This window comes from Centroberyx gerrardi, chromosome 5 (assembly GCF_048128805.1).
Source record: "Centroberyx gerrardi isolate f3 chromosome 5, fCenGer3.hap1.cur.20231027, whole genome shotgun sequence".
NCBI classification, from domain to species: domain Eukaryota; kingdom Metazoa; phylum Chordata; class Actinopteri; order Beryciformes; family Berycidae; genus Centroberyx; species Centroberyx gerrardi.
In genome coordinates, this window is record NC_136001.1 from 14,177,218 (window position 1) to 14,321,396 (window position 144,179).

Consider the following 144,179-nt stretch of genomic DNA (forward strand, 5'->3'; position numbering starts at 1 on the left):
ACAATATACATTTAATTGTATGCATGGGAATGATACACAGTACAGATAAAGTTGATATTTACTTGTATTCCTCTTTAAATTTCCCCAAACCACTGACCACGATCATCAGCTTTCCCTCATCAAATTATAACTTAAAACAACCATTGATGGCAAAAAAAAAATACCCATATCACTGCCTAGTGGCAACATATCAATACTGCAAGAGGATAAATAAATAAGAGATGCATGACAATTTCTGGGATCAATTTATTAATTCAGTCACTTTCCAGTATATATAATACTGTAAAAGAATTAGTAAAAAGGAAAGATAATAAACATGAGAGTTGTGTTATATTTGTGAAAGCCATTAATTATAAAACACTTGCAGTGTTTACTTTCGTCTAAATGACAAATACATGCCATTCATCAGAAACACTCATCCTAACCAAGGTATAATCTAAGTAATATGAAAACATGACATCTCACTTTTCCAGCCTACAGCCCACGACTAATGCATGATGAAAGCGCAGTACAAACAATTTAGTAGATTATAATATCTGCTGTGTACAAACTATTATACATTAATAACTGAAGAAAGTTTAAAAAATAAACTATACATTCTTATAAAAGACAGGTATGAGTGCATACTCATTTGATACAATGTACATTGGTCCAAGGACTATTTGTTAAGTATTATTTGTTATAATAAACAAAATACTTGAGATAAAGTATGTAAAGAACAATACCTCTACAGTTGATACATTGATTTCTATTCTTTGGGAAATATGATACCATAAAAAAACAAAAAAACGATATCATCGTCAATATAACAGTACGGTGTGACTAGCATATTGGCACATTTTGAAACCATAATATGACGTAAAATCAAAACTATCAACTGCAGTTTCTCATTAGTACCAGCTCCTTAACCAACATGATGAAACAGAAAATACTTTAATAGTGCCACTGCTTTACATTAGAAAACTGCATATAAAAATCAAATAAATATAATACAAATAACATACTATAACAGTGTTTAAGGGAGTCTCTGCTCAAATAAGCATAGGAAGTAAATATAAGATAATACCATAATCAAAATTATGTGATATGGATTAAACCATAGTGTCACAAGCAGAGCAGCAGCCAGCTAATTAATTGACCGACCAATTAATCAGTTAATTAGAAGAAACCACCATGTCCAGTTCTTTGACTCCCTCCTGGCTGGAGGTGAGGCCGCAGCTGCCTGAGAGGGGGCTGTCGGGGAAATGGCTGGCAGACCTGGGCGACAGGGCCGGGGAGGGAGGGGCCTGGGCCAGACCGGGCTTCTTAGGGGGGATGGGTGGAGGGTTGCCCCTGTCTGCCCTCGGGATGGTGGGTGATCTAACCCCCTGGGGGAGAGCTCCAGCGGCCCTTCCGATGACCGGAGACAAGGGGGCTGCCAGGTTGCGGTAGTCTGTACCAAAGGGTGAGTTGTTTGGCGCGGAGAGCTTCGGTGTGGCGTTCTGCTGGACGGTGGTGAAGCGAGACAGGACTTGGGTGACGGTGCTACGGGCCATCTGCTTGACGGGGCTGGCCTCCGGAGAGGGGCTGGATGCAGGGGAGAGGTCCTTCGGAGAGAGGGGAGGAGCAGGAGCAGGAGGAGGCTGGGCGGCCTGGGGCTGAGGCTCTGGATCCAAGGTGCCCTGGAACTTATGTCGCGCAGCGTGGAAGCGCTGGTTGATGCCGGCCTGGTAGGAGGACTGGTAGCCTCCGGGAACGGGGCTGCCTGGCGGGCGCTTGGCGAGGACAGGAGAGGAGCAGGGGGAGAGCGAGGTCTGGGTGTGATGAGGGACAGGGGCTGCAGAGTTGCCATTTTCATTTCCATTCTCCAGACACATCATCTCTGACAGGGCACCGGTTGGACCGTTGTGCCCATTGGTCTCCATTAAGCAATGGTGACCGTTGACTTTCGGCTGGGCAGGTGCGTGGTTTCCCTCCTCCTCAATGTCCTCAACCTTAATAGTCTCTGTTGTAGTCTTTCCCAGAGGAACTTTTGTGGCCCACTCCTCCTTTCTTCCTCCTTCCACTGACACCATATCCTCCCCCCTTACTTCACCCATCATATTCGCCACCTCCAGCTTCCTCCTCAGCTCTTCCACCTGATTGCAGAATGAGATAAGAGACATACTTCAGCAATCTTTAAAGGGGAAATTTGGTTGTCACATGCTAGCAAGAAACTGTCATTCACATCTCAGTTTCTTGTCTTGAGGTGAGATTAGATTAAATAACGTGAGATTAAATGTCTTTACTTTAATCAGTAAGAGGTAAGTCATGATACTGCACAGCAAAAAAATGGAATATTCCCAATATGCAAAATGGGCGAATGCCGCGACAAGACTGATGACTATATGATAGTGTTCACACCTGTTGTTGTAGCTGACAACAGTGAGCTTCCTCCTTCTTCAGGCGTGAGCGGAGCTGCTCTCGCTCAGTGTCAAACTCGGCCAGCTGCTCCTCCACCCTGGCCTCCATCCGCAGGGCCCTCCTGCTCTCCTCCTCCAGCTCCTTTCTCAGGGCCTGGGAGGCCTCCTTCTCCTGAATCAGAACCAGTCTATTAGCCAAGAGCAGCGAATCTGCACTAGCCTAATATTTATAATATATTAACAGAGGCAAGGTATACAGATGCAATAAATGAAATAAATGGCTTTAATTGAAATCACAGTGGCAATACCTTGTCCAGCTTACGGCCCAGCTCAGTCAGCCGGTGTCCCTCCTCCAGAGCCCTGGCACTGGCCCACTTACACTCTTTGGCCAAAGCGCAGGAGAGCTGTTTGTGCTGGGCCCGTTCTTCTTCTAGCTGGTCCGTTATTCGCCGTTGTTCTTTTTCCAGCCGCCGGACCTGGCTTCGCTCAAATTCCAGCTACAAAGACAGAGACTTGTCAGGAATTGACGGTAAAGATGGTTTTGTTTTAGTTACCCCTCTACTTTAAGACTTTCAAGGCTTTTCACACTAGGCCTATTGCACCTCAGCCAATCAATCATTCATATTTGATTTATTCAGCACATTTACAATCCAATCCACTATTAATGACAGGGCACCTGTTGTTGTAAGCGCTCCCTCTCCTTCTCCAGGATGTAAGTGACATCATCTCCCTCCGCTGTGTCCTCCGCATGCCTCCTCTTCTCCTCCTCCAGATCTGCAATGACCTGATACAGACACAGGGGGGAGACAGAGGGACATAAATGAAATGTTCCCTTTGGTCTGTTAAGTATTAGAGCCAATTATGGTTACTTTGAAGCAATGTGATTACTACATTGTAAACAAAGATGCTGATGGCAATTGAGTTAAACAACCACACAGTTTAGCTCATCTAAATGAGTAACCTTTTCAACCAAAAAAAAAAAAAACAGTTCAAGTGCTGACCTATATTCGTCATTCTGTTGTCTTTTTTTCCAAGCCTGAGACTATGGTGTGCTTTGTGTTTGTTGCAATTCTCAAGATCCAAACGATCCAGTGGAAGTCATTATTTGCAACAGTTACTTACTAGCATAACTCATCATCGTGCACAAAGATCTGGCACCTGAACTAAAAAACAACCTTTACAGTATCATTTCAAATTTAATGTCACAGACAATCTGCAGTAGACAAAACAGGGATTACAACTTCAATTTCCACTGGTGCCTTCCATATTCTACATGTATGCACTCACAGGAATGAAAGGCATTTTGAATAAATCTTGAAGATCTGCACTGCTAGCATTGCGCTGCACTGGTTGCCTCATCCTGTCATGTTTTTTGGATACTCTCTGCCATGGGAGCCCAGTTTCATTTCCCACTGATTTTCTTTAATCTGCATAAGAAACCACAAGCTCATAGCCACCCACCACCAACCAAGAACCACACACCCACCCTCCTGTGCCGGCTCTCAGCTGCAGCCAGCTGGGCCAACATCTTCTCTTGCATCTTCCTGCAGTGGCTCACCACCAGCTTGAGCACCACCAGAGGGTTGGAGGTGGAGGAAGAGCAGCCAGGCTCCTTGCTCTGGCCCCCCACAGCCTCGCTGTCTCTCTGCAAGGCCAGGAAAGGGTCGCTGAGGTTGTACCTGCCATAGCGCTCCTGGATGTACAGCTCTTTACGCTGGGCCTAGGCGAAGAGAAGAATGAGACGGTACATTAATGATGGTGTAATGATGGTAGTGGTTAATATTCAATTAGTTAATTTTCTAAGTTTGGGTAGCTATTTGTTTTGTGTATTAGTGGTCTGATGGTTATGCAGTAAAAATATTCATGGGTAGAAGAATAGCCCTGGCTGATTTATGCTTTTGTTCCACTCCCTTTTTACAGTAGGGCTGCAATATGGCTGCAGTAGCTGAGTCCGGTCTCGAGAGCACTTGTCTTGGTCCTGGCCATTACTGGATATAATACTTGACTTTTTCCTATCTAAAAATGTTCAAAACCATGTTTTTCTCTACCTGGTCCAACTTCATGTATATTCTCCCCATTAAAACAATTTAAGGTTAGATTACACCTATGTATAGTATTTAATGGTCCTCAAACTTGTATGCAATTAGTCAAAATCCTATGCATTAATCAGTTGGATGTTGTAGGGTTTAGTGCAGAGCTCCTGCAGATAGATCTACATCTCTACTGATCTTTAAGAAACTCCTCAAGCATTAATTGTACAGATGTAAGATGTAAACATGTACATGTACACTGTTTATTTAATAGGACTCAATATGTTCTGGTTTCGGTCTTGACTCAAACTCGACCTGACCTGGTCTTGAAATTGACTTGGACTCAACTAAAGTGGTCTTGACTAACAGCCCTGGGTTGCAATTCATTCAAGCAAGGAGTATCATCATTTGATCTATAAACTGACAACACTGAGAGTACTGAACCCTGAAGTCAGAGTGCTTTTCAGCTACTTTGATAACTGTAATCCCTGGCTGTCATGTTTTGTAGCTCCTACATGCTGCTGTCATTTCCCTCCCCACAAGGCAACAAGAATCCTCCATCAGTAGCCATCTAAACAGGAAATCAAATGCTGCAGCAGAGCTCAACACGCCAAGAGCAACATCTCCAATCAAATAAAGATAAAGGAAGGGGAGAGGGAGGGGGGAAGAGGGAGAGACAGAGAGAGAGGGGGAGAGGAAATATGGAAGTAAGTGAGGAAAGGCATAAAAACAATATACAAGAACAGAAAGAGTGCTAGCAGGAGGAAGGAGCAACAGATGGTGTGCATCTGTCTGTCTTTAGCAGGACAGCTGCTATGGACTGGGCCTTGGCCAAGGCAGACCTGTTCTCTGTTTTACTCGTGACAAAGGAGGGATAATAGCAGCAAGGCATTTCAGGTTCAGCAGATGCCTTTGGGCCTGCAGTGAGAGAGGAGGGCTGCAGGAAGAGCTGGCAATGTGTCTTAGTGAGGTTTCAACAAAAGAGGATCAAGAGATTAGAGAGGACAGTATCCTCTCTGGCAGGGTGAGGGCAGAGCTCCTGATGACTGATACCCAGACCACTTGAGAAGTTTAGTGTGCAGTTAAGAGGACGGATGGGCATGCACAGCCATATTCACCCCTTTCTCTGGGCTTACAGACTATACCCACCTATCAGTCATTTTACTGGAGGGGTCACAGTATACCTGTGTGCTCAGCAGTAACACCCACCTACACAAATCACACTACATTAGAGTGGAACTTAAAGAATAACAGAAAGGGAACTAATTTAAGTGTTTAATTTGTGTACAAATTGTATATCATCCAGTTAAATCAAGTCTTCTCTTGCAGACATCTTGACAGGACCGACAGCTAAAAGACCATAGAGAGATTCATCTAAATAAACTGGATTATCAATTGCAGGGAAATAGAAGACAAAATATTTAGAATTGGACCGAGAACCAAACGCAAACCATATTCCATCACAGATCGCAGGCTTTGTGATAGTCATCTTCTAGAGTATTTGGCTCATCTATCGCAATAAGGAGGGGGGCAAGGCTGTGAAGCTTTGCTGTTGTTATTTGATCCGGTCCATTGGGGATGGTGTGAAGGCGGATCAAACAGGATGCAGGGGTGAAACAGGAAAACACAGAGAGCCCAGGAGAATTCAAAAATGCCTCTCAAATGTGGGCGCTGTCTGGAGCCCAGTGACCACTCAGCACCTCGACTGCAGTCCTGTGTGTAATGCAGGAGATCTACAGTAGTGAGCATGGCATAGTCCTTGTTCTCACTATCTTACAGTGCAGGTTTCCAAATCTGGACTGTGCAAAGTCAGTAACACAGAGGGGGAACGGACCTTGTTGTTGGAACTGAAACACCACTATAATTTACACGAGTTTTCTAAAATGCTGAAGCTAGAAATGACATAACTTGAGCAAGCGAAATGTTATACTCTCCATCAATTTGTTACAGTTGGTGTCATTTTTTATTCTAGAAAGGTGGATATTTCATTTTGCAGAGAACTCTGTCTGTCAGAAGCGTTAGTCCAGAGCCCATTTCCTGTTCCCATCAGTGACGGACTGGCCTTACGTGTCACTTCTAGGGTAGAAGATTAAGCTTAGATCAGGGTTTCCATTCTTAACAACTATGTTCCTCAATCTCTAAAGTCTTTCATCACTGCTCTTGCATGCACTAATACCACTTAACTGAAAAAAAATTTGCTGGTTAGGGTACGAAGGAGTGGACAAATTAGTACTATAGATGCACAAGGGAATGCATTTGATAAATAAAAAAAATAAAACTTCCTAAATGTGTATTTCTGTGACTTTCTTTTAGAGAAGAACCAGTAATTTTTTGCATTTCTAGGACTGCTCACAGTTTTCCTTGGCATTTTATTAATGTATTCAGTCTCCATGTGTTTTCCATGACTGGAAAACTAGCCTTTAAATTCTCAGGTTTTTCTGCATTCACGGTAACCCTGTTATACACACACACACACACACACACACGCACACACACACACACACACACACACACACACACAAAAGTTCACTCATAAACAGACTCTGTCTGTCTGGCTCTCTGTGTCTCTTTCTCTGCCCCCCAGCCCTTCAATGCACATGCAGACGTCCGCAGCACAAAGGGAGGCTGTTTGCCTTGCCTCTCCATCATCCTCCACTGGTGCTCAGAAGGTGGAGGGAGTGAAAAGAGAGATGACAGGAAACACATTCCTGACATGACTTATGTTTAACACCCAACTCCACTGGAGCTCAGTCACTCCATCATATTGTACATGTACAGTACCATACACATACACATTCAGTGCATGGCTATCAAGCATCACTATACATGTCCTTGTCTGTTAGCTACAGTATAGAACCAACTGATTATGAATCAAGTCCTGGCTTCAGTACTTGGTTTTGCTCGGGGAGCCATGTATCGCCATGATTTCCTTGGTTCAAAACTAGCTTATCTTATGCTGTCTGCAGATGGGTCTGCTGCTGAGGGGAGGTGAATATACTCATGACCCCAGTGTCCTATACAGTATATTTCAATGCTGCTTACCCAGTGAATTGCTAGCACCAGTAAAATAAATCTGAAATTCTCCTGAGTGGTTGTCCTGTCCTAAACCTCCAATGAGCTTTGTAAACAACAACATACAGCAGTGCTGCTAAACTACTTTGGGGCCAAGTTAGGTACTGGAATATATGATGGCCATTTTGGGTGTATAGGCTATATGAAACACTTATGTGTGATATAGCAAAAGTAACAGACACCTAAAAAGAAAATGTATAACACTGAGTACAATCAATGGATACATCTCAAAGCTGGAAGGAAGTCCATTTGTTTATTGTTTTGTTTTTTCCCTCTATTTAAATGCTGCCCCACTGCCAAGGGACAGACAAACAAAGTCAAATTGTTTGAAGTACCTTCATTTGGAAGATTTGGTCGACCATGCCATGTGAAGTCGACAGTTAATTAAAGGCTCATTTCCATATTTTGAGTCCCGTTTGAACTTAAAGTAAAGACTCGCACTCCTTCCAAAGCAAAGGGACTAACTGGATCACTGCAGGGCTTTGTGTGCCAAACATGAGCGTTGCCAGAGACTAACTTCCTTTTGAAAGCCACAGCATGAGAAGTGAGCAGCTGCAGAAGTGAGTCACAAGGGGAAAAATGCAGCGCATGGTTAGAATGCCATTGATAGTTCTGTATAATTGAATATATAAAGACCATAGAAGAACCACATCATTAACCTTACATCCTGTACTTGGTCTTAAACCTAGGCAACTCATTGATGAGGATGTTGGATCTTTGAAAAACCTTGAGACTGGAGGCTGCAGATGAAAACTTGCCATTTTTCACACATTTAACCAGATGAAAAAAAATGGAAATGGAAAAGACAGAGAAAAGGAAAGAAAAGACACAAAAAAAGAAAAGAGGTGAATAGTTCATCAGTTGATGAACAGTTTATTAAAAAAATACTACATTCTATTGCTTTTACTGCCAAGGTGACTTGTGGTTTAGCTGAGCATTTCTCACATGACACATCAGTTAGACTGCCTCGAGCAACATGACTGGGCCTATTTTTCTAATTACTGGAGGTTCACATGCAATCTCATGTTGGAAAAGAATAAAGAGTTGTGGGAAACGTTTTACTGATAACACTCTGCTTTCATGTGAGGGCAAGACCCAAGATTCCACATGGCCAATTCCTCCACAGCACAACAGCTGAATGGTGTGAAGTGCTGAGCTCACCTTGCTAACTCACTTGGAAAAAAAGATTGAATCCTGCAGAACAATGAAAAAAAGAGGAGAAAAACAAACACTGGCAAACTGAGGGTGATGTCAGTTCACCTCTACAGTCAGGTGGGAACACTTTTCATATATTTCCAGCTCTTACTAATCATGATCTCTGCTAGACTGCATTGGCCATTTCATGTTCATTTCACCTAGGTCTCCAGGAGAGATCAAAGAGTTTTTCTTACAGGTCAGTGATTGTACCCTTAATTAAAAGCACCGAAACAGTTAACACTGCCGCATTGATCCAACCCCTGTGCTGAATGGGTTAACAGTGTGTGCTGGTAGAGCCATGAAAGAAGCGTAGCCATATTCCCCTCAAGCTCCAGTTAAGGCCAATGTTTATTTGTTCACTCCTAGTCTCCCTCACATTGAGTCATCAGGCGCCCAGCGTGCTGTAACTCTTCTTGCCTTAGATGGCCAGATCCCAGGAGAGATGTAGGAATGTGGTCTAGACACAACACATGAACATTCAGCAGTAGGGCCTTTTTCAACTAGATGGCTGCCTCTCTAGTTTGTTCTTTCAATGGTGCGTTTTACACCAGGAAACTGAATCGCATTCCAAGAACTTTTACTGCTGTAAAACTCAAAATTAATTGTGAATATAAAAATGTGTGTTATAGTGTTAATGTTTCAGGATGGTATAGATAATCTAACAAGACATATTTTGCAACAAAAAATGCTGCATCATTAAATCGCTTAAAGCACAGACATATTCACGGCCTATCTTTAATGGTTTCACAATAGTGTCATGATCAAACCGTTACTAAACTATGTTTAGTCATTCGGCTCCTCTGTTTAAATGACATAACATCCTGACAACCATGCAAACAGTTACAGAAAGCAGGGCAATGACGTGAGCCTTCAGGACAGCAAGATTAATATGTGTGGGGAAAATAGCCTGACAATCCTTTAACTGAAATGCACGACTAATCCTGCCAATGTGACACATCCTAAGGTAGAAACTAGCTGCTGTGTGGCTAGTTGACATGCTGACTGTCTAGTCCAGTGATTCTCAACCTTTTTCATATCAAGGACCCCTAATGTAGTCCACATTAGGGCCACGGACCCCCATTTTACCAAAATATTTTTATTGTTAGATATGATTTTGTCTAGAATTCCATGACTGTCTCTATTGCAGGTAGAACGAGATATCAGTGAAACTATGATCAAAATAGTCTACATTTCTTCTACATCCTCTAATTGTGTTAACTTCTTGTAAATGAAATAATGATGAAGTTTAACAACTCATCAATTTGCTGGGTGACCACCTGGAACCTCTTCAAGGACCCCTGGTGGTCCCCAGACCCCACGTTGAGAACCACTGGTCTCGTACATTATGGCTATTTCAAATGGAGCTTATGTTCAAGTTGACTGGGGTGCTACTCAATTAAGGTAATGAAATGTGTGACTGTGATGGTGATCATCCCACTAGCTAGACGCAAACCTTCTAGAAGGGAATTGGATAGATCCTAACTAGTATTTGCTTAAGAGAGACATAGACACATGGCATTTCTTGCACCTATCCGTTCACATATAAAGCATGGGGTCAGTGTTTTCCAGGAAATGGCTGCCATCATCAGGGTTACATGGGTTAAATCTCAACTACCTTAGCTCATTTCCTTCTCTCCCTGTTTTCCATATTAACATTCTTGTGTCAAATCTCTTTGGTGCCAGATCCTTGACTTAAGCACACTGGAGGTATTTATGACCAAGTAATGGTCTGCACCCTGTAAGCATTAGCATAGATGTACATTAAGTCCTTTGGCACCTTATGGTCTTTCTCTACAGGCATCTATGGCACATACCCTTGTTAACATTATAATTATGTGTCAGCAGCTCTATTGATAGGTACCTTGAGGGCGTCAATGACCAGGTCCCGGGCCTCCAGCTCTCCCTCCAGGATGCTGAAAAGCATCAGCAACTCTGGCTTGCTCAAACTCTCCATGTTCAGCTTGGACTGCTGGGGCAAGAGATGAAAGAGAAGACTTGGTTGGTCGATTGATTGATTAACTGGTTTCACATCATGCTTCAATATGATTTTATTTCTGAAGTGTTAATGCAAATGCACCTGCCTCATGGGTTTATAAGATACAACTTCTTCATGAAAATAACAACTACTTGAATTGTACTTTATCTTGCCAGACTATTATACAACCCCCAAAGAGGACACATTTACAAGATGATCATTGCTTCTTTTGTTTTTCTCCGCAAAGTGTTTTTCAACTGATATTTCATTTCATCTGGGAAGCAAGGCCCATATTATTCAATTGCCCCCAAAATAGACATTCAGACAATTCAGATATTTGATATATCTGAAATATGGGCTATGTGTGGATATGTGTTTATTATCTCAGAAGGGAGTCATTTTGTATAATAGAGTCAGTGTACAAAATGTGTGGTAAAGAAATTTCCCTTGTAAAGACAGTACAGAATATATAAAAAAAACAAAAACAAAAAAAAACAGATTTTGAGCAAGTTATTAACTTGAACACAAATGAAATTAAAGGGTCTGGGCCTACAGTATATCTCAGGCAAAATGTAAGGATATTGTCTCAAGCAAAATACAACCTCTGTTAAAACATTAAGTGATTTACCAGGCATCATAAGGCGCTGCTGCGGCTTGCATGAGCATTAATAAGTGCAACAGTACACTTGAGAAGCGAGTACTGCATTTTCCATTAAAATGGTTCATTTGATTTTCTGAGTAGGTTTGGGATATTTCAGCTCAATGAGGCGGCACAAGCCTGGCAACAAGACAAGCTGACATGTGTTCAGCAGGCACAGATAGATCAGATATCAAATAAAAGACAGTTCAGGTTCCAGCATCCAAGCTGTTCCATCATCATTCATCTAAGATATGAAGATAAAGATAATGTGTGTTTGACTTTGGTACTAAATTCCATGCTGTATATTATTTCAAAGCATTTTCCGTTATGTTTCACCATGTTGCATGCTGATGGGCCCCTTGATAGATTTTGATAGATTTTGTCTTTTGAAGGACATGTTTGAAATGTGATGTGGTCTCTTTGTAGTGTCCCTGCACCCTAATCTCACAGCTGTGTTGGTTCTGCTGACAAGCCCTGCGGTGTCCACACCTCAAAACATGCAACCGCATTCTGGCCAAGCGAACATATGCAGGCCCCTCTTTGAAATAAGATCACAGCTGTTGATGTTATTGCACTAGGCATCCTTTCCAAAGAAGAATCATCATACACTGTAGGTGGGATCTGCAGGTTTAGGTGAACTCTTGTGCTGGATGGCCGCTAGTTTCCTAGTTCTAGCTCTAATTACAAAAAGTATACTTTCTGTAAGATGGCCTAAACATCTGAAAAATGCATCCTCAGCTTCTGCCCCCTCATTTGGGTTTGTTGGTCTGTGATCCCCACCTGAACTACCATTCATCCAACAGGCCTGTGCTCCGCTCTGAGCTCTCTGTGGTCACAACTTTCCACATCATGAAGTCATCAGGAGGGGGGTGGGCTGCTCTCTCGGAGCACTGGTTGCATAATGAGACACAGGAGCCACGGGCCTTTCCTATCTGAGCTACTAGCTACTGTACCAAAACGTTTCCCAGGCATCTTCGAGAACATCAGCAACTGAGAACCCTGAATATGAATGGCTCTATGTTGCCGATTGAAAAAAAAGATGTGTGAAAATGAGCGTAAAGCTTCTGACTAAGTACAGTGTGACACCTACTAAGCATGCAGAAGTGAGACACAAAATTAGCTATGATGCATATGAGCTGCTTCCTTCCTCTGAATCTCTCCTCTTAGCCTGCTGAACTGCACCTTCAGCCTAATCCCTACAGTAGCCTCCTCTCAGAAAGAGGGAACACAATGTTTCAGCTGTGCCTTTACCAGCGCTCATGGTCTGTGGCTTAACCACATGGGTAAAATGCAAATTAAACTCCAGCGTACACACCTCCCTTGGTTTTTGGTTTACAGGCTTGCTGCTAATTTCACAGGCAACTGTAATCACTGTGCGTGTGTGCCGTGTTATGAGAAGCATGTCTGGCCCAGCAGGAGCCTACATTTGTCATCGCACTTGTTAAGACCGTCATCATTCGAATATTATTTCACATAATCCCTGAGTTAGATTTTGTAAGCTTGAGGGAACACAAACACAGAGCGGCAGCATGGGAAATACAAATATTCCCACACGTTCTCTCAGCTCCACTTCCGATGACGAAAGCCCTGTGTCCATAATCCCCTTATCCGTGTTGGTTTTAAGCCTGGTCAGCCATGTGCCTTGGTCTGCAACATTGTAAACTCATTAAAAACACTGCAGCCTTTACTGCAAACACATGCACCCTGTTCCAGTCCGAAGGCCCTCAGGTTGCAAGTGGCTGCTTGTGAAAAATAAACCTCTTCATCCTCATCATTATCCCGTACAGTCCATCGCATCTGCTCCGAACCCACCTCTGTTACATCTGTGGATAGTTTCTGAGTAAAATTCTCATCTTCAAACACGGCTTAAGTGATACAAACACTGATATCCGGTGTATTTTAGATTGCGATCCTCTGTCTTGTTTTCACTGCAGCATATAAACAATCTAAGTATGTGTATTATTCATTCAATTAAGGCATTTTAAAAACCACAACAGTGGTCTAGCAATTTGATCTGACTCCAAAAACTATCGGACACATTTTCAATATATGAAAAATGTTCTAAAACCGCCCTCAGTCCATCTTCAAATTACTTTTATTGTTAGGGGCGAAAAGTCAAAACACATGCCATCATGCAGCCACAGCATGAAGTCATGTCACAGACTGTGAGACCTCTCTGGCCTCCAGGCTGACATACACTGAGGGTCAACTGAGGGATCAAGTACAGCTCCAACAGTCTGATGGACTTCCTTCTACTGTTAATCAGGATGGCTGACCAGATGCATGTCTGGATACTAAATTGGATTTAGTAGCCAACCTAATTTTCTGCATTTACTTACTTACTTAATCATTCACTTATTTAGTTCAATGTAATCTTAACAAAAATCTACAGACAAACAGGTTAAATAACATCCAGTAGCAATCTGATGGCTTGGAGAATTAACACTGCTTTGTAATAAACAGAGCTATTAAACAATTAAACCGGCTGACATGCAAATGACGTTAATAACCGTAGTTAGACTCCATCATAAAGAAGTTACAGTGATCTGTAATAGCGTCTAACAACAGAAGATGGCATGTCACTCCTGACTTTCTTCAGTTTCTTCTTCGCTGAAAAGATGTTAGACAGAGCCAAAGTAATAACCTTAAATATTTTTGCACAAATGAAAACCGATCTTCTTCTTCTGATTTAAGCTTGCAAAGATATCCGTATGCGGTCCAAATACATTCTTCATCGGCCTGCAGCCTTGACTGCTTCACATCTTTTTTTTTCTGCTTCTTCTTTTAGACCAAAACGTGTCTGAAGAACGATGAAACTATGCGGATTGTCTTCTCCTGGTTTACACTGCAAACACAAAAACATTCTCTAGAAGTCTGCTTACCTTCATATGGCCCTCTGAAGTCTTTGAAAACTCCAGCATGAACTTTTCTCCTGTCAGAAGATTTGTTTCACTTGATTTGCGTCAGATCCCGACGCAGCGGAACACTGAGCTGCAATACGTTCTATCTGACAGGTGAGCCAGCCAATAGGAGAGGGCGACCTTGGAGCATTGACCAATGAGAAGCCAGTCTCTGGGAAAAGGGGGCAGGAACAGTAACGTCCCTCCTCTTGGATTTTGGTAGGATTTCTTTGTTTAGTGTTTTTTTTAAAGCGCCTGCATCTTCCTAAAGAATTTCTTATTGGTATGTAAGGACTTCCAGCAAGCTTAGTCTAATTCCCATACAGGCTGCTGTACAAGCCTAACGAAAAAATAATTATTTTAATATTCCCATTGGGATTTACAGTATAGTGGTCCTCAATAGTGAGTTTATAGTGACTTTATCGTGCTTTATCTCTTATGATAATACCCCTATAATATTCCCTTAGGATATAATATATAGTTTAATGTTTTGCTGTGGTATTTGTATAATATCCATCTAAAATTGATTACAGGATTACTCTGTTCTTTTTCCACAGCGAAATTTACATTTTATCTTTACCATATTGGCAATTAAAGAGGCGTGATAAGGTGTAAATTTCACCTGTATCACCCCTGTTTTATATATAGGCCTAATCTCTTGAGGCCTATATTAGGCTAACTATTCCTTTTCCAGCAAAAGTATCCCTTGCATTACAGCATGTGTGAGATTACAGTATTAGTGACTGCCATCTGGTGGCGTAATCACTGTAAGAACCTCCAGAGGAGCCTGGCTGCTGCAAGAGGGCTGCATGGCTGTTGGAGGAGCAATGCCAATGGGTTTCTCAGCTCACCCAGGAAAGCAAACAGTGTGCAGAGTGTAGATGAGCTAATACCACAGCCAGAATCAAACACTGTGATTTCAAAAAGAGAGATTTCCCACACCTTCCATATCTTAATAGCAGCACTCTGAAACAACACAAACCTCTCTGTGGGGGGCTGAAACTATAGGGGGGCACAGCTGTGTGTTGTTGTTGTCAGCTGTTAGGCAAAGAGCTACAGACGCAATGTGACAAAAGTCTCATGATGTATTCACTGTGATGCACTCACTTGAAAATGCAAGGCTATCCCAGCTGTTAACTGAATCCCCTGATGTAATACATAATAGCTGCCAGTAGAGAGCAATGCTCACACAATTCAAGTCAAAGTTACAGTAATTTTACCTACATTTGGGAACACTATGCAAAATCCAGAATTTTCACCATAACGTGGCATAAGCATAATGGACGCCCCAGCACATTTGACCCTTGCCTTCTTTATTACTGCTTTATGTAATGTTGGCAATTTGGAATTTATGATCATTCAATTATCAAATCACTCTGGATATGAGCATCAGCTAAATGCCAAAACTGTAATGTAAAATATAGCACTGTAATCTTGCCTTCATAGTATGGTGTGCTATAATAGACAGCCATTGTGCTTGAAGCCAACAAAACCATGCTGCCAAGATGTACACACATCACCATCGACCTTGTGTCACTGATAAATTGGCACGACTCCCACAACAGAACTCCAATCCAATCTATGATTATGCAGCATCTTTGTGCTATTTGATAATTGTGTCTATTTCCCTCCCTCTGTTATCCGGAGGGTATAGAGAGAGCAGAGCCGGAGAATTATAGCTCCTGATAGGCTGCTGGTGCAGGGAGCCTCTTCAGCCCTAATAGAGAGTCTCTATTTCAGGCTCTTCAATTAAGCCGCTCTGTTCTGCCTGCCTGCTGACTGGCTGCTGTGGAGAATCTGTGTCCCCAGAACCTTTGTGTGTCCTCGCCTCTCTCTTCCAAACAATTTGTAAAGTTTTCCATCCACATTGGTTTGGTCCTGCAAGAACAGACACAGGGGTCAGTGGAGAAGTTAAGGAAATGATACAAAGTATGAAAGATTTATCAGAAGTAACCAGTCAAATATTGGTTTTGTTTGAAAAATATCACTTTGTTCCTCAACTTTTTTTGTATTTTTCGCCTACTACATATACCAGTTCCTTTGTTTATGTTTAGTGCAAAAAAGTTAATGCTGATGCCCTGTAGTCCTACAAATCTTGTACAAAAGGAAGACCTGCAAGTCAAAATTTTGTAGTATCAGCACAGATTTTTTTTCTTCCTTTTGTTCTTTTTCACTCTAAACTTCCCCCACTCTCTTTCTGATCTTCACTGACATAATTGCTGACTGGGGTGTTTTTGTCAAGTCCATAGCTCATCTTTTCAAGGTGTCCTGGCCTTCAGTGAGCTCCTCAATCCAACTCTAAACAGAATATTGACATTTAGCTCAACACTGTAGGGGTAGCAAGAATAGAGTACTGTCAAACTTTCAAGATAACTGCCCCAATGATCAAGAATATGTCCCCTGAAAGTTGTAGTATGGACTAGATTAGGACTAGGACTAGAGTGCTATGGTGCTGTGACAGTGACAGCAAGATCACCGCTAACAATGCCAAGCCCCATCAAAATATAATGTCAAAAGTCTCCTTAAAATTTGACAAAGCCATATTAACCCTGACGTTTCTGGGGCCCCAACCGACCTTGAGCGAATATACCACCAAGCTGCAATCACGCTCTCTTCTGCCTTATTCTGCCCTACTTATATGAAAGCCTGCGTTCTGCTACTCAAAATTAATATTTCATCTCCATTTCACACCTGGTGCTCCATAGTAGATGCCAGACCTAATGCGGCGATGACACACCATGGTGGCGCAGACGCGATCAGAGGAGGGATGGAGAAGGATCGGTAAATATAGCATCGAAGTCTTGGCGGGAGCCGACGCCAATCTAGGACCTAATCTGAGGCAGTTATCAGCATCTGTTGCCTGGCATCCAGTTCTGTGGGGGTTTTAGTTATTCATCTATTGCTCCATATCTGTCACTTTTTGTATCTGATTCCCCATACAGAGGATGCATGCAAGAGCGTGGGAGGATGTAACCTCTCAATACCCCCCGGTGAGTCAGGCTGTCACCAATATACAAAAGTCTGCTCTTCTCAATACACATGATTGTGTGCACAGCTAGAGAAAGAGGTTAAGGTTAGGGAATTGATTTGTTTTGGCAATGGTCATGAGAAATGTAAATTGCCCAAGTGTCTGACCTTGAAGCAGCTCTGATTAATCATTTGCATATCTCCAGAGTGCTAGTGTGTCCTCAAGAAGTAGATGGTGTCACTGCTACCAAGGTACTTGTTTTCTAATCATGTGGAGGCAGTCAGATGTGAAATTTAATAGCCAAAGAGTGCTTTGCCATTCATGTATTCACCCTATATTTAGACAGGTTAGTTGCTTTGATGTATTGCATCAGTCTCTTTTATAAAAGATAACAGGTGCAAGATTGGCCAGCAGAGTAAAAGGTCTGCAAAACTAAACAAATATCCTCTGTTATCTCAATTATTGTGATGTGAGTGAGATTCCAGTGCATGTTGTCTTCAGTGACTAAAAGCTGAGCATGAAAGATTAACTGAGAGAAATGTAACCAGCAATGTAATTTATAGATGAGACAACAACAATTTTCAAAGCTAAGACAAACTATATCCCACTTGGGCATGACCTGCGTTTCTACTGACAAAAATGGAGCCAACTACAAATCATGGGCTTCCAAGAGAACAGAGACTAATGGAGGCTTTGCGTGTTTTGATGTGATTTAATGGCACCCTGGGTGACATTTGAACTAGCATAGGCTCTCTGCAACACTTTGACAAAGGTCTTTTCCTGCCGGCCCGATCAATTTAGATGTCCTCTGTGGGTCTGTTGTTATCGAGGCTTGTGAGTTATAAATACAAGAGTATGTTGAAGCAGATTGGGGCAGGGAGAGTTTTACGACCCTGTCTGAGCGGGTTTCACCTCAGCTCATTTTCTAAAGGTGAACTGTTTTTGTAAACTAAACACCACAGATGCAGGGAGAAATACCTCAGCTGAGTTGGACGGATATGAGGCACTGTAGGTCTACAGAGTTTGATTTGATAAGTCATCACAAACAAGAAATGATTGCTATCTTAAAATCAAATACTCCTCAACCAGAGTAGATTTGGAAGCTTGAAATGTGATTTATTTAGTGCTGGACTCCTTTATGCTATATACAGAGAGATGAAAAGGATCATTGCTTTCCTCCAGAAAAAAGCTGAGCCAAACCAAGAGTTTGTTGGATTCAGTACTTAACTTCAATACTTGACCCAACTCCCTGACTCTAAGAAACAGTATAGTGCTGCAAAATAATCCAAATTGCCTTTTTAGGTCAAAATTGAGTGACATGAAATTAAAAATTAAGCAACTCCTCTCTGCAGTTGGCAATGTACAGTAATCAATACCATAAAGATAGAAAACTCTTAACATATTGTCAATCATTTAAGGCTTTAATAAACATAAAAGAGCAATGTGGCAGCCTGAAGATACCCTGCCTCTGTCTTGCTTCCAATGATCCTCAAAGCAGCGTCTAAAAAGCACTATTTGGGTAAACAATGGCACAATAAAGCACACACACATCCCAGTTGGAAGAGACAGCTTGCTCACCCAGGCAACCATCCAGGCTAAAAGCACCAGACAGCAAAATTATGAATGGTAATTTAATCACATAATGGCTCCTACACTCTCCAAAAGTCTAATTTCTTTTGTCTGCTCCACTGTAACAAGTATGCAGCGTGAATTCTAATGATGGATATTGGGGACAATTGTTTAATTTCTTTTTAGACACCTCAGTTCTTGTTTGACGGAAATTATGTTCAACAGATTTCATGTAATTACTAAAAAGAGAGTGCATGGATATTCATATCTGCTCTCTCCACTCTTGGAAGTGTAATTGGGTTATATACTTCACAAGAAATATCTAAGATAAATGAACTCACGGAAGGACTTTTTTTTTTAATCTTATTTCATCTTATTTGTAGTTCTGCCTTGTTGGACGGAATGTAGAGAAGAGTGATGGAGGGAAAGACGGAGAGGAGAGTGAGAGCATGGCATGTGACACAGATAATGAGCCAGAGTCTAACAATTTTACCAGTTCGCAGTACAGTTTGTACTTTTGTCTGCAGAACTAAATCTAAATGTAAATTAGGTTTCTGCTATTGGTCCAAAGTGCATTATATTGACACTGACAGAAAATTCCATCACAAATGACACAAACCCACAAACTTTTTATTATTATTATTCTACTGTTTCATGGGTCCATAGAGGCCCGTATTTGTTATTGAGTTAAAGCGTAATAAGAATGCCACAGTCCATCTGTGGAGCTAACAATTCAGCAGCTGTCTGCACGGAAATGCCAATTACACACCTTCATATTTTGGCGCCATTCAATCAGTAATTTGATACAATATAATATAGTTAATTCCCCATGTTAGCAGGTATTGATTTTGCCATACTGTGTAATATAACTTCTATATGACATCTGTTTCATAAAGCAAAGTCTCAAAATGGCCTGTTAGATCAACATTGCATGACCACCAGAGCTTTGGTTCACAAAGCACAGATACAAGTGTGTGTCATTTCTTTATTATTGATCTATCCTTTGCAAATAGAATGTCTCTTTCATGTCTATGGCAGGGTATTATTCAGCTGGTGCGTTTTTGAAAGCCAGGCACTTTTATGTTGAAATGGTGGCACTATCGATTCAGAGCCACAAATGGTGAGGGCTTTCAAAGCGTCTTTCCACCCCCTCCCTATCAAAGATCTGTTTGAGGGCATTTCGCAGGTGTATTCCTGTAAGAAAACCAAAATCTGAGCACATACTCCAAGAAATCAATGCATGATGTGAAACATTTTTTTTTTTTCAGTAATGGTTTGGAGGAAGATAAGCAGCAGGTAGGAAACAATGTAGAAAGGAAGACAAATAGATAACAAGGCAGAAGGATGCCAATATGTCCAAATGAAGTGAGCTTGTTACTTCTGTATCCATTTAGTGACGGGATATACAGGTTATTGAATCTATCAGTCTTTTCGTTCAAGTGGATGTCTAGTTGCACTTGTGTAAAACACCATTTCACTTTGCAGGTCATCACAAGCAATGTCTAGGAGTCTGTAATTCTTGCTCTGTGGCGCAAAAGGTAGACTGTGACTGCTCAGATAATGTTGTGTTTGCCACCAGCTTTGCCATTATCTCCCACCAGACAGATTGATTCAAAGGCATAGTCGGACCAGTTGAAGTAAATTGTTTGGTGTTTGTTTATGTTTCTCTGGCTTTGGGTATTTCTTTGCCCAATGTCCTCTTTCAGTCTTGGAAATTGGCCACAATTGCTCACTATGGCAAAGATCCTTAGCATTTTGGTCAATGAAAAGAACATTCTCTGAGATTACAGACAAATTGGAAGTGCAGCATTTGGAAGAGCTACTAAGAAAAAATCAAAGAAAAGGCAAAAAAAATAAGTTCTATAATAGAAGTGAACTGAGTTTAAATTAATTGAAGCATCATAGCAGAAGAGGGATGAGATGGAGCTTAAAAAAAACTCTAAACTTTAAACAGAAATGCTAAACGGATGTAGGTATTTAGATAAGGTCTTTCCCATATCACATATACCACACCAGAGAGGAAATTGGACACAGCCAAAAATGTCTGAATCCCCCTGCCCAAAATTTTTAAGTACTCAGTCATACTTCACTCTAATCTAATTGAGTTGGAAATTAAAGCCCCAGAATAAGGTTAGTGACAGAGCTTTTATAAATGAGGTATAATAATAGCCAAAGAAAATTGGATGTAATGATATCATCAAGTCAATTTTAGGATTACTAAATCCTAGTGTAGGTGAAATACCCCAAGATGGAGAAATATAAAGTATGCATAACATTTTCATGAAAAAGATGGAGAAAAATAATGGTCATTGTTTTATAAGTGGATCATATGGATGACGGTCACACTATATAACATGTGTATGTTAATATTTCAATTTGAAAGACTTAATTAGCTTCTGTATGACTTTATAACATATCTGCACATTGAGGCCAGGACTGCAATCTGCTGAACCATTATAATCTTGAGTGTTTGATAGAATTAAGTCTTTCAAAGACTGTTTATTGAATAGATTACTACATGAATGACAGGAATGTAATAAGTTACATGCTAAATTGAGGATTATGTCTAAAATCCAAACCCATACTACTTTCATCAAAGTTAAAAATTTAATTGGCTTCTGTGTTTGACTTTTAAAGCACATCAAGTTCAGGGCTTTCAGGTACCTTTCAAGCTAAAATTAACTTTGTCCATGAAAATATCATCTAAATGTCATCATAAAGGCGTACCTTTATATCCCTTTGGTTGTGTGTGGCTGTTGAACCATAGCTGATTGGACACAGGGTCTACAAAGGACCTGGTACAGTAGTTCATTTCTTCATCTCCAGCACTCTCTCACTCTCCCTCTCTCTCTCTCTCTCTCTCTCTCTCTCTCTCTCTCTCTCTCTCTCTCTCTCTCTCAAACCTTCCAAAGGGAAGACTGTTTCTTTAAATGGTAATGTCCATTACAACAAGTCAGTGTGTTTTTGTGCGCACTAGCTCCTGTATTTTATCTAATGTTTTTGTTTATGCATGAACCCCAGTGGACCCCACAATAAAACCTATTTGGTAGAATTTCACAAACTGTCGTTGAGCCTGCTTGTCTCCCAGGACATTCTAGTGGCTGTCTTGTGTCTGCTCAGTGCTTTGATGTCTCTGAATAACTGTGTAGCAGATAATGATGCAAACCATTATAACTAGGTCAAGACAGGAAAGACCCAGTTGGGGTTTTGCATTCTCCTGTTGTCACATTTCCATCCATCAGGACAGCATTGTGTGTGTGTGTGTGTGTGTGTGTGTGTGTGTGTGTGTGTGTGTGTGTTAGTGTGGATATGGGTGTCTTTGTTTGTTTGCAAGTACATACATACACCTGATATAAGTATTGGTATGCTGTATTTATAAACAATAAAAAATAGAAAACACTGGCTCTTATATCAGAACCCATCTGAACTATTACAGGATGAAGTTTGTCTTCTTTGAGCCTTTTGAGGCTGCTGATTTTGTCAGCCAAGACTTCTATAATTGAAAATATTCATTACTGCATGTAATTTATTACTTTGACATAAATCAGCCTAAGTCCTTGGACCATTCACTGCACTCATTAGAGTTTTAATTAAAACACTGAACTATGATAACGTTGCTACCTTCTGAAGGGCAATGAAATATAATGGGAAAAGTCATATTTCCATTTCATGAACTGTATTGTACAGTAGACGATATCACTACATTTGACATTAAAGTACAATCGACGCTAAAGTGCTACTTCACCACATCAATAATATTGTATTAAGTACATCTTCACACATGTAGCCCAAAATTTTCATTGTGTCAGAGTTTAGTGAGTTACTAAGTTTGAATTTGTCCACCAAGTTATGTCATTGGACGACTCAGAGCCCACTGTTGTATTACAGCTCTAATAAATAAATAAAAATAAATAAAATAAAAAATATAAATAAATCAATTAATAAATGAAATAATAAAAAATAGTTGCAGCTTGATGAAATTTTAAAAAGCAAAACTTTGCATGAAAGAATATTTTTTGCAATTTAAATCAAAACCAGGCTTTTAAACAAAATATCGAATGAATTTAAGGCCATACCAACAATTTTCAGAGGGAATTATTTACACCCAAGTTACAGCACAGACACAGTATTTAGATATATAATTGATGAAATGAAGTGTTACATATCTGCATTTTCTCTATCCATTTTGCTGTTGACAAATGTGTTTTAAAACAGTAACATAAATGTTTATATGCAAAGCCACATTTCTCATTCCCCCTTATTTGAATGTCGCCGTAATTTGTATGCTCTCGGCTGATATGAATTACACATAGGATTTGTCTGCTGTTTATTTGCTCTGCTGCTCAGAAAGCTTGAGAGGTTCCCAGAGTCAAAGTAATTTCCCTCTGAGTGGTTGGCTACCATGAGCTGTTGTTTCACTCAACCACCAGCATGAATGATGGCAAGAAGCAAAGCTGGTCTACACTGCAATCAAGCCTTCATTTGTCTGTGATTTAGTGCATTTTTCTGTATATCAGCTGGCTGTACATGTTGCTCTAAAGCATGGTTTGTGTTGTGTCTTTTGATGGCTGATGGTGAAAGCTCAGCCTGGATCTTTTCTAAATGTTTCAGTTTCAAGATGACCACTCAAGGGATATACTCAAATCAGCGCTACAGACTTTCAACTGAACTCATTCATCCACACCCCCACCATCTCTTCTGCCTGAATGTCTCTCTCGCTCACTCTCTCTCTCTCTCTTTCGGATACACACTCCAGATTTTTCATACTCAAAACGGTTCACCAAATCCCCAGGCTGAAGCTCTCCTGTCTTTCTATTATCTGGGAGCTTTGTTATCTTCCTGGAGCCTCTCAGCCCCGCTGCTTCTCCGGTTGTTCATTGTTTGGAGGACACCTGTGGACCATGTCCATCTCATTAGCTTTCCTTCCTTCCAGTCCCTCCTTGACCGTCCTCTGCCTCTTTGCTTAACACATACTGTACACCCTCTGTCTGTCTATCTATCTCTCTATCTGTCTGTCTGTCTGTCTGTCTGTCTATCTATCATCTGTCTGTCTGTCTGTCTGTCTGTCTATTTATCGTCTGTCTGTCTGTCTGTCTGTCTGTCTGTCTATCTAACAGGGATTCATTACATTCTTTGAGTTACCATGAGGGTGCCATCCACCTTCATTTCCCATTAAATCGGTCCTGTATCAATCTGATGACTTATGGTAAAAGGTTTTACAGATAGGTGATGGATTGATGGCTATACATTGATTCTTGCCTGATAGAAATGGACATCGTCCCCCTCCCCCCAATATCTACAGCACTCTCGCTCATGATGAATATTCTGCCGAGGTACATGACCAACAGACAACAGGACCTTGGCAGCAAGACTACAGGATACTCAATCATTTGCAATCATCAGACGGATAGTATATGCAGTGTGAGACATTGCAGTGAGTATTATGAAATTGTAAGTTGTTTTTATTCTTTTGTCTTGACAATGATAGAGATAGTAAATGCGACCAGATTTAGAATAATAGAGTCATAAAGTGGTTGTAATGTCCGAGACTTCAATTAATGAGTCATTCCCCCCTTTCAGAAGCTACAGTGTATACATTATTAATTTGAATGAATGAATGGATGCTTTTTGACTTTGAAAAGTTGAATACATGCATATCCTTTGGCAGAAGAGTCTTAACACTGTGAGTTAGGTTAGAGGATAAGAGGCAGCACTTGCCAATGAGATATCTGATAAACGAAAAAGAACCAGGCTTTTGAAATCCTCCTCGTATTGGATTTAAATCCTTCAGGTTTATCAGGAAACACTTGAATACCGCCCACGCTGTACCATCTCCAGTGTTTACAGAAAAGATTGATGCTTGTAATTGCATGTAGTACGTGTGCAGTTTCTGTGAATTTCCCTCTTCTAAAATTGATTTTTTTCATAGGCTTCCAGACCAGACAGACAAAAGTGAAGGTAATACTACCTACAGCTTTGTATGCTTTGCCAGTTTGCAAAAGTTTTGTGCATGAATATTGTGAATTCAATGTACTTTCTCATTCATTTATTCTACTGGACTTAACCCAACTCTATAAACTTCTGAGGCTTTGTAGATATTGTATTTTCCCCATGGATTGAGTGCGACAACTGCAAGTGTGCAAGGGAAAAATATTTTGCTCATAAGACCATGAAAAAAATGAGGAAAAAAGGTGGTTAAGTGGAGAAATAACCCTGAGGAACATTTTCTGACATAATAATGGTCAAAAATCAATATAAACTCTTATTACAGTGATCTAATCTAATTTAAAGGCTTCAATCAAAATGAGAACCAACTCAAATAAAAGGCAAATGGACGCTGTATTAGCATAGCTCTCTGTGCTGTATCTTCATGGAGTTGGTCCCATGGGTCGGGGTCAATAATTCATAAATTGTGGCAACAGTTTGGCTTTGATCCAATCAGGAACCAGCAGCTCCAGGTCCAGGACAAGAAAGATGAATAATACTTTGGAATCTCATCTGTTGCTTTAGCGCTGGGCAACGGAAATTGGATGATGAACTATTACAGAGATGATACCAATGTGTCACTTAAATACAGTCTGCAAATCAGTGATTGATTGTACCTCTAGTTCCAAACGCCAAATCACTGTAAAGATTAAACTGAGTTATACAGTAGACTAAACAGTAATCGATGCATACTTAGATGATGCATATGCTATTTCAGTTGAAGATATATACAGTGTAGCTTTTTAAATGATCACAGAAACCTGGCAACAGGAAAAGCTACAAAGGCGGCTTTGTTTGCTCCTTTATCAGAGGAAAGTGGGACGATAAGCTTCAAAAATTGTAGATAGTGTAAAATACAAATTTACCCAAAGATATCTGCAAGGAGTTACTGTAAACAAACAACAACAAATGTCTTGTATTCTTTTATGCCTGAGGAAATATCATTGGAGATAAAGTTGCCAAGCTACTGTCAAAATCCCTGATGGATTACAGTCGAGGATTTAAGGAAATAGACTGTTTGCAATAAACATAATCACATTACCTCAAAAGGTACTGTATTTGAATGATGGTTGCCATAGTTACTTGGTTACAAAATACTCTGCGCCTCAGTTTCCCTCTCTGGGAAGCATTTTATTCTGGCTCCTTTCCTTTTTTCCCATTCAGTATCACATTCTCATAAGATATCCTTCCTCTATGAATATCTGAGAGCCTCTACTGTCACCATCTTATGGAAAGTACCGAGAAAAATTACACATAAGTGTTTTTCTCCAAAGTTCAACTACCACTCCAGAGGTTTGAGCATGTCATCGAAAAAAGGGTAGGAGTGGAAAAATGATCCAGACACCAAGAGGGTGCGATTTGGCAGATTGAGGTGATATGCAAAACTCCCCAAATGAAAGAGTGGATCTATTGAAGACAATGAAGGCAATGTCAAAAACTCTAACTCTCTATTTTTTCGTCTTCTTTTTCTCCAGCTATGCGCACTAACATTTCTTTCAAATGTGTGCAAAGCATGAAAGGCGATGATGTAATGGAAAAAAAAAAGAAAAAAACATACCTAGAGCTAATCAATTTTCTTACATATTCGTACATTCTCCAGTGCTACAACATGCCTCAGATAACACAAACACAGGCCCTCTTTGCGTGAAACCCTGCCACATGAAGAAGAAAAAATTTTCAAAAACTCAAAAAGTCATGAATATTTTATAAGATGTGCGAGAACTTCATCTGAACATCTGAATGTACTAGAGTCCATCAATAGCCTGTCTGTTTCAACACCCAGACCACACAGCCTTCTCCCTCTCTCTCTCTCGCTCTCTCTGCCTCTCTCTCTCTCTCTCTCTCTCTCTCTGCCTCTCTCTCTCTTCTGAATGGCCACATACAAGGCCATCCATTCAAAGGCCTTCATCTTCCAGCCACAGCAGTCCCCTGAGGTGTCTATACAGACCATGCTGACCGGGATTGAAGTGGGAGAGAGGAGGGAAAGCTAGTGGGACTCTTTCCTTCTTCCCCTCTGATGACGAGGCTCCATAGGGCCTCCTTTGACACCACTCTCTGTTTTGCAAAGGGTTTGATGATGAAGGTTTTGTTTGAGCAAAATAATGGAGAATGGAGTTTTGTAAGATGAGAGTCTCTGGCCTGTTGTTCGTGCTGAAAAGTTTTCATTTAATGTCGCAAAGTTGCTTTTGTTGCAATGCTGCATTAGGGATAAACTCTGGAAAAGAGACTATTTTGTGCATATGATTTATTTTCGTCGGAAGATCAGTTGTTGTTTCTGAATGTATTGATTCCTATAGGAAATGTGATCCTGCATGAGTGTTGTCATGCATTTTTATACTCTACATGTTTATACTGTAAATTCATACAAGAAGGTCTTCCAGAAGCCTGTATAGAAAAGAAGGGACTATATCCTTCATACAGTGATGGATGAGAGTTTACAAGTGGCATTGTAGGCTATTGTAATTGGTGCAGTCATACAGTAGCAGTATTAGCTATTCTGGTACCTAACTCAGAATAAAATTCCTATAATATTCCTTTAGGGACTTATGGTGTTTCCCGTGGTGCTCAATAGTCACTTTATAGTGGCCTTATTATACTTTACTTTTTTATTTTTTTTATTTTTTTTTAAATCCCCTGTGCTTTTAACAGATTTTAACAGATTTATTACAGAACTGCGTTAGTAGCTAAAATGCAGCACTACAACAGGCTGTGCAAATCCGGCATGCAGATGAAGTAACAGGGCGAAGCTCTCACACATTATGATGGCAAAGGCAGACAGAGGGAAGGAGGGAGAAGGAGGGAAGTGAGGCTGATGAGACAGATCGAGCTGGCAGAGTGAGGGAGACGCAAACAGTGTAGCGATACTTTGTGGCTGAGAGCGGAGCGCGCGCTGCCCTCCACGTTTACTTTCAAACATTCACGAGAACACAAAGACGCCAGGATGTAGAACTCGTGCGAGGACGAGCCACAGATCCCGCTAGAGACCATCGCTTTTATGTCTTGTACATATTTATCCATAGGCTGTTTAATTCTGTTCCATCATCAGCGTGTTGACGGTGAAGGTTTCCTCACAGTGTAGACGGCTGCCGTGAGGGGGAAAGGTGTTCCTCGCTGCTCTTGTCTCGCGGAGTGGACCCGCGGCTCTTCTCCCATTGCGGGGCGCACTTATAATTGAGGACTCTTGATAGAAACTCTTTCTCTCTCTCTCTCTCTCTCTCTCTCTCTCTCTCTCTCTCTCTCTCTCTCTCTCTGTTTGAAAGAGTTGGGATTTTCCCCCTCCTTTTTTTTTTTTTTTTTATCGGTGAGTGTGTTTCTATTATTTGTTTTACCCATAGTGCAATAAATGCGTTTCACATGTAGCCTACTTCAGAATATGTTTACTATTCATCAAAATATATATGCGTTGGCTCAAATTGTATTGATGACATTCGAAAAATATATTTGAGTGGATGTACTTAGATGTCCATAACGCACAGGAGGAGAATGTATGAATGTTGTCCAGTGTACAAAATTGATTTCTAATGAATGTTACACAGCAACCCGTACAAGCACATTTTTGTACATTATATCTCTAATCATAGGCTATTCTGAAGTATATGTATCTTTTTGCTGCATGCACACCAAACGTTTGTTTCTAAGGATTGTTGTAACATTTCATCTAGTAAAGACGATAGAGGCTGTGGCTAAAACTCTTTTATATATATAGTTGAATAAACCCACTGATGAAAATGGGGAATGGTCGACTAGAGTAACTCGTCATTCCGACTCAACAGGTTTCAGTCCCTTATAATCTGTGCTTCTCCCTCTTGGCCAGTCTGGAGATGGTGTTCATGAGCAGGACAGTATAGTTTTGTGTCTATAGTTGTCTTCATTATCGGTTTTGATGCGATTGATTATGATGTTGTTAAATCTCTATCATCAGACGAAACGCTGCAGTAACTGTCACGGGTGAATGCTTTTTGTTTGAACATTTTAATGATTTCTAGTTCATTAACTGTATTAATTCTAGATTAGCCATCTGAAAAAAATACTTCCCAATATGCAGTAACATCAGTTATGAGAGCAAATCGTTCCGGGCTTTATATGTGTATGTGTATGTATAAAGTATTAAGTTTACTTTGAAATAGCGTATTAAAGCTCAAAATACAGACACATCTGACTGAAGAATTTTACCATGTTTCTACTTTGAAGCCAGACAGCCTTCACCAGCCCGGACTGCCTGGTTGCCTTGCACTTTTTGTGCTTAATGTTTTGCCATAAATCTGCTTTGCCCTGGAAATTGGATGACATTTTAGTTCATTTGGATTGGACTAAATACAGTGGAGAATGATAGGAAATGTGACGACGAAGAGAAAGAGTTTGGCATCCTCTCAAGGGCAGAGGATTCTACTGTGGCGTTAGACGGATACCAGTAAATGTTGGATGATATGGTTGATCAGCTATACACTATTAAGTGTATTGTTTGCATTTTTTTATTAACAGCTTTATTTTTTTCTCTCTTTGTTTATTGTCTTGTGTCCTTCAGATGCCAGTTGATTTCAAGGAAAGAGGAGCCTGAAGGTGAGGAAGACTTCTTCCAAGACTCTGCTCATCCATGGCGGCGGGAGTAGCTGCATGGCTCCCCTTTGCCAGGGCAGCAGCAATTGGCTGGATGCCTGTAGCCAACTGCCCCATGCCGGTTGCACCGAGAGACCACAGTAAGAGACAGGATGAACTGATCATCCTCAATGTCAGCGGACGTCGTTTTCAGACCTGGAGAACCACTCTGGACCGATACCCAGACACCCTGCTGGGCAGCTCTGAAAAAGAGTTCTTTTACAACGAGGAAACCAAGGAGTACTTCTTTGACCGGGACCCTGACGCCTTCCGAAGCGTCCTCAACTTCTACCGGACGGGGAAGCTCCACTACCCACGCTATGAGTGCATCTCAGCCTACGATGAAGAGCTGGCCTTCTTCGGCATCATCCCCGAGATCATTGGCGACTGCTGCTACGAAGAGTACAAGGACAGAAAGAGGGAGAACTTAGAACGGCTCCAGGATGATCAGGAAGAGAACAAGGACATGAAGCTGCCCAACATGAACTTCAGAGAGACCATGTGGCGGGCCTTCGAGAACCCCCACACCTCCACCATGGCCCTGGTCTTCTACTACGTCACCGGCTTCTTCATCGCCATCTCAGTCATCACTAATGTGGTGGAGACGGTGCCCTGCGGCGCCACCGCCAACCAGAAAGACATGCCGTGTGGCGAGCGCTACACAGTCGCCTTCTTCTGCATGGACACCGCCTGCGTCATGATATTCACTGTGGAGTACCTGATGCGCTTGTTCGCCGCACCTAGCCGTTACCGTTTCATGCGCTCGGTGATGAGCATCATCGATGTGGTGGCCATCTTGCCCTACTACATCGGCTTGGTGATGACCAACAACGAGGACGTGAGCGGGGCCTTCGTGACGCTACGCGTGTTTCGAGTGTTTCGTATCTTCAAGTTCTCCCGTCACTCGCAGGGCCTGCGGATCCTGGGTTATACGCTGAAGAGCTGCGCCTCGGAGCTGGGCTTCCTCCTCTTCTCCCTCACCATGGCCATCATCATCTTCGCCACTGTCATGTTCTACGCAGAGAAGGGCTCCAGCTCCAGCAAGTTCACCAGCATCCCAGCCTCCTTCTGGTACACCATCGTCACAATGACTACACTGGGGTGAGTAAATACACACACATGCATAAGGCTCGGATACACACACACACACACACTCTCTCTCTCTCTCTCTCTCTCTCTCTTTCTCTCTCTCTCACTCTCTCTCACACACACACTAAATGTAAATACATATGCACATTTTGTAAAGATCCCCCCTTGTCTGTCTCTCTCTCTCTCTCTCTCTCTCTCTCTCTCTCTCTCTCTCTCTTTCTCTCTCTCTCTCTCTCTCTCACTGTGCTATATTTGCATTTGTTGTATAACTAAAACCATTGTTTATGAAGCTCATGATTGTAATGGATGCACTAGATGCATTTCTCATGGATTTTTATATAAATGGAATAATTTATGAAAACCACTTTGAATTTCAAACGAGCATTAAGACAGCCTGCCCCCATACTTCAATACACTACAGCTTATTTGAGACTGCCAGTGTGAGTAATGGTGGGTACTGTAGCATTTGTCTACTAGCACAAACACTCATGGCATTCTTTGTTTGCTTCACTTAGAGCTGGCCAAATAAGGACATAGTTGTTGAAGACGTGCTGGGGCAGAGCTTATACAAAGAAAATGTTGCATCTGGGTTTTGAAAAGATACCCAGATGCAACAAAAATCTGTGTGAATGATGAAGACTTGATTGATGTTGAACTAATTTTTTAGGTTTGTTTCCTTCAGACCCAGATAGGTCCCAATTTCAGTTCCAGCTTTGGGAGAAAATGGTGCTCAACCTGTCGCTCGACCATAAACATATTTGTTGTTGCTGCCTACAATTAACATTTTCAACCCATACCTAGACCCAACTTAATCCGTACCTGGTAGCCCATTTTCTTGCCTTAACTTGACCTTAACTAACTAGTTGCTTTAGTTGCCTGATCTTAACCTGACCCCAAACAGTTCAAGTTGTCCACTAAACTTCATATTATTTGCACTTCTGGCCCATGTAATATTTGATGACAACTCCTGACCACTTTTGAATGAACAGCAGTTTAGTTTCACATTGATATGCTGTAACTTGTGTTTTTCACAGAAGAAAAAAATGTTTTTTTTTACTGTGTTTCTGGCAGGTTTCACTTCTGCTAATTAGTGCAACATCAGAAGCACTGGATTTCTGGCTTAGGTGCTCAGTTTAAAAATGCTGTCTGAGGAATTTATTAAAGTGCATTATAAAGTCAGATCTCCCTACTGTACGCCTGGAGCTGAAGTGTCCCAAGAGAGATTCTGTATCACCTTTTTATGATTCTACTCTGCTCTTAACCTCTCACACAAGTCACAAACTTGCTAAGGTTCAGTGGCATGAATGGCATGGTGTCCTTGAAAAAGTGCTCTATCCTGCTTGAAGGCACAATGGAGGAATAATAATGCATTCGGTAATGCGTAGTTTTAAATATCACCGTGGTACAACATTTTGATTTTCCTCTTTCACTCCAATATGACTCATGCAGGCATTCCACATACGGTAGCTGCTCTACCATTGGCATTCAGGCATTTTTGAAAAAAAGATGGCAAAGAACACAGAAAGAAATATAATCTTGGTGGTTCCGCATGTTTACACTTGGTAATAGAAATGGGATTTTTCAGGTGTAACATAAGGAAAATGAAGGCAGGTGATTATCACTGTGGTCAGCAGGTACTACCAATACTGGCGACTGTTCATGAACCAACATGGGGATATACATGCCAAAAGCTGTGAATGTTGTTGTGAAGTGAAATATCACTTCGAAAACACTTTACAGATGTACCGCGGCAAACAGGAGAGGTTTAGAAACTACTAAGATTTTCAAAAGAGTGCTGAATTTAAAATGGCTTCATGTTTGACAGTCCCGTCTTTGCTTGTCTGGTGGCTGCTCTGTATGCCTGCTGTTGTCAGCCTGCATGCATTGTTCGTTATTGAGAATGACCTCCTCAAAGACTGAAATACTGGACAGGAAAATGTGTGGGCTGTCATGCAGCGCCTCATCTGGCCGTTAACAAGACAGCTAATGAAGTGACCTTGGGGGGTTTTTTTGTCCACAAACTTGAAGTTTAGTTTGCCTGTTGAGGGGAGACAGGTTTAACAACAGGGAGAGAGAGAGAGAAGAGAGTTCTGCAGGAAAGGAATCTTTATGGCAGACATTGAACTTTGCTTCTGTTCTCTCTACAAGAGAAGTTGGTTGTTTTAGTGTGGTGAACTGGAAAAAAAATAGACTTATAGCACTGTACTTTACTGGTTCTATTGTCAGGGTTTTCTCTTTCTTTTTTCTCTGAACTGTCACGAATAAAAAAGAAATGTAAGAAAGATGAAAATTCAACCATGGATCTCTCACCCCAGAATAGCACAATTAGTCTCTCTACCTTGGAAGGGCTGAAAAGGCCGAACTTACCTGTGCTGTTTGGTTCAGTGATTCGCTGGCTGAAACTGTTTTATTTTTTTCTTTCTCTCACACAGAATAGAAATACCAAGGTGAAAGCACTATAATTTTTAACCCTGAACAATGAGTTGGAGTGTGGAACCTTTATGGCCTCCACACAATAGCCAGCACCAATGAGTGTTTATCTACAGCTCTGACAATAGTGATACTCATCACTAACCAAGGACAGTAATTTGCAGTCAGGACAACCATCACTTGATGAATGCTCATGGCTCACTCAATCATTTTGAAGTGTTTAAATTCAACATGTTTTCCCCATATAAAATAATCTCTGTTTATCTGCACTGTCTACCTGGGACTTAGTGGCACTGGACTTTGTAGGGCTGGACATTGGCATTTTTCTGTAGCAGATCGAAAATTCAGTACTAGTTCTAAAACAATACCCACTTCAAGACCTTATACTACCTTAAAATAATTTTTTGAGTAAAATTTGTACATGTTATCTGCTTTTCTAAATAGAATCAGACCAGTCATTTGATTTCCTGGGTGCAAATGCCCATAAACAAGGGAAAAGCTTGAGTCCTCAGTGTAAGAATCCAATAATTTGGGGCTTTTGAAACCTTTTTTTTTTTATTTTTATTTTTTTTTGGAGCCTAATCAATAGTGATACCAATAATTGGTACAGTACAATATGGATAGGTATTGTTTTTCCATACCCAATCCTATTCTTAGGTTATGTATCCCAAAATTGATTTGCTCAGTATGCACCTGTTTGCAGCACATCACACTACAGCCTCCCTTGATCAAAACAACCAAACCATGTAGGATTGTTTTTCCATAAAGTTAGAATAAACAAGTAAAAAAAAAACTGTACAGTACAATGTTTGTTTTGTTTGTAGCACACCAACCCACGCAAACAGAAAAAAAGCAAATAGGTGAAAACAAAAAAGTTGCCACTTCAAACAGCAGAGCTGGTTAAGTGCCCCCCCCTAGTTTCTATAATTCACAGTAAGAGAGGCTAATCTATGCATAATTACAAGTGCAAGTGAACACCAAGCAGCCCTTTGTGAAGCTCAGTGTTTCCCTCCTGGACGCCTGTCGCTCTGCTCACCTGCTGAAGAGACATATGCTCAGGTGATGAGGTCACCAATAGCCCATCTGTCAATTTACATAAAAAGCCATGGGGGAAAAAACAACCCCATCTCCATCACACACACAAAAAAAATCAAACATTAATTTAGTTCCTATGTTTTTTCTAGTGCCTTGAGCTCTAATTGAGCTCTCCTTCTCGTAATTTTCTCCAACTGATTTTCTCCAATTGATTGAGAGTTCCAATCCGCATTGTGTGTCCACACTCACACACATAAATATTGTGAATTTCCCCTGATTTGCCTATCCAGTCGGACACAAAATCAGCAAAAAATGTAGACACACTGGAGAACACATTCTAGAACCATGTTTTAAGTTCCAAACCTCTGATCTGATATCTTGTCAAGCCTGTCAACTATTTAGTCAGATAGATTTCGCATATCATAATAACATCCCAGAGTGTGTACGTTGTACAAACACATACACACATGCATTCACACACAGATACATTAACACACATACACAGACAGGCACACATACACACACACACACACGCACACACACACACACACACACACACGTTGCCTTTGATCTTGTCTCGCCTCTCTGACCTGGCTCTCCGTGTCCCCTCCGTGTCTGCGTGAGCCCAGACAGCGCAGCGCAGCAGGTCTGGGTAATGGGCTGGAGCCGAGGGCCGGGGAGGGAGATGAGGGGGAAAGGGACTGACTGGCTGTATAATCACGCGCTTTCACTGTCCAGGAACAGGGGTGTTAAATCAACCTCAGGTGGCTGATAAAAGGATCTGGATTGAATCTCAGCGAGGGCCGCTCCCCGCGGCTGCCTGCCGGTGCCGCCGCTGTCGGAGCCAGCCGGATACCCGGTCATTGGCAGCAGCGGGACAGGATCCAAAAGATTGATGAGGAAGGAGAAAGCCCTTTCTCCCCCTCTCTTTCTCTCTCTAACTATCTCGCTCTCCCTTCTTCCTCCCCCCTTCCTCCCTCATCCCCCATGAGCCTCCCAGGGGGACAGCTATTTTGAGAACATGGGCTGTGTGTGTGACAGGGAGTTATCCGTTTCAAATGTAATCCGATACACGATACAGGCACAATGGATGGGAGTAGTCATTTTTTTACCTGTATGACGGGCAGACTGACAGCAAAGGTTCACTCACTCACACGCCACTGGCTCTCCCAAGTCTCCCACGCCTCTAAAAAACATTATTAACCCAATAATGAAAGAAATATTAATGAGGTGTGCAGTGAAATCTGACTCGGGTGTTATAATTAGAGTGATTCTCCCAGTTGTAGAGTCCTGGTCCTGGACGAAGGCTTGTTCCGTAGCAGAAAGTGAGAGAAAATGTTGTTATGCATGTAGGTCATGTTCCCGTCTCTGCCTTAATCAGTGGCTATATATAATCTGCTTCTTCCTTCAGAGAGTCTTTTAGCCCGCTCTCCTCTGTGTTCTCCGTTCAACATCTCTATTAGACAAAGTGGACTGGGCCTAGGGGCCAAAGGCAGGAAAAGAGAGGTCAGAGCAGCAGTGCTTTGGGTCCACGAGAACTCTTTCATACCTGGTTGTTGAACTGAGTGACTTTGCCGATGACTGGAAGAAAACTCTCTATCTAACAAAACTCACTCTGATTTGATGCAAAACACACACTCTCACACGCATGTGCATATACACACATCCATGCCTGTGCACGTACACACACACACAGACACTGTCACCTTTCTCACCTCCATCTTATTCGACAATAGAACCTCTGTTGTTTACTTTTAACCTTTGGAAATTGTCATCTTTCCATCACCAGAGACAAGTGACATGCTGCGTGTATCTGATCTTTTTTTCTCATCTCTTCTCATGAAAATTTTAGAACATGTAAATGAGGTTAATTGTCTACCCTGACCATTGATCCCCATGGCACTGGGAAACTGAGCAGTCTGGAGCAGTCAGTATGCCGACAATAAGGAAAGCAATAATCTCACGCCGGGTTTTGATGAAAGGTAATAACGGCTTTCTCTCTCTGTTCTAACCTCGGCACCAGACTGATAGAAAAGTGGTCCGTTAACTTTGGGTAGAAGAAGTGTTTATAATGAATGAAAAGTCTTTTTGAGTATTTGTTACAGCATACATGCATTATCTATGTATCTTTTTACTAGTTTTTGCATGAGGAAAATAGGATTGTTGTGTGGGGTTTCCTCTAAAACTGGGAAACTGGGCCTTTCTCTGACTCCCAAACTGGGCCAAGCTTCTTGCCATTTTGGTGTGGTTGTTATCTAAACAAACCTGTACTTTCCTAGTGTTTGTGTGTTAGCTGTTGACAATTAATGATGGATTAATATGCAACGGAAGTGAGGAGTTTGGAGGGTGTTTGAGGATGGGGTAAATGTCTATTAATTCCTGAATGGCATACATCATTTTGTTAACAATTCAAGATCGCTGTGCCTAGTTGAAACAGAACTGAGATGTAGTGCTGCATGTTTTATAAGCAGTGGGAAGTTTCTCCCACCCAAATCATCTGAGGTTACGGAGTAGGCCTATGGCGATTCTCAATGGCAGCCTGCTTTCAAATGGAATTAATGGGACATTTTGTTGCCCGGCAGAACCCCTGGGGTCAAAATGAGCGCAGCTTGTAGGAAATTAGAAATATTTCTGCCTTTATCTGGCCAAGAAGCTCTTGGAGCCAATTTCCCAACACAAGGCTCTTTAATAGAACCTTTCTAATGATAGCTGTGGAATTTAATTTAGCTCCAACAGAGGTTCATTTAACACCTAAACTCATTTAAAAAGAATTATACTTACGAAGGATAGTGGTGTCTGGAATGCTTAACGACCTCTGCTCTCTCTCTCTCTCTCTCTCTCTCTCCCTCTCTCTTTCCCTCTCTCTCTCTGGTTTGGTGAAAGGAACAAGCCTTATCCCTGTGTACCATGTGTACACACTCACACTCACACACACACACACACACACACACACACACACACACATACTCTAAAGCACCCAAAGAGTCCCAGAAGTTAGGATAAACAACAAAAGAAAATGTTTGGATTTTCCATTTAGCCAGTGTAAACATATTATGGTCATTAAGTTATTTTGAGAGAAGAAGTAATTGAAGATACCATAGACCATTATGTGGTTTAGATTACATGAGTGCTCTGGTGAGACAAAGCAAATTTACAATGTGTGAATAAAAAGTTTTTTCTATTACTGCAGTTATATCACCAGGTTTTGCATTGTCAGCGACTGAATGTATTTCCTTCACAATGCTAAATATTGCAGACATCACCTCACCCTGCATCCTTCCCTGTATTAGCACAGCCAACAATTCGTCTTTTGGGGCGAAGCAGCAGCACAACAACTGTAGAAAAATCATCCGTCAAATCATCAAAAACGTCGGTGTGCTTCAGCATGAACCGTAGGCCTTGGGGTGGCAATCACTCTGACGAGCAGAAGCAGTATAGTTTCCCCACTGCTTTCTGTGGATTCCAAGCGTAAACAACAACACACCTCACAAGTGTCAGGGTGCAGAATGTGCGGCTGAAAGGTACTAAAGACTAGATAAAAAATTGAGTTGTGATTATTTGACAGAATATTGCAATTGCGATTTAAACTGCGATTCATATTATCAGGTTTTTCTTGACATACATTTTTTAGATCTTTTAAATTGTTTAAAGAAAAGTGAATTTGTTAAAAAAAAAAATAGATGTCAGTGTGCAGGATTTACTGAGTTAGAGTATGATGAAAGGTTTTCACCAATATTGTACCAATATTGATTCATGGACCAAAGATTACCCGGAGCTCTAAAACACCTTGTTTAGAAGTACATTTTGGACGCTCCTCTCTCTTAAGCAATTAATTGCAGCCTCTGCGATTTGGAAATTGCATAAGTTCATATTATGTTTATATTATATTTTGATTTTTTTTAATTAATTGTTCAGCTGTGCCTTAAACATCGTTAAACATCTTTAAGCATAACATCCACTTTGTGACAGGAGGCAACAGAGTTTATGGGAATTTTGAGAACCACAAAATGCTACAAAAGCATCTTTAAACACGCTGCTTTTTGGCCGGGTTTTCTATGGTAATGTACAGTAGCAACAATTGTTTGGAAGCTACTTTCTAGCTCTCTGAAATGGTCCATTACACATTTCCCAATCCTCCAGTCTGATCGCCTCCTTAAAGAGTGTAGCGGGCTAATGAAGTAAGACGGTTGCTCTCAGTTAGCAGAGTGGCCTTGGTGTGCTGGCACGGAGACTCGGATGCGTGTGTGTGTGTATGTGTGTGTGTGTGTGTGTGTGTGTGCGTGTGTGTGTGTGTGTGTGTGTGTGTGAGCGTGCAGATCACTGATTGACTTTGGCAGGCTAAGGTCAAAAAAGTGTAGGGAGGTTTGGGGAAGTGCAGGGAAGGGAAGGGAAAGACAAGAGGTACAAAAGAAGGAAACAAACAAGGGAGAAAAAGAAGGAATAGGAATGCAGGACAGGGATTAAAGCAGGAAGGGACATGGGGAGGGAATGGGAGGAGATAGAAGAGAGGAGACAGAAGGAAGGAAGGAAGAGAGGAAGGAAGGAAGGACGAGGAGGCAGAGAATGAGGACAGAGAACACCGAATTAGAGAGGAAGGCATGGAAAGGAAAAGAAGAGGAAAGGAAGGAAACGACGAAGGAAGGGAAAGGAGAGATGCTATCCAGTACAGTCTGCAGCAGAGAGTTTCTGACATGCTATCTCAAGATGTTTGTACCGGTCCACAAAGAGGAACCTTGAATGACACGGCATTCTCTGTCCCCCGAATGAGCGGGCTATTTTTAGACACATATGGCCCTTATCTCACCACACAGCTGGCGAGGGTTTGGCTCAGGTACATAGAGAAAGGTAAAGTAAATGTATTAATAACCTTCCATGTGCTGTGAGGGAAGATGCACACAGGAAAACTGGATAAAGTTACATCGATTACATAGGCTAGGTTTATAGAGCATACATTAACAAAATGCCAAGTACACTAATACAAGAGGGGAAGAAACTTTTGATTGTGAGGTTTTATCTTAACAAAATCTAACAATGAAATGAAATGATATATGTAAATACAGCGCTTAATGTTCTCATTTAATGCAGTTTCACCCAATTCGAACTGCTGGTTTATACTGTGTCGTCTCAGCTGCCCCTGTATTGTCGTGTGTGTGTGTGTGTGTGTGTGTGTGTTTGTGCATGCATGCGTTTTCTCTCCCTGTCTGCCTGCCTGCCCGCCTGTATGAGTCTCTGTGTGTGTGTGTGTGTGTGTGTGTGTGTGTGTGTGTGTGTTTGTGTTTGTGTGTGTCTTTGTCTGCGTGTCTGTGTTTCTTGTGCGTCTGCATCTACCTCAGCCCCGGGTGTATATGCCTACCTGACATTATAAATAATGCCAGCATGTTTATTTATGGTTTCTATTACAGTCTTAAATGCAGCTCTGGGATACAGTCACAAGCCTTCCTCTTCACCCCAGATTTAAATATCAATTTATATGCAGCCAGAGTTCAGCAGATGTTAGGAAAAGTAAGCACAGATTTTCTTACATTCATTTGAATAAAGTATTACGTTTTTTTTTCTCCAATAGCAGAAGTGTGGTTCTGTTTCATTCAAGCATTCACAAAGCAGGTTATGAGATCCATTAGCCAGAATGAGCTTTCTGATTGGACCACAAAAGCAATCACCATTTGTGTCATGGCTTTGTTATGCCATAGACACACATTAACATTCAAAGGCTGTTTTACGCTCAAATTGTGCCATCCACAGTAGATGGCGCATAACAAAACGTTGCTGTGATTATTGTTTGGGCATGTCACCTGAATCGCAAATTACATTAAGAACAGTGCATTTAATTATGTACTTGACTGGCCTCAAGAAACACCAATTTCTGAACATACTGTAGCGAAACATTTTTCTAATACATTTTTAAGCATTCTTTGTTATTGTGTTTTTCTGCTGAATGGAATAACTAATTTTGTGTAATATTTGTTTGAGCATCTACAGTACGCAACTGATTCTACACAAACGATAAGATTTTACACAAACACAAGATCGTTTGTCAAGACTTTAGAAACCTTTTCAAGTCGTCAAAGTGCAAGTCAAAGTCAAGGTCCAAGTCACCAGAACCCAAGTCAAGTCAAGTCTCAAGTCTTCTCTTCATGCATCAAGCCAAGTCCCCACGTCTGCACAATAGTGATTCAACCTATACCCAGTTCATAAAAACTTTTACATTTTCTGTTCTAAACACCTGGACACTGGTAGGTCTTTATTGGGAGAAAATCCTCTGCTGCACAGTTAGTGATGCATTGTATGTTACAGCAACAGCAAATTGTTTGGAAGAAATAGTGCAAAAACACCACAGCAATGACCACTTAGGACCAAAGATGTCGCCAAAATAAAAAAAATAAAAACATAACCAGAATCTCACCAATTAGCACTTTAAGAGACATAAAGGCCTTCATTAGAGTACAGGCTCCATTCAGAATCGTTATCCCCCATCAGACAGACAGGCTGCTCCATCCTTGGCCACATCAATTTGACATATCTCCTTTGAAGTGAATCAACAGCTCTGGATGCCAATTATGTTGACATCTCTAGGCTGTAGTGACCCCCGTGTCTCCACAGTATTGGAAACCTCTCCAAGGCTTGTTATCCGCATATGAGCGTGTTTGCTTTTTTCACAACCTGGTGGTTCTAGCCCAGCTGCTGGTAAAACTAGGAGCACAGCCATCATTACTGGCTGAATAGATGGGACAGCAAGCAAGAGAAACAGATGAGAGTGAGGGAAGGACCTGGATGCTGAACTGCAAAAAATCTCCATCTTAACAAGTAATTTAGTCTGTTATTGAGTCCTAAAATTGTAATTTTCTTAAAATAGGTGAAAAAAATCTGCCAATGGGGTTCAATAATTTCACTTATTTCCAATGAAAATCAACTTATTTCAAGAATCTTCTAGAATCAAGTGTCATTTTCTTGATAGTAGTGCAGTGATTTTGCCTTATTCTGACTTGTTTCAAGATATTGACACTCATTTCTAGAAAATTCCTGAAAGAAGTGAAGCTGCATTGGAAACAAGTGGAGTTATCTCTCCTCACTGGCAGGATTTTTTCTTGGTTTAAGAAAAATAAGATGTGAAGGCTGAATATGAGACTAAGTGGCTTGTTAAGATGGACGTTTTTTGCAGTGCACCTCGACAGATGAATTCATATTTCTGTTTAGCCTCCATTACTCTTTAAGTTTTCATTCCTCTTGTCATTTCACCCCATATAAAGTTTCAGACTTGATGAGGATATTGTTAACCAAATTAATATTAAGAGAAACATATTACTCCAAATCATCTCAATCATATTTTTTTTTTTATGTTCTTTGAGTTTGAGAAAGCAAATTACATGATATCAGTAATATGGCATCCAGGTGACAGGTGCTATACAGTTAACAAGAAGAATAATTCACAGATTAATCTTTGGGTTTGATCTTGTGTATTTAAGATAGAAAATCTTACTTGCTTACTTTATTTTTAATTATATATTTAACTCAAAATTGAAGCTTTACTTCTAAAACATTTTCTTTGTGGGTGTAGTTGAAGTTATTGTTGATTATGGCTGTGGCATGCTGTACTGAAGTAGCAGTGGTGGTAGTGTATTCACAAATCACAGACAAATAGAAGTATTTGATAAATCTTCCTAGGAAAAGGCTATTATTTATTCATTATTATTGCATTCAGATGCGGTATTGTTTGATTGATTTCCATTTTCTTTTTCTGCACACATTTAATAAAGTTGCAGTGTTGTTTTGACAGAATGTGTTGATTGCTGCAGTGAGGAATACATGTGTTATGCTGTTATCATTCCAGCCAACAGTAACTCAGGACTCAGCCTCTCCGACACACAGCCTCTGAGCATCTGGAAGGCCTTTTACTGGATTTTCATGTAAACTGTTGATGTTGACTGATGTTGTATCGTCTATATCTTTATGTATGTGTGCTGCTGCTGATGCAGTTTTATGGAGGCCTCTTCTGTAAGGGTTTTTTTAATTTCAACAGGACAGCCTGGTTAAAGAACAATTCATGTGCAGATGAACTAAAAGAGAGTAGTTTTGAGAATGATGTATTTTGGAGACTTGTTTTTGGTTTTGAGAGTGATGGATGAAGACCCGGGCCACAGACGTCCAACTCACCTTGGCTGACTTAGAATAATTACGCCAGAACTCAGAGTTTTTTTATTACATTTTTTCATTGTGTTCATTGTCAATCGGGCCATTACCCCTTTCAAGGATATTACATGCATTGATTGTTTATTCTGACACCTGTAAATGCAGTATCAATTGCTTCATTGATAAGGACTCCCTTGAATCAGTTTGAACTAATTGTGTGTAATCTGTACACCCTCCCACCCCTATGCTCTTCCATTCAGAGGTATATTCTCTGACACAGGCACAGAGTGAAACATCGCACAAGAATTACTGTGCGGGTGAACACTGAGGTCCAGAAGGATTGGCTTTTATTGTATTAGCATGCAGCATTAACAAAGTTTCAGAGAGATCAGTACAACCTGATAACTACAGTATTTAGTTTGCCTGTGACCTGGCTTTATAAGTCAAATAAATATATGGTACAGTATGTATTTCCGAGAGCTGCATTTTCATATAATGTGGTTAGCACCTGGAAAAATATTAAACTTGTCTGAAATCTCCACCGCCATCATCCATGTATTCATTTTCAATAGGGCGAAAAGCCAGATTATTCTCTTAAATCTTTATGCAGCCCAGAGATAAGCAAAGTTCCTCCCAGTGTCATAACGGTTGCCACTGACAACTGCTCCAGGAAGCACTGCCTGCCTCAGCATACAGAACAGATGAGGATTTAAGATGTTTGTCTGATTTATAGTATGAACCAAGTTTTGTAACACTGAAGAGTTATTGTGGCTCTTACTGACCACAATAGAAATCACATTATGTTTTAGAGTAGATAGAATGGACAACATGCTGTAGTTCAATCAGGAGAGACTAGGTTAAATGCTCAATGAATATTTTTATTGAATAAAACAGAAATAGAGTTTGGTGTAGGCTCCATGATGACACGCCTCCCGTAATGAGTTAGGAGGGCGTCAGGAATGCGAGAGAATTAGGATCCCCCCCCCCAGGGAATCCCTCTGGAGCCATGACGTTGGTGGTGGCAGGGGAGGAGGAGGGGCGAAACAGCTGGAATGACAGCGACTGCAAGACAGCATAGTAGCGTAATGACATATATATATATATGATGTATATATACTCTCGACCACTTAGATGATTGGTTCTGCGAGAAGGAGAGGGAAAATGATGGCTTGCATGGATTGGATATTGAAAGCGAGGGAATGCGTTGTATAACGGTGATTGGATAGAGAGAAGTTTGAATGAAACGAGAGAGGGGCGGAGATATGTAGTCTTCCTGATTGAAATTACGTAATACTTCACAAAGTTTTGGCAAACAGGCTAAGATGGGTAGTTCATGACTTGAGTTTCATTGTTGGCCCTTGTTATAGCTATTTACTTTTTTTGTTTGTTTTGTTTTTTTGGGGGGGGTGGGGGTCATATTCATGTTCATAAAATGCTGTAGCTTCTATGTGGAGCTTCTCAGGAGGGAGTGGATTTAGTGGTTGGCACATGTTTGAATTCTCCTGATGACTGAACTGTTGGCAACTGTTGAATGGCAACTGTTGAATTCAGCCTGGCAACTTCATCAAAAACTGTTTAGAGAGTTTAAAATGTCAAGCTGAAGAGTTGATATTGCCAAAAAAACAACAATATGACAGTTTATCCACAGGGATATAAATCTCCCATCAGGCAGTCTATTTCTCATTTACTGCAGCAATGCTGCAGTGACCTGGCCGGAGTCCTGCCCCAGCATGGACCAAGATGAAACTGAATGGCAGATTTTCACAGCACTCCTACTGCCTTGGTGTTCAACAGTGCACCTCAGGATATTGTATTTTATCCAGAGATGTGAGCCATCTTTATTCCTTCTGTGGATTGAATTCTCAAACTGGGTTGAAATTGTTTACATGAATGCCAAAACTGAGCCTCAGTATACACTTCAGTCGGAAAAAAGGTGTCACAGACCTTTAGAGTGGAATGGAGAACACAGACAGCGGATGTTTTAGGCAATTTCTGTGTATTTGAACTTCATTGTTACATAGTAATGTTGAACTGTCAAGGCTGTCAATAGGATTCAGGCTTCTTCCCCAACAGTTTCCACCACAGTTCAACACTGACAACAGTGGAATTCTAAAAATACTATCCCGTGTGACAGCCGTTCACTTCCCCCTTCACACACATTTTAGCTCAGTCTCTTCCCTTGTCTTATAACCAGAGCAAAGGTTATTTACCTCAGAGATGCAGGTCCTGCAAACTTTATTTAAGCTGCCTTTCAAAGAGACTGCTGTTTTTTTCTCCTTCCATAATTTTTTGCCTTAAGTGTCCCATTGCCATTACTTCACGTGGAGATAAATGTGGAACATAATCTATGGAAATGAAGACAATCCATGGAAATGAAGACAGCCCGCTCAAAGCCATTAAAACATAATCAAACAGTCTAGCTAATAACAAACCAACTGGAGGAGTAAATTGAACAACTGAATTGCATATCGACTTAGGAATCAAAGTGCTCCCTCCGTCCATTTCCTAGCAATACTTTGTAAATAGCAGCTGGGAATGGCAGATTGGTTCCCCTAGAGATGAGTAATAGAACAATCATGTGCCATGACTGTACATTAATTTGAATATCAAAGGCCATCAATAAAAAAACAACAGATGTATAGACCCTTTCACACAATCATGTGACAAACATAGATGCGCACCCATTTGGAGGCAAAAAGCGGTTGATATCAAACAACATGACTCAAAAGTTGCATGGCAATGACCACTTCTTGTACAACAAAAACACCCAATGCTTATGTCTGGGATTAATTTAATTCATATGGGAGAAGTGCCATAATTCTGGGCTACTTCACTCAAGGCAAACAAAAAAAAAAAAACATCCAACATCTCATTTACTACAGTGTAAATATGCAGTCAAATCCAGTGCATTTATTTTATCATGAATCTTTGTAATTCTTTTAAGAAATGCTGAAGTTGATTTAAGTTGAAGAAATAGTACATTAAAGAGTGACAATGTGAAAGTTAGCTGAATTTAACGTTTTACCATTCTTATGTTATTGTTATTTTCATTTACTAGGTTCCTGGGAGGAGCACTTATATGAGCACCTATTTTCTAACTCAGTCAATAGATGAATTTAATATTTTGTTCAGCCATTTTCTCTTAGTGGATTTTTCAAAGTCAACACTAAAGAAAGCTGTTTTTAAAGAATTAACGTATTACACAAGCGCAAATTATTTTTTTGAAAGATTCCATCTGGATTCAATACAAACATAGTGCTGGGACAGCTGAGCTTAGAGTTTTGGCAATGGATCTTAGTGTGAAGAACTCTCCAAAGTCAGGATGCAAGTGCAGGTAGCCTTTAATAACAACATATTTAGGCTTGGTACAAAGTGTTAACCAACTCAAAACTTAACACGCATATATGAGAAGAGAAATAACAATTGAGGTCCAGCAATAACACATGAGAAGCTAGTGCAATGCTACCCAAGGAGAAACTGAAACAAAGGGGAAACATAAAGGGGGTCAGTCAGTCCTTGATGATGAGAAACAGGTGTGGATGATTAGGAGACCGGTGAAGCTGAGTGCTGATAGGTTGTATTAGGAAGCAGTGAAGATGAGGGCGTGACACTTAGTGAATCTAGTTGACTTTAGCGCTGCGTTTAACACTGATGATGACATCATATCTTAGAGGATGGAAATACAGAGCGTTCCCTTGTTTTCATCATATCCCTCAAATAGATAGTTATAGATAACACATTTTAGCGGTAAAGTTCTTCAAGTATCCATCCTTGGTCCTATTTTGTTCTCCGCCCTACTCAATCATATAATTCTTCAACATACTGATTTATTGCTTTGCTATGCTGATAATCATCCATAAAATCCAGTGATACAAATAGCCTTGACACTATTAAAGATTGTCTTACAGATATGAAATGTTGGATGTCTGAAAACTTTCTTAAGCCTAATGATAATAAGGATGAGGTTGATCTATTTGGCCGAACCAAATGCAGCTTAAATAAAGGAATGAAAATCTGGCAGTTTATTTCAAACCAGCTACCAGAAATTCAGGAGTTATGGTCTAAATTACGAGAATCAACTCCGAACAACTGTCCACTCTTGTTTTTACCAGTTGAAAAATATCTTCTGAAATTATTGTCATTATTGTTCATCATTTTCTGATCTGGAAAAAAAAAATATTCATGCCTTTATTTCTTATCATATGACTGTGACTGTTTGCATTCTTGCGTCAACTGTACAGTTCTTTCTCATCTGCAGCTAGTTCAGAATGCAGAAGTTAGGCTGTACGTGAACTGGAGCGTCGAGGAGAGATGATATTAGTCGCATTTTAGTCTCAAGCTTTTGCTTTCAGGGCCATTAAACTTATTACTGCCCTTATTATGTTATAGTGGTATTCTTGATTTGTTTGTTTGGAGTCCAGTGTGGTTTCTGAATTTTTCTGAGTGGCTCATAACGAGCCAGCAATGTCAGTTGCACTTTTGGCTTAATTTAATGGTGTACTTAGTGGCAGACGGGCAAATATAAGGGGTGCATGCAATGCAACTGCGCCAGTCCCATGACATTATGTGACACGCTAGCCCACTCTAGTATGCACATGCAAATTACTGTTTATCAACTCTAAAAGGACCTATAGAACTCTTCAGAGGATTGCATGGATTTGTTTTCCACATAGCTGTCACCTCAAATCTACCAGTGATTGCTGCCATTGATTTCTTGTGTTTTCAGCCTCAGGAGAGTCTATCTCTACTTGTTGCATTTGAACCCTCTTTGATTTAATAATTTAAGGCTCTTCTTTGTTTCAAGAAGAAAGGAGTGAGAAGCAGGAGCCAAGCTCACTGAAGAGTGATAACGAAGGTCTGTGCTTCAGATGAAGGCAGAGACAAAATATCTCTGTCAGATGTCCTCTAACTTGCCTAGACACTCACACTTGATAGAGACTTGCAAATCAGTTTTGAATTTAAAAAGTGAGATTGTTTTCATTATTCTTCACTTTAAGTAATATGCATTCTTCTTTTCACATGCTGTACCTTCTGGAGACACATCGATATGTAAACGCCAAATGAAATGCTTTTCCACAGAGCGGTCAGACCTCAGGCTCAGCTGCAGGTCTGAGCCGCTCTAATCACTCGCCAATCATTGACCTGGATCTGGTAAATTTACCGCCCAAAAAAGACCCAATTGATGAGGTTGTTCATTTCTACTGCTCATTATAATTTTTCTGACATGGATTGCTGGGTCACCATTCTCATTCCTAGCAACAGGTGTTCCCACTTTTGTTCAGTTGGGATGACCAATCCAAAATTATATAAAAAGGGTGTATGGAGTTCTGCCATTCCTTTGTCTGAATACAAACTCATTTAAAAATTCATCAAAAAAAATAAAAAATAAAAATGAAACAGCTGACGCAGATGGAGGAGCATGTTTGGTTCCGTATGCTGGGCTGTCATTTCTTGTCGACTGTCACATACAGTCCACTCTTCAAATTGCACACCTTCTCATATGGCCATTCATGTGAGGAGCAACACTTTGTCTATTTGAGGCAATCGATTCTCTATTTTCAGTGAATAGACTGAGAAAAAGAGAGAGAATTTTAAGTTTAAATTGTTTGTTCTCTTCTTGTTTGTTAGCTATTGGTTGTAATATTTATTTTTGGAAAGAAAAACATCAAAATCAGAAATCAGACACGTAATGAGAATTAAGATTAAAGGAATGGAAAACGTAAAAAAGAATCCAGTCACACTGGAATTGTCCTTTAAGTTTAGATTCATCACTTCCTGTGCACAGAGAAGATTCCCGCCAGTGACCACACCCGACCACAATTTCATGTTGGCACATCTTCAGTGGGATGGGGTGCTCTTCTCTGTTGCAGCCCCACTTTGTGATTTAGGCTAATAATAAGCTGGGTAGGGGTGCACCAATCGATCAGCCACTGATTGTAATTGGCTGATTGGCTGAACATTCTAAATAGGTCATCAGTGATCAGTCAATCACTGTTTCGAATGCCTGATCAAAAAGTTACACAGTTACAAAGTTTTAATTGCCAGGTCAGGAAAGCAGTCAAACGTATGCCATAAAAAGTATGAGCCAATTTGCGGCAGTCGGCAGTGCGAATAAAAGTGCTTGCTGTGCACTTTCATTTGATATGCCATTGTTAGTAGAAAGTCTGAGTAAAATGCATCATTTCGAGCTGCGATCAGATCGGTGATCGGCCAATCACACTGTTAAAAAAAATCGGTTATCGGAATCGGCTCCAGAAAACCTGATTGTATCCCTAAACACGTGTGTGTTTTTACATAAAAATGCCTAGTGCAGCTTTAAGACCTCCTTCTGTAGAAGGTAGATTTCAAGCAGATGAACAGGCCCTATTGTTGTGGAGTAGATAGCTCTGGATTGATGTCACTCACAGCCTCTCTAGATGGATGAGTTCCACCTGTTGAAACAGTGACCTGTGAACATTTCCTCTTCTCATGTCTGGAAATATCTCTCTCCTCCTCCTCTTCTTCTCCTCAGCGGCATTCACTCCTTCATCCTGGAAATCCTTGACATCCTTTTTATGAGGTTACATGAGAGCTTCACACCCCTCTATATTTAGCTGATCCTATAATGATGAATCAGTTGGACTGACAGAATTCAATTACATAAACCTAGCATTTTCAGAAGGACCATAATCTCAGAGTTTTTTTCCAGCTGTGGGGACATAAAGTTTGTTGTGCCAACACTCTGTAGAGGCTATTTAAAGGATCATATGGTCATCACTGACTATGTTGCCCCTCTCCTGAAGCAATGACTTGATATCTACTCCCAACTCCAGCTCCATCCATTGCCCTTTCAGACACTTTGACTTAAAAATAACTTACCTTACATCTCTTGGTACTTCTAAAACACTCTCCAGACAGAGCCATATGTTTGTCTGTGTAACTGAGATGCTCACAAGTCATTTAATGCCCTAGTCAAGTCTTTGAGCTCAAGTCCAAGTCAAGTCTCAAATGCTTCTCAACAGTCTGAATCAAGACAGTCTTTGGTCATGAGTCTGAGTCAAGTCTCAGGTGATCTGCTTAAACCACAGCATGGTTATTTGTGACAGCTAGCTGATTACATTATGTCTTATGTAACTATCCATACATCAGAATTGGTTAAATAAAATGATAATGTAACCTAAATTAAAGTATAGGAAGCATAAGTGTATGTAATCACTTAATACAATATACTGCTCTGCAAAATAACACAATGACAGCTTAGCTTTTTTAAAGTTGTCAAGTCTTTGTTACCAAATGCCATTACAAATGGCACTGCAGCTGATGGCATGTTGCTGTTGTTTGTCAGAACCGCACATTAGAGTTAATTTTAGATATGTCATAGTCACAAGTCCAAGTTGAGTCTGAAGTCATTTTGTATGCAACTCAAGTGCAACTTGAGTGCGAGTGCCCATCCCTGCTGTGTATGTTATCTGTCACTGTCACTCTTTTGTCAAATGCTTGCTTGAAAATTGTTTCCACAATTGGAATTTTCAACATTGGCAAAAATGCCCCTAAAGGGGATCTGTATTGCTATTTCTGCCTATGCAAAGCATGTGAATAGAATGTCAAGTCAACTGCTGATAATCCTCCCACTTCTCCCTCTGTGAATGCGATGCGAGAGACCATGCGTAGCGATACCGATAACAATTTGCAATGATGGAATACCTGTGCAGATATAAACTGAAGACCCTATTTTAAATGCAATTTTGATGTCAGTGTGAGCTGTAAAGTAAGCATAACCCAGTATTAAAACACCGCCTGCAGCTGAAACAGTGAATAGTATGGGTTCATGTAAGAAGATAGGCTTTACAGTTTAAGACAGACTTTATGAGTTCATGTAAGGAGAATGAACTTAACTCTGGTAAGGCACAATATGCTCCTTTAATCAATGGCAGAGACTTACCAACATTGTCTAGCCTATAAACATAAACCCTATGACTGTGAATCCAGTGCCATGGGACCGTTATTGCAGCAGAAGGGGGGAAAAGACTGAGAATCTTTTTGTGCAGATAATTCCCCAAGATTAACGGTTTTACAGTTCCAATAACTCACGTTGATCCCTTCTGTCTGAGGTGTTGTCTATGTTTAGACTGTTCCGTGAGAAATATCTTGTTAGCACTAAGTCACTCTGGAAGAACCGGGGCAGCGCTTCGAAGTGAGGAGTCACCATGGAGACGAACCGACTCAGTCTAAATTGTCTTCTGTGGCCTTTTCTCTTCTGTCATTGTCTCTGCAAACGAAGCGGCAGCACAATGCTCCGTTCCCTTCAGCTGTCAGCAATGTGCTCCTCTACTGTCTTCAACACAATAGACAGGCTGTCTTGTCTGATGCCCATCCTCGAAAACCTTGTTGCTGTGTGAGCTTTGGCTCAGATATCGCTGTTGTAAAGCTGCAGTAGGGAATGCACTTCTAGACATCTGTTTCCAACTAAAATTAGCAGATAGATAGTAGATACCTGGTTAACCTGATGACAAATGAATCAACCAAACTTTTGAAGTCCACATTTTACTCTATGAATAGATCAACTTTGGGGCTAACCGTTTAAGAAACCACCTGTTGTTGTTTGTGACTGGATCCTGCAATAACTTGTCGGTACCTGACTAAGAGTGAGCTGCAGATTGAGGCTTCTTTTCTCCACACACTGTGCTGTCAAACTGTTGTTAATCATCCGTGAGTCAAACACTACTCCCAAATACTTCTTTGCATTTGTTCTAACATATTTAAAGCATCTGATGGGTGGCGTTTTACAGCATCCAGGCCAATCCAGCTAGTGCCAGGTAAATTGTTGATCATGGAAAAGTCTACTAAACTTTCAAATGCTTTCTGGCACTCATTGTATTGTCACATATGGCAGACCCCACTTACCGTATCTGGCACCGAAGAAGACTAAAACAGAGCTTCCAGTGTTGTTAGGCGGCCATCTGTTTTCGCTGGTCGCAAACGTTAATTCAGACATGGCTGCTCACTGCAAAGAAGTCAGCAGCCAGAGATGTGAAGCAGAGACTGGATGTTAATGGTGTTAATGGTTGAATGGTTGATGATGATGGCTCAACACGGACCTTTCATAAGTGAGTCACAAGATGACCACTGAAACACAATAAATGTTGCAACACCCCCCACATCTCTCTCTCTCTCTCTCTCTCTCTCTCTCTCTCTCTCCCTCTCTTCCTCAAATAGATCCAATTTACTCTCTCAGGAAACATATCATCTCTTAGGAAATATAACATGATGAGTCAGTGGTGAATCAGAATCCTTAAGCAAACAAGTAGGGAAGCAATCACAGCTGATATCCAGGTCACCTATAAGAAACCTACAGTACATCTTGCACTGTACATCTAGAGAAAGTACTTTTTATCAGGAATGATGAAAAGAGTTATTTTATGGTGGATGCCCATGTATTTTTGAAGTTAATGAATGTGTTTCAATGGATTTCAAGGGTCTAGTGGCCATGAATCTCACTCAACACATAAATTAATATGTAAACTTTCAACTCACGTAAGAAAATGAAAAACAACATTTCAATACTTTTGTTTTACAACAGTAGTGACAGTACCTAGCTTTCCATTTTAGCGTTATTTTTCACCGATGACCAAATTTAATTGTGTTTTTAATGTGCTATCCACTTGTTCTATTGCTTCGTATGTATGAATTTCAACATTAAATACTTCCTTTTGCCTAAAATAATGCAAATCAAATCAAATCGAAGACATTTTCTCTGATCTTTCACCCATTGTAGTTTCAGGATCGAAAAGGAAAGAAACACATGAAGTGTGACATGTTGCCGCTCATGAAGCCACAGAGAGACTGGGGAGGCTGAGGTCTCGAAGTGCATCAGTGGTTGTTAAAGACAGCAGAACAAATTAGCCCTGTCACCTTTAGGAAACACTGTTGTACTGCACTGGAGGACTTCTGTAGATGAGCAGACAGGTCAGGCCATAGATAAACGGGTGTGTGTCAGTGTGCGTGTATGTGTGTGTGTCTATGTGTTGGTGTGTACATTTTTGAATGTGTGTATGTGTGTGTGCACTTCCCCTACTCCAGCACTCTTTGGCACAGTGTTGCCGTCACCTACTGTATCTTTTCTAATGAGCTGAGCAATGTGAATGTTATTAAAACATATATTTCACTAACTCACATTGCACATTTGTGTCTTCAAAATATAAGCTTGATGGATTGAAGTCACTGCATCATTGTTTCATTACTGTATTCTATTTCCATGTAGATAAACTTTCATTACTTGAAAGTTTAAAGGTCCAGTGAGAATGAGAATTGCATTTCTCAATTCCATGTTCCAATCTAACAAAGGACCTGGTAATGTAAAGGTACCCAAATCATTATAACTGTCAGTGTTTGACTAACACCATTTGAAAAACTCCCTCTGGTTATCAACAGAATCAAACAGATTTAGAATTCCTATCTACCTCTTGGTGTAAATTATGTCATCTACACCCAGGTTTTAATGAATGCTCTGATTGGTCGACAGTATGTATAGTTAATCAGGTGTCCCATAGTTGATCCAGTCCCACACTGGATATTTGTTCCCCAAAGATAGAAATATTGCCATGCAGTGGAAGGTTCTCACTTTATATGTATATATTATAATTTAAAAAAAATTAAGCTTTTGTCAACCTAGCTGCTCAGTACTATATCCAAAATGAATGTTGACTACTTAGGCATGGTGATGTACAGGTGATACAGGTGAACAACGGAAAAATAATGGATTTGGCTCGCTGCACTGACCCTACATTTACGTTAGCACTTCTGTGTAGCAGGTGACACGTTGTGTGAACGGGACACTGATGGCAACACTTCTCAGTAACCATCAAAAACTGAAAAAAATAAATAAATAAATCAGCTCATTGAGTTAGAAGTCAGCATCAAACTTTTGAGTTGAAGTCATTGCACTTGATCTTTAAAGCAGGAATTATTAGATTTTTACATTACATTTAATTTACGTAAACAGACCAACACCAAACGATAATCCTAGAAGATCCTAGAAGAGCGAAATATTTAACAGCAACCAAGCTGAGCCGTCCAACATAGCACTTGATTTTTCCAGCATGGGGCGGAAGATATGCTAATTTAATTGTAAGGGCTAAAAATAGGCATCTTGGAGTGTTTGTGTTTGTGTAATAGCGGGAGATGGGCGAACTTGGTTCATTTTTACTATTTTCCCTCTGCACAGTTTCAGATTCACATTTGATAGTTGAACATGTGTAGAGCAAAGAAGAATATATCTCATTCATTGAAAAGCAAATTGTAAATGAGTATCAGTCTAAATGGCATAGACTAGAATTAAATAATAGGTAAAGTACTTATATTATATGGATAATATTATTTTTGAAGGTAGCAAAGAACTAAAGGAAGGACAGTGATTATGAAGAGTAGAATAAGGTTCTCTCCATTTTTCTCTACCTGTTTTTTGTACTCAAGTCTTCTGGTTTACATGTGGAATCCTCTTAACTCTAAATCCTAACAATGATTGAGCTTTCAAATGATTTGTGTGTGATTTACATGACACATACTGTAGGAAATTGCAATAATTTTTTTTAAATGCACTTTCAGAAACATGAATTATAAAAGACAAGATTTTTATCTTTCAGTAAATATAGTTGATATGAAATGAAGGATTTTCATATGAAATGAAGCATACTTCATTTCACCTTTACTTTTAGGTATGCAATAGCTCTGCCCTATTTCATATGGCAAGATATGGGATGGTAATATCAATGCCATCACAAGGAATGCTCTAGGTGGCCTACATTTCAATTTAATATGGCTGTGCCCTTGTCTATGCAGCCAATCAGAATGCATGTTGAATCCCACCAGATATTTCCAAGTGAGGAATAGGATGTCAAGGGTCGTATTTGGATTCAGCAGTAAGCAGCTGCAAAGCACACTCACTTATGACAGCGAAGCACACAGAAATAGAACTCATAGAATCATCATTTAGGTAGAACTCAATGGAGACGGGAAGCCATGTTGAATTTGTGCATGAACTATCTAGTCAAATAAAGCACTTCAGACACATAGTTCTTGTAAGTTTAACTCTATGGCGTAGTAGTGTATGCTATCATGGAGCTGACACGAGGCTGTGGTCTCCTGGGCTGCAAGCAGAGGCTGAGCCAGATGAGTTCCTGATCAGGGACCACGCTGAACACTGAGCTCAATGTGGTTTGGGTTTGGATGTAAATACAGGAGTGCTTGACTGCTTGCAGTGGTTGCCTAGACTCCTCAGAAACTCCATACTATTCCATAATAGTCACAAAAGACGTTTAATGTAGGATTAAAAGAAAGTAGGTTCAAAATGATACTTTATCATTTTAAACCTCTTCATTCTAAACACATCTTTAAGAAAATACAGACAAGCGCAGCCAATCCTGTAAAATAGGCACACACTAGACCTGTCCACAAGGCCTCCGATTAAAAATGGAGGGAATCCCATAATGCAGTCTCAAGTATGCTGTGTAATCTGATGCAGGATTTAAGCTGCAGGCTAGTGAAGGTTTTCCCCAGCTTTTGAATAATGAATTTTCCAGGTTGTACTCCAAGAACAAAAATCAGTGCAGTTTTTGCCCCAAGTGTGAGCCAGGCAGGCAGGCAGGCTACACAGTAAATTGCCCAGCTGCTTGCGGCAGTGTGTAAATAAAAGGAGTTAAAGAGAAAACTGGACAACGACCATTAAATGACAATACTCTGCTTGACCTCAGCTGGTGGCGAGTTTGACACATTGCATTACGTCTCACAATCTTCTGTGTGTTGTTTGTTTATTTATTTAACACAAAAAAAGAAAGAAATAGCAATGTAGTACCTCCACACTAGCTATTAATACCACAGAAATGAGTGAGCACATACCTATAATTCATTTTCTATATTGAGAATTTATGATGAGGTACCTTAGAATATCCAATTTGATGTTGCTTGCAATAATGTAGTGCGGATCAGTACTTAGTCAAATGTGCCTGAATTTGTCTTAATGATTAATTCATTGTGTTTTGATTTTTTTTTTCTCCCTCCGGCACTGTAGTCTATCCAATAAAAAGAGACGTTGTAGGTGGGACAGAAACAGATAGAAACAGACAAAAACAGACAAAAACAGACAAAAACAGACAAAAACAGACGGCCAGTGGAGAACAGCTCTTGTTTAGAACAGAAGAGAAACAAAATCAATGTGTCTCTCTCTTCTTTTGACCAGAGGCAAACAGAAAATATTTTGTGTGGTGGTTTTAATCCCCCCCACACACACACACACACACACACACACACACACACACACACACACACACACACACACTCAGCCAAGGTGTTAACTGGATTTTTTTTTAATTGTATGGATTGTCTGAACACTACAATTAAGTGTGACAGAATTATACTGGGAACTTTTTGTTCCAATTTTCATATCCATGGCCACAAAGTACTATGCTGTCTTTTAAAAACCTTGAAGCTTCTTCTTATCACAGGTTGCCAATATGCTTTCAGATGGGAAAAGAAAAGGGTTTTTATCTGTTAGCTTTGTTTCCCCTGAATTTATAAAAGAGCTGTTTTTTTGTTTCGTTTTTTTTTTTTCATCACATGTAGCGTATTATTCTGCAGGGACATTTGGACCTTTTGCGCACACACACACATATACACACAAAACACTGAAAAGAGAGACATTGGAGAGAGAACAGACACAGAGAGTCGTTTTAAAGTTTCCGTTAGAAAGTTAATAATTTTGACCACCAAATGCCACAGGGCATGTCTCGTAGTGAAAGAGAGGAGGAATTGAATTCTGTGAACAGATAGCTGGGCGAAAAAAACTGGAAAGATTATTTCCCCTATGACTTCTCTCTCCTCTGTGTGTCCTGAGATTAATTTCTGTTTCCCTGTGTATACAACCACAAATAAGTTATTCATTTTCCATCTTCAGCATCCACTAGGGCCTTGATCTCGGTGAGCTGTGTTGCTGCGTGTTTTACTTGGCCAATGGAGAGAGGCGTAGCTAAGTGGATGGATGTAATTTGTGGAATCTGCAGCGCTTCTGCTCGCTCTGTCTGATTGCGGTAAACAAACGTCTCTCTCAGACTCTGACAGCTGGACACTGCAGACGCCCCCAGACATCAAAACAAAGGTGATTCGTAAATTGCAGGGCCATCTTCTAGGTGAATTGCACTCAGTGCCCATGAGTGGTGGCAAAGGTTGACTGAATTATTTGATTTCAGTGCTAACTACGGCCTCTCAATGCAGCACAAAAGAACAAACACACAGTAAATGCTTTAATTTGATGCCATTGTCTGTGTTACAAAATTGCTTGGTCCTTTTTATTATATCATTAACACTAACTGAAATGGTCTCTCTGTGTATTTGCTGAAAAAATTTGGATTTTAATGTTCCCTTTTCCAATTATAAAAGCCTTCACTTTCTCTTCATAGGACAATTTACCTATCCATGGCAACTTTATTCTGTCTATTATCTGTTTCTCAATTCTTAGCACCGGGTTCACGGATAATTGCTGCACTTATGCAACCTGCCATTGCAAACAGAATACAAGTTCAAGGCGCCTCTTTTATGACTGACCCCTCGCTTTCATGAAACAGACAGGAAAAAACTGTTTTGGTGAGATAGAGGCTTTGGTGAAATTGCAGTGGTACAGGGAGATTGTCTGCTTGTTCCTGTCCACTCGCTGTTAAAGGTTGAGGTCAGGCTTGAAAGGGCAACGGGTGAGGCCTCAAAGCTCGGGTGGGACGGGGGGGAGATGGGCTGTCGACTCCCCTGCTGAGGACCGCAGTGGGTGGAGAGCTCTGAATAGCATGAACATGTTCTGTTCCCTCTCACGAACCCCAACCTCTTTGAGATGAAAGCAGAGGGATGATGGAAGAGACACGGTGTGAGGAGGAGTGTGGAGCTTCTGAAGAATCGATATAGAATACTTCTGACTGTGATAGTTTTGCTGAAATCAGTGTGATTTTGTCTTTTTTTTTTTGGTCTATTTTTGGCGCTGGGGCGGGGTCACGCATACACACTTTTTCTGTTCTGTACGTTTAAATGCCTAGACATTTCATTTATCTTGTTTCCTCGCAGTCATATCATATTGGTTGTCAGTTCTATCATCTGATCTCCTCAGGATGCCTCCAGCTATTATGGAACTGATCTCACCAAACCTAATCTTACATTCACTTTTCATTTTGGCCCTGTCTCTTCGTTAAACATCCCCGGCATCGCCTTCCGATTCCCACCTTGTCACAAAGTTAGGACTGATCTCAAGAGACGAGAATGGACACCTTGTTCCCTCTCACACTCCTCTTCACAATAGGAGCGTGACAGGTATAACTCAAAAAGAGTTATTTTTTTCCTCAGAGAAGCCTCAGAACTAGAGCTAGCCTACAGGCTGTCCTCAGGAGGTTTGTCCTATCCTAGTCGAATGACCTAGTGCAAACTACTGAGCTTGTGATTTCTCACTCTCTAATCTCCACCTAGGGATCACCATTGCCTGGCCATTGCTCTGTGCATACAGATGGGAGCAAATAGTGAGAAGCCGTGGAGAAATGCAGTGCAATGAAGGTCGTTTTACATCATGATCAGCGTGTAAAGGAGGTGTGGGACAAAGAGTTTTCACAGTGATACCTCAATTCGACTCAGAAAAAACAGCTTTTTATCACAGTATGATGCACAACGTCAAAACAAGATCAAAATAAGTGCACATTAGACCCAAGTAGATTTTGCACAAGCACAAGAATTTGCAAGAGCAACCTTGCTTTCACACATACAGTAGATACAAGATACACAAGTGAGTTTTTCTTCTATTTTTACCAAGACTGATTGATTGAAGTACAGTAGCACAGTAAACCTCTAAATGAAAATGCATCTTCTAAATAACGCCCCCACTGGGAGCATCAGACAGGCATCTTCCATCTTCATCTCTCTATTCTTTGATGGAGCTCCTCTCCCTGGTTTCTACTCTTCATCCTCCCTTTTATCCATCTCTCCTTCCCTCCATTCCTCCAGGTGGTCAACCTTTACCATGTTAACAGCAGCCTGCAAACGCATCATGCGGTGTGTGACCTCTACTTGATGACATTATATGGGTGTAATCAGTATGGGGCATGACTCACTTGCATGCGCACACACACACACACGCACACACACGCACACACAAACGTCTACTGCAGGGCTTTCAAGCTACAGTATTGGCGGATAGCTATCATTTATGTAACAGCCATGATATGTTGTATGATAGAGCGCATTTATCATTTTTAGAAGCATCTCCTGCCACGCTGGCATACTATTACATTTGGCTCCACTAAAGCCTATGTTTTTTCACTCAGTTTTTTTTTTTTTTTACCAGGTTTCTATTAAGGTTTTAGTGATGAAAACATTTTATCAGTGAAGACTGATGTTGTAATACTATAATCTAAAACCAGCTGACCAGATTCATCTGAATAGAGCCTGGCACACAAAAAATCACAAAATTACTCATTTTAGTGCAACATAAAAAACATAAAAAAGCGTTTTCACTTCCTTTTTGCTTTTTGCATTTGAGTTGACACCACAGGAAGTATTTACTGACAACAAATCCATGTTTGAAGAAGAAGTTTAAAAAAATAACTCACACAGTGCCATGGTCACAGCCTTCAGGAAATGTACACTATTCATTTGTATAATTAGGACTATGAACATATTTGGATGTCAGGGATCATAAACGACAAAAACACAACAAAACAAAAGTCACTGGCTCAGTGTTTTAACTGGCAGATCTCTGCAGACAAACACTATAACATTCTGTAACAGATAGAGCAGAGGAAAGCTAAATATAGCAAGGCCTGTACATTACTGCTTTCTCCTATTGACCTGGACTTGCTCAGTTGTGGTTTCCCACCAGTTACTTAGCTGTCTGAGAAAAGTAAAAATATTTGTCCAGACCCTGCCATCAACACAATGGAATTAATCCTGCCAATGTCCTACAAATGAAGTCATCGCTGATCATGGAGCTTCAGTTTAATTTATTCAGTGTTGGTTAAAACGTTAGCTAGTTTACGTTAGAGAGCAAGCTATGAAGCTTAAACTCCCATTACTTTTACTTCCTGGAAAACAGTATCTTTAATGGTGACCTCATGCTGCACTAGTAGACATAAATATACATTTCTAACCAATAAAACCATCAGATTTTTTAACAATCCTCGATCGCACCCCTCCCATCAAATAATATTGCCTTGACTCATATTCCATCGGTTTACACTTTTGAATGATCCCTCACTGCATTATGCATTCTGCCAGCATCCTGTTTCAACAGGAAATACATCAAATCAAGGAAGTAAAGGTGTCATTTCATGAAGTCTTTAAAAAACTTTATAGCGTGGCTTTAACTTGCTTATTCAAGTTTCATTGCCTCCCTCATCTCTGCCATGCTGTGTTCGGGCAGGAAGAAAAATGTCAATTATCGTTGAACAACTTCAGACCGGAAAACACTAAGGCTTTTATTCTGAAATGGAGCTCCGTCCTCTCCAGAAGTCAGAGCTGTCCTGTTTACTCCTTTTCTAGACTGACAAACTAAAGCAAAAAGGAGAAATACACATCTGTCTTTACTTTTCTGTGGTGTCAACACAAATGCAAAATGCAAAAAGGCAGTGAAATGTTTTGTTGGATATTACATGTCATCTGAGCCGTTGTGAAAGTCCAATGCAACAATGAATTACTTCTGCACTATTGTGCCTCACCAAGAATTACTTGGAAAAGTGGAGTTTTCTTTTCTTTTCAATGATCAGAAGAGTCCAGGATTGATCTGACAAGCAGTTGATAAAGAAGCATAGGTCTTGTGTTATAAAATGCCCGTCAAATGCAGAATGGGGCTGGGTTCATAGGATACAAGTTGTTTTTGAAAATGACAAGATCATACATAAGCAGGTATATAGAGTACATGCATGACTACAGATGTTCACAGATGCTCAGTCGGCTGCGGTGCTGCATGCTGCCTGCTACCTGTGTGTCTGAGCCTGGCCCATAACCTTTGCTTCCACTTTCTCCTATATTTGCTATCACTCTCCACTGTAGACAATCTATTAGAGCAGAAATGCCATGGAAATTATCTTTTAGAAATCTACATTAAAGCTATCAATATGTAAATAATGGAAAGATGGATACATGGGAAAATCCAGCAAGAACAGAGAGGATGGATTAATTCTCATTCTACACATGTATAAAATCAGATTTACATCTTCTTTCCCACTTAGAATACTACTTACATTCCCATACTCCCCCTATACAACATTTCCTTACATACTGCTCACACTTCCATACACTTGTAGTGGGAGGGAGACGAGGGGAGACAGTGTGATTGGGGGATGAAGAGGGTGGAATGAAATGGAGGGCGAGAGATGTCAGAATTAGAGACATAGTAAAAATCGAAAACCAAGAAGAATGCAATCGCTCTTCATAATCCCCGTAAAACTATGTTTGTTTGTTTGTTTGTTTGTTTTTTTTTGGGTTTTTTTGGAGACTCATTCATTGACAATCCAGTTCAAAGCCCTGCAATTATAACCCACCACTGCAAGGAGTGAGAAGCACAGGTCACGAATAGCTGAGCCAAAAGTGAATCAACCTGTATGTAAATAACAGAAGGAAATAAACAGCTACGTGTCTCTCCGTGGCACACAAGCCCCTGTATTATCACCTCGTGGAAAATGTCAAATATAATTTATTCCGCGGCTGCCAAGTAGCTTGGGGAAGCTTTGCTGCCTAATATTTAAAACCTATCTCAGCCGAGCAGCTGTTTGCCCAGGGAAACAGCGGAGTAAATGATGTTTGTTTTAGGGCCTAAAACATGGAGAGACAAGCACAAACTGATGGTAATAGTCTTGGAATTACCTAAACATACGCCTATGAGCGACATCATAATAAAATCCTTGTCTTGATGGCAGTATTATGTCTATAATTTAACTAGCTAATGCCTTTGTTGCTGTTTTGAAATGTGTGTCTGTCAGTTGATACCACCGCCAGCTGACCTCATCTGACATTACAGGTTCATTTGAGTTCTTTCATCCACGCTGTTCAAGTAATCTATGGGTTTTACAGATTTATAAAGACCTTCCTTCCTACTGACAGTCATCACCAAGCCCAGTGTTTCATTATTGTTTTGGCCTTGTTAGAGCTGTATCTGGCTCTCACAAAATGATAAAGATTTGAAAAGAGTGGATCTATCAGTGAAAATAATATTAAACTGTCATTATTAAATCACTCTTTCCAGTTTTCTTTGTGTCATAAATTAGTGTTACAGAAATCCAATTTCAGATTCAGTAAACTATCTCCATGAAAAATATAAGAACAATATGTCCGGTGTTATTTTCTTTTTTTTTTTTCTTTTTTTTTACAGTTGAGAGACTACTTGGTTTAGGCAGCTGTTTCAAGAATATTTTTGTTCAAAAGGATGAAACCTCCTCTGATTCGTTACACGTATGTTCACACAGGTGTGTGTGTGCATGTGCGTGTAAGAGAATATGTGTGTTCACGTAAAGTAGGGGTCCACACTATCTTGGTTATACTGGAATGAAACCAATGCAGGTGATGGTCCTGGTGTTGTTAGAAATGCTAAGACTAAGACTCCCCTGATTGTGGTGGTTTTTACCCAGGTATCCAGTTTTACTTTTAGAATAGATGACAACCACAGTACCCCAGCTCTTCCATGGCAATCTCCATTGATTATATTCATATTGCTATATAAATAAATATGTATAAATAAGTTAAGTTTTATATGTGCAGAAATATCTCCAGAGGAAAAAACAAAACAAAATATGTCCAGAGGAAAAAAACAGTGCAGCAAATAAATGTGAAAATAAGTAACTGTAAGTATATAGAACACAACATTGGAAAATATAAAAATAACAATATGTATTCAGGAGGAAAAAGTGGAACCCATAAAAATATAATTAGTTTGCAGAATAGAAATAGAAAGTGTGAAACTGAAGAAGTAGATATGTGAATTCATATTTCTTTCAATCGTTCTCCATAGTGAAGGTCTGTGATGGTAGGCTTTGTTGTGCAATCTGTGTTATTTCACAGAATACAGTATTGTTTTCAAGACAAAAAAAAAAATGACTGGCGCTGCACAAAATCTTGACATAATTATTAAAACAGAATTATATCCAGCGTCTCAGCAAGGTAATACTCTTGTTTTGTCTTTGCTGTGTTGGTAAGAATGCATTCAGCTTCGGGGCACAGTTTACTGAACCAACAAGGGAAAACAAACTGCCTGTAGCTCTTGCTCGTCAATGAAAAAACACTGTTCTATTTTAATAAATCCAGCTCAGATGCTTTAATTGGGAACCTCAGACTGGAGAAAATTGCTGCTGTTGTGACTGAGCTGTATGCTTGCCTGTGGGAGGGGGTTCCACACTGTATAACTCTTAACTATGCCACAGTGATGAATAAAATAATGTGTTAGACACTCTTCAGACAAGAATGCGTTCACATTCTGCATAATAAATGGCCCAAATATCAGCCACGCAAGTTTCAAACATGGCATTCTCATCAAGCCATCCACTAGAACGGTAAGAGAGACTGTCTGAATGTCTTACAAACATACTGTGCTTTTGATACTAGATTCATGACTCAGTGTTCATGACTCACTATGGGCAAAGTTATGTGAGATTCCTCTTTTGTTGTGTATGAGGTGTTAATCTAAACTTAAATAAAAAACCACTTAAATGGAAGTCATCTTGGAAAGTAACAGACAACATCTTGCCATGGAGGCAGCGCACGTTGACCAAAGTTTATAATATCAAAAGGTGTGTATTTATCAAGTGTTGATCCATAAAAAGTTTTCACTTTTCATCAAAAATGGTTTACTTAAAGATGAAACTTCCATGTTTTTAGGTATTTTTTCATGCCTTTTTCTACAATACAATACAATACAATGAGAGGGTAAACCTTCCTAACTGCATTAGAGGACTCAAAGGCCACTTAAAAATATTTTAAAAATCTTTGGAGCAGAACTTTGTAGCCTGAATGCTTCAGTGGCAAGATGTTGTGGTATGTTGCCTTTATTAATTTCTCTTATTTTGAGCGCATATTGCAGCCCTCGCTGTGTGTTCTTGTGCTGCAAAGTTACTTCATTTTGTTATTGTCTTATTTAACATGGACTGTGAGCATCAATTATCATTCCTATACATGTGGCATAATTAATTGAGGAGGCTAAATTTAATCTGCAGTCCCTGAAGCTCAGCAGTTTTGTGTTACCTCTGTCTTTTGTTTATTGTGTTTTGTTTTTAGCAAATTGCAGTAATGGAATGATTCCCTTTGTTTTCAGTAATCCACCATTGTGCTTGTTAGTGCTGCTCAACTATGCTGCTTTGATTTCCCCATGTTGTTCTGTTCTCTCATTAGATTTGTCCTCAATAAAATAGAACCAACTGAACTTACATTGTTATTTAACAAGATTACATCTCTGTCTCAAGACTTTAATTAAGATATCTAATTACAACACCTCTTCGCCGTTTTGCTGAATTTTGTTTGGGCCCCTCGTGCAGTGACATAGAGGTGTCCTAAACAATCCTGTTGATAAGTCTAGGCTGTTAACTCTTATGGCTTATCTGAATGACTGGATCTAGGACTACATTGGGAAAGGCTTTTCTCTTAAATTTACCGTATTGGCCAACACTTCTGTTTAAAGTGTAGTCTAAATAAACAACAGCAAAATAAATGTCACCATAGCGAAGGCTTTTGGTGGTTCATCACTCGTTTGTTACATTTCCTGGCATGAGATTAGTCCAAGGCTGATTATCAATATGCGTTCTTGTGTCCTCCATGACACGTTTTATGTAATATATACCGCCGAAACATGATTCCAAAACAAAAGAATGACAGGACAGAGGACAGCTAGGAAGTTTCCTCGCCAACCTCAGAATATCGAGGATGCATCGGATGGTGACTGAATTGAAAGCCCCAAGATTCATTGCGACAACGGGGCATCACGTCCGAGCAGCGCTGTAGTCTACAGTACAGAGCTGGTTAACAGGCGGGAAAATTAACAGCTGTGTGTCTTAATTAATCACGCGCACAACGTGAAGCACACAGTCCATCTCAAACTGTTAGGAAGCGTCTCTGTTCACTTTCATGAGAAGATCGTTCTCCCCAAGACAACTTGGTAAGAACTCGATACTTTTTACAAAAGTATCGACTTGGCATTCTTGGATTTGATAATCAATTGTCCATAAGAAGGCTAGGCAAAAGTCTAGTCACCATTAATACTGTGTGTCTTGGTGATTGCCTTCATTACATGATACTTTTCTCTCTTGATGGAGTGGTGTTGTAGAAGTGGCAGGAAAGTTGAGACGGACAACTTCTCTCGTTGACTACACCAACTCGTGTGTCATTTATTTTTAACCCACAGAGCAAGACAATTTACTTCGCGCTCAAAAACACAACATTACGTCGAGCTGACGTCAGACTCAGAAAACCAGACTTTCTTAAAGGGACCATGTCTCCTTAACCATGAGAAGCACACAATATAACTGCGTGTGTTAAACATACCCAAACCACAGATTATGGTGAATAATGCCTATAGAGTCCGCCACAGTGTCTTCCAGGATGGCAATGGCCCTGTCAACTGGGCAGGTCACTCAGTGGTTTGAAGGGGAAGACAATGATATTTGCAAGATATTATCCGATTTGAATCAGGGAAACCAGGCCAGCTGTGCAAGACACAGCTGCACCATGTCGAACACACAGGACCGGGTGACAGCTGTGGGGATCGTTAACAATTCGGCTCTGTCGTCTCTTGACTGGCAAACCCACATCAACAGTAAGAATTATGAATTCTGATTTCTCTAGTAGTGTTTATATCTTTTGCATCTTGGTTTCACCCTCCATGTCAAACTCTGCTACTCTGCTACTACTTGGTGTTTCATTAGTTTGACCGCAGTATATAGAAATAGCTCATCTGAGACTGTGCATTTGCCGTCACCCTGCTGTGATAGAAACCTGTGACCGAGGATACATTTGAGGCCAATTACGGTCTACCTGCTGCATCACGTATATCATATCTCTCCTTCCCCTTCCTCTCTTCATGTGGACTCCTGAAGTGGAATGCCACCCCTCTCGAGTGATACAACAGTAGCTCCTTGGGTCTCCTGAGCCTTTCTGGCAGCCTACTTTCTCCTGTAACCTACTTAGGAGGCTTTTTTAAAAGGGCCAGCATGGGATCCCAAAGAAAGCTTTTCATTTCTGTTCTCATCTCACTCTCTGTCATGGAGCCAAATGGAGAGACAGCTGGATGGAGGTTGGACATAAGGAGAGATATGCAGTAAGGGAGGGTAGGCATATGGGCGCCTGGTTAGTGAAGGTGTGATTGTGCAGTAGAAGTGCAAATGAACAGAGCAGGTGTGGCTGGGCTTTTCTCTATTAGAAATCTCCTCAGCCAGCCAAAGAGGTCAAGTGTGACAAAAACAATATATGTCATAATGTAATTCATTGTTACTAGTTTATTGAATGAAAATTCCCTTTGGGGGTAAGAACAGATGTGACCTTATTTTGTTATTATTATTATTATTATTATTATTATTATTATTTTATTAGGGTTTCTTGTTATTGCGGGAAATCCTATTTTTATTTTTATTTTTTTCTCGGCTATTTGGTCCAATAACTTTTACATGAAAAACAGATTATTAGTCAATACTTAGTATGTCAACATTCATCTAACATCTTATTATTGTTATTATTATATCAATTATAATAGTAATACTGATTTAAATCTCTGCAGTAAGCCTTCACTCTGTAAACCAACCTGAATACTCTTTATACTAACTAAACCAGACATTCAATCTTCTGTAAAGCTACTTTCCATTACTACAGCTTGGCGGTTCAGCACACCTTAGTCTGGCAGCACTGTGGGTTTTAATCAGCTCACAATCTTGTTTGTATCTCTTTAATTCCCATCATACTTTCAGTTGTATGCTATTTAACAAAACAGGAATGTCATAACTTTATTTAAATGTACTCCTTAGGTTTGGTGTACCATAGCCCAGTCCTATAACTTCCTCAATTATGTTCAGAATCATGTGTTTTTGAAGGTGGACAATATTACTGAATTACTGAATTTCATTATGGATTGGGCTGTGTCTCTGTCTGTCCGTCAAGTGACATAATGTGACAGGTGACTCAGGTGACACCTGTATTTCAGCGTTTAAAAGATTGCGGTGGTTAGCCTAATAAGGGTGCTAGAATTAAAGGTCAAAATTTTCATCTCAAATGTGACATTTCAGACACCACTGGTCCGATTTTGATGAAACTGTTATAGCATAAAAAATTACACTGATTGGCCTGATGGAGGCGCTACAATTAAAGGGCAAAATTCTTAACTTTGAAAGGCCATAACTGCTACATTATTGGTCCAATTTTGACAAAATTGGGGGAATGATGCATTTCTGTACTGTGTTCTGGCGTTTAAAAAATTACACTGATTGGCTTAATCAGTGCGCTATAATTAAAGGTCAAACTTTTAAGCTCAAATGTGATATCTTAGACACCATTAATCCAATTTTGATGAAACTTGGACTGATGATGCATTTTGACACTGTGTTCTGCTGTTTAAAAAATGACAGTGACTGACCTGATGGAGGCACCATAATTAAAGGTCAGAATTTCTAACTCTGAAAGGCCTGAACTACACCTTTAAGTCCGATTGACACAAAACTTGCTACACACATCCAAGCTATCCTTGCAAATTACACTGATAGGCCTAATTGGGGCACTATAATTAAAGGTCAAAATTTCAATCTTTGAAAGGCCATATAACTGCTATACCAATTTTGATGAAACTTGGAGGGATGATGCATCATGTTACTGATTGACACGAGGGGTGTCTGCATCATTTGTGGAGGGTGACATGTTTACTGTTGCCTTGTTATGTTTACATTTTTTTTTTTTTTACTTTTTAATAATTTGTGTGGTGGGAGTGGGAGGCAAGTGGTCAGTTGATCAGTTGATTGACTGATCGATTGAGTGATTGATATTGAGAGACAAACTCAATGAAAACATCCACCATATTAAGATGGATAGATAGGTAACCTATCAGTCTTGCACTAAACAGAAGACTTCTTCAAACAATAGAAATGAATGAGTAAATACTAACATCTGTCCTCATCAGTATGATATCATTTTCTGAGGTATAATTGTTTGGAAAACTCCCGTGTCCGATGTGTAGAGTAGTCTTCAACGGTTGTGATACTGTTGACTTTTCAAGAGTTGTCGACAGTAAATTCTGGCTTCTGGCTTGAAAAAATGACAGGAGGTGAAAGTTTCCTTGTATTCTCAAAGAAAATACATAAGAGGTAATTTTGCCCCCTTAGGTAGTTGTACAAAAATATTATTTTTTGGAAAATGAAATTATTCAAAATCATTCAAAGTCATTCAAAATTCAATTAAGTGAATGAAAGTTTTATTCCATGATTTTAGGAAATCATCATCATCTTAGGGGGCAACAATAGCCTGTTATGTCTTGCTATAATCTGTTTTTGTGTGTCGTGCTCTTCCTGATATTTGTCCTATATAATTCTGTTTTCTTTGATTGTTGATCAGTTAGATTTAGCTGGGCTCATTTTCTTTACAGTCCTTTGCGACATGCTTGTGATGAAGGGCTATATAAATAAACAAACTTGAACTTGAACATGAATAGCCTGAAGGTTAGACAAGCAGCCTTGTAACTTGAAGGTTGTCGGTTTGAATCCCAAACTGCCTCAGAAAATCTCTCAAGCAGTATCACTGAAGTGGCTTTAAGCAAGGAACTGAGCCCCTAACTGCTCTCCTGGAGCAGATCAGTGGCCACCAGTTCAAGACTCTGATAGTTAATGGGCAGATGTAAGCTTCAGTGTGTCAATGTTTGTAGCCCTCCCTCCCCCTGCAATTATTCGTAAGAATGTGTTCTTGGTCAACCTGTCTGGTTTAATAAGGGTTTAAAAAAATGTATTAAAAGCTCGCTGGTGGCAGAGAGGTGTGGCTATGCTGCTGATTATACCGTGATTATCCAGTCTGAGGGAGAGGTGCCTGCGTACCATATCCAACTGTTTTCTGATCCAATGTCAGTTCAATCCAGCCTTTCTACAGTATGTGGGCTCAGAGTGTGTTATTGCGCTGGCAGCGGAGGTAGACAGAACTAGATCAATCATGGAATTACCAGATTGGGCCATTAGGGAAGGGATGACAGGACAGCCCTTCCTGCTTATTAATTGCCACATTTTAATTTCCTTGCTCCCGACACGACATGGGAGGCAAGTCCCCCAGATTCACCGCTAATTGTTTAGCATACCATCACATCATGGTTGGGGAAATTCAAATGCCATCGATCTAGAGGTAGCTCCCTCCAATGGATACACCCGCGACGGAGATTAAGGCCAGGGGAAGAAGCAGAGCTCAAGCAGAGATGAGAAACTAATTGGTTGTGGGTTAAATCATTGTGTGCAATTATGGTTCCTGTTGTCCAACATTAGACCCACAAGACATCACACCGGTCTCTTATTGGCAAGTTCGCAGTGAATGTCAGTAAGGAGGTAAGAGTCAATAATGAATTGGCATTGGGAATATGTTCCTTGGCTGTAGGGAAATGTACATATAGAAAGGTTGCCTGTGTATATATACATTATGCAGGAATGGTCATTGGAAGCTAACATTCATTTCTTTTTAAGATGTATTTATTTTTTGAAGAGCAAATGATTTGAGCTTAGAAGATAATGAACGACACATAAAGAAGTTATACAATGACACAGTAATGTTGACTCTCAAGCTCTCAAAGTTCGGACTTAACACCAATAATACTCAGGCTCTTACAGATACAGATGCCTATATAGGCTATCAAGTCCCCAGCCATTAAGCTAAATAGCCTGGGTAATCCTAATGAGGTGGATGCCGCAACGTGTCTTTGAATGGAGTGACACATATAGCAGCAGGGGGCCACTAACAAATGGATCTCATTTATCAAGGAAGGTGAACATACATTTTGTACAGAAAGCATTTTAAATGTTTCTACTCAAATACATCAATTTCAGATGAAAACAATTACTGAGTCTTTGCAAACATTTGGTAGGTTTTTACCCAGTATTTCATCATATTTAAACATCCCAGCCTTGCAGAAATATTAATAATTCAGGCCTGATAAATCCATCTGCCATTCACGGCAGACATGCAATACTGTAAATCCTCAGTTTGCCGTGTCCTCTGAGGAAGAATGTGATTTAGAACAAAAGGCCATTGAACGTACATCATATATTGCAGTAGTGACTCTGGCAATATCCTGTTATTGTCTGCACCCATTTAAATGCAAGATTTAGCACACTTACTGTAGTTCAGTATAGTCTTTTTATCACAATGAAAAAAGCCAATAGTAATCCTGTTGCCTTGCTCAGCACTGATACACAATTGTTCCTGAATGTTCTGCTGCCCCAGCACTTCTCTGAGCTGCAGAGTGTGCTACATCTCTGCGGCAGAGTAAAACAAAAAAAGTCAAATATAAATTTCCATCACATCCACAGGACACCATGCCCCATTACTCCTGATGATTGTGTAGCTGAAATTGTCAATGAAGCCAGTGTGACAGCATGTGGAGAAACTCCGTAAAGGAGCTGATGCAGCCTTGACAAATGAAACAGAGGCAAAGAACAATGAGCAATGATTCGGAGTGATAACCCGGAGGCTGGAGGGGAATTAAAAATACATGCGGCTTTATACTGATTTAAAGTTTTGAAAGTAGCCTGGTGATCACAAGATTAACAGACACTGCTGGGCCTATCTGGAAAATTTCTTTGAACTACATTGCTGATCTAAATAGTCTATTCAAGTTCACAGACCGTTAGTCAAGATGAGTTGGCACACCTGAACATGCATGAATATCATCTGTGTTTGCCGGTCAGCTCACGTAACTGCAGGTCAGGTGAGGTTAGAGAAGCGGGTTTGTGACCAAAATAGTTACAAATTTAAATCCCCAGACCAGCTGGGAAAATGTCGATGGGGAAAGTGATTGAGTAACACTCTCCCCTCCTTCAAAAACTACCGTGAAGGTGCCTCTTAGCCAGCCACTTCACCTCCAAACGGTCCAGTGGAGCTGCGCTGTGGCCAGCAGAAGAAGAAGAAGAGAGTGGCTGTACTGGGCAGCTCCCAGGTGACAATGTGTATAATTGTATGAATATTAAGCAGGGAGTTGCTGAAAAACACCATGCATGCTCAGGAAACCTTCCCTGGAGAAATAAAGATTAAGAACAATGTATGAACTTCATTATGGCCTAATTTACTGTTTATTCAACTATTATGTGACTGTTGGTCTCTCATGCATTATCTTTTTGTCAGCAGTGACCCTCAGTTTAACCTCATTTATTCAAGCTTTTGAATAAACGTATTGGTTAGCTGGGCGCCAGCTTGAGCTAGATCACCCCCAATATCCGCCCTGCCTCCAATATATAGATATACTGTATATACTGTATATATGTATATGTATACAACAATGAAAATATCTACCTATGCTTAGCCAAAAAAAAAGACATGGCTATGTTTACATGCACACCAATAATGTGATTATAATGCAATTAAGGCAATAATGTGAGTAAGGCAGGACGTAAACAGCACTACCCTATTATTGCCATTATGCTCATAGTCAAAGTAAGCATAATTGCAGTAAGATATGTGTAGTACTCTGATCATAATCACATTAATAAACACCAGTTAGGACGTGTACATCATAGTTGCATTTCTTGAACTGTGGCCAGTTTGCGCATGTATCCAGCTCACCATGTTATGTGAAGTTAAAACTTAATTGTAGTCTGTACTGGGCTTGATTAGGGGGTTATTCTATCCAATATCTGTCATCCACATCAGCTTGTAGGATGTATTTCGGTTGATGAAATCCCAATACCCATCTGAAGGTGGCAGGACATTTATGTGCGTTCCATCTGCAGCCTCTAATTTGAGGGATATATAGGTGCGCATTTTCAAAGCGCTGCGCAATTATGCACACCTCTTCCAATACCTTGATTAAATCTCTTGAAAAAGGGGTACAAGCCTTTGTGTCATTTTTGTGCACACCAAACTGTGTTGCTATTCCACACAGCTTCCAAGTTTCTACAGTGCAAATCATCGGGAATACAGTAGACGGACGGTGACATCCTGGAGACGCATTGGGCTTCCCAATAGTAGAGCCTGAAGCATTACATTTTGTAATTGCAATAGAGATGGGCATATGGCTGCGACGAACAATGTGATGTGAGCACAATCATGGCTGTAATTGTTTTGGTTAAATTTGAAAGTGGCAGGACAGGAAACAAGTACTTTTTATCAAACATTAAACTGTATGTAAATCTATTTCCACAATTCTCTTCTGATAATCAAAATAAATAATTCAGTCATGTAAACAGGATTTTTGTTGAGTAGCCTCATATCTGTTTTGAACTGGGATGAGATTGGTTGTGGTCCCAAACGCCATAAAATAAACCAATCACATTCCACTATGATGCATGACTTTAACTTCTGGCATAGGCAATACAGTACAAGACAACAAACCAAAGCCATACTCACACAGGCTGATTTTTGGGGTTTTTTTGCCTCAAAAAATCAGACCACCTCACTTTGTGATCCGAAAATCAGGATCAGTGCAAAGACTGACAGGACATGTGGGCCCTTATTTTTCTGTGATGGAAAAAAAAAGAAATAAAAAGCCCCCTTATCATGACAGTAATTTAGCATTTTAGTTGGGGAGAATACAAGCTATATGCAGTTTTATGTGTGTTCGTTCAAATTAGTACCCATGCACAATCATTTTCATAAGTTGGTGCCTATGATTGTGCAGGTTAGTTGCCCTTGATGCTGACCCACACTGATGTGGCAGAGCAGCCATGGACCAACACACAGACCCATGTTTGGAGTTCACACAGGTCATGATGGATGATGCTTCCCTTCCAGTGGCAGCAGGTCACGCAAACTCTAATATCCCGTATCCCTCACACGCCTATGTGTGTAATAACAGATATCAGGTTCGTTATTTTTCTTTTGTTAGTCTGTTCAACCCCCCACCACCCCACCCTCTCCCCCTCTCTCTCTCTCTTTCCCTTGTTATCACTCCTCTCCTCCTGTCCTTCAGGTTGAGAACGGAGAGGTGAGATTGTGGTTGGAGGCGAGAGGCAGAAGATGAACAGAAGGTTGTGTACTCTGCAGTCCCCCTGGGTAGTTTTTCAGTTATTGTTCATGTTCACTTTCTCAAGGTTTGTTTAGTAGGCCAGATTGGTTTCTGTGTTGGCACTGCACTGGTGAGGGTAAAAGAGAGGGTCGTAAATGTATCTTGAAGTGTGAACGAGAGCAACAAACAAGATCCTAGCGTTGCTTCAGGGAGGTGTTTGACCTGTGAAGGCTCCTTTAGCTGCAGGGAGAGGGAACTGGAAGAAATTATGCTAAAAAAAAATAATGACAAAAAAAAGAAACAAGGCAGCAATTTGCATCAGTATTTTAAGTAAGTTCAACATGCTATTTTTCACAGACTTTATTGCCGTTCTGTTAAACATTGAGACAATATTGCCAAAACAAAATGTACAAGAATTTTGAATTTAAAATTTTTAATAAAGGGTCCTTACGTGTGAGTATCAATATCGATAACACTATATTCTAGAACAAATATAAAATTGAAAATGAATTATGCAAAACATTCAAAAGCCAGTAAGGGTACATCAAACTTTATGGTAACCATTGTGTTTGCGTGTGTGTGTGTGTGTGTGTGTGTGTGTGTGTGTGTGTGTGTGTGTGTGTGTGTGTGTGTGCGTGTGTATGTGTGTGTCTCAAGCTGTCTCAATTTTATTTCCTGTCACCTGAGGTTCCTAGTTGGGTAATAAGGTAAAAGGAAGCGTCCTTCCAAATGAGACACACAACAACGTCAACATTTGGAATAATAAACAGATAAATCACCATAAAGCATCAATTGGATTTATTTAATTCTAATGCAAATTATTGCCTATGATTAACGTGTTTTCATAATTTTTCACAGTGCATTTAAAATGGTCAAAAATGGCATTTAACCGTTTTTTGTTTGTTTGTAAATTGGCGTTCTCCAGACTTTGCACTGGTACCTACATTGGCATTATTCCACCTTGATTCTAATACCAGCAACATACTATCCTCTCTGTTTTTCAGGCTCCAGGCATGATTTAAGGCAGATTATGTAAATATCATGGAAGGAGATCTGGTATTAGCCTGCAGTGTCACACAACAACTGTATGTCTGTGACAAAAAGCAAGAAGACTACACAGAAACAGATTAGCGTCCTTTACAATGTCTCAGCAGTCAGGATTCTACAGCTTAACAACTGTTCGGGAAATTTATGTGAATTTCTTATAGCTAATCCTTTAAGGATTTTAATCGAACATGCATTGCTTCCCAAATAGCTATTCTCAATACCTAAACTTTACAAGTGCATGTGTCATATGGATAGCAAGGCACATTATTCACCTGACCTTGTTGTTATTGTCCTTTCCTTGTTGATTGTGAGTAAATGTTCACAGAATTTAGACTTTTTGGGATCACTTGTACATATTACAGCTCGAAACTCAGATACACCAATCATGTTTTAATCTGGATATCCCTTGCTGATAATGGTGTTGCCAGACCTTATTTAGCTGGCTCTACTTTATTCATCATCAGCCCCCCGAAAAAAAAAGTCCATAAAGTGGTAGAGTCCTCGGTGACTTAAAGCAAAAATCCATCATGTTGTTTGTTAGCTTCAAATAAATGACACCAGATGGAAACCAGAAGGCTTTATCTTTCTATTTAGAATGTGTAATGAGCAGAAGTTGGTGAAAAGTGAACTAGAGTTGAATTAGATCGCATGTTCCTTCAAGGCATTGCCTGCCTTCCATGGAGTATATTGGGTAAACATCATTAATAATCATTTAATAATGGTAATCACAGTATAACTTAACTATATAAACTCACTGTAGATAGGACTTTTAAGTTCAGGGACACAATCTAATTGTTTGGAAGAAGCTTGAATTATTTTGAAGATATGCCTACAAAACCTCATCACATGTTTCTGGATTTCGCAGAGAATCTGATGCTCTTTAGGACATTCTGAAGATTTGGGTTGTGATAGGAGTTAACACCTCACACGGTCTTCCTTTTCATTTTTTTCAAGCTATTGAAACATTTTGTAGCCATTTTGTGTTGATTCATGACTTCCGTAGGCTTCTGCTATATCTGAAAATGTATGACAAATCCCTCAAAATCCCCCAAAAATGATTTAGTGAAAATGTCAGGCTAACTCAGCGGTGCCACCTTTTTCTATGGAGCAATCCCTAATGAAGAGTTTAGTCCCTCTTTTTAAATGCTGGATACTCTTTGAGGTACAATGTAACAACTTTGGAAGACTTTTCCAATAACTGTGGTCATTTCATGAGTTTTCAGGCTGTTTCCAAATACCCTGGGTCAAGTGATCAGTCGTCACAAAATGGCTACCACAAATCTTCCAAAATAATGACAAAAAAACACAAATAACAGCTTTATCTCTTAACACCTAGCAAGAATAGCATTGGGCCCATATGATAAAAAGACCAGTATTTCCCTTTAACTGCTCTTGTGATAACAGTGAAGTTTAAAATGTTTTACATCATAGCTGTAACAAAGTTTGTCTGAGTTTGACTCTTAACCATTCCATTCTACCCCCCATAAGCTGAAATCATTGAGCCAAATTGATTGCTTTGGTTTCATAGTGCTTTTTTGATGTACCACGTCCAATCCAATCTGTTTTATTTGATGCCCATCAGAGTACAATCAAGGGCAGGCCTCTTTAAAAGGATTGCAAACGTGTTGTGGAAGCGACTGCAGAGGTTCTTTTAATGAAGAGGAAAACAAGCAAGAAATTGGAAGGGATAAAGCACAAGACTGAATAAATTTCCTCACAATTGATTTTTCCACCCGCCTAGGTCTGTCTTAAACTGTGGCAGATAGAAAAAGCAGAGTAATGAATGCCTCTAGAAGACCATTTACCAGAGAAATAGCCCCACTGCTGTGTTTTGTTCCTTGTTGCATCTTTTAACTACTCTTTCAGGCATTCCCTGAACAATATATTATATACTTAATATATGCTTACTGGACTATTTATTGTCGTGCAAGCATTTATCAGTATATTGGTTTGAAAAAAAAAATCATAAACCTTAAATTGTGAGGTTAATAGCTGTAGTCCTCGTCCCATATTTGCTTATTTGGGAAACAAGCACCTGCTTGACCTGCAATGTTTGTCAGAATGAGCTCGCATTATGCACAGACAAATATTTATTTTGCTGTTTCCCATTGTCAATGACTGGTTGACTCCCCGGTGAATTATAATTATCTGGATGAGAGGAGGTTCCTAACTACTGACATTTCACACTTGGAGGCTTGCCTTGCAGCTGTTTTTCATTATTTTCCCAACTCCCTGTGTACTCCACCGCTGTGTGGAACTGATTCAATTTTATATATCCATGTAAGCAAAGCACACTCATGGGATTAGCTAAATGCCTCATGACGTACTGTAGAGCTCCGGCTTCTGCAATTTCAACCCAAGTAAAAGAGGTATTGGTGTCGCAGATGTCTTTGACAAGCTGGCTGGGCAAAATCATTGTAGGCAGCATGCACTTACTTCAGAGGGGAAACAAGAGCAAAATCAATATTTAAAGACATAGAAATGAGAGAGCCGAGGAAATCCATTCGTACAGGTGACTCATGTTTACGTTTTTGGTGGTTCCAGTTCTATCGGGCTTTAGACAACTCAGGGAAACAGGGGCTGTGCAGATTCCTCCGGTCATCAGCTGACAGACAGACAGCGGTGTGAAACTGTATAATTAGGTGTCTGGCGACCAGGGCTCGGACACATCGTCATCCCCATAACTATGTCGGTTCAATAGTTCTTCACACTGGTTTCTCTCCTGCTTGTCTCCTGTTCACAAATTCCATTTACAGAGAAGAATGCAGTTCAGTATTTTTAAGTGTAGCAAAGGGGAGGATTTAATTAAATGTGCTTCTAATATTATATTTGTGATAAGGCATAATCATCATCAATTTTGGGGCGTCGCTGTATTTTAGGGCTTAGTGATACAGAACCAGACTTTGCTAAGGGGCCAATTTGTGATCAAGGCTCACGTCAAAATAGCACATTTAATTAATCTGAAGGGAGTCAATTATTTTATCAGTGGTTAAGCGTTCCATAAATGCGACACATATGAGTCAGATTCCTTTATTATATATTCCTATATTCCTTTAGATGTTTATTGGTAAACACACATATCTACTCTACACATTTACAGCCTATGACACAGACATAAAGGATAAAAGAAAACTAGAAATGAAAGTGAAAGGCATGAACAAAACCAGTTTACAAGATTTAAATATTGGTAATCTATAAGCTAATGTCTGTGCCATTGGTGAGTGAATGGATACAGTTCTTAGGAGTAGTGCTAGTAGCGTTCTGGAGGCCATGAAGGCCACGGAGGCCCGAGTGGCGTCTGTTCATGGCATTTCTTGGTTTCGGTTCATTATTTTCCTTTTGTGAAGGAGAGGAGGAGAAGGAGATGAGTTGTCTGTCAGGAAGTCGCTTGACCTTTCCGAGTCTATCTTGCTTGCATTCTGTTTGACTTCTGCAGACTCCAACTGCATCTGCTCTTGATGGCTGTTAGCCTCCTGGTTGACTGGCAGCCTGCTGGGATCCCCTCCTGAGGGACAGAGTGGCTGCTCTCTAGCTATCTGAGAGGGACGCGGAAGCTATGCAGATTGGCTGTCACACTCCTCAGATTTCCTTGGCTCAAATCTAAGAATGATTCTATTACGCACATAAAACTTTGTGTCTAAACATGGCCAAACATGGCATATCGCATTCAAAGACAAATCATATTTCTGTATCAGTGATTGTTTCAGTATGTACAATACACAATGACGCAGTGCACATCAAATGTTGTTGCACATGAAGCTATGTAACGCATGTTGAAGGGTTGAAGACATAGAGGAATAATTTCTGATCATCAGAATGTCGACTTAATCAAATTATTGATCAATAAAAGGTCTTTAAGAGGAGAAGGAGAAGGTGTGTGAGGGTCAGAGAAGCGACTGCCATGTCTGTGTTGTGTTGGGGGTCAAAGAGCCAAATCTTCCTCGCTGTTTCGGGGTGATATTGCAGAGTCTCAGAAGTGTTACTAGATCCTTTGATCAGATGGACACATCCTGAGTTTGATCAGGTATTTTACGATGAGAAAGAGTGGTTGGTCAACTGTTACCACAGCTCTTATAATAGCAGGTGATCAGTGAGGACGAAGGGCTCACCAATACAGAGGGATGGCACAACCATGAAAGAGGGAGGTGGACCTCTTGGTGTCTCTACATGGAACTCATCATAATAGTGATATTTTAGCATCTGTTTCCTTTACGTAAGACATCCTGATGTGAATTTACTGATGTAACTGATTCACCGATTACAGTAAAGTTTTGACTGTTCCCCCGCATCGCAGTTGTAATAATGTTTGACTCATTGTAACTGCCAAAGCAATCAGAGACACAGCCAGGAGAGTGTCATCCCTCATCGGCTGACAGACAAGAGAGCAGAGTGAACTGTGAAATCATTTGTCTGATTGTCTGGCATCCAGGAGCAGGACACAGCAACAATAACAACAAGCCCTGTGGTCAAATCTCCATAGCTTGTTAATGATCCCTCATATTCTCGACTTTCTGCCTCGTGCTTTGTGCTTTGTGCAACTCACTGAAGTAGAACTCAGCATCCCTGCAATGTGTTTGAAACCAAATGAAAAAAAGTTGTACAGAGAATAAAGAAAAGGTGTCTGAGTTTGAATTGAAGTATAAGGAGAGAATGTGTCCCGCTTTTACCAAAGATTGATAGCTAATAGTTCTTTGTAGAGACTGCTGATCAGCTTTCCACCATACTTTGTAGTTTCCCAAGTATTAAAATTCACTTAACGTTGACTGGATTATTTCATTGTGCTCGGTTAGTGTAAGTCAATCTTTTGTCTGATCGTTTCCTAAATGAAACAGCAGGACAATTTATACTCTTCTGTTCAGAGGGCGAGCTCATTTGTTTGATTAATAGACCCTGATTTTAGTCTGCATTTACTGTAACTCTCTTCTTTTAAGGAAAAAAAAAATGGAGAAGTCATTTTCATAAAGGGAGGAAGAGGATTTTAGCAAACATCACTTTCTTCCCTCTCACGCACATTTGTTCAGGCAGAGCAGAAGGCTGGGCTTGCAATAATCCCGCAGCTCTTCTGTCTGTGGGTAGTAAGCAGGAGGTAGGTAAATCTAGCGATTATCGTGCTTTTCAATGCAGAGTGGGAGCTTTGGCTAAACAACGCCAGTCAGGAAAGTGGAATGCCAGCACCCACCCACGCCTGGGCAGTGAGCGTCCCTCAAGAGGCACAGTGGTCAACAGGGCATGGGGCTCACCTGTCAAGAGCCTCGCTGCGTCGAGAATCAGTGGAGAGGAAACTCAGAGGAGCCAAAGAAGCCAAACAATGTCGGAGAGAGAGAGAGAGACTGAGGGAGCAGAGAGGGTCTTCTGACGCGTGTTGAGTGCGCTAGTGAAACTTGAAGAAATGGGTCTGTTGGGTTAGAAGACCAGTCCCATTATGCAGAATATGCTCTCCCTCTCTTCCTGTTGAAAGGTGCTTTTTCTCAAAGTCTTTTTCACACTTTTCTTTCTCCCCCTCTCTATTTCTCTCTCTGTTTCTCTCACACACACACGTGTCTCTGTTTAGCTACCATGATGGTATTATTCTCTTAAGCGCTTTTGATAGTCAAACGTAATGTAAAGCGCAAATGTAAACAATGTGGCAGCACTTACATTTAAGTTTTTATTCTTCTGCGTTGATGTGTGCGTAGCATGTTGTTGAAATCAGGTACACAGGGTGTTTTAAAAAAATCATATCGCACCAAAACGAAACCTAGAAGAGAAGGAAGCAGACGTGACGACAATCACCAGTAAAAACAAACATTATAGCAATGCAGCTGGAGGCAAGGGTGTGTCGGAGCAGATGGAGCTTGAAGAGTTGGATGCCGTCATGATCACCCCTATGATCAACCAATCAGAGCGCGCGACTTGACGCAAAGTTGAGATTCTTGGGCAGGTACGCAACACCTACGCAGAGACCCGTTTCAACCCTAAATATGCGTCAAATAGCAGTCATTTTACATGCAGAGACACTATTTTCATTAAAGTATAAAATGCCCTTAAGGCTTGCCTTGGGGTTGGACAAATGTTATCACGGTCTAGAATGAAGGAATGGCAGTTTGTAATAGCTAAAAATTTGTTTCAGATTACCCATAAAAGGTTTACTCTTGTATTGTTTGTGAACAGGCTAGTATCTTGAGTTAAGATGTGTGTGTGTGTATACCGGGGGGAGGACGTGTGTGCCCAGGGGCCCTGTGGTTGGTTAATCTGGCCCTGATCATTGTCATTGTACCAATCATGCACCAACTAACACTGTTTCCCATTGCTTCTCTATTGCTATCACACAGAGGAAAGTATATGTCAACAACCTCTCCATGAGATGATTCCAGTGTCTTGTCTTGGCCAGTTACGAGCTCGTAGCAGAAGTCTCTGTTTTTAAATGAATTTGTTCCGCTCTGCGCCACCGTGGCCCCCAGGTTTCGCCGGGGAGCCGAACCTGGCTTCTTCCTGGCACTGCGAGCCCGCTGGCATGGCTTTGTTCTGCCCGGTCTGAGCAGCACAGATAGCGGCAGTCCTATCTCTCTGCCTCTGTCCATCGAGTGTAATCGAGTTTTCGGAAGCCCATAGAAGGCAGGGAGCAACAAGCGATTGTTAAGCTAGAATCAAAGAAAGGGCCGTCAGAAAGGGAGAGAGAGAAAAGGCTGACAGGGGTTTAGTCCTTGTTCCGAACGGCGGCGGAGAATATGTCAGAATACTTTTGTAACCCGCAGAGATAATTCACCTCTTGGTGGCTGTATGGAACAGTGGATTTGGCGTTCAATAGGCCAGTCTAATCTGTTTGGCTCTTCTCATCTGCCTCCCTCCCTCTGTTTCTCTTTCTTTCTTTCTTTCTTTCTTTCTTGCTTTTCTGTCTTTCTTTTCTTTTTATTTCTTCCTTTCTTTAATTCCCTCCATCTGCCTCTCTCTCTCTCTCTCTCTCTCCCTCCTACCTCACTCAAACCTCCTCCTTTTCCACTTTCATCTTCTCTCTCCTAACCCTCTTCCTCTCTCTCTCTCTCTCTCTTTCTCTCTCTCTCTCTCTCCCTCATTCTACTTCACTCAAACCTCCTCCTTTTCCACTTTCATCTTCTCTCTCCTAACCCTCTTCCTCTCTTTCTCTCTCTCTCTCTTTCTCTCTCTCTCTCTCTCTCTCTCTCTCCCTCCATCTACCTCACTCAAACCTCCTCCTTTTCCACTTTCATCTTCTCTCTCCTAACCCTCTTCCCCTCTCTCTCTATAGTTACGGGGACATGGTGCCAAAGACGATTGCGGGGAAGATCTTTGGCTCCATCTGTTCCTTGAGTGGGGTGCTGGTGATTGCCCTGCCTGTCCCCGTCATTGTCTCCAACTTTAGCCGCATCTATCACCAGAACCAGAGAGCAGACAAACGCCGGGCTCAGAAGGTACAGGTGAACACCTTTAACCATCCTGTCGCCTCCAACAGGGGGTGGAGGGCTATGTGTGTGTCTGCGTAAGTATGTGTGTTTGTATTGGTATGTATATGTCTGTCTGTGTGTATGTGTGTGTGTACACATATTACCTGACCATTTGCACTGACGACAGACCCAAATGGCCAGCACAAAGCCACCACCATAGGACTATTAGGTATCATTATTTTAATGAGAATAAATGGGAGGTTGAAGTGTTGAAGCAAAAATGCTGGGTGGGTACTTAGGGTAAAGCCTAGAAATTCCTTGGAAGTCCTTTTTTTATTTCAAACCAGTAATGATGGCAGGTTAAAAGGACTTCATAACAAATCAGTTCCTTTTTTATGAGAAGTACAAAGGGCACGTTTTAGAAACTTTAAAAACGGCGAAGGTGAAAAGGATCGACCCCTATTAGGAATTGTACTCCTGCATTGCAAATCACTGCCCTGCAACCTACATCATCCCATATCCTTCAACACCATCACACACACACACACACACACACACACACACACAAACAACATACACACAGAGACATGCACATACGCAGAGACACAGCAAATTGTTGCCCTTCAAACTTACATTACACCACATCCTTCAACACGTGCACACACACACACACACACACACACACACACTTCAGATCCAAGTTCCAAACATTGGCTGGCCACTTACTACACTCACTCAGTGGGCTTGACCTTTCTCAGGGGCTAGATAAAAGCGCTATTAAGTCAGAGAGCAGCTGCTGATAGCTAATAGAAAAAGGACAAGTCTGGATTGAATCCATAGCAATAGGAAGATCCCAAGTGAAGGTCTTTCTCATTACTGTAATATATTGCTTTGAATCAGCTTTAGTGAAATGTTAAACTTTTACCATTACAAATGCGATGCAGAGGACTTCCATATGCTTTCATGTGGTCCAATGTGGAGCTTGTCAAAATCATTTCGACTGGTACGTAGTGATGTAGTGGAAAATAATGGATGGGTGTCCTTGAGCAAGGCACTGAATCCCCACCAGCTCCAGGTGCACTGGGCCACTGTACTGTAGTTGATCCTGGTCTCAGCTAGAGGGAGAATGCAAGCAAAAAGAAAATTTCCCTACCTGGATCGATAAAATATCACATTATTTGTTTATGTACTTCTTGGAAAGACCCTATTTTCATTGTAGCTAACAATGATTACCATTTCAGCATGTTGATTTCTATCACCTTGAAAAGGTGGATAAACACTGTTTCAGAAAATATAAAGGAAGTCAAAGTGAGTTTGTGTGTGTTTACCCTCACTACACCCCTGCTGGTAATCTTACCATCGAAGTGAGCAGGGAGGGAAAATAATTGGCAATAGAAACAGCTGATAGCAGTGATAGAACACAGTGCTGATAGCCATTATCTCAGTTCATTTGAATATGACAAACTGTACTTAGGGAAGATTCTACACAGTTGCATGTTAGTATTAGGTTCAATATTAGACGCCATAGTCTACGTATAGCATCATTTATCATTTAGCTAATTACACTCACTGCAGTCCTGGTCTGTCATATGAATCTTATAAATCTCAAGGAACCATTGATCTGTGTTACCTATTCTCATTCTCATACAAAACATTGGTAACCCTTTCTTTCACAGTCACTCTAAGTACAAGGTATTTTCCAGGTATGAAAATGTTTCTGCATATTAAATGACCTCACACAAACAACGACGAACCACATATTTTTTTTCTAGTTTCTTGGTAAATGTTCTTAAACAATTGGGTGCATTCATACAGGTCTGCAATTATACTGATATAATTGCCACAAGTTTAATGAACTGTCTCCAAGTGGGTAGAGCCATGAACAATTACTATTCAAGAAAAGTTAAGTCTTGAGAAAGTAACCTTCAGAACCTTCAGGTTTTTGAAGGCCGATACGGATATTTTTGTTTCAAAGCTGCCAATAGCCAATATTTTATGCAGATATTCAGTATCTTTAATTTGACTATTTTATGCCCCCAAAATTTGAAGTATTCAGTGTTTTCATTACCTGGCCGATATCCTGTTTGTTTAGTGTTTAGTAAAAGTTCAGTATCTACAAGGATTTGTCCTTGAATTGATGAGTAATAGAGACAGTGTTTCTAACAAGGTGTAGCCCAATTTTCTTGGAATTTATGCTGTTAAACTCTATCGTGAGACAAGTCCTTGGAACACCTAATCTCTCTTTTTCTGCAGGTGCCAATAGGAGACAATGAGGTCAAAGCCTTGCACAAGATTTCAAATAAACTCCCACACACTGTGCTCTTGCATTGCTAGTGAAAACTGATTGACATTTCAGTGTTAAACCTTTATCAGAACCTTTGGGAGCCTGCCTTATTTGAGATTTTATACAAAACTCAGTCTTTTACCATCCCAAACCTGTGAAAACTGCAAAGTGTTTACTTGAACTGATGAGCAATACGAGAGATGTTTTTATGATTTCTAAGCATTTATCTACTTAGTTACAGCTGTAATTACTTAGTATTTTTTTCATTCTTACCATGTATTTACCTAGTAAATACCTAGTACTTGGTGACTGTAAAAGGAAAGGTTGTCAAAACATCTGTATCTGCTAGCAATTTTCAGTCACTCATGCAAGGAAATGCCCTACTATGACCATAAGAGATATGGGCTCTTCATTTTTTTTCCAATAATGCAAGTATGAGTAAGAGAGAGAGTGAGGAGAAAGAGGAAAAAGAGGGGAAAAAGAGAATATCTCAATTTCATATATCAATTTCAAATTAACCCTGTTCATCCCTTGCTCCTCTCTCCCTCCCTCTATCACCCGCTCTCTCCTGGCCTTCCCTTTCTCTCTGCGTCTCATCTGTCTTCATTCTTCTCTAATAGTGGGCTGCTCCAGGCTCCCGTTACAATTATGTAGTCATCTGGGGATTCTACTGTACAAAAACGTCCCCTCATGAATCCATCGCAGCCTCACAGTCAGAAAATAGAAAGTACAAAACCTAAACTGGATGTGATAGTCGGTTTATATCGTCTACATCTTCTATATCACGTAGTCGCTAACTATCCTAGGGAATGATTAGAAAATAAAGGAAATGTTAATAGCCACAGTCTCTGTCAGATTCTACTCATGTGTGTGTGTGTGTGTGTGAGTGTGTGTGCGCGTGCGTGTGCTTGACTGAGTGTACTAATTTGCAGCTTCACAGTCAGAAAATAGAAAGTACAAAACCTAAATTGGATGTGATAGTCGGTCTTTCTGTACTAACTGCTCACATAGTTGCTAACTATCCTAGGGAGTGATTACAAAATAAAGGAAGTCTCTGTCAGATTACACTGTGTGTGTGTTTGTGTGTGTGTGTGTGTGCGTGCGTGCGTGCGTGCGTGCGTGCGTGCGTGCGTGCGTGCGTGCGTGCGTGCGTGCGTGCGTGCGTGCGTGCGTGTTTGTGTAAAGGAGTGACTGTAACTGCGAGTCTGTCTCTGTCTGTGTGTCTGTCTATATCTATATCCATGTCTGTCTGTTTCCTGTATGTGTGTGTGTGTGTGTGTGTGTGTGCGTGTGTGTGTGCGTGTGCATAACTGAGTGTACTAATACAGTTCAGCGTGGCTCTGTGTCACCTCTTCATGTTCAGTCACCCACAGAGGGCAGAACTAGGCAGAGAGACAACCCCTGTTACTAATGTGTCTAATTCCCTGATGATGCGTGAAAAAAATAAAAATAAACTCCCTGGGAGAAGACAGGTTTCTTTTTTTAAGTCTGTACAAATCAGCGGTGCAGTTTGTTTGCCAGCGCATTGGTGGTGAGCGATGTTGAGGCGGTAAATGGACTGAGGTCACAGTGGTAATGGGACAGCAAAGTCAAGTGGAGCCACACAGAGAGAGATGGCAGGTTGTCGAGGAAAAAGAAAAAAAAAAGGACCGGAGACGTGAGGGCTAAAGGAGACGAAGGGAGAGAGACAGGGAAGAGAAAGGGAAGTAGGACAAGATGGAAAGGAAAAGAAAGAGGAGAGAGCGTGAGAGAAAGAGAGAGAGAGAGAACAGGATGGAAAGAGATAGAGAGAGCGGAGGGGGAGGTTTGACAGAGAGAGAGAGAGAGGGAGAGGGAGAGAGAGAGCAACAGAAATGAAGGTGATGAGGTGAAAGGAAGTAGGAAAGGCTCACTTGTCTTAAGAGGTGAACTTTGTTGCCTTTCCCCGGACTGCTGCAGTCTAGCAGTCCGTCTGACTGCGGGTGGTAATGTTGGAGCACACGGACTTGATCTGCTCGGTCAACCAAGACCACAGACGACAAAAACATAAAAAATCACAGAATACTGTCATTACCGGGGCTTTGGCTGCAGAGTGTTGTGGAGGCCCATTAGAACTCCGCTGACTGTCACAAAACTTGTAAAACTGAGATATAACTCAAATTTAATTTACCACAAAGAAGCACTCCAGACCACAAATATTTATGAGCCTTTGGTCGGCATTTGATCTTAGAGATGAGTTTTGTGAACCGATACAGGCTTTTGAAGGCCAGTACCAATACTGATTTTTTGGGATTAAAACTGCCAAAAGCTGATATTTGGTGCTGATATTCAGTATCCTTAAATTTGACAATTTTTATGCCAAAAAAAATGACAGAAAAAATGACAAGTATTCAGTATTTCCCTCAAATTTCATTCTTGGAAGGGTGGAAAAGACTATAAAACAGCATTTAGACTATGGGACACTAAAGCTCCCCACTGAAACACAGCATAATAATAAAATAGTAATAATAATAATAATATTCATAACATATTCATGCGTAGTTGTGTGGAATCCAATCAAAATGTAATCAATTCAGATTATCATCAATTCAGGTCAAGGGCTTCCCAGTGTATTATTGATTAATTACTGTATACAATAAATATGTAATCAAACAAACTGCATCATATCCATCATATTGAAGGTTGACGACACTGAGTGGCTGATTTTTAGAAAAAGGACATGATCAGCCTGATATATTGGCAAACAACAAGAACAAGGTTTTTTCTTCCATATCTGCGTCCAAGTGCAGTTGAACATTGGTGAAATATCACATCCTGCAGTCAGCGCAGTTCAGTTTTAAAATGAAATAGCAGTTCGGTTTTAACAGATTGGAACTGCAGAAGTAGAAAGTGAATAAAGTCTCTACGCTCGATGGGCTCTGAAGGTTTTGGGCTAAAGTAAATGGACCATCAGAAAGGATGAGATGCTCATCATCAGCAGCCCATCACAGCCTTCTTACACTTAGCAGCAGCGCTACTTATTCTTTCATATTTTAGCTTTCCCCCGTCAAGCAGGGCCTTTGATCAATAAGGTATGTCTGAGGAGAGGCAGGCAGTTCGAGACAGGCCTCTCAGTTTCAATTGCATTCACTCCTTAACTGCTGATATGTAGAGGGAAGTAGTCGAGGGTTGCACGCACGCACACACACACACACACACACACACACAGACACACACACACACACAGGCACGCAAACTCTCTCTGGTTCTTACTTTCCTCTCTTCTTTCCTTCTCCTCTTCCTCTCACTTTCACATACCGTGCACATACACACACAGTCATTATTATTGCATCTTGGCCCTCCAACATCCTTCACACCTTTACAGGTATCTGTCTGAAGGACAATTTCTGAAGCATCAAAATTAATTCCATTACTTTCGATTCATCTCTGGAAGCAGTTATTGCTCTGTCTGTCTCCTGTTTCTGAAATGTATTTATACTGAGAGAGAGCGCAGCAGGACAAGGTTAAAGAAGTGTCTCACCTTACACGCCGAAAAGCACTTGAGGCGATCCTATATAGTCATTCTAATATCCTCTTGAGTTCAAGAAATTCCTAATACAATTTCTCTCTGTCTGTCTGGCTCGCTCTCTCTGTCTCGCTCTCTTTCTTTCCAATTATCCCACCTATATGTTTTAGATGAATGCTACACCTCATTGTAAACAGAGAGGAGGATGTAACTGTGAAAGTTAAACTCCAGGCTGATTTTTCACCCAACCTGTTAATGGCGAGAGGAGAATACGTTGATAAATGTTGGCATGCAGGCTTAGAAATGGAACTCATTTTATATTCAGTTGACAGGTGCATTGTTGTAAAATCCTCAGCCTTTCATGGGCAGAATCAGCACTAATGCTGTAAACCATCCATTAGTGCTGTGCAGCCGTCTCAATTGCTGACAGACTCCATCAGTAGTTTGTTAGTGGACTTGGCTTCACGTTGCTTTCACATTTTGCCTAGTCTCCATGTAGCTCTCATTCTCTAATTGGTCTACCTGATGGTTTATTCTCTGAATCTTCTGAATCCACTTGAAATGCTTCAGTCAGAGGACTCCTGCAACTTCCAGCAGAAAATGCAGCTTCAAAGAGACACAAAGCCTTAGAAAAATCTAAAATTGCAGGGGTCCCAAAAGCAGCAGCAGCCGTGACGATTACTACAGAGAAAGCTGATGTGATGAGTTGGCACATTCTCACCATTAAATAAGGCATTAGTCATCACCTCCTCCCTCCTGCCCACCTCCTCCCCCACCCTCGCTGCTCTTTCCCTCTACTCTCCCCTGTCTGACGCTTTGACCTCTTCTTCTTCCCACGCCCAGAAAGCCAGACTGGCCAGGATAAGAATAGCCAAGACGGGCAGCTCCAACGCCTTCCTCCAGAGCAAACGCAACGGACTGCTCAACGAACTGCTGGAGCTGACGGTGAGAAAGACCTCCGACCCTCTCAACAGCCGAGCGGCACTGAGAACCACCTGCAGCAAAGGGTTGATTACCACGGATATATTATATGTTATATACTAGATTTGGTGTGAGTGATTAATCCTATTGTTCCCTGTCAAAGATCCTTCTGCCAATTATTTCAGTTCAGTGGAACTCAATAGCTTGGAAGCAGCGACTTCACGTCAACGCACACACAACAAAGTGACAAACAGTTACTGCTACAATTAGCTGAAGGACAACTCAAAAGTCATCTAGAGGCTATAAAGGAGCAGGAAAAGTTATTACATTCTCATTGTCATACAGGGCAAGGGTGATAACAGAGGAATTATGCCAATAATCCTCCATGACTGCACTGTCAGCTTAGATCGCTGTAATCACATGGAATACTTTTCTTTGTTGTCTTCCAGTCTGAGACTTGATTTTAATCCATGTCTGTGAAACTGGCAAGCTCAGACGACAGAGTTAGTTTTTACTTTTGCTTGTGTTGCTCTCGGTGATAATTAGATGGCGGCTACATTAAAAGGTTCTGCAGCAGCAAGTGGCTCCAACCTCAGAAACTACACAATCAAACACCGAGAAACTGGAAGGCATGTTGCAAAGGATTCACTCAAATCCCAGCACTCACCCAGACTCCTATCTCCTCCAGGAGACAATATTTGCCACTTTTCTCCCCTCCATGGTTATAGACAGCAGTTGTGTTATATATTCTTGTCTTTTGTCACCATACCACGAATTACATGCTCTTCTCTTTGTGTCCACTTTCCAGCATCTACAGATATCTTACTTTTTATAGCACGCGTCCACCTAACCATCATCCCCTTCGCTCCTTTTTTTTTTTCTCAGCACCATGGAAATATATGTCTTGTAATGCATGAACAAATTGCCTGTATCTTTGCCATCCAGTCCATCACTCTGCTTTCAGTGACACACTCCCTTCCTTGCAGACGGTTACTAAAACCCATTTGGATCTAATCGAGTCCAGTGTGAAAGCTCATGGGTGTCTGGGAGTGGTTAGAATTATCATATAAATGCCATCTGTGAGTGCTGAGCGACCCCGTCCCTGTCAGCGTCTGCGATGAGGCTGCCAGAGTCCTGGCACATCAAATTACAGTGGTGTCACTGCTGTCTGTCAGTCAGTACTACTGCGTGGGCTTGGGGGGGGGGTTATGTATCAGAGAATGAGTCTACAGTTAGATTAGAAGTTCTGTGTTGGTCTTTTTGAGATTCCCCTGAAGGCTTTTTTCTTTTTTCATTGATTTTCTGCTTAGATCAGAAGGTCATTTATTGATAATTCTTTCACTCATATTAGACTTGCTTAAAAGAACCTTAAATGCTTATCGTTTGGGTGCTTGTTTACTTCCTTTCCACTCATTAGAGTGATGACAAGATTTCCTCAGATCTGCCCTCAAGAATAAACTTTTCATTTTAGGCCAGTGTATTGGCACCATGGCAGATGCAGTGTGTGTGTGTGTGTTCAGTATTAGCCATCATTCATTCATCATTACTATCCTTCATCAAGCCCCTCATCCTGCATCTACCTTACATTGATCCTGCATTAGTACTGTAGACAATCCTTTCCTGGGTGTTACACAGCAGAGCAAAATAGGCGCATTGTAACTCAAGGCTTGTGTCCCTGAAGCAGCCTGTTTCCAGACCATTACTTTAACATTGTGACTGAAAAAGAGCCAGAAATTCTCCAGCAGTAGTTGAGCAAGCCTTTTATTGAAAAATGAAGAGAAGAAAAGACTTCCACAATGGCTACACAATGTGCTCGACAGTGAGGCTTTACTCCGCACTGAACCATCAGAGTCACATTTCAGATGGACTAGTGAATGAGCCCCCTTACATCAAAAGACACGAGTCTCAATCCCCAAGTACATAACTTCTTTGTGAGGACCTCTCCCAGATGGCGGACCTTCAAAAGAAATCGAAACATTGACACATCAGAAGGCGCAGTGTTCTCTTGTCCACATCATCGGGTTTTGCTCATGTGCCTGGAATCTGAATGAGAGTCCTTGGGTCCGACCGCCTCCCATCCAAATCTGTGGAGGGCTACTGTGCGGTAGAGAATAATAGAGAGGAGAATTAATATGTTTTCAGTTTTCATGTTATTTGGCAATCGTGATTACCTGGAGACCACACGATATTGGAGATTGAGCTTTCAGACTAACTCCCACTGGGAGAAATACCAACATGTAATTCTGTAACTATTTCTACATCTGTTTTTCTCAACATTTCCCCTATCTTAAGCGTCATAGATAAATATTTTTTTCAACTGTCTAGACACTAGAGCATCAAATATTATGACGTGCCTACTCTGATACTGAAATCAGAGTACTGACAATGAGAAAATTTCCTGATAACAAATTAATGAATAATTCAATAACTCCAGGAAATTATTTTGCAGCCTGCTTACCAATATTGCAAGGAAGTAAACTAATGATGATAAGAGTAATAATGACAAAAAATAAACAAAATAAACAAATTATAAACAAAGCGTTAGTCCAGGCAGAGACACGGCTAAGGGAGTGAGCAGAGATATGGTCTATTATTTTGCTTACATTATGCTCAGAGTTTGCCCGTATAACTAATTGGCTGGTACTTAATTTGAATGCAAACAGTGGGAGTTGTTGGTCAATCTGCTCACCATGGGAATGAGAATGGAATCAACAAACACGACCCAAGATTGTTCCGTTCAAAACGGGGTACGCCAACCAGAATGAACCCTTCACATCACTGACTCTTCATTACTGTTGACAAAGTATCTTCCCAGACTCTGAGGTAAAAGAGTCATTTCAATACAAGGCTAAATACGCATGGAGTGGTCCGTGTCTCTGTAATGGGCAGCCTCCAGCGACTGGCGGGGTTACACCAATAATGTCCTGCGCTTTATTGACTAATTTGTTGATACGTATTAACTCTGTGTGTATGTGTGTGTGTGTGTGTGTTGGACTGCTCAGGGTACAGAAGAGGATGAGCAGAAGCTGACTAAGACCACCTCTCTGTTAGAGAGCCAACACCACCACCTACTGCATTGTCTGGAGAAAACCACTGTGGGTACACATAGACATTTCTCAATGTTTGATTCCACCACTTTTATCTAGCTTTTATTTAACATTTCAGTATCTTAGTCTATCTTAGTGAACTTATATATAACTATAAGATTGTGAGGTTGAAAACATTTGTTCAATATTGTTATTAAAGGTTCATACCATAGCAATAAAGTTTTCTGCCACTCCTCAATGACTAGTGATGACATAACTCGCCTTGTTAGAAACTTTTACTTGAAACCGACTTACCTTGTAGCTCCAAATGCCTCATGCCTCATCTAAAAGAGTCTCCGGGGAGTGTTATGTCTGTCTAAGATGTCTATCACTGTGACAATGATGTTTTCCCATGTGTCAAATTTGTGCTTCAAAATCAGTCGGGAATTGGAACATTGGCAGAAATACTCAGTTTTGACACTTCTGACTAGGCGATGCATGTAAGTAGAGGCTGATCCCCAGTCTGCTTTATCTGCTGGCAACTCCTGCTGGTTTTCTGCAATGATTGGATTGTTTATGAGTCACTACCTGTTTTTAATTGCTAATCTATTTACTACAGCCTTTGGTGTAAACAGAAGATTTGTGTGAAACAGTCATTTAAAGTGGATCTCCAGTCTGGATTTGGCCCCCCAGTCAATGAATATAGTAAATGGGCCATTCCATGCCCAGTTTGTGCACAACAGTTGTACTATTAGTATATCATTATAATTTCTTTTAATTATTTTAGTTGGGTCTAGTTTATTTATTTGTGCAATTACTGATCATACATCACTCCAGGCCTCAAGTCCCATGAGTTTGTCTTTTCTTTTACTTACATCTTCTCTCTCCCCTCCTTCCAATTCAATTCAATTCAGTCAATTAAAGCTCTCTCTCTGTCTCTCTCGTCTCTCTCTCTCTCTCTCTCTCTCTCGTCTCTCTCTCTCTCTCCCTCTCTCTCTTTCGTCTCTCTCTCTCTCTATCTATCTCTCTCGTCCTCACTTCTCCCAGGCCCATGAGTTTGTGGATGAGCAGATGTTCGAGCAGAACTGTTTAGAGACAGCGCTGCAGAGCTACCCGTCGCGCAGCCCCTCTATATCCAGCCGCGACGGCTCCATGGGCACCTGCTGTAGCCGCAGGGTGAAGAGAAACACCCCTCTGCCCAACGCCAGCGTGCCCCCTGCCCACCCTGTCCCGACGCACCAGGGTCCCTTGCAGGAGCTCAGTGCCATCCGCATACAGTGTGGTGATCCGCCATCCCATACCGCCAGGTGAAACTCAAGCACAGCAGACAGACAGCGGCAAGCCGGCACCACAGGGCATTAAAGGGGGGATTAAAGAGGCGTGATATCCAGATTGTTAGTACAAGCTGTGCCTCCTTTGTCAGGGAAACGTGAGGGAAAACAACAATTTAGCTGCTTACTATTCCATTTGAACAAGTCTACAACTAGAGAAGGCAATGAAGAAGAAGTAGCAGAAGAAGAAGTATGTAATATCCAAAGAGGTCACTAGAAGGCACTGTGGGATCAGTCTGATGAATCTCTCTCTCTCTCTCTCTCTCTCTCTCTTTCTCTCTCTCTCTCTCTCTCTCTCTCTCTTTCTCTCTCTTTCTCTCTCTCTCAATTCAATTCAATTCAAAGGGGCTTTATTGGCATGGGAAACATGTTTACATTGCCAAAGCAAGTGTGAAATAAAAACAAAAAATGTACGTACAATTAAAGATATACTAGAATAAAGAAATGTGTAAACAGAGCTGTGTAACATTGCAACATTGCAATCAAATACATACGAGTAGGTAAAATTAACTTAAAAATACAAACTAAAATTGTGCTTTTGCTGTTAAAAAAAAAATATATATATATATATATATATATATATACAGATAAGTAAAGATAACTTAAAATGAAAATAGAAAAATGTGGATACTGCAGTTAAAAAATATAAATACAAATAAGTGAGAACTGTGTAAACACTGCAACAATTTTTTTTTTTTGTTTTTTTTTACAAATGTATTTAAAGGTATCTGTTCTGTTTGTATGTACAGTATGTCTATGTACAGAGATCTGCACGGTGCAGATACTGCAGGAATACACCGATGATTGACAGTCTTTACGGTGGTTGTATTCCATTAGACGTCCTTTTCCTGTCACAACAGCTCACAAATCTTGCTGCTGTGTTTGCACATTACTGTACTTCACCCAGCAGATATGGAAGTTTTTTGTTATTAGTTATGTTTTCAAAATCTTTTTGGGTGTTTGTAATCTGTGGGAAGTATGTGTCTCTGATGTCTTGGTACAGTTGGCAGGTAGTTAGAAAGTGCAGCTCGGTTTCCACCTCATTTTGTGTGCAGTGGGTGCACAGTCTGTCTTCTCTTGGGAGCCAGGTCTGCCTGTGGCGGCCTCTCTCGATGGCGAGGTTGTGCTCACTGAGTCTGTGCATAGTCAAGGATTTCCTTAGTTTTGGATCAGTCACAGTGCTCAGGTATTCTGCCACTGTGTATTCTCTGTTTAGGGCCAAACAGCATTCCAATTTGCTCTGGTTTTTGGTTGGTTTGTGAACAGAGTCCCAGAACCAGCTGGCTGAGGGGGCATCTCTCTAGAGTCTCTCTGTAGGTGAGGGCTTTGTTATGGAGTGTGTCAGGGTCACTTTCTTTTAGGTGATTATAAAATTTAAATGCTCTCTTTTGAATTTTGATAATTAGTGGGTATCGTCCTAATTCTGCTCTGCGTGCATTATTTGGTGTTTTCCGTTGGATGCGGAGAATGGATTTGCAGAACTCTGCTCAATTTGGTGTTTGTCCCATTTTGTAAAATCTTGGTTGGCAAGCGGACCCCAGACCTCGCAACCATAAAGGGAAATGGGTTCTATAACAGAGTCTAATATTTTGAGCCAGATTTGAATTGGGATGTCCAACTTGATGTTCCTTTTGATGGCATAAAAAGCCCTTCTTGCCTTCTCTCTCTCTCTCTCAATTTCAATTTTCAATTTCAACTTGCTTTATTGGCATGACACAGAAATGCATTTGTGTTGTCAAAGCATAAAGAGGGAAAAATAGAGAAAGAGAATGGTAATAATAAAATCTGGTAATGACGTTAAAAGTAAAATATAAAAAAGCAAGCATAAAAAATAGGATCAAATGATTAAATATACAGATGATTGAATGATTAAATGCTTTATGCACCCTACAGTATAGCACTATGTGATGCACATGTCTCTCTCTGCATCACAGTCGCTCCAATCTCAACCTGAAAACTGACGACAAGGGCAGGATCAACTGCAAGGGCGGCCAGATCACCACGGCGATCATCAGCCTGCCGACGCCCCCCGCCTTAACCCCCGGCGGCGACGGCCTCCACGGGCCGCCCCAGCGGAGACCCCCCCCGCCCCCGGGTCACCCCCCAGTCCCCAGCATCCAGACCACAACTAGTTCGGCTGGCACCAACATCGTCAAAGTCTCCGCTCTGTGACTCTTTGGCTGACTGGTGTAACTTAACTCAGCAGGAGGAAAGAAAGGAGGAAGAGGAGGAGGAAGAGAGTGGGGGGAAGCAAGCTACTCTACCTTGATGGACGCCCAGTGTCCCGTCTCAGAGGGTCAACAGGAAGAGTACTCCAGCAGCAGCAATGGTTGGCGTTTAAGAGAGGACAGATGATGTGGAAAACTGTGAAAATTACAGAGGTATAAGATTGTAGATCTGTGAACTGAGACTCATGCACCTGTTAGGTTGTGTATGTAGATATGGACAGAATTGCTGCATTTATAGTAGTTTCTTACTGGAAAGAAAACCTCGAAGGCAGGACCGTACAGATGCTTTGCAGTATTTACTGTAAATAAGGTTGAAAGATACAGAAAGACACTGTGCAATTAGCGTGTATGAGCTGATACTGTTGACATACTGTGTTCTCTCCATCCACAAGGCAAATTTATCATAAATTCACGGTAAAATTAGCGAAAAAGATGTTCTCTTGATAGAAAGATGAGGAAATCTGTTGACTGTGTTTACTTGAATTTGATTGGTCTTGTTTGTGTTATGTGTTGTTTGTCTTAATTATTTTTGAAAAAAAAAAAGAAATTGACAGAATTTTAGATTTCTGCACAGCATCATTTGAAGAGTCATGTTAGTTAATGCCACACAGTTGTGGTGTGTTTGTGTGTGTGTGTGTGTGTGTGTGTGCGTGTGTGCGTGTGTGTGTGTGTGTGAGTGAAAGTGTGTGTGTCTGTGCTAAAGAGATGAGATGCTTTTATGAGACCGAAGTTTGTAAAAGTGTATTTTTTGAGATGGAAATTGTTTCTTTTCATCAAGTCAAAGACTGTAAGACACCGTACCGTCAGTCTGTTCACGGCCCCATTTTCACTTTCATATTAACATCCCCGACTGTGAGGGAGCGAGGCTGAATTTGCGCTGCCTTTATGAATTTAAGCTGTCATACTGAGGTATGACAGCTATGACAGGCAGTGGTTCTCAACCTGAGGGGCAAAACCCCCAAGGTGACCACAAAATGACTTTGAAGTGGAGGGATTGTATGAGCTGAGGAATGTGAAAAATACAAAAATACATATTTCTACTATATGAATATATGATCATGTTTATATATTTGTGATAAATGCTTTTTGTCCTGTGGAATAATGAATAGTTGCAACTTTTATGCTGTCTCCAATAGCCTAGTGTGATAGGCTGAGAAGGGAAAATAAAAGTGAAATTGATAATTACCATGTTGTGTGCATTCACCGGTGTCACAGATCATGAGTGGGCATTCTTTTGACTTTAGGGACTGAACGCCAAAAAGGTTGAGGACCACTGTGATATAAAACCTATTGATGATTACAGGGATGGGGGTCAATTCACTTTCAATTCAGCCATTTCAAAAAGCAAACTGAAACTCAAACTGAAAAAAAGACAGAACTTTGAGTGAAATATGTGAATGTGAAAAAGCTTTAGTGTCTGACATTTTCATTTTGGGGCATCCTGGTGACTCACTAGGGAACATACCACTTAAGATTTTTTGGAGGTTTTGCAGGTTTTGGTTTTGCAAATCTGTCTGTAAGTCTTGTCACATCATCCTTTCATCATCCTATCTTTCCTCTCAGTCTCCACTGTATAAAATCTAATGAAGCAGAAATACAGAAATACAGAAATACAGAAAGGGGCATTGTGGTGCAGTCTATAGGAAGTCTGTAACCTTCTGTTCAATTGCTCCCATGTAGATAAAGAGGCAGATTGCACACTCTTCTTTAAATAGTTTTTCAATTTTCTGATCATAAACTAAATCTATTTCCTCAATTGACAGATTTGGTTACTTTCACTTGTGCCATTTTGTGTCTCCATTGAATTAAAGGCCCAACTGTATGCTGTTGCTTACTGAAAACCTATCATCTCAGTTCTGGCTGTGTTTATGTACTGGCATTTTAGATTGAAGACATGTTTTTCTGTTTGAAATGTGTAATATGAGCTTTTGATACAAGGACTGACAGTATATAACAGCTAAACACAAGTTTTACACGCATTTTGAGTCTTTAAAAGTTATGTTTACATTTGTAATGGATGTTAACACTACACAACCAAGTAAAACAGACATGTATTTTACATTATGATAGGCTAAGAAAGTTCTAATACACAAAAAAGCCACAGAGATGCATTATGACATTAAAACCAAAGGACTGAAAGTGAATTGAGCCCTGCCCTGCTCCAGTTTATGGCCCTACACTGGTGTGAATAGGCCTATTTTATATACCAACCTGCTACATTACTGTTGCTCATTTGGAAGTTCATAGATGCCTGGTGTTTCGAATAGTTTGTGACTACTTGCCAAGTTGTGCTATGGTTAATCTATAAACAATGTGTTTATTTGTCTTTTTTTTTATTTATTTTTTTGCCAAATTTAAGTGTGAACCATAATTTCGCTTCATAGGTTTTTCAATAATGAAGTACCAAATGAAGTTGTTTTTGCTGTATTGGTCAATTTTGTGTTGCCATTCTGCATTTTGTCATGTTTTAAAACCAAGATCAAAGTTTTGTGCTAAAATGGTCACTTCTCCATCCACTAGTAGTAGTAAATATTATGCTGCTATATAAAAATGACATACAAACCCTTCAGAGTTTTTTCCGCTCACTGTTATTGCTGAAAATCAGTAGTCCCCCTCTAAGAGTGTCGCTTACTCATGATGTTCACAATTTGGGTCTTGGTTACTACTGATACAGTATCTATTCATTAGGGCTATTTACAGTATCATAGACCACCATCATGCTTCAACAGATTATTAGAGAAAGCACCTCTCCAAAGTTCACAACAATGTGACTAACCCATGATGAATACTCGTTGCCGTTTTATGATGGACACATAGATTTATCTCAGTCAAATGGCGTTATGGGAGTCACTTTTTAAAAGTCTTGGCATTGTTGTTTGTGTTGTTTCTTATCTTTTTTTTTTCCTTCTTTTGAATTGAGCTTTTCTGTCTGTTTGCTGTGTATATTCTGTCAGTTTGTTTGTTATAACAACTATGAAGTGTCAGATGAAAATTAAAATCTGCCACCACAATCACTTAGTGTATTTCTTCACTCCTCTGTCACCAACACAGTCGCACAGACAGACACACTCACACACCTTCACACCGTTTAGTTTCGGTTAACTCGTCTGTAAAGTGAAACGATTACCAGGATTTATATTTGAGTTGTGAATGTGACAACTTGAGCACCTGTGAATTGTTTTCAGGTGCTGCAGATTTCCCTCCTGCGTCATTAAAAGTTAATGGGTTCATTTCTCCAGATGGCTGCTGTCCTAATATCCACTTCTTATCCCTTATGAATGTAAATCCTGAGTGAGAGTGTTGTCGGTGTTTAGTGCCGCATACACCTGTGTCATTTGCATGAAAGCAACAGAGCAAAAAGCAGTGTAAAAACACTTTGCAAACACGCATTGTCGCTCATATGAATTATGAAATAAATTATTTGTTTAATTGTTATGTCACATAGGAGGCCTGTCCCTTTTGAGATAATAGCACTATTTGTAATACTACAACTGTTAATAATACAAAGAAGAAGAAGAAGAAGAAGAAAAAGAAAAAGAAGAATGTAAACATAAAGATGAGCAGAATGGCCTGTATGACCCTAATGATGTGTCCTGTCTCATATTTTGGCCTCCTAACCTGTGCAGTATAGTCAGCACAAACCCACCAGCCACACAAGACATAACTTCCCTAACACTCATACACACACCAAACTATAGCAGCCATTACAGAAAAAGAAAACACAAATTTAAAATCTGCATTTCACATATACAACACACCTCTTCTCATTTCCTATTCATAAGCTCAGATCTGGCATACAGCGCCGATGACTCAGAACCTCAGCAAAGCTGCACATATGCTTTTTATTCAAATTCGGCTTTTTAAATTGCTCCAGAAAAGCACTTTAAGGTGATGTTTTCAGAGGGCAGCTGGGGATGAGACGGCATCTGTTATGCATATCAATTAAAGCTGGTGCTTTCTCATGAAGTAAACAGGCGGTGGTGAGTCCCTCGATCAAAAGCACACAAATCTTGGAGGCAGATACCCTGAAAGTTGCTTTGGAAGGCTGAATTTTCATGCTGCATTAGGGTCATCATTTGAAAAGATATTAAAGTCATCAAAAACTGTCACCCTTGAGATTATGTACTTACATAAACGTGTGCCCATGTGTGTCCAAGTGTGTGTACATGTGCGCATGCCTCACTAGATGGCAGTGTAACACACAATTCAACTTTTATTTGGTGTATACTGCACAAACTATACACATTGTTGTTGATATACGCCATTATTGAACACTGTCATTGTTAGTCATTTTAAACATAGCTAATCAAATATTCAGTTAATTAGGTTGGTCATTATGTGATTTTAACCTGTACCAAAATCTCTAGATAACTGTAGGGTGGACTAGTACAATAATGTGTGACTTAACACTAATTATTACCTGTATCATTCATCACACATGAACACAAGAGTAACATTAAAATCTTTAAATGAGAAATGAATTCACAGGCATTTTAAAATTGCCTGAAACAATAAACCTGAACAATATATCTGTGTCTGGATGTATCAAAATAATGTTTTCCTGACCCTTTTCCATTTTTTCACAGAAACATTATAAGAATCCATGGTAAAACTTTACAATGACGTGATTCCACTTTATTAACCTGTGTATTAATCTATGGAACCGTATTGTAGGTAGGTAATAATACTGTGTTAGTATTAACACCTAATCTATTTGCAATTTATCATATTTATTTATTTATTTATACATTACTTTTCCATCGGTTGATATACAGGTTAATAAACTGGAATAAAGGCCGGTGTAAAGTGTTGCTGAATCTACTCACTCTAAGATTCATCTCATATTATCATCTTCCACCACATTAACTCTAATAAAACAACATCCAAACTGAGGCCATAAAATGATGCAAGATTTTATGATTAGATTGGTTCCCCTTGAGCCTAGCAGAGGCTCAGAGAGAGAGAACACATTAAATGCCAAACAAAATCAACTTCCACTCGTAGCATTATATGATGCACAAAACCCCAAACTATTTCTCTTTAAGACTAAACACCACTTTCACAGCAGGTGTTTCACTGTGGGCCTTCAGCTTGTTGCAGGCCGGATCAGTCATTCTGATGATCCCCCACTTTCACAGCTCATTAGCCATCATTAGTGGTTGTCTGATTGATGTCACCAGACAGACGGCTGGATGACTCAGAGCAGAGGGAGATGATGATTATGACTAACTCTGTATAGAGATAAAACCAAACCCACACATTCAACTGCTTCAACAAAACACCTTCATTCTCAGAGAAATGTTTCAAGCAGAGTGTCAAACGAATTAAGACCTTTGTGGCTTTTTGCCCAAAGGTAGCCTACTCTCAGCAGTATGCAGAACATAGTGAAATCATTTCAACCAAAGAAAATATACATACATACTGCATCTCTGAACTGTTTTATATAGATATAACACAGCAGCAGATACAGAATCTCATTAAAGCAAATAACCTGCCAGTTTTTAATTTGCTGTTGAACAAGTAAACAGCCAAAATACATGAAAGGACATTTTATGATAGTGTGAATAAGCAAAAAAATACTTTCTCATGGTTTGGTTGGGCCTGAACCTTCAAAATAATGATACATTATAAACTATATTGATACATTATTGAAAAATTGCAATAATTTGACAGTTTTAACTTAAGGATGTCTCACTCAGAGGTTTTGAGCCAGCACTCTGTGTGAACCTGCAAATGTCTTACAGATGCTGCCATCGTGAAAGTCCCACCTTTTCCATGCTCACCGAAGTGCTGCCACACTGTTGCACAGAGAGGAACTGCTTGGGAAAAGGCTTCATTAATGATGCAGGATTTTGTGTGTGGAATCTGCTCTCTACTATATTCCTCCAATCCTGCGGTGACACATCCTAAACTTTAGATGGCAGCACACTTACATCCTTGGTATATACTGTAGTTAATGTAAAAGACAATAGGTCTGCTTTGGTTATCATCATGAGGGCTAATAGAGACATGAAAATACATATTTAACAACTGTGCTAAAGGTTATTATACTTAGAATATTATTATACATCCAGTACATATTGGCAGACACACTTGCTGCCCACACATGCCCTTTACAGTATATAGCACAGAACATGCAAACTTGTAGCAACTGATAATGTTACAAAGCTTGTCAAAATGTAATACAATATCCTTCAAAGTGAGTTGAATATGTAATAAACCCTGTTAATGTAATAAATTGCAAGATAATGTAACAACATTACATGATTACATTACCAGCAATTGTTACCTCATAAGGGGTGTAATAGATTTTTGACTCATGATATAATTATAAATATGGACTAATAATGTAGTAACTCAAGATGTTACATTCTTCTTATTCTTATGAGCTATTAGATTATAAGCTTCAACATTTATGTAGTAATAATTGATTGTTAATGTGATGTTGTCCGGCAATTTATTACATTAACAGCTTTTATTACATATTCACTTTTAGAGGGACACATTTTGACAAGTTATTACATTATCTGGCAGTTATGATATTATCAATTGCGACACAGCTTGCACATGGTGTGTGGTGCTTCTTCTCCTAAAATATTAAAGCATACCATCTCATTCAATTAGCCTCACTGCTGCGGCACAGAGAAGTGACTTGACCCCAAAGAGATAACAGCTCTCACATGTACTGTAAGAGCATTAATAGACCTACTGCGTATGCTTCATTTATATTTACACTATGAAGAGGGTTGATCATTCCTGTGATCACGATTTGCACTCAGTTCACAGGAGTGTTCCCATATCTCTGTGTAAGCTCCAGGTTGCTTGGTGTTTTTAGGAGAGTTCCTCAAATTGCACCCGAAGCTCAGATGCACAACTGAGCAGTCGGTTTTCCAAGACAGTGTATTATGTGAGGGTGATTACCCACTGACAAAGCAACTGGATTGATTTATTGCAGGGGTTATTTTTCCATCCAAGGAAATTCATTGTCACCCTAAAACTCGAATACACATTCTTGTCTGCCTGTTGAGAACACACCAGAAACAGAACCTGCAGCACATTTTGGGTTCATAGTTTACGTTTGATCTCTCGCTTTAGTTCATCCAGGCATGAGGGATCTGTAGCAGTCGGTGTTTACAACCAATGCACTGTGGTGTGCGGCCTTTAGGCTGTGTGTGAAGTGATATCTAAGGATATCTAAAGCGATGTTTTGACTTCCCTTGGTGGTTTGATGCGTCTTCGGCATTGGATATCCGAACTTCAGGACAACCAAACAAGTCATAACATCGAATCGAGTGAAAGAATACAATATTCTCTGCCTGGAATGATAGATAGCTGACAGTTGCTGCTGCATGTGCTGCCTATCTGTGCCCAGTGCTGTGTGGTCTGGCACTGGGAGACGCTTCCTTATGCATTGTGTTCCTGCTGACAGCTGGGGGGGAAGTGGGCACATGCACCAGAGGCAGCTGCAGGTCAGGGTCACGTTTGGGACGAGATTGTTCAGAATCTTCCAGCAGCCTCTCAATTCAGCATACCTAAAGTTTAATAGGCCCACGTGTCATCGTCTCCATCTTGAGTTACAGAGATATACTGTACAGTGTCCAATCTGGGGTTTATTTGGATTTTGTTGTTCAACATTTACAGACTGTTTAAAACTTAGATTCAGTTGTGTCTTTGCTGTTATTTGTGTTACGTGTTTGTTTGTTTTTTGTTTCGTCTGAGGCGAGATGTTTTTTATCATTCCCTTTTTTTTTTTGACCCACATGCACAAATTTGTGGGGGTTTTTTCTCCTTTCAGGGTTTTATCATTCTGTTTTGTTACTGTGCAAAGAAAGACACAAACAACCAAACTAAAAATTGAAAAAAAAGGAAAAAGACATGTTAGGATTATAAAACTGCTTCAAACTGTGCAGTGCATTGAAACTGAGTCCAACAACATCAGACAGCTGTGTGCTTGTTGAAGACAGGTGGTTTAGTACGCTCCAGACAGGTAACAGTATGCTGCCGTACTTCAGGTGTTAAGTATATTAACAATATTAACTGTTCATTGCAGTAAAATAGTTCTTAAGCCGCAGTCAAAATGAGCCTGAAGAAACAGCAAAGGAGTTATGAAGCTATGAAGACAGACACTCTATTATCATAACAGCACTTTGAACGTTTTAAAAAGGATAATGGCATAGGACACACAAGTCAATTAAAGCGCTCGCTCTCTCTCGCTCTCTCTCTCTCTCTCTCTTCCTCTCTCTCTCTCTCTCTTCCCCTCTCTCTCTGTCTCAGAAGTAAACTGATGCTCAGATGATTTATTCATTTGCCCAACCCTGTTTCATTGCTTTTGGAATCTAAGTTGGAGCTACTTCCTTCCCTCGTCTCTCTCTCTCTCCCTCTCTCTCTCTCTCTACCTCTCTCTCTCTCTCTCTCTCTCTCTCTCTCTCTCTCTCTACCTCTAGCATCCATCTGGGATGCATCATCAACATCAGGCCCGATATTAAACTCCAGATGACAACAGCTCTCATTTAGATGGAACCAGGTCAGAGAGAATAAGGCAGCAGGGTTACAAGCTCTCTGTCTGTTATCTTGATAATCTAACCCGGACACTGAGTGAGATGTGTGAGAATCAATTCGGATTTCATCATGTACATGTTACAATATGTACGTATATTATGTAATATGTTATGTTATTTCAAATTTAACAAGAAGTGAAAGGTCTCTGTGTGCTCAGTTAAGACCCGGTATCCTTCCTCTGGCTATTGAAGTAGGCAGATTTAATGATGTTTCTGAGGAAAATAGCTTATGCCTGTTGTGTGATCTGAGAGAAATAGAGAATGAGTCCCATTTTCTGTTGTATTGTACTTATTATGATGATTCAGGAGCTACAATTTTTCATGAAATAGCTAAACAAACTTCTGGAGTGGAGATGATGAAAAATTGGTGCTGGTTGCTGTTCAACTTTGATGTTTTTAAACTTGCAAATTTTGTCACTACAGCGTGGAAGAGAAGGCAAGATGGATTATTTGTGGAGGTTTATCTGAGTTGAGGTTGTGTTATTTGTGATTTACCTGTAGCATGGTGTACTTGCTGTTGAATTTATATTTACTTATTTATCCTCTGCTATTTTCTTTCTTTCTGTCTTTCAATTATTTGTTTATATTTTGGCTCATACCAGCTATGTAAGAAAACAGTTTTGGTGTGGGATGAACATTGTTGACATGCATAACACATAAATAAATAAAATCAAAATCAAAATGTATACCATGAATACCCTGCAATGCAAAATTGGAGTCCCTTGTCAATTTGTTGCATCCTGTTGGGCTTTTGCTGTGGTGTCACATAATGGGAAAGACATCTGTCTCCGCTTTCAGACTGTAGGACCCCATTTCCCCACTTTTGCACCCTGCAGGAATAGAATAGAATAGAATAGAATAGAATAGAATAGAATAGATCTTTCTCTCTGTGAATAATGTGGCTGTTTGATTATTACAGAGGCTCACCTATCTGTCATTCCCTCTTCCTTTTTCTGTTAATCAACTTCAGTTTTTATTCCTTCCTTTACCTTACATCAAACACAATGTTGGCTTGATAAAAAACAGGCATCATGTCACATACAGCAGATTCCTTGATTTCTTCAGGGAGGAGGGGGAGAGAATATTTTATACAACTTTTCAATGTCAAATCTATATGTGAGAGAGGGAGACTGATGAATGATTTCCAGATTGAGTGTCTTGTATTTGAAGGAACTCTTCCTTCCTTTGCTAACAAAGTATTGTATCCGGGTCACACAACAAAAGCCTTTGGCTCAGGTGTTTCCTCTCTGGCCACAATGAAGGTGGCCAGGCAGCTGACCCTCTGGCTAATTTCATGAGACATATGGCTTTCTTTTAGACACATCCTCTGTAAACTTCCTCCCAGCTTCACATCAATGCATGATGCATTAGTGGCTGCACAATCTGCCTGGAGTCTATCAGTTTGTCAGTGGTATGGAGTATGGATTATTATTTTTCCTGCTCTTTGAAAAGCCACAACCGTATGATCTTTCAGCCTTGATTCAAATATTTCCAGATGATTAGGCTTCTTCCCTAGGCAAGAGATTGGTTTCTGTGAAATTGTTATATGCTGCTGTAGCCAAATCTCACTCGTCCATAACAAATTATGGATCCCCATTCCATCCCAGTTTGAATGGGATTTAGAGTGTCGTGGGAGGCTCACTCATTGGAGGAAATTGGATGGGCAACGTAAGCGCTCCTCTTGAATGAGAAAAAGGAGAGAGGAAAAAAACGGGCTGAACAACACGCACTGCTTACAGTAGCTTTAACCCAGCAGCGGCCGCTGGGAGAGACGGACGGACCGACTCTCTCGTTACATCCAAAAGGACCTCATTATCATTTTTGGAGTAAACAAATATCCGTCATCAGGAGTTTTCATTGCAGATTTCGCGTCAGGACAAGACGCGCACATTCCAGAGCAGGATTTGCGCATCTCCAATTACAAATTGTTTTCTCCTCTCCACGAGAATGCTGTTTTTATTTCCCAGCTTAGTGTAGCGGCCCAAGTGATAGTTTTCATAGTCATGCTTGAACGGCGATTGACGAAGCGATTTATTTGATATTCTTGCAATTCAAAATGGAACAACAGCTCTCCAAACCAGAACGCAAAAACATGGACGCGTGCTTGAGACGTCTGAAGCAAGAACTGGTATGTTCTGTTGTATCTATACTTATATTGCGATAACAGAGCATAATCTAATGTTGTCTATTGTATAGTAGCAGAAGAGTAGTGTACTGCTGTACATTTTGAACATATATACCATTTGTGTTACGCAAACTTCACTAGACAGTGGACGCGTTAACAAAAAAAGGGGAAATTAATTGTTCAAAACACCTTGAAAAAAACATGTAATGTGCTTTGTTTACTGTGCATATTAATGTGTCCTGGCATATTAATGACTCTAATATTCAATTTTTATTTTTATTTTTTTTTTTGTCTATTGGGTGAGAGGGGGTGCATGAGTGATGGGAAGAGCGAGGTTTTTTTTGCATTCGTATTAATCTGTGTAGGTTTAAAGCTTTAGGCAGAGCAGAGGCATGTGTACATTCCCCCTCCCCGTCCACGCATCTGGGACAGATGTTCATTTAAGCTTAATGACCTAAAGACAGTCTTTTGTAATCTCCTAAAGAAGGACTTTGCTTTCATAGCTCCATCTGTGGCAGGCGGTTCTTGCACCTGCGGTTTTATTTTGGGAAAAAAGAAAAGATGTATATTTTGCTCTGTTGCTGTAGTACATTTTAATCATGTATTGCAATAGACTGCTGTGAGGTCTTGCTTTCACAGGGGACTCAGTGGCATTTTCAGTCATGTTTAATGCAATGAGGTTCATCACATATGCCCTAAAAGAATTTGACACTCTCCCTTAATTAATATGTTCTTATACATTTCTCCACTCCTCTAATAAACAAATGTGTTTGATGGTAGCAAATTGAGAGTGCCATCTTTCACCCCCTTCTTTGAAATGTAAAAACAAAATCTGGAAGCTCACCCTCACACCCAAATCTTTTGGCAGTAACACACTGTAGACCCATTTTCAAAGGAGCCTTAACTGGCACAGATTTCTTTTGGAATCATCTTCAAAGCAGTTTGTTTTTTTTCTCTACCCTGCCACTGGCCCACAGAAAAAGCTAGCGTGGCTGCGTGTTTTGCAACATGATCAGCTCTGTGACTTCTTGATTCTCTGCTCCAAATTAGCCACACGTCTGTCAAGTGGCACTTCAGATTTGGGAGCTATGGCAGACCTGATGCCAGGGGGACATGTTGTGCTATAGCTGCCATATCGCAGTTTGGTAACATAATAGAAAAGTGTCGTGCCATGCCTGGGATCAAACAGAAGAACCGATAGCAGATGTCGGTTAAAAAGCTGAGGCAGTCTCCCCTGCACAGGACCATGTGGGACACAATCTGTTGCAGTGTCTTGTTCCGAAAACGAGGGGTGCCGGTGCCAAGGTTGTCACTTTTCTTTCCACTGTGACTGATTTCCATCCAGTGCTCATTGGAGAGTGGCAAACAGGTTCCATCTGCAATTAGAAATCACAAACATCTTTCTCCCTACAGCCGCCATACAGCCGTGATGCAACTGAGTTAGTAATGAAGCTCTTCCTTAGCACTGGTGACTACTCTTCAAAGACTGTGATGTGCAGTATAAATGCTCACCTTTATGTAATTTGTAAGCACTTATCCTAAGTCTCTCCGAGCAAGACCCTCTGCCAAAAGGGGAAAATGTATGGAGTTGAGCCCGCAGTGCTAGAGAAAGGAAATGTGAGCCTGCCTGGCTTTCAAAGCCTCATGCAACAGTGCAGTAAATTACAGCTATGAAGTTAATACTCAGCCAACGTTTAAAAACAACTGAAGAGCCCTCACCAGCAGAACCGCACTATACTCTTTAAGCCTCTTTAATAAGTCCATAGCATCCTACCAGGACCTTGAGACCCTGCTGCCTCTAAAAGAAGAAGAGCGTCATATGAAAGTGTGAACACTGTCTGTCTGGGGTCAGGAGGGGTCAGTCTGTGTGGGGTAGCAGGTCAAACTTGAACATTTGACCTTTGACCTGACCGGGCCTGGGGCTATTTGTCCCAACTGCTGACCAGAGCTACTGCACCCCTGACACTGAAAATCAACCCAGGCAGATTGGTTTTCAAGTCAGGAATGTATCAGAATTTAAACAGGTTGTTATTTTTCTACTTGTATTACTCTAACTGAAATCAGTGTTTATCAAAAGGCTACCAACTTCCATTTGTTATTATATAAAGCACTGTAAGCACTGCAATCTTATGGGAATAATGGTAACAATGAGATATTTTAAGCTCAGCATGAGTCACTATTCATAAACAGAATAGGAGTCATGAAAAGAAAAAAGAAAAAAAGATAAGCCCTCCCTTCCTCCTTGGAGTTGAAGACACAAACGCTAACGTGCCCCTGAGTCATCCTGTCTAAATGTCGGGTTCACACCTGCACCACAGTGTCATTCCACAAACTAAAGCGTAAATCAAACCTTTTGATATCGACACTGGTGCAGCTAATTTCACGTGCACGCTCCTTTATCCCTTTCACACCTGAGGCGCTTTTCAAACGTAACTGTCACCTCGGAATTTAACACCAAAGCCAGTGTACATGAGGTCATGGAATCTGAGAAAAACACGCATAAGTGCCAAACTTATGGTGTGTGGCAAGCTTGTGTGCTGCAAAGTTGCATGTTCTTTGTTACATTCAGGGCATGGGATCAGAGAGTAGTAACTTTCAGCTGGTTTGTTTTGTGCCTCTCCTATGGCTCCCATTCTCCAACCTGCCCTTCCTTCCCCCTGGCTAAAATTGGCCCAACTCTTCGTGGCAGCTGTGCGGTTTGCATGTATGATCATTGTGTTTGAGATGGAACCGATAACCTTTCACAAGGTCTGTTTATCGTTCTGCACTGCGCACGCAGGCTGCTTCATAATGACTCACAGGGGAGGTAAAAAAAAAATGAAAGTTACTACCCAAGATGTCACGATATAAATTGAATTAGAATTTATCGTGTCCTGAGATAGTTGAGCGGTTAAGTCTGCCACACGTTTGACTCCGCTGGAATAGGATCAAATCCTGCGCCTCCCCTATACTCTCGCTCCCTCTGTGTCCCTTGAAGAAAAAACCCATTCGAATTTGTTGAATATTTGTTATGAGTAATGCTCTACATGAGGATTAGATCAATATTGTAGGATGGAGAACAGGCTATGCACATGCACTGCCCACACACACAAGGCGCTGACGTCAGCTGCTTTGCTATTGAGCGTCTATCTAATGATTTTGGCCTCCAATGAAGATTGCCAGCCAGGATGACTACAGCTTGAGTCCCAGACCATCTCTAAATATTATCTGCCAGTGACGATGATATGTATTCTAATCTTATTCGTAAAATCGTATTCTAAAAGTCTATTTCTACCATAGCAGAGTCATTTATTTTAGTGGGGAAACTAGTCATCAAGCCACCTCCATCATTGAAATGGCCAGCAGGGGGTCTTTGCTGCTGATAGATTTTTAAAATTGATTCGGTGTTAAACTAATTACTTATTTTACCTTCTATGAAGACCAATCCTATGGTATATATTATAAGATGAGACACATGCATCAGAGGCATATATACTGTACAGTGGGTCATAGTCACAGTAATCAACATATTAAACATTAAAAGTAGAACATTCTGGAAAAAATGTGGATATCATTACTAAAAGTCCAATCCTACATGAGATTCTAAAAGAGGCATGTATTATACACCCTCGCTCCTCTCCTGCACATGACCCTAGGGGCTTTTGGACAAAACAGGGTCACGATATAACTCTTAGGCATGAATGTTAGAGAGGCATTCATGCCCTTTTTAACAGTGATTTGTTTCTTCACTGAACGTTGCACAGCCGTCTTGCCCTCCGGTTCGTGACCCAGGGTCTTTCCACAGTGGTCTGTGGCGTGTCCAGCAGTACAGTCACAGAGCCGCTCTCTGTATCCCCGGGACAGAGATCCCATTCCTGTCCTTGACCCACACAGCCCACCATTCATTTTTAATGAGGGTGGAGGGAGGGTGGGATAAGCTAGCTGCATCTAGCCTGCTCCTACTAAACAGGAAGGGCTTTTGGGTCTGATAACCTTGGCCTCACTATTTCCTCCACTCCGGCCAATAACAACAATATAAACACCAACAGTGAATGGCCTCTACTTTATGGCCGACTGTGGAATGGAAGAGTGTGGTGGTTTGTGTTTGGTTGCAGTGTGCGTTCGTGTGTTTATTTTCCCCTATTAATCCAGTTAAAAGCGTATCAATGAGGTTCTTTGAACAAAACATGCAAGCATATATACACACCTTCAAATATACACTGACACATTCAAGCATGGCATGTGTAGATATGTGTGGATGTGTGAGTTAAGTGTGCTCTGCTGGCACAGTGCATTTATTCTCCCTCCTCAGCTGAAGGTGATATGCCACAATGAAGGCAGAGAGCTCAATCTCAACAGACAGCCGAGAAGTAGCATTGATTTATTTATACTTAGTGGTATTTAATTCACTTTCATGCATACTGAATGGTTTTTGGATGCATCTTTATGATAGCTGTTGAAGGAATAACGCTCAGCTCTTCTGGATGTTAGGTTTTCAGTCACTGCCTTGACATGACTTCATAAAATGAAGAAGCATCATGATGTTTTTTTGTTTTTTTTCTTTTTAATGGCCAGAAGTTTTTAATGAGCCTCCATCCAAAATTAATTCAAGACTGGCAGCTATTGTTCTTAAACTTTGAAGCATTCAGGCCTTAATTGGCAATTATATCCGGTTGGTTGGCATCACCGCAGCAGGAAGACGAAGTGGGGGAAGGGGAATGGCTGGACAGCCCCTGTTTTTTAGATTCATTCAACCTCCTCTTTTGATCAATAGTTTTTCACTTGCGTGCTTCTCTAAAATGATCCTTCACAGGAATAGATGCTTGATGGATGAAATGGCGAAAATCACGGGAGACTTTGGTTCAAAAATAAGACGTCACTGTGCTTCGCAAGATTGGGTTAATGATGGCAGTGTTTCATCAATTCCCTGCGGTCACAATTCCATCCCAATTTTCTGAAGTTTTTTCATTAAATTAGACTAGAGAGACATTTTTCTCATCTCCATTTACCCTGAGTAAGACCTTAAGGTGCTAAGCTAGGTCCTGTCACGTCTGTTTCTTCTCTTTCTTTAGCTTAATGAGGCCCTCAGATGATCAACACATTGTGAGAGTGAGACATCTCAGGATCTTCGCTAAACGTTAAAACGTCATCGCCGAAACTAGAAACTGCCTTGGGACATTTAGTCACATTCAGCATCTCAGCTAACGCCAGAGTGAAAATTGAAAAGGCTGACATATTTGGGCCACAAAGTTCAGCCTTGAGATGCCAACGGTGGAGCGCCTTGAGTTAGTTGGCATGGTAAGGTGGGATAATAGGGTTTAGCTTACTACTGTTCCACTGTTTGTTCCCCATGGCACAATATGAATTATTAATGCTGCCTTAGAATAGAAATGCCAGTAAACAACTCAATGTGCTTTAAATAACCAGCGGGAACGCCTGCTTTTTGGGGATAATGGAAAAGTTGCATGTGAGTGTTAAATTAGGGTGTTTTAGCTAGCATGTGCAAACAGGTTGGCCATTTAGACTGCATGAGAATAGTATGGGTAGGAGATAATATTTCATCAACAAATTTAATACACTTTAAGTGGTCCAACTTTCACCAGAAACTTAGAGTACAGTAATCCCTTGAATCTCCCCAGCATAATCTTGCTGAGTCTTACGGAAGCCACATGTCTAACTCCGAAGATGTAATGACAAAACACAACTCTGCGTGTCATCCTATCATAAGACTTGTTGAACTTTGAAGTGGCTGAAGGTAAACCATAATTATGCGCTCTTTCCCAGCCTCTCCCAGGACATAGCCAATTATAACTAATGAAGTCAGCCATATGTGTAAGGCATGAAGACATGAGACAACCTGATTGTGCTAATTACACGTACCTTCACGGCCTATTTTAGCAAGCCAGGGGGAAACAAAGTGCCTTTTGTTCCCAGCATATGCATTGATAGGCTTATTATGGGATCTTGGAGGCTATTCGTTACGCCCCTGTGCACCTACCTATCCATATGCTGCTGATGAGCACTATGATGTAACCCAGAGGTCTCAAAGGAAATGACAGCTGTAAAGCACTGAATGGCTTTTTAGGTAGAGTCCATGTGTAGTAAACTATACCTAATGAAGAAATTGTCACTGTTTTGTGAGGTTTTATTTAGGCGCTGTTGCATTTTGATGCATTTTGATTTTGATTTTAATTTTGGACTAGCAATCATAAGGGAGATATGTGTTGTTGCCTTTTTTTTCAAATGGTAGCTATCTCATTTTGGAACTCTGCATATCTTCTCATGGTTGGGAATTTATTTTTGATCTAAATATAGGCCATGAATGTTTGTTATCTATTACATTTTCCCAGCTCCCATGATAGTGTGGCACAAAATGCTTGGGAAAAATATCATTTATCTCCCATATTCTGCAGCAACATTCCCTTCTCACGGTGCTTAGAGCGCTTTGTTTATGATGCTATACTGTCAAACACAGTTGTTTTACACAGCTACTTTTCCCACCCGGGGTCACAATCACTGCTCCCCCAAGATTAGTATCACTGCCTGGTGTGTTGCACCTACAACCCCTCCTCCTTCCTATATGCCCTCCCACTGTTCTTATGGTGTCATCCATAATTGAATCCATCAACAGTTCCCTCTTCAACATCTAAACATATGGCAAGGGTCCCCCCCTCCCTCCTCCCCTCTCCCTCCCCTCTCCCTACCCCCATCCCACCCCTACTCGTCCGGCTGACACCCCAATCCACTTCCACTGCTGCTAGCTGTGACTGTCACCACCCGCCCACTCCCACTCTCCCTCTCCCTCTCGCCGTCCCCTCTCTCCTCTCCTCTCTCATTGTCAGTCCGTTTCCGCCTGAGTGACCCCACCCCCACTGTTAGGGATTATAGTCTAGACGGGCAGCGCTGATTGGCTGCCCCGTCTGGCAGTGTCCCCCCATTGGAGAGAGATACATATAGGGGCAGTCAGAGCGATCCGTTTGAAAGGTGAGAGGACAGTGACGGACTGGCAGAGGTACAGACAAACAATAACAGAGAGGCAGACAGGGACTCCTCCTCCCCGCCTTTGTGAAAGTTTATACAAGGTAAGGAGATTTATGGGTTTTGATATCTGAGGATTTATGATGTTTGGTGCATAGAATGGGCAATGATGAGTCTTGAAAGTTGGCAAGGCAGTTGAAAGACATGGAAAGTTGTTTTGTTTAGTTTTGTTTTTTCACAGATATTTAATCTCATTTGACAGTACTGGAATCAAATTGCTAGCTTGTTTGTTCTCTCATAACAAAGGCATCTTGCCTATTTTTTTGTGCAATGATTTGGAATTATGTTGAGTTGACAGTAAAAATTGTGCTGCAGTTAAACTGATGGATCGTGAGTGACAATTTTTGTTTTGAGCGAAAAATAAAAACAAGTGAATTGTCGATCAGTGTAACCTGCTGTTGATATGAACTTGTGCGTCTTTATACGTTTCAGTAACTTTCTCACCAACATTTTCCCATAGACTCTGGCACACTTCAAAATTCTTTGCATGCTTTCTCATTTTCCCACAGATGTTTTGAAAAGGGAGGGTTCCTGGCAGGTTTGCCTCATCTGTCAGTTGTTACCTTTACCTCTGTGTGTGTGTGTGTGTGTGTGTGTGTGTGTGCTTTGATGAGCATATAACCGTCGCCATGTCAAGAGAAAGATTCAAAGTCAAAGTTACGGTGCATAATGATTCAGGCTAACAAGTTAAGACACAGGTCAGGATGCTGCCTCGGGGCTTTCTGTCTGCCTCCAGGAGAAAACGGTTAGTCCTGGTCACATGACACATGCTCTCAGACAGATGAGAGCAGAAAGAGAGAGTAGGAGGAGGAGAGGGATAAAAGCAGAGTGTAGGAGTAAGATTCAGAGGGAAGCCAGAGTGAAGAAAAAGATCTGGGAGCTGGGAGGAGAGGAAGGATCTGAGATAAGACAAAAATGGGATGGGTGCAAAAAGAAAAAGAAAAATATGAGTAGAACAGAGTGAGAAAGAGATGACGACGTTGAAAGTCTACTTTACAGCTGTCATGGGCTGGGATACTTTCTCATGCACAGGCCATATGGGGCCCTGGCCTGTCATTCAAAACTAGGTCACATGACCCATAATTAAAAAAGGTGTGCAGCCTGGAAAACACAAAAGACGATAACAGAGTCTAATATCGAGACAAAGAGCATGCTTATTCATTGTGCTGTGATGGTGAATAGTGTCATTTTTATTCATTAATTCATTCATTTGATGTCTTTGATACTGTCAGTTGCTGGTGAGTAATTGGATTTGTCCCGGTGCTGAGATTAATGGTGAACATAAGGGGGGACAGTGAGAGAAATGGTCTTTGATGGATGACATGGCCCTACAGGAGGTTGAGAAGTCAAGTGCTTCAATTGATGAGTTGTACCAGGTCTTTTGTTGTTAAGCCTAACTGGACATTTCCCTGTCGTTTTTGTCTCCCATCACTCTCTCTCTCTCTCTCTCTCTCTCTCTCTCTCTCTCTCTCTCTCTCTCTCCCTCCCCTCTTTTCCCTTCTCTCTTTCTCCTCCCTCTCTCTCCCTGCAGCTGTCTATGAAAGAAGCGGGAGATGGCCTCCACGCTCAGATGAATTCGATGATGGGAGCCCTCCAGGAACTCAAACTCCTCCAGGTTCAGACGGCACTAGAGAGCCTTGACATCTCGGGACGGCCCATTAACCGCGGGCCCCCACAACCTGCTCCACCAGCACCTCCCGCCGCCGCAGCAGCAGCAGCGGCCTCAGGCGAGACTCACGGGCCCGACTTTACCCAGACCATGCCTGAGGAACCCAGCCCTAGCCCAAGTCCCATCTCAAGTCCCAGGCCATCACTGGACAGCAGAGCCACCACCAGTCGAGACGACCGGAGCCAGTCCCAACACAGGAGCAGCCTGGGAACCTCATCTTCCTCCAGCTCCAGCCTGGAAAGTGATAGCGAGAGAAGTGAGAGAAGTGAAAGAAGCGTGAGAAGCGAGAGCATCCTCGAGTCTATACCCAGGAGGTGGTCAGGATACACTGCCCCCCAGGTGGACTTCTGTGGACCCATGGTGGGCAACCCTCCACCGGAGCCCTATCCCGATCCACTGACTGCCCGCCGTGCCCAGGTGGTGGACCTGCATGGGATCCTGTACAGCCTCTCCAGAGAGGGTCCTTCATTAGACAGTGACTACTCCCAGGACAGCATGGACGACGGCAGCGACTGGACCTCCTCACTCATGAGCCGCAGCCGCAACCGGCAGCCCTTAGTGCTGGGGGACAACGTCTTCGCAGACCTGGTGGGCAACTGGCTGGACCTGCCCGAGCTAGAGAGGGGAGAGGAGGAGGAAGAGGAGAGGAGGAAGAGGAGAGCGGAGAGGACAGCGGATGGAGGGGCGGACAGACCGGACACCCCAGCTCATCCGCTCCGTCTCAGCCGCTCACAGGAGATCTGCCGGAAGTTCTCGCTAACCACAAACATCTTCAAGAAGTTCCTGCGCAGTGTGCGGCCTGACAGGGACAAGCTTCTCAAGGAGCGGCCTGGCTGGATGGCTCCAGAGCTCCCAGAGGGAGACCTCTTCAAAAGGCCCAAGAAACTGGGTCCTAAAACTTCCAAAGGGAGCTTTTACCTGCCGTTCTGGGCAGGTGCACAGCAGGGTAAAGGCAGGCCGTGTCCACATCTAGCCGAGGCAGAGAGAAATCACCACCACCTCCCCCAGTTCCACCAGCAGCATCAGCAGCCATTTCCAGGGATTTATTTAGACAGGAGACAGCCAGAGAGCAGGCTGGAGAAAATGCAGCCGTTGTTTGACTACAACACGGCTGTGTGGGTCTGACAGTGACTCTCAGGCCCAGGCCATTAGACTGCTGCTGCTGCCAGACTGAGTGACAGGTGCTGGGGGATTTGGCTTGGCTGGAGGGGAATGAATGAGAGACTGGCATACAGTTATCTGCCTACAATGAATCGAGACATGACGAACTTGACACCCCAACTTTTCCTCCTCACACTGAGAGATTATCAGGGCAACAGTTTGTCTGACAATCCTAAAACTTAAACCTCGTTGGCTGTGTGTGTGTGTGTGTGTGTGTGTGTGTGTGTGTGTGTGTGTGCGTGCGTGCGTGTGCAGGAGTGTTTCTGAAAGAGAGACAGAGAGAGAGAGGGAGAGACTTTCGTAGAGAATTTCCTCCTTTGCAAGTTTTGTATAATTCGCATTTCTTCTCATGAGTGTGTGCATGTATGAGTGAGTTCCCTGGACTTCTTAATAGACGGTACTTTGATATGGACAATGGGCATCTTTCTCAGAATGTCTCATTTGAGTTACGTTACCTTACAGTCATTGATAAAACATTCATTGTTTTCAGATTTGACTTTTTCACTTCTATGCTACACACACACTCTCATATATCACACTTGATAGTTGTATCTATGATTAGAACACCAACTGTGGGATTGCATGGGCACTGTTTTTATAAACGACATTACAAACAGCTGTTACTGAACGCACTGCCACTGAACACAGTCATAATCTCCCTGCTGTTTCCGTACAGGCCTAGACATTTCATTGGGCTAATGAAGCCTTGGAAACCCAGGTTTGATTTGAACCAGTCAGTCACATTCACCTTGCTCAGGGAATGAATGTTATACAGGACGCTATGAGACACTGCCACATTTAAATGGATTTGACATACACAACTTAGAGAAATGTTGCCTCATCTCATCTTGCCTAGTAAAACATACAGCAATACAGTGCATGACTAGTTTAACCATCGAAGACTGCACATTAATCTTTGCGACTTGTCCCTTGTAATGCTTGTCAGGGATGTTGTGCTTGCTGTCATACAAGAAATATTCATTTTTCTCTGCTGTGTAGACATCTTGAGTCGACTGTCAGTCCTCCTGGGTTGTGTGTTATGCAGAGAGAGAGAGGAGGCGGGAGAGACAGCACAGGCAGACAGGAGTACTGACTGACTGCCTGACTGCCATCTGGTACCCGGACGTTATGTAAAGCTTATCAGCCACAGGCTCAAAGACGATGCAGAATGGGCCCTGTCGATCCCAAGGCTTTGTGGATGAACTAAATTATGATGATGGTGTTACATATATACACAGGTGAATACATAACAGGGCTGTCACAAGGTGAGACAATTGAGGGTGGAGGTAAAGACCCATAATCTCCATCAGACAGGTGGTTTAAGTTAAAGAAAATGGACTATCATTATGGAATTACAGTTTTTGTTAAATGTACAGAGCATTGTACATACTTGTCATCAACAAAACACAGCAGCAATAACGGGCATTTAATATCCCATCGCATGATTCTGAGATAAACTTCATCTTAATTTTTCTGCACAGATAAATATGTCACCTTACAGTAACATGTAAGCAACAGCACCACACTTGTACTTAAACCAGAGATTGCTCAATTAATCTTTGACCTATCTATTCTCTTGTATCATAATGAATACAGTGTTTATTTTTGTTGATAAGCTATTCTAGTGTTATTCATTTCAAGGAGCATCACAATTGTCAAAAACAATCTACAGCTTCCCTCACGAATTCCCTCAGGGAAACAGATGACACTGCCTGCTCTGACCCAAAACACTATTTGTTGTTATAGAGGACCACTGTTACGCTAGGACAATCTGATACTACTTATTATTAAAAAACTGTTAATTTCAGTCAGTTTGATATGATGCTAGACCAATCCATTTAGCCAACAGGAATTAGGCCTTAGGTCTTTCCAGCATCTTGGCCAGCCAATCCATATGGTGTCGTCTCAGTATTCAGGTCAACACATACATACACAGATCAGAAGGTCAAACACACACAGACAGTTTCTGCTAAGACTGTTGTGCCATAAGGCACTGTCTGAGATGTCATTTCACAGTGTGTATATTTAAATGTACAATTTCTTTCTCCCTATTTACAGCTCCCTGTGTGTAATTTTCAGCAATGTCGATATTATTCATCAAGGTTCTGCGAACCTCAAGTAGTGATTCTGTGTCATGTGCACTGTAAAACTGTCACTGACTCTTTGTAAATTAAATTTGTTTTCAGAAAGCAATGTCACTCTGTGTCTTGAATTTGGTTTGGTGCAACAACATCATCACAACGTCAACACAGTTTGGTGCTGTATTTACACAGGTTTTCAACGTTGGTGCAGGCCGTCATATCAACATTTATTAAACATCAAAATGTTTGGTTGGGTTCTAGTGCTTTATATTCAGCACTTTTAGATGCCTTATAAGAAGCACTGCATTATCACTTTAGTGAAACAAACATTTTGTGTTTTGAGTAATGCTTTATACTTTTGTAGATTTGAGGAAAAAAAATCGAAGTAAAAAGCTCCCACTAAGAGCAGCGAAATATTAGGCCATATAGGATCAAGCTTTTGCTTTCAGCTATAGCTCTTAGTGTGATTTGGTTCTGCCCGGCTCCCTGCATTCTCAATACAGCAAAGTGCTGCTGCATGACTAACAAGTTCATTCAGGGCAAAGCTAGCAAGTCACTGCCTGTGCATCAACTGTGGACTAAAATGATTCTAAATCGGTACCACAACTCCATCAGTGTCTTCAATAAATAAACACAGTGAACACATACCCTATTGCCCTCAATCTCATCACAGGCACTCCATGACACTCACTATGAGCCTTTTATGAGAGAAATCAAACCACTATCAGCTTATCTTTTTTGCCTCCTGGCACTTTCTCTAAAAAAGACCATTAACACCTACTGCAAAGGTCCTGGACCCAGTTTTGCAAAACCATCTTACCACAGCGATCATCTTTGGCTTATAATAGAAATAAGGTGGCCTAACACTAAGATGCTTTTAAGAAAAGCTTTCCCTGGTCCAGTTTATGGGCTGTGTGTGCAGATAATGGTGTTAGGTCACTGATAAAGACTAACATTGGGAACTTTCTAGCCAGGATGACATTCAGCTAGCATTCAAACACTCCTGTTCAGAAAAAAAATAACTTGGCTCTTTTTTCACATATTGTATCTACATGAAACTGCTGAGGAGAGCACAAGTCTTTTGAGGGTACGTTGATGTATCCAGTTTCACATCCTGAAAATTTAAAAAAGTGAAAGTCTAACACTTTCCCAGAGTAAGTTAAACCAGGTACCAAAATTTAATTTTCCTTCAGCGTCAACATCATTGCACAGGAGCACATTAGAACTTTACGTAACATTCTCTGAACAGGTCAGTGAGCATTCTAGATTAAAAAAGACGCAGCAGTCATTTTGAGATGGGCTAAGAATAATCTGCGGGTGTGCATGAATTTGTGAGTTTGTGTGTTTGTGTGTGTGTGTGTGTGTGTGTGTGTGTGTGCGTGTGCGTGTGTGTGTGTGTCTTCAAGATACCAGATACTGAGGTAGAAAGAAGATATTTTAATGATGTGAAACGCTTCCCAGTTCCAGTGGTGGGAATAATGTGTGTGTGTGTGTGTGTGTGTGTGTGTGTGTATACATATATAGATATACTGTATATCTGTGTGTACGTGTGTGTGAGGGACAACAGCTGCAACTGTAGTCCCTCTCTCCTGGTTCAGTTTCCCCAGGGATCCCAGCAGTGGACGCTGACTGGCTGACCCCCCTCCCTCCCCACACACACACACACACACACACACACACACACACATTCCCCCTCCCCTCTCCACCCCTCTTCTCTCTGGTCCAGGCTAGTCAGCTGTCGCTCTCTCACAGCCCGACAATCCTACTCCAAGCCTAAATCTGGGGCACAATGCCTAAGCAATGAACAGTTGAACTACTGTGCAATTTAAATTTCAATACCAGGAACTGATTCAAAGCCATGATACAAATCAGAGGTCAGCTATGACTTATTACCTGAATATAACAATGGAACTTGTGTAATAATGATATTAAACAGGATTATTTTCTGAGTGGGGGAGTATCATATAATAGGGAGAGGGTAGGTCTATTCAGTGTATGTGCGTGCATGCCAGTGTGTGTTTCTGTGACCCTACTGGATCCTAGACTAATTTCCTCCCTCAAAGCGCCCATCTTTCAATAGCCCCTCAGCTGTGTGGCCATACAGCTCTGCCTCGGCCCTCAGGAATGTGCTCACGTTTCACTTTTTTTAATCGTCAGCAACTAAAAGTCCAGAATCGTCCATCAGTGCGGCTTTCTGCAAGAAGTTCCCACAAGAAACATGAGACCCCTTCACACACACACACACACACACACACATGCTAAACCTAGCAAACCATAGGTCATTTGTAGTGGCACATAAACACCCCCAGTTTTGGAAATGAAAGACTACATCTTAAAGCCACAAAGCAGAGCCAGATTTGGCGGAGAGATAAACGCAAGAGTTAAATCTAGGTCGAATTATTTGGGATTTAACATCTGGCTGCTTGCGGTGCAATGCTTATCGTACAAGATAAGTCTCACACTCTCTTGTTCTGCTAATGCATGCAAAGTAGAACTTCCCAAACATGAAACGGTTTTGCATTAAACATTATTAACCCAAGCTTGTAATGAGATGAAAGCGGCATAGCATTACGCACATTTCAAAACACATTTGTAACGCTTGAAAAGGTTCAACAGTCACTATGTGCTTATGAACGAAATACATAATAATTATGCAATGTGCATCATTTTATGCATTTTAATTGGCACGTTTTAAGGTAGGTGATAACTTTATGGCAAAACTAGTAGTAGTAGTAGTTGTAGTAGTAGTACTTTTATACTATGCTTGGATACTGTTAGTGAGCACAATGCACTTAAATCACCCCGAACAAAATATGATAAATTGTGACAAGAACACTCTAAAATCTCCATTAGTTGGAAAAGTTTCATTTGTCTGAACGCAGAAGTTGTGATAAAAGTTTGATCCCAGCAGTGCTGAATATTTCAACCTGACACTATGAAGCAGCGATCCTCCACTACAGAGAGACACTTGCCAGGCGGCAACATGAAGCTCCCTGCAGACCAACCTCCAGTGAAGTCCTGACTGATGTCTTTAGGTGCTCTGACAGGTGAACTTAATACACAGGAATGTTTCCATTCTTTGATCCCGTTCCTGCCTCATTCCTTTGTGAATCTGAGGAATTCAACCTGTATTTGTGCAAACGCAGTCTGATGTTGACTCTACCGCAGGCTGGCAGCTAGGGGCAGAGTGTGGTAGTGACGGTGGTGCTGTTGTTTCAGGGGTGTGGGCTCTCCGGCTCCTGCTGTGCCCGGCCCATGTAATCTTCTTGGGGGGTAAAAATCAAAAACAGCGATGGCTTGATCCTGTGGCTGAATTTCCATTTGAGTGTCATTCCAACATGAAACCCCAAATATGTGTATGTTTGTGAACATGTATGTTTTGTGTTCTTTATAGTCAATATACTGCATTTTCGCAGTTGTTTAACTTTTAAAAATACTACCAAGACTGATATAGATACTGGAATTCATCATGACAGTTCAGCTACACTTCAACGTTGTTAAGGATTGATTAATTTCCCCACAAAAATTTAATAAACCAATAATAACAACCATTTCTTCAGTGGTAAGAAATGTTACACAACTGTAACCATGTAACTTCAAATTAGCCACAATAACAGTGTGCAATAAGATTGCGACTAATTTGTTTCTGTTTCCATCAGTCATTAGACAATATAAGCAGCATGAAGTCTGCTCCTTCTCATACTGACATCAATTACAACATATCATTAAGCAATGTTGCCATTCAGAGATCTCCTAATCACACCACCAACACAGCAGCTTCAAAACCCGAGCGCCTGCAGAGCCGCAGCATGGAGATTTGCTTGAAGAGCGCTAGATAGTCGTCATTAAACTGGAGCTTGTTTCCTAATTCGAGTCGTGGCAGAGGCCCGGTCAGAGCTCCGGTCGTGAGGGGAAGACTCTCCAACCACCAACATACACACAGATTAGAGGTGACCCCTGCTAATGGCTCAGCGGCCACCATTTAAACTTTACCCCCCAACACACACACACACACACACACACACACACACACACAAAAGCATCAATTTTCATGAAGCCCCTGCAATCTCTTCCAATTCTATTAAACCCTTCAAACAGTGAATAATTGAGCCTTGTACTTAGCCGGTCTTATCTCTGCAGGGTGTTGCTCTCATGAAGTGGCTGTTTGCACTCACACTCTCTCACACACATGGACACACACACACGTGCACATGCACATACACACACACACATGTAAGCGCATAACTCCCCTCTTCTTTCTATCCCTTGCGCTTCCTATCTCTCTCTCTCTCCCTATTTCTGTCATTCCCGCACACACACACACACACACACACACACACATCTCGCCCCAGGGGGTCTGCCTGTTCCCTGCTTTCATTAAATCATAAACTGTGGGCCAATGGTAGCTCTTCGTCATCATTAATCCAGATTAGTCACAAATCTCCAATTTTGACTCACACCCACAGACAGTTATTTAACTCTGCACCCTGTTACTCAACATAAGTCGCCCTCACCACCCATTTTGTATGTCTGTTATTGGCAAGACTTTTAAAAGTCTTATAAAAGATGCTTTTTGTTTCCTCTCACTGTTTGCACGCCCCGGCATTTTTAAAGTCTTCTCTTTTCATCCATTTGCTCTGAAGTTCAAACTGCGTTGATCTCCACTATCTGACGTTTGGATAAGCCTCTCCAAACCACACTAACCAGACTGTCCTTGCTGTCTGCCCACATTTTCCTCCATGTCTGTCTCAAAGCCAGAACAGATTTTTTTTTTTTTTGAGAAAGGAATTTATAGTGTAGGAGAGAGAGAAATATTCAAACTTGATGACTCCTCCAGTTAATGTATTTCCAGGTTCTGAGTGGCTGAGTGGCGCAAGAGGGGAAGCACTTTCTCCTTGTGTCTGTCAATAACACAGCATACTGCAATCTGTTACGTGCATTCTTTATTAGGTTATGGGAGTTTACTTTGAACAGGGAACTAGAGCTGACACACTTGATAATACACCCAAGTCTGAGGCGGTGAATCTCAGTTGCCTTCTGTTCATTTCCATGGTCTTGAGGTTGTGAAAAATAGAGAAAGATATAGTAGAAATATAGTAAAATATAGTTTTTAATTGGACTAAAGACCCAAGAAATCAGCTGAAGATAGATAGATAGATAGATAGATAGATAGTAACAGAGGTCCTTGGTGGATCCAGTCCTCTCCTGCCCAAGAGCTTCCCACCAGAGTTAAATGACAATCAGAACTGCCATCTGTTTCTGCAGCATGTATTGCTATAGCACAGCCATTGCTCAGCCGACCAGATGGGGCCCAGGATAAAACACTGAGAGGCTGACAGTTTGGATTTCAAACAATATGCTCTTTATGTATTGGATGCGCAGTTCCTTACATAACAAGATATACAAATACTTTGAGCTGCAATTAAATCGCAGAGTGCAAGCAGTTGTAGTGCATCTAATTGGCACAAACAATAAAGTCACATTTTCACAATAGAAATGAATAAGCCAGCTAATTAGAGTAGGGAACAGAAAGGTCTAGTGAAGAGGTAATATATCACGATGCAAACTACTGTAATAATTATGTTGCTTTGTTATTTGCTTTTTTTGGCTTGAGAATGAGGCTTTTTAGCCTTCGTAGCAGAAATGTGTTGAGGGGCCGATTTGTCGCTTGTAGCACCGTCCTCCATTGTTGAGCAGTTAAAAATGCGAGTAGATGAAGACTTGAAATTCCAATGGGTGGGGAGTTTTTATTCCAAAACACAGAATATAGCCCAGAAAGTGAGTTTTGAAAGCCTGAAATCTCAGTTATGAGTTAGTCAGGGTTATTGATCAACAACCCTATCAACCATGTATCGTGGTCATTTTGTGCTATGGGGCAGTATAAACAATACACAATGCCCCTTTCATTTTTGATATTTCACTGCACAGGCACTTTGGTTTATCTTACTGGGAATTCTCTATGATTCAGCATGCCTGCAGGATATGACTGTGGCCTTTTACAAAGCAGGGTCGTGTTTCTTCTTCTCCTCCCCTCCTCCCTCCTTTACTCCTCTCCCATCTTCTAACTTGGCCTTCTAGAAAGTGGGAACATGCATCTCCTCTCTCCCTCTCCTCCTGCTTCCAATATCCTCCTCTTTCTTTCTTCTTTCCACTCTTTGCTGTGGAATTGGGAACCTGCCTCTCCTCTCCTCCTCCTCTCCTCTTCCTCCTTCTCCTCCTTCTCCCTCCTCTTACTTCTCTTCCAAACATGCATCTAGCATCACGCTCTTCTCCTCGCCGCTCCTCTCCTTCTCTTCCTCCTCTCCCTCTCTCCTCCCATCCTCTCCTCCTCGCCCAGCATGCGGCCTCAAGGGAAGGACTCACTAATCGCAGCCCCAATTCTGTCTGGTATCACAACCTCATCCCACTCCCCGGGATGTGTGGCACACAAACTCCAAGTCCTCCTCATCATGCATGCTGGAACATTGGTTCCGCTTCACTGAATCCCCTCAGAGAGAGGGATGAGGAGAGGAGAGAGGGAAAAAAAAACTAGAGGGCTTGAGAGAAGAGCCCAGAGGCCTGGATGGTCTCCTAGCTGATCCCAGGCCGCAAACAGGAGTCTGGCTGAACAACACGCTTGGTTACGCATGAAGCAGCACAACGGATGACGAAAGTCACTGGACAAACAAGTATGCGTAGATTCGTATCGTAAACAACAGACGAGATGTCCAAAGTGTCAAAGCAAAGTAAACTCTTTGTCTATTAAGGACGGATTCAGTCGTTCAGCACAGCAGACGTAATGCGGAGAGACAGAACTAGAAACTAACTGAGCAGTGGTTCAATATGTGGCTCCCTGTTTAGCCTTCTGGAAGTCTATGTCTTACCATCGATGTGACACAGCAGTTTGATTCCCTCCCAGTAAGCCTGGGATGATCTGAGGCAGTGACCCAGATCCTAACCTTCTGAATCAGGTTTGTTCTGTCTTCGTGCCCTCTAGTCCAGGTCTAAATGCAAGGTTAATTATTCATAGGGGTGGAAGAATGAATCAAAGTTTTAAAGTTTAAAGTTTTATCTGACTAAATAATGAACGGTGGCCTAATTTCAAAAGTACCCCAAGACAAAATATTCTACTCTTACTTCTGTTACACCATTTCTCCTAGTTCCCCTTGTTACACTTCTCCCTCCCTCCCTTTCCTCACCTCCTCCCCCTCCACACTCCCTCTTACCTTAACTCACTCCTCTCTCTGTCCCTCCTTCCCATTTCTCTTTTCACCTACCCTTCACCTTCTCTCCCACATACTTCAACTCAGTGGCACACAGTTGTGCTTGGTAACACAGTCGCCCGTGTCTCGGCTTGAGTCAAAACAACACACAAGAAATGTCGTTGCTGCAGTCTGATATACACTGATTGTCGCAACCAAAATGTCACACGTAGTTTACTTACAGCTCCATGCTGAACAGATAGGACATCTCTTCCTCTAGACTCCACATGAATGAATAAAGGCCATAAGCGGAAGTTGTTGTTTTGCATTATTTTGTATGCCACAGATTAGCATCTCCACCATTTGGTGTGTAGTCCAAAATCTATATGGAAAATATGAAGGGGCTTTTCGAAAAACGCCAAAAACAAGTGTTGAAGAGACACCCACAAGATAGTTTGGGTTAAAATACATCCACTACCATCATCTTTGTGAATTTTGATCTCTTAGTTACTTTTAATATTGAGGGTTAGGGTTAGGGTTAGGGTTAGGGTTAGGGATATTTTGCTGACAAATCACTAATCATCAGGGTAAAGTGGGAAAGCACTGATGCATTGCTTTGATGCTTCTATTTCAGAAGATTGCTTAAAATTCGCTCGACAGCTGGATAGAAACGTATCTTATTCCAGTTCAAAAGAGATCTGGTGGCTCAGCATGATATTCAGACCATGTCATGGGTCTGACTTGAACTCACGACCTTTGTTGCTTGTCTCTCCCCCTGTGATTTCCTGTCACTCTCCATTTTACCCAACAATAAACCTGAAATGCCATAAATGTAATCTTGAAAAAGAAAGGAGAGCAAGGGGAGAAAGAGAAGTGCAGGATGAGCCATCTGAAGAAAGAGAGGGAAGAGTATTATTGTATTGATGTTGCAGTCCAAAATTCATTTTTCAGTTAAATAAAGTGATACAATTTACAGAACGGAGAACAATCTGGACACATAGACATAACAAAATAGATCATTAAATACAGAAGCGTACAGTAGATAACAATTGGTGCTTATGCAGTTGGGAAGCCACATCAAAAACAGAGGTATTGGCGGTATGAGTGTGTGTTTGTGTGTTTGATCATAAAAAACATGGCTCCAATGCAACTCCATTGTGTTCATTCCAAACCTTCATTGCACTCGGAAGAAGTGAGTATTTAAACCTCTCTGGAGACATTCTGGGAAGGATAGACCTATTGCTGCCACAACTCCTGTGTTGCATCAGCATATTGTGGAGCAGGTGAGAAATAATTGGCAATGGTGACATGGACTTTAGACATGACTCCCTCTCTCTCTCAAAATTACACCTAATAGTTGCACCAGCGTTTGTGGCCATCCTCTCCTCGCCTGCTGTAGTCCTCTTCTGAGTGAGGAGAGAGAGCAGAGGCAGAGGTGTAAGAGGAAAGGGAGATGATGAAGAGGAGTGTCGCTGCCCTTTATTTCATTCTGAATAAGAGGAGGAGAGGGAGAGGGGGAGGAGGGGGAGGGGAAGGAGGAGGAAGAGGGTGATGGGATGGGATGAGATGAGGCATCCACCACTGCCCCTGAGGAGGAACAGCAGTGCTGGGGAAGCCTGATGAGCGGTGGAGGGCAGACTGTAGGTGTGTGTGTGTGTGTGTGTGTGTGTGTGTGTGTGTGTGTGTGTGTGTGTGTGTGGGCATGTGTGTGTGTGTGTGTGTGTGTGTGGGCGGGTGTGAGTGTGTAAAACCTTGTACTCCTCTGAATCTCATGTACACAAATTCAATTAGTGGAGCGAAATAAAACATTTAAAATGTGCGTATGCAAGTCTGTGCGCACATGCCACAGCTTTTGCTTTTGCACACACGTAAGCACCCATGCATGTGTGCAAGGGGATGTGTGCAGATGCATGCATGCACGCAAATCTGTGCATGTGTGTGTGTGTGTGTTTGAGAGAGAAAGAGAGAGAGAGAGAGAGGGAGAGAGAGAGAGAGAGAGAGAGAGAGAAAGCTTGGGCAGCAGCAGCAGCAGCAGCAGAGAGCAGGGTAATGAATGGCCATCAGTTGACATCAGCCTCTCCCGGCCCTGTGATTAACTCCCTCAGTTATATCCCAAATTAAAGATGTGGGTTACAACTTTAACCCCCGTGGAGCAGCTCAGCGTGGCACGGCATGGCCCTGCCTAGAGCCAGCGCAGCTGTTGTGGCATGGCGATTAGAGGGCACTTCCACTCACTCCGGGGCAAACCCAGTGCGGCTGAGTTGAGGCTGAAGTAAGAAGAGGATCCCAGTAGGCTAAGACCCCCAATATACCTCAGTGTTTTCCCTGCCACTGTATAGGGTGTGGTGGGCCACCCTGCCCAGAGGAGCTGCATCCCTACAAAACACATTTAATTTGTACTGGTTTCAGTGGGGAGCCGTGGTATCATGTGGTCTAAATGCTGTTTCAGAGGTTGCTGTATCGCCAAGAATAATCTCTGGAGTGAAATACTGGTGTATAGCACTTTTATAGCATAACACTGCTGACTTAGATGGGCATTATATATTCAAACCTCAGTCTTAAATCAATCACACTGTTGAACAGCTAGAAAAAATAAAATGTGCATGGAGGCAAATATAATATTCAGCTGTTTTTTTTTTTTGTTAATGGATGCAGCTGAAATTGAAGTTGGAAGGAGGTTATGTTTTCCCCCGTCTGCTTCTCTGTTTGTTAGCAAGATATCTCAAAAACCTATATGAACGGATTTGGATGATATTTGGTGGACGGATAGCCCTCGACCCAAGGATCAGTTAACTAGATTTATTGTTCATCTGGATCTGGGATTTCTGCATTCACATGCTATTTTGTCAGAAGCCAGAAGACAAATGATAAACAAACATAAATCGTTATGAAGGCTGCAGCTTTGGAAGTTGAAGAAGTTAGCGGAGGTTTGTGCTTACCGAGTGCAACTGTATTTCATCAGACTATACATTGTATTTCAGAATACTAGCACATGCATATTTTCATATTTAAGCGAGTTTTTAACAATATTTGAATGTATTATAGACATCTGACCATTTCATTAATATCACTGACTTCCCTTCTCAAGGTGTTCACATACTGTATTACTAGACTACTATACTACTGCTATACTGACTTGATAATGCCATGAAATGCATCCATCCTGTAACTTGAAGGTCATGGTTTTCAGCCCCACAGCAGCCATGTGTCCTGTCTGTCCTCAAGCAAGACCCTGAACCACTAACTGCTTACTCACTGTAAGTCTGGATGAGAGCGTCAGCTAAATGCTTAAAATGTGAATGCATCGTAAATGAGAATTTGCACTTTAATTGGCATGCCTGGTTAAATACATATAAATAAATTAAAACATATTGAATCATCCAACAGACTCATGTCAACTTGCATCACCAATTCTAATGGGGGAGTACTTTACTTACTTACTTTACTTGACCAAAATGTGTCCCCCATCCTCTACTGTTCATAATTAAAGCTGCATGATGAAACTTTGCACTTTGGAGGCCCCAAGCAGCAGCAAGACATAACTTTGAATTTTTGAAAGTTTGAAGGACATTTCCCAGAAATCATGTAACGTGCCATCAGCAAACTGCGCAGACCTAAATTTCTTCTTCTTAGTGCCTGGTAGGGGAAAAAAACAAGCAAGTTTGTGACAAGCTGTGACTTGATTGGTGCAGGTTACCTTACTGTAGCCTAAAGTAAGCCTATACTTTAGTTTAGATTGTGTAGCAGGGATGGGGACTCGAGTTTAAGTTGTGTACAAATTGACCTCAGACTCGACTTGGACTCTAGATTAGTGACTTGTGAACAATGAGTGTCTGTAAGAGAATGCCATTGCACTGTATAAATTATTGAGCTGTTTATTTTTAGGTTACACATGCCTATGACGTATCTAAACGTCACTCTGATGCGCAGACAAACCCAACAGCAGCATGGCATCAGCTACAATCCCTTTTTAATAACATTTGGTTACAAAGACTTTAAGCCCGTTGGACCCAATAAAGGACTGCGATGTGAAGTATAAGTGAACTAGAGCACCAATGTGGCTGTCTGAGAAACTTATAGATGTTGTATTTTGGCAAATAGGGCAAATCTACAGCGTCTCAATCAGGGGGATGGGACAATCTTCTCTATTTTAACCCCAATTTCTGATATAGACTGATAACACTGGTGTCTTTCTCCGTAAGGAAGGTTTAACAAATATTTATAAAGCCTCTCTAAATTCTCATCTATGAGATCTAGCAATGTGTGCACATAACCCTTATTTATACATGTATAGCCATGTATTTGGAGAAGGGAGCAGGGTGATGTTGGGGGGCTTAGGAGAGCTAGTGAGGCTTCATGCGTCATGTCTCAGGAAAAGAGACCCCTGGAGAAAATGTCACAGCGTCTGTTATTTAGCTCCTTCCCTTTATTGTGTTTTTTTTTCCATGAAGAGGCATGAAGAGGCACTCGCATCTCCCTCTTCTCTCTCTCTCTTCCTCTAGCCTCCCTTCATTCTTCGTCCATCCCTTCATCCTGAAAGTTCAGCGCTGCAGCAACCATTAAAGATTTAACGGCTGACTTTTACTAGTTTCTCAGAGCAACAAAATCCTTTTCCCTCAGCACATGAATATGCGAGGAGACTCTGTCAGTGCATGCGGGATATAAAGGCAGACTAGGGCACGATTACACTGCTGGCTGAAAGCCGCTGTTGTGTGGCCTTACATCACATCATCTCCTGGTGCAGAAAGGCACACTACTGGAACACTAACCCATTAGGCTACAATCGCTGCTGCCTTTTTTTCTGTGTCATGGCTTCCTTTTCTGTGTCATCGCAACATGCAGTGGTAGCTGTGGTAGTCCCCAGATGGAAGAATCTCTGAAATTGGACCAAAAAATGGTTAATATTGTTTGTCACTGGAGTCCAACGCTCTGTATCTGCCTTGCACCAGTGTAGCAGGATTTTCCAAACAATTCTTCCTGGGAGTGGAGCAGCAGTGAATCAGTAGTAAACATGTAAAAAGTGGGATTTCTACAATTGAATTAGTAAAGGTCTGGATTTATCACATTCACATTTTACATTGTATTGTATTGCATTATATTTGTGGCATTCAGTCATAAGGATCCATGTTTGAAGTCAAGCACACATGCATCAGGCTACATTACATTTTAGCCATTTAAGAGCAAGAACACAAATTGTGTGAGTCAAAGGTCTTTGTAAGTAGGGCGGCAGAAGCCTAAAGGTTAGAGAAGAGGACTTGTGACGGGAAAGATGCCATTTCAAATTTCCAGACCGACTGGGAGGAGACAAAGAATGAGTAATGACTTCCACTGTGGTGCCCTTGAGCAAGGTGTTTAACCCCAACAGTAGAGGACTGTGGCAGCTACCACTTGTGAGTGTGTGTAACTACACTGAATGTGAAGCTAAGCATTGCTGACAAAAAAAAAAAAGAGCATATCTGCTCAGCAAATCTTCCCTGGATAAATAAAGATTCAAAAGTAACTCTCTAAATAGTATTTTGTATTTTTGTGGTTTTGTCTGTTTTCTCTGTCATTGCAGTTTTCCACCAGCATCCATTTATGCCACAATAAGCCTCATTTGACAGAAGGATTGTAGGCCGAGAAGCTGTTTGAAAGATGGATGAACGAATTCCTTGGTTTTAGCTGTGATTTGTTTATAGAGCTACCAGTCCATATATTGATCACAGGAGTCTTAGACACTGTAAATATATTGATTTGGCTTTTCTCCCCTTTCTGTTTATCCTTTCGACTGGATATCAGCTGGAGTGTCAGAGATCAAAAGGACACATCACTGGATTGAATTACTCAAATGTGCACTCTGTATGCCTTTGGACAATTTCATTTGTACTGGGTGTTATAAAATTAAAGTGTAAAAGCTCAAACAAATAATCGATTAGTTCACAAAGACAGTTTTCTGCTGCATATCTTAACGATGTCACAGATCAGACTTTTGATTCTCTCATCTGACTCATTTCTAGGATTGAAAGAAAACTATTCATGTTTAAAAATGAGGACTTAATTTCCAAAATGCTATATCCCTTTGTTTGCTTGTTTATTTATTAAAAAATATGTGAAGCTCAGAACTGTAATTTGATTTCTGCAATCACTTTGTAAGAGCAGGTGTATTTTTTCAAATGGTGAATATCTCAATTTGGAATGAAGTTCTTCAAATATTCATTGAATTGTCCTACACCACAGGAATAAAATATGTAAATTCTTAAATTAAGAGGAATTCCTTATCATTAAGAATAAGCTTTATGCCACACAAAGACTCTTTAAGAGCTAAAAATAGCCATAAAAGAGCAGGCTACTGTAAAGCACATATATTATCAGTTAAAATCCCTCACAGGCATCTTTTGAAGGGAACGAGGAAGTCACAGGAAAGTTAAACACTTGGTTCTCTAAGTTAAAATCCCTCACAGGTGTCCTTTTGTCCTTACTGCTTTAAGCAGGCTTTTGTGCCACGTTTGTCTGTGGCCTTTTGTGAGCTAAAATAGAAAGATTGTTATTTAAGCCTCACCTGGCCAACTGGCCTGAGATGCTCTCAGCTGGCGTGTGTGTGTGTGTGTGTGTGTGTGTGAGTGTGTGAGAGAGAGAGAGAGAGGGAGTGTGTGCCTTCTCCCCGCCCGTTTGCTCGCCTGCACGCATGCCTGTGGGTGTGTGTCTTCATGAGCATGTACATGCCTACGTGTGTGTGTGTGTGTGTGTGTGTGTGACGGTGGAGTCAGCCCCTCCCCAGGGGGCTCATGGAGCCACAGACTGTCCTACTGTGTTTATTAACCAGTTGCTCCTCTGGGCCAGATGAATAAACAGTTCAGCCTGTTTTCAGCAGACAGAGCATCCCAGTGTCTGGCTCGCTGCCGTGTGAAGGAAGCTCAAGCCATCGCTCCATCTTTCAAGAAAATCAATAGTGTAAATGTTTTCACCTTTACATTTATTTATGTATTTATGTATGTATTTATTTATTTTATTTTATTTTACTGATCTACCTCATTGTGCTTCTGCTTTATTGATCTATGTCATTAGCTCTGTATTTTATTTCTCTTGATTGTGAAGTACTTTGTAACTTTGCTTTGAAAAGTGCTATATGAATAAAGATTATTATTACATCACATGTTGCTATCATAATGATCCCCATCCGTTGTCAACCACATACATACATACATACATAAAAAATGACACCTGGGTGCTAGAGACGGCACCTCCCTAATCTATGATTGATGGTGCGTTTGTTTGTTGTCCATAATCGCTCCTTGCCATGTTTTTTGAAATAACTGATTTATCATTGATACAGCTGTCTGATGCCATTTCATCTTATGACAGCTTGTGTGTTATATTTGGAAGCGGCGGGGGAAGGGTGTGTTGAGTATTCATCATGGCTCCAGCAACACCAGAGGAGAGGAAGGCGTTGGCAGCACAAGGTGCAGAGAGGACATGTGACAGTGTGTCAGAAACCCTGTCGCTGCTCCCTTCCCCTCAGCTCCCGCTCTCCCTCCCTGTCTCTCCCTCTCTCTCTCCTCTTTCATCGCTTTTTCTCTTTTTGTTTCTTCTTCTCCCTCACCCTCTCGCATTCTCTCTCTCTCTCTCTCTCTCTCTCTGGGTTAAATGGGGCCTGTCTTCTTCCTCCCAGCTGCAGCTGAACTGTAACTGTGTAACATGAATGAGTGAAGGGGACACACACATCGTTTCTGGATGGCTTTTGACACAGCGCAACATTTGTGTTACTTTTCAACATCACATAATTTTAACAAAAACACATATTGACACAACATATGTTACTATTTACGTATGTTGTGTAGAAAAGTAACAGTAACAGTAACATGTCCTAAAAGAAGACACACAGATGTGTTAAAAATGACACATCCTTTTAAAAAAGCGTCTGTATACACTGAATGTCTTTAGGTGACTGTCTGTGAAATGACGCTTTCTTTACACTGGAGAGACTGAAAACATCCCAACACACACACACACACACACACACACACACACACACACAAGCAAAAACCCTTGTATGCATACAACCACATTCATTATTAGACACACATTCATTATTAGACAAACACACCAACTAAGACATTCATGAGGCACACACAAAGTCACCAACACACACAGACGCACATTTATTAAAGACACACACACACACACTAAAGTATTCTCTTTGGTGGTGTAGCGCGGAGCGGAGCGGTGGCCGTGGCTGTTTGGTGCTTGTTTACAAAGCAGGAACTGAGGCCATAAACTTGAAGCCCAAGGCTGAGAGAAAATGACGAGGGGTCTGTGTGCCTCTTTGTTTTTCAGCCAAACCTCTTTCAAGTGCGCTTTTATTTTGCCTTTAACGAGGCAAATACCAAGTGAAGGTGGTAATTTAGGCCGACGGTCAGTTTTTTACATGGAGGGAAATAATGTGTTGCTGTCTTTCTCTCTCAGCGACTTGAGCGGCGAGTTTAAACTCTGGTGGTGGTGGTGGTCGTCCCAGGGGCGATATGGTCTGGTCTGATGATTTTGCCAGATGACACAGTTTTAAACATCAGTGACTCTTCATTGGAAACACACACACACACACACACACACACACACACACACAATGAAAGGCAAAGAGGCATTCATGTGCTGATCTGGGCCACTAAAGCAAAAATCCATCCCAGAAAAGAATTCAAGTATGTTATTTCATGCCCATCTTAGCCCATTTGCATTTGTGAACATGACCGCTCGTGAAGCTTGAAACCAGAGAACACAGGCACTAATGAAGGATTTCCCCCAGCAAAGCCTGGAGCCGCTTTGTGCTTTGACATCCAAATGAGCCTCTCTTCATTGTGCTGCTCTACTGTGTGAAGCAGAAAATGTGTCCCTATCCCCTTAGAGTCACCCTCAGTACTATCACTGTGTTCACAAAATCTCTCTCCCACTTACTGTCAGTGGGCGAGCCGCAAGATTTTTTCTGTTGATGACATTATTAAGACTTAAGTCTTGGCTGATTCATGGCTGCACGTCGAGACTGAACTGTTTAAAGCTGTGTTTTATCAAAAGATCATAGTTAAGTTCACCCTGAAACAGAATATCATTTAAGAATTCTGTTTTACGTTTGATGGACATGATGGTATTTTGAAATATATATGATGCTAAAAGAACATGCACTGAATTTATGTACACTGCAAATGAAAACTTAAAGCAATATTCCACTTAGTTTTAACATGGGGGTTATTCAGCACTTGACCAGAATATAAACTAATCACCAACATCGAATGCAACTGGGACAAAGTTTGTAGCATTTGCATTTTTACTTCCCATTTATTTGATTGAGGCCACGAAAATAGCCTGAAAACTTTCATTTAACACATTTGTGAACAGATTCAGCAACAGGTCAGAATAAAGCATCCTGGGTCCATTGTCATTTTGCATTTCTATTCTTTGTTTACACTAAAATTAGTATTTGAAAATAAAAGTAGATCCGGGTCTCCCCAGGAACTATCTCTCCTAAATGGTATCCCTCCGCTATGTTCTCTTCTATCAATAAAAATGCTATTCTGCGAAATTATGTTCTAAAACATTGGACCAACAGTCAATTGAAAGTCACAGTAACGGGATCTGTTGTTGAATCTGTTCACCAACGTGTTAAATGTAAGTTGTCATGCTATTTGAATGGAAAGTAAAAATCTGAACGCTACAAAATCGTCCCAGCTGCCTCCAATCTTGGTGGCAATCTTTATTTCCTCGTTTTCATGGCGGTCAAGTGCCAAAAAGCCCCCATGTTAAAACTAAGTGGAATATTGCTTTAAGTGCTTATGAAACACCCCCCAACCCCCAGCCTCCACCCCTCCAATTACAGCTTGTCAAAAACAAAATGTCAGAATAGAACCTCCCGCCAAGGGCATCAATACGAGTCCATCGAAAGAAGACAAAACAAAAATGCCACATCCCTGTGTTCGTGTATGTGTGTATATAGTATGTGTATGTGTATATGTGTGTGTGTGTGTGTGTGTGCACGTCTGCCTGCCAGCATGAGCCGAACGTGTCGGTGTACCTGCAGCCCGTGCAGCGGCCGTACCTCATCATTATAATGATAAAGACGTGATAGGAGGAGACACGTTGACAGCGCTGCCCTGAAGGCTCACGCCGGCCTCTGCTGACCTTCAAGCCGCCCGGGAAGAGCAGCAAGCTTACCTCAACCCAGACGCATCTATCTACAGAGAGATGTGATACCAGCAGATACAGAATGCTGTCATGTGGGGTCCCAAAATCAGCACAGTCCCAATAGATCCCTATATTTGCTGATAAACCACCAAGAGGCGATTCCAAAGCAGAATTTTGGCTAATATCGCTCAGCAACAAAAGGCAGATTTGTGAGGTAAAAACTGAATAAATAAAGGCTTAAACAGACCGCTCAATGTCACATTTTTAGATTTAAGGCTTTGCTTCTGCCTTTCATATGACAGGCTAGGCCTCACGTATCCCAAGCTGTCCCTCCTGATTAGTAGGTTCAGCAGTTTAACCACATTAAACCTCTCACACACACACTTACTCATCAGTATGCATGAATCTACAATGCAAGCGTTTATGCCTTTCCGCAGAGACAGACACACACACACACACGTGCACATACAAAGCTGTGTTTATCAATGGGGCCTGGCATGCTGTCTCTCACATACACACACACACACACACACACATAGTAAACAGCAGGGATCTCCAAATTCATTACACACTCAGAGAGGGGGCCTGATCTTAGGAAGTCCGTGGAAGTCGGCGTGCTGCACCTCGATGCGGCAGATAACAACGCTGGACACCCATGAATATGGAAAACTGGGTGCTAAGAGGAATATATATTGGAGAAACATACTTGTGTTCTTTTTTTCAGATTTTGTTTCTCAGGTGTGTCAATTAAAGGTGCATTAAGTACGTATTTTTACTGTGCCATAGCAAGAAATTACCATAATATACTATCTGCAGAGGTTTGATAAGGTTGTTGATCAATACCAATCACTCAACGATTACTCATTCTGTTGTGAAATGTGAGTTTTCTATTTCTGTCAATCGCAGGCCACCATAAGCTGTTTCAGAGACCTGTTGTTGTTGCAATTCCTTGGTCACCAATAGAGGTTAAAAAAAATCATTAAAGGGACCCTAACCCTAACCCAGCCATTGGATGAAGTAGTGAGGGTCATGGGATAGCTCTTTACATACCTAACCCTAACCCTAACCCTAACCCTACTCCTAAACCTAACCCACATTTTAATATATATACTAGTCCATACCCGGGGATGCGCACGCCACAACTACGTGCAGACTTCCGGGGATGCGCACGCCACAACTCCGCACAGACTTGCCAAAAAGGCGCATAAACAGCGTAAATTTGGGAAAATGGAAAAATGAGCTCCGTCAGTCCCTGCCTATGCCAATGCTCAATGCCCATGTGTAGTTTCAGATTGATTGGCCAACTTGAGGAGCAAAATGGATGCGGACGGACGGACGGACGGACGGACGGACGGACAGAGTTTTCCTCATTTTATAGTAGGATATGTATTTTTTTTTTTTTTTGAGATCCCAACCTGATTCTGCAGGCCAATCTAACAATATCTTTCCTACTGTAGGCTACTAACTGACTACCCAGCAGTATTTTATCCAGCCTATATCTCATACGAAAGGACAGGGCACTTTGGCCACTTAACATAAACAGTAGCTGTGGATACCCAGTTCCCTTCTGGAGAAATCATCTTGCATCATTTCCAAGTCCCAACACACAGCGTTTGAAAAACATGACACTATGTTCATTTAGTCATTGTCCTTGTGAAGTGGCTGTTCATTGGTGGGATCCTTAGCTGTGGGTCCTTTGGTGTGTAATCATGCTCCAATAAGCAGCACAGTATTCAGTTCAGTCATCTCTGGTTGTAAAGTAGAGAACCATATGGGTACAAGGAGATTGTGTGTGTGTGTGTGTGTGTGTGTGTGTGTGTGTGTGTGTGTGTGTGTGTGTGTGTGTGTGTGTGCGTGTGTGTGTGTGCGAGTGTGGAGGAGTGGTGATGGAGAGGGAGCTCTGTGATGAGAAGCCAGTTGGCCGAAACCTCCTCTTCCTCTCTCCTTCCATCCTTTCCTTCGCAAACAGAAGAGTCCAGCAATGGATTTCATGTAACTGGATTTCAGTAGTCTGATTACAAGAAAACAAAATAAAACAAGAGTCCCCTATGATTTCTTTCCCTTCAAGCTCTTGTAATTGATTTCATTTCCCTTGTCATTTACTATTGTCATTTTTATTCTGTTATCCAATGCACTTGAAACTGGAATAAACTGGATCTTGAAGACAAAAGGCAAAGCAGTTATAAAATTAACCAGTTAATCATTTAAGGATCTTTCAAAATGTGTTTTTTAAGGATTACATTTTGAAAGCAACCGTCACATCCCCAAGAGCGAGGACTCTTGAATCCAATGCCAATGCTGTTCATGTAATTAAATTATTTTCCATTGCAATACACACTTGCTGGTGTTTTTTTTGGTACAAGGTACAGTGTGACCAAATGGGGAAACCCAGGTGGCGGTTGTATGTGCAAGCAATTATACCTCAAAATGCTTTACTGGTGGCTGATTTATTTAGACTGTGAGCTGAGCAGAAAATGAAATCCAGCCCACAAAAAAACCCTCTAACATCAGCAATGAATTTCATTATGGCGCAGAGTAGGGGAATCAAAAAAAATCCATCCATCCATCCATCCATGGAGCCATAGTCTATCTTGCGTTTAGGGAGGGTGGCGGACGGAATACAGAGAAGCCCAGAGAAGATTCTTCCATCCCAGGCACGATATTCATTACAGCCACAAACCTCCAAGTCAGCAGAACAGGAGAGCAGGATTCAGTGAGAGAGCAGCCATCTCCAGTGGCTCTGATTTCATGCTACGAGCCGCATTTCCCTCGTTGCGGGAAACCCGTCCCCCAACCCCCACCCTTGTTTTTCCATTGTCCCTGCTTTTCCCTCTCTGTGTCAGCCCACAGACGTGACTCCATGCAGAAATCGGCCATCACACTCAGAAGGGCAAGAAGGATGAGATGCCAGGAGGAGAGGGATAGGATTGCCGTTTTTCTGTGTGTCTGTGTGTGTGTGTGCCCTTATGTGGTTTCATCTATGGAAAAAAAAAAGGCTCCAGTATCTCTCCACTATAAAGCCCTGAGTTCCCCTCTGCTCCTTTCTTAGGGTTTTTAGTTGCTCTGCAGCCCTGAGTCGAGTGCAAGGGAAGAGGTGGAGGATGGCGAGGTCCAACGTGGACAGTTGAATATTTGTCATATGTCCTGCATTGTCCCATTGCAGTGTAAGTGAGGTTCATATAGCCTAATTGTTGATATGTCTGCACTAAAGCCACCAATACAATTCTATTCCTTTTGTGTTCAAATCTAATAATGGTTAAAAAGTACTATCTCTGCATACATTCTACAAAAAATCTATGGTTAACAGGGGGGAAGGATGTAAAATCCGTGCTAACAGACAGAATCCAAAGCCCCTTCACTTCACTGTCTGTGATACTGCCAGATGCCAGCAGCTGCTCCATGAAGACTGGGCTGTCTTTATTAAGGATCACCTCAGGGTCAAAGCTCACAGTAGTGGCTGGCTGGTTTACACTGCATACCGCAGAGACGATGTGTGGCACACACGTGTGCTGCAAGGCAAACACACATACACATACAAATGCAGAGAGAGAGAGCAAAAGTGTGCATCAAAATATATATATACATATCAAGCAACATAGCAACATCTGGGTTTTTTTTTTTCAGATTTGACATGACATTTGAAGGTGACTAAAAACATTTTTCAAATAACACTCTCTTCCCATCAATATCATTCCAGACAAGAATTTGTATCCAAAACCCAGGACAGCTACTGACCTGTTCACTGAATAAATGTGGTGGTCTTATACTCTGAAGGACTGGGGATATACATTAACCCCGCCACCCCACCCCCTCCTCCGCCACGAATAGCTATGCAGGCCATTGCCCCACCACTATATCACAGGGGCGAGGACAAGGTTAGATTAGCAAAGAGGGGGAGAAGCCGTTTTCTGAGAATTGGGCCTTGAAGTGAATTGATAGAGACACATTACTAACACTGTTCCAGCCAACACCCTTCTTACGACCAGGCAAACACACACACATATGTACACACACTCCCATACAAACTTACATATATGTGTGTGATACGCATGCACACACACATGCACACACACAGCCATTGTGGTGTCTAATAGACATGGGGGGTTGGGGGTTGGTGGCTGGGGAAGAGAATGAGGTAATCATGAAATAAGCCCATGGCAGGCAGAGAGACACGACGAGAGGAGAGCCTTTTCTAATGAGCTATTGACATTTAGAGAGACCGAGTAGGGAAGACATGCTTAACCGTTAGATTGAAAAATGTCACTCACTCATTTGCATGAGAAAAAACTCAATAATCTGCATATAGAACTAAAAGACACAAATACATGCATGCATGCAAAAGAGAGAAAATTGATTAGCTTTTATTTGCAGGCAGGATTCAAGGCATTAGGCAACTCATGAGGAGGCAAGGGAGACACTAAAATAAGGGGAGATCACATTGGGGGACAAAGGCAGAGGATCAGGTTGCAAAAAATGGATGAAAATCAATGGATGAAAATCAATGGATTACATCATGCGTCGTGGAGAAGGGAAGGCTTCAGCAGAAGGTGACGGGACCTGCTGGGTCAGAAGACATCTGTGACCATGGACCTGCTCATATGGACCCCAAAACTCACTGTAAGAAGTGGTAATAATAAGTAACAGACATCAGGAAAGACTACACAGTGGTAACCTACTGTGCATTTTTTCTGCATTACTACAGCATTAGATCTTCTGAAACAGTATAGCAGCAGCAGCGCAGCAAGCAGGTCAAAAAATTGGGGACAATTCCACCCTTGAATACTCTCACACTCTTAGATATCATCAATCGGTTCTAGGGCCTATCTACACCGATTGATGATAACCTCAACCTGCCTCATCTACTTCTACTTGTTAGGGATTTCCTACACTTCCCAGAATGCCTTTCAACAACCGCCAGAGAACATGCCTGAAGTTGTTACATTCAGTACATGTAGGTGGAGAGAGTAATAGAGATAGAGATAGCATAGTAAGAGCAAGAGCATTTTTTCAGTTGTGGCCCTTATGCAAAACACAACAGGTCCTGTGCTGCATTGCATTCTGGTCTATTGAGGCTGCTGCTGGAGAAATTGGTATCTCTTCCTCTTCTATGATGGATTTCTCTCTGTATGATTGTTGAATGTCGGTGCACAATGGTGAGTCTAGAAAGAAGCCCTTTGATTTTGAGGGACTGACACCAAAATCTGACGTTTACTGTTACTGTTTTAGATAGTTGAAACTCCATTGTAGCTGCGCTGTATATATCTTGACTTAATGTCTACTTTTGGTTAGTAGTCAACAAAATGGGCCCAAAAATGTACATCACAAATAACTGTTTTTTGTGTGTTTTAGGGTGAATTTTTCCTTTAAAAATGGCTGTATGAGAATGAATCTGATAAAAATCACTTCACAATGGCTCCAAGTTGAGGTGATATCTAAACATGAGACATTATTCATCCAGTGTCAGTCGGAGGATGTGATGCATTAGCTCAATCTCCAGCCAGACAGTGTTGCTGAGATATATCGTTAAGAGTAATTGACTGGAACTCAAGCCAGCAGACAACGGCGGGTCCCTCAAGCATCACTGCCGCTTTGGTTCTTAAAGACATTACCATTGATTTTCCAATGTTCTCTTGTCATCACAAACTGTACAGGCCATGTTTCAGGAAGCTCGTTGGGATGAAGCTTCCCTGACCAAACAAAGTGAAGTGAAATACTTTGCTGTAACGTTTCATATAGAAAACTACTTGAAGCGTGCCTCGTTTCTTTTGTCGTCACCTCACTATAAAGCACTCGAAACATGATAGAAACAAGTGAAACAACTGCCTGTAAAAAGCGGTCAGGGGCTCTGAATCAAGCTGACCTGATAGATTTGAATTTGAAAGAAGCATGTGTTATTCTCTTGCCTGAAACTGACTGGCTGTCAAAATTAAAGAGTTACCCTGCTGTCTAAACAGTCGAGCCACAGACCTATACTGCTATATGTGGAGCAGAGTAAACACAGACATAGAGGTCTAGACTATGTGCTGCAAGCCTGCCTGTGCAAATACAGGTGGGATCTGCTTGTACAAATTGCCCCTTATTCCTCATGCAAACACAGGGGAATGCCGGAGGGAGAAACATCATCCATTTTCAATTAGGTGCCACTGCTAATGAGAACTGCAACCCTTGATTTTAATTACAAAACTGTGTGATTGCAGTCAGGAGGATAGATTATCGGTGTTAATAGAAAAATTATACGGCCATCAATATTTGAAAAAAAAAAGATGAAAACACATTTTATAGAGGAACAGGCAGAGCAGTTGATGTTGACATGGCAATGAGGTATATTTTCAATAAAAAGTAAAAATGTGGCCCAAGAGAAAAGTCAACATATGTCAGATAAACACATCTGACACAGGAAAATGCTAATGTCTATCTAATTTTTGGAATAAATTCCCATGAAAATATACAGTATAGTTCATTTGAAACATGGACAGTAACATTATAGCCATGTATACACAACTGATACTGAAAGAATACGCCGCATGAACAGATCAGAGACAGGAAAAGTCTGAGGAAACGCCAGAGAGAGAAGGCACAACAGAAAGAGATAAACACACAGCGGATGAAATAACAGTGTGATGTCTGCAACCATGAATGAGTAAACATGCAAAAGAAGAGAAGATACAGAGTATAGAATTAACCGAATATCACTGCCAGTGTCGTATCATCACATCATCAAAATAAATAAATTACAGGCAGGAAATGGCAGAGGAATCCTTGGAGGGAAAACATAACCTTGCACTCCCAACTGTCAATATCCCCCTGACAGCGAGGCTCATGTTCACTCCCTCTCCAGAAAATGCATTAGACACAGAAGACATCCCTTCAATCTATACCACGCAACCACTAATCTGTTAATTGATCTGGCAAGGGAAAGAAGGGGAAGGGCGTGTGTGTGTGTGTGTGTGTGGAGGGGGGGTAGGTAGGAGATGGAGGGATGACATTACTGAAGAAATATATAATCTTTTATAATGGGTTCAGGGACCTTGAGCGGATGGAAGCTCGCAGTTTGTTAGAAGTCCCTCTTCAAGAATTCATCTATCTCAGTTTATTGTTGGCAGTATCCTGACTGTTTTATTGCTGCCGTTGTCCAATAAAGATGTAATTCAGTTGTTCAAAGGGGTTGATGATCAACAATGAGAAGGTTGCCTAGTCTTTACCTGGAAAACAATGTTTATTCTTCTCTAGACAGACAATAATTATGCTATTTCCAGCTCTCATCAAGACACAGCACACATCAAAGTGGGGCAACACTTGCATGCTTTCAAGTAATCGTCTCATATAATAATGCTGAATAGATTAAAGTCGCATGTGATATCTTACACAATGAAACCTCAAGAGGGATTTCTCTTCCTTAAATTGCTGGGAGCAGTCTCCACAAGTCTATGATCCTCAGTCAGTATGGTGGTAAAAAATGGATTCAACATATTGATAAATGCTGCTGTGATAGGTGGGAAATAACTCACACTTAAAAGGTCAAAATGGTGCAGTGTATTGCACATTGTTTTACGCATTTGATTCTGTTGTAGTGCACGTGCCCATAGCTGTGTATACCATTGAGGATGATATTTCTCAAGACAGAGAGAGAGCTTAAGCTTTGACTCAAGCCCACCTGGTGCTGCGTCGTCCTCCCACACTTCCAAGGGGACGTGGAGAGGATGAAACCACCTCAGCCGAGGGAGCGTGGAGGATGACGGTGGGCATTATTTGAGAGAGGATAATAAATGCAGAAGTGTTTGGGTATTACTGCGCTTCTCAGCCACTAAAGGGATTAAGGGCCCGATCAAGGCTGCAGTTTAGGTGATAAGAGTCAAAAACAAGAGCAAGAAGTGAGTCACACGCGCTAATCCCTTCTCCACCGCTCTCACCGCCAGACATTTAGCATCCTCCTCCACTTGACACATCCTCCTTGGAGACATAAGGAGCTTAGATGATACAGCAGTTTTTTTTTTTCCTCCCCTACAAAAAAAGGGTCCAAAAAACTCCAGGAAGCGCTTGAGCTCCCCGCCTGTCTGGTTCTTTTAAGACTTCTGACGAAACACAGGCACTCATTTTTTTTGCTTCTGCATTCATCTCCTGGTATGAATACACACATTTAAGTTGGGAAGAGATTTGGATACTTTATATTATCTAAAATTAAATTCAAAATCAAATTTAATCACCTCCCTGTGCAGTAGTATAAGCATTCATCAGACTTTATTTGCATGTTGATGTTTAAGAGAGGCTACACTATTGTGCTGTTATTTCACATTCACTTCAACTTCAAACAATGAACAACCTTTCATCTTGTTGTGGTTTTAAATTCTCGCTCTTTTCTTTGCACAGTTGGAAATCGGGGTGAGAAGATCATAGAAAATCCTATCTAAAAATCTATGAGGTAACTGGGATAAATGTGGGGGCTTCGAGTTAAGGCATATACAATGCATTTACAACATTGTGGGGTTTGAATCCAGTTTCCAGGCTTTGCTATATGTCATCCTTCCTCTTCCCCAATCTGTACACACTGCATACTGTCTAAAGCAGAATCACCATGAAATGAAAACTGCTTAGTACACTACCTGCATCGTAAATGACTGTGACATTAAGACACATTATGTAATATACTAGTTAGATGCAGGCTCTCAGTCAATAGGCTATGACAGCTTCCTACTGGAGATGGTAATGGGGGATTGAGGGGGGTTGTGTAAGATTTATGTTCATATACTGCCTCCTACTGGTCACCAAGAGTAACAGGCGATCCGAGTTCCCTTCAACAGGTTTGTTTACACACTGTAGTCAAAGTTAATATTGATAATCACAAACTAAATTAGGCTAGTTATTCAATACATATCAAAGGGCACTGACTGCCCGCTCCTACCGCCAGGCCTATATTATCTATTGATCAATTAGCAGACTGCAATCACTGTATATAATCAATATGTAATTACAGCTTTTTAACACCGGAGCTGACTAACAGTCACCATGCAATTGCCATTTTCTCCTTAGTTGGTGTCGGAGAATACGTGTTCTGTAGGTTGTGATGCAACACCCTTTAATTTCACTCTTCTCAAATCAGTCAAATCCGCTTTGGATAAAAGTTTAATTCACAAAAATACATTGACCAATATAATGAAAATGTACTAAAATGTACTTTAATAATCCATAAAAGCTGGAACATCATTGACAGAAAAACACAAGAAGCATTATTAGAGTTGGTTTAGTATAATATATTTCAGCTTCAAGAGACATAGAAATCAATCCTTATTTTTCCCCATATTTCTTCTATAAAAGACCCATTTTTTCTGAAGCATTATTATGCAAAAAATGGCATTAGAATATATTATGGGAGCTATGAAATCCCGGTGACTGAGTATAAAATTAAGTCACATCAGAGAGAGATATTTGCAGAAGAGAAGTCCATGAACAGGGCAAAAAAAATAAAAATAAAATAAAATAAAAAAAATACATATTATATGGACCTTGATCTATCATCACTGACATGACATGACAGGCATGGAGGATAGGTGTATGGCTATAAAAAAGTTCTCACTTTTCCACTTGATTTCACTTGAAAACATCTACACTTAATAACAGATGCATTTTTTTCATGCTCATTTTTGAAGAATATTTATAATCATACAACTAAAGAGGTCAACTTCCATGTCTTTCAAATACACTATTAATATTGCAAAGATGAAAAATACTGAATCCAAGATCTAACTTTTTGTTTCCTTCTTAACATTGTTATTTTCTTTTTGTTAAACTCTCAAAAAAAAAAAAAAAAGAAAATACGGGGCTGCTCTCTGGCCAAGTAGGCAGATCATGGACACGTTTTTTTTTTTTTATACTTTCAGAGGCTTTGTAGCGCTTTTATCATCAACATCATCATCAGTTTGTGGTGGCGTTTTGTTGGTGCGGAAATGGAGACTGTCCTTTCAGGGTTCACACTGATGCAGAGACACAGAGGAAGGTCCTCAGAGGTGAGAGACCAGAGTCTTCTCTCCAACTCTTTCTTTCTCTCTCTCTCCATCTCTCTCCTCATCTCTGTCTCTCTCTCTCTCTCTCTCTCTCTCTCTCTCGTTTAGATCATCCTCGTCTTTGATAGGAGCAGATCGGTCAGCTGATTCACCGTTTATGGCTGATGGAGGGAAGGGGGCGGGGCTGTTGGAATGCTGGCACGTTCCAATCAGGGCAACAGTTCTTCATTACAGCATTCTGAAAGGTGGGAGGGGGCAAGACAGGCATGGAAAATGTTTTTAAAAAGTCACCAATGCATAAATGTCTTATTCAATCCTGGCTAGAACGTCACTGTGCTATCTACGAGTTCTCGCTGCCCTCTACTGGCCATTCAGCTACATTACATCTGTTGACCCAACCCATTCTATAT

At 41.1% G+C, this 144,179-nt stretch overlaps 4 protein-coding genes across 6 annotated transcripts in view; 2 read left to right on the forward strand and 2 right to left on the reverse strand.

The window, feature by feature from the left end:
* Positions 1-238: 238 nt before the first annotated feature.
* Positions 239-14,239, reverse strand: cttnbp2nla (CTTNBP2 N-terminal like a). The gene is made up of 7 exons (XM_071903940.2): positions 14,178-14,239; positions 10,542-10,649; positions 3,868-4,101; positions 3,058-3,165; positions 2,690-2,878; positions 2,383-2,553; positions 239-2,117 (listed from the first exon to the last, which is right to left on the reverse strand). The coding sequence occupies exons 1-7, from the start codon at positions 14,214-14,216 to the stop codon at positions 1,155-1,157; spliced, it is 1,812 nt and encodes a 603-aa protein (XP_071760041.1). The 5' UTR covers positions 14,217-14,239; the 3' UTR covers positions 239-1,154.
* A 15,072-nt stretch (positions 14,240-29,311) lies between these two features.
* LOC139915323 (A-type voltage-gated potassium channel KCND3-like) lies at positions 29,312-93,777 on the forward strand. The gene is made up of 6 exons (XM_071903915.2): positions 29,312-30,414; positions 80,424-80,586; positions 87,171-87,272; positions 90,251-90,343; positions 91,322-91,581; positions 93,540-93,777. Exons 1-6 carry the CDS (start codon positions 29,312-29,314, stop codon positions 93,775-93,777), a joined length of 1,959 nt encoding a protein of 652 aa, XP_071760016.2.
* A 10,653-nt stretch (positions 93,778-104,430) lies between these two features.
* On the forward strand, positions 104,431-115,164 carry inka2 (inka box actin regulator 2). Its single transcript, XM_071903944.2, has 2 exons — positions 104,431-104,519; positions 113,065-115,164. The coding sequence occupies exons 1-2, from the start codon at positions 104,448-104,450 to the stop codon at positions 114,325-114,327; spliced, it is 1,335 nt and encodes a 444-aa protein (XP_071760045.1). The 5' UTR covers positions 104,431-104,447; the 3' UTR covers positions 114,328-115,164.
* A 28,659-nt stretch (positions 115,165-143,823) lies between these two features.
* The window catches only part of LOC139915245 (ras-related protein Rap-1A-like), a 17,355-nt gene continuing 16,999 nt past the window's right edge, over positions 143,824-144,179 (reverse strand). For all 3 annotated transcript variants that reach the window (XM_071903789.2, XM_078283451.1, XM_078283452.1), the window contains exon 8: positions 143,824-144,007. The gene's annotated coding sequence lies outside the window, so the exon portion shown is untranslated. The remainder of the gene's footprint in view (positions 144,008-144,179) is intronic.

Bases quoted from the DNA above. Each gene is read 5' to 3' on its own strand.
- cttnbp2nla (XM_071903940.2), bottom strand. From the start codon at position 14,216: ATGCTGGAGTTTTCAAAGACTTCAGAGGGCCATATGAAG. The intron at 4,102-10,541 runs GTACCTATCAAT...CTCTTCGCCTAG, and splicing joins TGGTCATTGACGCCCTCAAG to GCCCAGCGTAAAGAGCTGTA. The intron at 3,166-3,867 runs GTGGGTGTGTGG...TGTCTGTATCAG, and splicing joins CTGAGAGCCGGCACAGGAGG to GTCATTGCAGATCTGGAGGA.
- LOC139915323 (XM_071903915.2), top strand. From the start codon at position 29,312: ATGGCGGCGGGAGTAGCTGCATGGCTCCCCTTTGCCAGGGCAGCAGCA. The intron at 30,415-80,423 runs GTGAGTAAATAC...CTCTCTCTATAG, and splicing joins GTCACAATGACTACACTGGG to TTACGGGGACATGGTGCCAA. The intron at 90,344-91,321 runs GTGGGTACACAT...CACTTCTCCCAG, and splicing joins ATTGTCTGGAGAAAACCACT to GCCCATGAGTTTGTGGATGA.
- inka2 (XM_071903944.2), top strand. From the start codon at position 104,448: ATGGAACAACAGCTCTCCAAACCAGAACGCAAAAACATGGACGCGTGC. The intron at 104,520-113,064 runs GTATGTTCTGTT...CTCTCCCTGCAG, and splicing joins GACGTCTGAAGCAAGAACTG to CTGTCTATGAAAGAAGCGGG.